Source organism: Camellia sinensis, chromosome 15, assembly GCF_055761805.1.
Source record: "Camellia sinensis isolate YWXY chromosome 15, ASM5576180v1, whole genome shotgun sequence".
Taxonomy (NCBI): domain Eukaryota; kingdom Viridiplantae; phylum Streptophyta; class Magnoliopsida; order Ericales; family Theaceae; genus Camellia; species Camellia sinensis.
In genome coordinates this window covers 79680567-79824745 of record NC_138975.1, presented here as the reverse complement: position 1 = coordinate 79824745, position 144179 = coordinate 79680567, and the positions used below count along the sequence as shown (strand labels likewise).

General features: G+C 41.8%; 1 protein-coding gene, 1 long non-coding RNA gene and 1 pseudogene across 8 annotated transcripts in view; 1 reads left to right on the top strand and 2 right to left on the bottom strand.

Moving 5' to 3' along the window:
- Positions 1-9058, top strand: part of LOC145813723 (uncharacterized) — a 13538-nt gene extending 4480 nt beyond the window's left edge. The window contains exon 3 of the long non-coding RNA XR_014356955.1: positions 8511-9058. This is a non-coding gene — a long non-coding RNA (uncharacterized LOC145813723). The remainder of the gene's footprint in view (positions 1-8510) is intronic.
- Positions 1-40656, bottom strand: part of LOC145813724 (ABC transporter C family member 2-like) — a 42830-nt pseudogene extending 2174 nt beyond the window's left edge. The window contains exons 1-11 of the transcript XR_014356956.1: positions 40508-40656; positions 34231-34431; positions 34010-34108; positions 33734-33886; positions 32915-33318; positions 28569-28749; positions 27961-28286; positions 26062-26822; positions 24614-24740; positions 300-545; positions 1-206 (exon numbers count right to left, since the gene is read on the bottom strand). The exon at positions 1-206 is cut by the window's left edge and continues 230 nt beyond it. The product of XR_014356956.1 is annotated as an ABC transporter C family member 2-like (transcript). The remainder of the gene's footprint in view (positions 207-299; positions 546-24613; positions 24741-26061; positions 26823-27960; positions 28287-28568; positions 28750-32914; positions 33319-33733; positions 33887-34009; positions 34109-34230; positions 34432-40507) is intronic.
- Positions 40657-61522: 20866 nt separating this feature from the next.
- LOC145789057 (ABC transporter C family member 12-like) lies at positions 61523-134643 on the bottom strand. Of its 6 annotated transcripts, none has more exons than XM_082909614.1 (14): positions 134297-134643; positions 132390-132553; positions 83258-83729; positions 80849-81019; positions 80476-80515; positions 80305-80388; positions 80059-80215; positions 73645-73701; positions 71358-71423; positions 69727-69801; positions 67790-67978; positions 65910-66016; positions 65722-65815; positions 61523-61838 (listed from the first exon to the last, which is right to left on the bottom strand). In XM_082909614.1, exons 6-14 carry the CDS (start codon positions 80346-80348, stop codon positions 61644-61646), a joined length of 984 nt encoding a protein of 327 aa, XP_082765740.1. In that variant the 5' UTR covers positions 80349-80388; positions 80476-80515; positions 80849-81019; positions 83258-83729; positions 132390-132553; positions 134297-134643; the 3' UTR covers positions 61523-61643. The 6 variants fall into 6 exon arrangements, with proteins under 6 accessions (XP_082765740.1, XP_082765741.1, XP_082765743.1 ...); XM_082909615.1 differs by having other exon boundaries at positions 61523-61807; positions 65722-65742; positions 67844-67978; XM_082909617.1 differs by having other exon boundaries at positions 61670-61807.
- Positions 134644-144179: the final 9536 nt, after the last annotated feature.

The following is a 144179-nucleotide window of genomic DNA, read 5'->3' as shown; positions in this document are numbered from 1 at the left end:
GCAGCAGCCCAGTGGGAAGAGGCTACCCGTCTCCTCTGCTGCCCGTTAAATATCTCTTCTCCCGAGGACTTATTCTCTCCTTCTCCTCCTCCGAGTACTAAGCTGTGTAAATACTGAGCGTTTGCAGCCCCTGTACTCTGAATCATCTTCGAGAAACCACTTGCTTCATTCAACAATAGTTTCTCCGGGGCATCATATTCCATAACCTGAAAAATAGGTGTTGACAATTTCTTACTACTGACATTCATACAAAACAACTCCAACTCAAAGACTGATGAATGTTCAATGTGAGGGCACACCTGACCAGCATCAAGCACCAGAATTCGATCACTATCTATAATAGTATTAAGTCGATGAGCAATGATGAGCATTGTGCGTGATCTGAATTCTTCTCGAATGGTTCTCTGGATAATTGAGTCGGTTTTAACATCAACAGCTGCCGTGGCTTCATCAAGAACAACAATTTTTGATCTGCGTAACAATGCTCTCCCAAGACTCAATAGTTGCCTCTGTCCAACACTGAAATTTTCCCCAGCCTCTGAAACCTTTACAGTTAAAAAAAAAAAAAAAAAAAAAATTACTTTCTTTTTTTTGTTAATCAATTGTTAATTTCCTTCTTTTGAACAGTAAAACATATTTGATAATGGGTCAAACCTTAGACAATAATAATTTGTACACATAAATAATTCCATTTAATTTGTACACATTGACTTCACTCTAAATGCTGTAAAAATGTCATTCAAACTATTGTAATCATATTAAAGGACAATAAAATAATATAAAACTCTGTCAAACTTTGACTTCACTTCAATCACTAACAGTTTAGTCAACTTTCAGAGGAGATACGAATATCATACATGTTTCATTATCACAGAACCCTGCAGATGTAAGAAACTAATGGAACCAAAGCTTATAGGTGAGGTTTTCTGGACAAACTGGATTCTGGAATATCATACTTGTGTGATATTTTAGAGAAATCATTTATTTATTTATTTAGTTATTTTTTTATAAATCAAAACTGGATTTTGGCCAAAAATACTAATTTCTCGTGTTAGTGGTAGGACTAGCATAGGTTGGCAATTTCATAGCTATGTAATGTGTGCCTTAGTTAGAGTCCAAGCCACTAACACTTTGGAGAGCATAGTGGACAAGTCTTGAAGCCGTGGAAGCAAGGATGCTATGGAAGTTCTTCACCGGCGTGTGAGTTGCTACGGGAGAGATTCATCGGCATGTGAATTGCTATGCACTGCTATTATTGCATAATAATACCCACTAAAAATACAAAGAAACCTAATAAACAATGATTATCCTAATAAATAGAAGTAAATGACTAAACTGCCCTCCATCATTAATACAAAAAATACTACATATCTTAACAACCAGCAACTATCCAGATAGGTTGGTTGACCAAGATAGAATCAAGTCCTTAGGTTGTCAAAAATGACCCACATGTGGGCCGGCCATCTGTAATCATGGGCCAACCCATGGTGAGATCTAGAGCGCTGTTTTTAAAACCGGATTGGGCTGGCTAATTCAACTGGTCAACCCGTTGACCGGTTCAAGTTCCGGTCCGGATAGACCCTAAAACCCATTCTAACTTGAAAACCGACTTATTTTCTTAAAACGAGATAAAGCCACGGTCAAACCCATCATCCGCTCAACCCGGAGCCAGTTTAGTGAAACTGGCCAAGCCCTCATGTGTGATAACTGCAATGCAAGACAATGTAAAACTGTTTATGCTAAAAACAACAACTAACTTGCAAAATGGAAATGCAGGACTGCGATCTAAAGTGAGTGATGCGCTCAATCTAACTTCTAATACCAACGAAAGTTGGTGATGAAAGGGGAAACACCATCGAGGTTCTTTCTTCGCCTCAATGAAGAGGGCTTAACTATTTCTTACGTGTGAGTGAGTGTAGTACTCATATGACATGAAAGACAAAATAAGCTATTCTATTGATGAATGGAAGTATAGTAGCTTATAGGCTTGAATAAATTGAAATGAATAAGTTAAGACATTCTAAGTTAGTGAAACTAGGAAATGTAAAAGATAAAGGCGCTGGGCCAAATTGAAGTATGAAAATAATCTTTTTGTTTGGTTGGTACTAGACCGTTTGCCATGATCACTTCTTGGGTATTTATAGTTGTTGCCGATGGCAGTTTATTCGATCCAGCTTTCTCCGTCAAGGTCCCATGATTGCTTGCCATGTGTCCCATGATTCCATATCTGAAACTGATCACTTGTTGCATTTGTGAATAGTTAATGTTGAATTCTTGCATGACATCCTGCATTCTCCCTTCCATGTCACCATTATCCCATGTTTGTAGGTCAAGTAACTATTTCCTAGGATTTAGGAGTGAGCCAAACCTGGTGGTTTGTTACATCCCATGGGAGCATTTGTATAACGGTTGAACCATCTTGGAAAAGGGGCTGCATTTGTGGATAATTGGTGTTGAATTCTTGCATGACATCCTGCATTCTCTCTTCCTTGACACCATTATCCCCATGTTCATAGGTTATGATTCTCTCTTCCATGTCACCATTATCTCCCTATGTTCCTAGGTCATATGGCTATTTCCTAGGATTTAGGAGTGAGCCAAACCTAGTGGGTTGTTACATCCCATGGGACCATTTGTATAACAGGTGAACCATCCTGGAAAAGGGTACACATGGCCCACTTGTTGAAGCGTAATTGTGAGATACCCCAAATTAATTATAGTAATAATCAACTTTAAATATCCTATGTCAAATTAATTATTTTAATATGTAGAATATTTAAAATAATGAATAAAAGTAAATAGCTAGAAAGCTTTGAGGAAAGAATAAGAAGAAGAACTTTGGAATATTTATGATCAATGAATAAACTTCAGACAAATTGGAAATAGAAATATGTTTTAATAAGATAATCCAAGAATATAAATATTTATTATTAAAGAGTTAGGGGAAGACTTAAGACTTGATTTGAGAATCATAGCATGAGCTTTAGTACTAATTGAGGAGCTTAATGATCCTAGTCTAATGTGCTTGATCAACTCATATAATAAAAATTTTACTAATCAGGATTAGTGTTAATTAAGCGTGAATAGTGAACCTTAATTGGGATTAATTAAGTTAAGTAGGATTAAGTATAAACCTCACAATTAATTAGTCCTAACCTAGATTAGTTAAACTAAATAAACAAGATTAGTGAATTAATGAACCTAGTAACTAATGATTTTCAGAGAATTCCAAGATTAGGGAATGATTGTGATATCATCCCCTTTTTGTATTAATAAAGATTAATAATTACAAAGGGGTCCTAAGGCAACGAATAATTACAATTGATAATAACCCAACTAATAATAATAATATTTTAACTCTCCCCTCAAGTTGGTGCGAAGATATCTTTCATGCTCAGTTTGCCTAGGATGTCATGCAATGGTTTACTCCTAACTCCCTTGGTGAGGATGTCAGCGAGTTGTTCACCAGTATGCACAAATGGAGTACAAATTGTGCCACTAGTGAGTTTCTCCTTAATGAAATGACAATCAATCTCAACATGCTTTGTCCTGTCATGTTGAACCGGATTGTGAGCAATGTTGATGGCGGCCTTATTGTCACAGTATAACTGCATGGAGTCCGTCTGATCATTACCAAGATCACTCAACAATAACTTGATCCATAACAGCTCACACACCCCTTGTGCCATAGCTCTAAACTCAGCTTCTGCACTTGACCTGGCAACTGCATTCTGTTTCTTACTCCTCCAAGTAACTAGGTTGCCTCTAACAAAGGTGTAATACCCTAAAGTCGATCTCCTATCAGTTACTGATCCAACCCAGTTAGCATCTGTATAGGCTTCTACACGAAGATGATCATGCTTTGAAAAATAAAGACCCTTACTAGGAGCAAACTTCAAATACCTCAAAATTCTCATGACAACCTCGAAGTGAATCTGATGACCACACTGACAGCAACAACAATATTAGGACGGGAGTGAGATAGATAGATGAGCTTACCCACTAATCGCTGATAGCTCCCCTATCAACAGCTGCTTCCCCTTCATCATTCCCCAGTTTCTAATTAGGTTCTAGTGGAGTGTCACAAGCCTTACAGCCATGCATCCTCGTTTCCTTCAACAGGTCAAGCACATACTGCCTTTGTGAAATAAATATCCTATCTTTTGAGCAAGCAACTTCAATTCCCAGAAAATACTTCAAGCTCTCCAAGTCTTTGATTTCAAACTCACTCGCTAAATATTTCTTCAACAGAGGTATTTCTTCACTATCATCACCTGTAAGAACTATGTCATCCACATAAACAATGAGCGCTGTAGTCTTACCACGTGAGGAATTTTCACAAATAAAGTGTGATCTGTTTGACTCTGTTTGAAGCCATATTTAAGCATAGCCTGAGTGAATCTCTCAAACCAAGCCCTTGGAGACTGTTTGACACCATAGAATGACTTCTTAAGTTGACATACTTTACCCTCTATCTGATGATCCTCAAAGCTAAAGGGAATGTCCATATATACCTCTTCTTCGAGGTCACATGAAGAAAGGCATTCTTTACATCAAATTGATGAAGTGGCAATCTAGATTAGCTGCTAGAGAGAGAAATACTCTAACTGAATTCATCTTAGCAATGGGTGCAAAAGTCTCCTGATAGTCAACGCCATATGTCTGAGTGAACCCTTTTGCCACAAGTCTAACCTTGTAACGCTCAATAGAACCATCCGTTTTGTGTTTCATGGTATACACCCATTTGTATCCCACAGATCGTTTGTCCTTAGGTAACTCAGTCAATTCCCAAGTGCCATTCTTCCTAAGTGCTTTCATTTCCTCAATCATGGCAAGTTTCCACTCAGAGGTAGCAACAGCATCCTGAAAATGGTTAGGAATGCCAACAGAGGAAATATTTGACACAAAAGCTCTATATGAGGATGACAAGAGAGAGTAGGACACAAAATTTGAGATAGGATGTTGAGTACAAGATCTCACATCCTTTCTCTTGGCAATAGGAACATCAAGATCAATAGGAGTATCAAGATCAGTGAACTCAAGAGATTCAAAGTTACCTGGACTCTCATCAAAAGCAGGAGATGGCAGTGGATGAGCAAAAGTGGTCTCTTATATCCAGTCAACTTTATGTCTGTCTTTATCCCTGACATAAAGTTGCCCTTGCCCTTGCCCTTCCCTATCCTTGGTGACATTGGGTTCTGTAGTCCCAGTAAGAGGTGGTGGGGCAAGAACAATTGGTTCCACCATAGGAATCACAAGAATCACTTCACACCAAGGCTCCCCTTAAAGGGAGGACTGTGACACCGAAGAGGACAAGAAATAGGAGACTCAAAAAAGGTGACATCCATGGATACAAACCATTTATGAGAAGGAGGGTGATAACACTTATACCCCTTTTGAGTAGGAAAGTACCTAAAGAAAACACATTTGAGGGAGCGAGGGTCCAACTTACCACGAGTAGCAGAGTGATTATGGACAAAACAGTAAATATTTTTGGAGGAATAGAAAACAAGGACTCAGAACCTAGGAGGACTTAAAGGGGAGCTTGTTTTTGCAAGACCTGGGTAGGAAGACGATTAATAAGATGGGCAGCAGTGAAAATAGCGTCGCCCCAGTAGGATCGAGGCACACTCATAGAAAAACACATGTACCAAGCCATGTCAAAAAGATGACGATTCTTGCGTTCCGCCACCCCATTTTGTTGAAGGGTATTGGTGCAAGAGGTTTGATGGATAATGCCATGGACAGAAAAATATTGCCCTAACCTAGAATCTATGTATTCCCTCCCATTATCAGAATGGAAGATTTTGACAGTGGCTGCAAACTGAGTACAAATCATCTTATAAAAATTGTGGAACATAGAGAAAACCTCACTGTTGTCTTTCATGAGATACACCCAAGCAGTACGAGAAAAATCATCAATAAATGTAACAAACCATCGATGACATTTCATAGATATAACACGAGATAGACCATTAGAAGCCTGGCCAACGGAAGCGGAAGTAGAATTAGGTGTATCAATGACACTAGACTGGTGAGCCTGTGGATGAGAGCTACGTCCTCTAGACTGGCTTGACTGACCTCCCCTAGAACTAGACTGATCACCTCGACCCCCAGATGGAGTTCCATGAAACTTCCAACACGTCTCACGAGTATGCCATGGCTTTTTACAGTAATCATAGAATATAGATTCCTTAGTGGCAGACAGAGGGATGGGAGTCAGGCTGAGGCCATCTCTAGGGGTAGACAATATTACTGAGCGCTCAGTAGAGACAAGAGACATCATAGTAGACCAGCGACTCCTCATTTTGTACATAGGAAAATGCCTCCTAAAGTGAAGGAAGAATGTCTATACTTAGAACCCGACTGCGAACGCGATCATACTCCACATTGAGACTGGACAGAAACTTGAAGACCTATTCCTATGCAATGAACTTCCTATACCTGACTGAGTTAGCAATGCAAACAGGCTTATAGTCCTGCAGGTGATCAAGGCATTTCCAACCGTTGGTGAGGAAGGTGAAGTACTGAAGAACCGTCTGCTCCCCTTGAACAGAGCTCTCAATAGAGTGACGCCACTCAAATTCCTGTGAGAAATTTCCTTTGCGGGAATAGGTGGTAGCCACAGCATCCCAAACATCCTGGGCAGTCTCCATAGACAAGTAGCTCTTGCCAATTTCTGGTACCATCAAATGAATAAGCCAACTGATAATCAAAGAGTTAGTAATCTCCCATTGGTCATAACCCGGGCCAGTGGTGTTGGGTGCCTATATCCTGCCATCAACATACCGCATATTCCCTCTGTTCTTCAAAAACATAGTCAAACTCTGTGACCACGCTAGATAGTTCTGACCATTAAATAGAGAGGTGGTGATTTTAACACTAGGGTTGGGGTTATTAATTATAGTTGTACGTATAATGAAACTCTCACTCCTAGGTGTCTAAGAAGTAGTGGACACACTAGTGAAATCTGCCTTGGATACTGTACTACCAAACCCTCAACAGCACTGAAGGCGACCAACCAGGGTGATTTGCGAACCCTTGTGCGACCAACCAGGGTGGTTTTCAAGCCCTAGATTGACATCAACCCAGCTGAAACAACCTGGGTCCTTCTCGGCTGCTGAAGTGGGTTATCTCTAGCGGGTGATTGGTTGCTTCGGTGGGTAACAGAACTGTATGGATGGATGTAGATGGGTTTAGATTTTAGGGTTAGGCTCTGATACCATGATGATTTTTAGAGAATACCAAGATTAGAAAATGATTGTGATATCATCCTCTTTTTATATTAATAAATATTAATAATTACAAAGGGGCCCTAAGACATAGAATAATTACAATTGATAATAACCCAACAAATAATAATAATATTTTAACAGTAACCTTGTACGATTTTTGCCACACTGAATAAAGCCTTATGTTCTAATCAAATAAAAGGAGATGAGTTCTGTAGAGGTATAGAACCTATAGAAGTCCAAAGAAAGAGAGAAAGGAGGAGAAAAGAAAGAAAGAAAGAAAGAAAGAAAGAAGGGAAAAAGGAAAAGGTTAAGAAAAATCAACCAAAAACTCAACCAAGAAGTGTTCTAAGGTATGAATCCATCCCTAATTCTTGTAGTAAACGCTCCTAACATCTAACAATTGGAAGAAACTAGGATCAATTTGGTTTAAAAATGGAGAAATATGGAAAAGAATAAGAAAAGTTAAGCTAGGTGAGGAATTAAAAAGAAAGTTAGGTATTCATCCTTGTTTGAGATAGTTTATGGTGTTCTTGATGTATTTCGACATCTACTTTTGGTTGTTTCTTTGGTTTTGATGAGTTTGGTGGCTGAAATCCTCGCTAGGAAGAAAGAAAGAGATAGATTGCATGAAAAGAGAGTTTTCTCAAATACTAGGAAAACTTCAAAGTCTCATCCTTGATTCTTGAAAATGAAGGAAGTTTTAATGTTTTTGATTTACAAAACAATCTTATTTTCAAGTTTTTTGAGGATTTTGCATGATTTAGATTAAGTTTCACAAGCCTAGCTCAAGGAAAAATGTAGGTAGAACACTTAGAACAGGGCTGGATTTTTCATACAGCAGGTTTTTGTTTCAGACTGCTCGAGCAGTATGAAGACTGCTCAAGCGAAGATGTTAGTTTTGCAAGTTGGTTAAGTTTGAAGAAGTCGGTTAACCGCTCGAGCAGTTAGGGCACCGCTTGAGCGAACATGAGAGGGTCCTCAGAATCTTGTTTGCAGGCCTGTAATTCTGGGGAAATCATTTCACTGCTCAAGTGGTGGAAAGTTCGCTTGAGCAGACTGACCAAATTTAGCAAGTCCTGAACTACTTTTCACTCATTTTTCTCTCTTTGGATACTTTTATACATGTTTTAGACCTGGACACAAGGTTAACATAATTAGAAACCCACTTGAATTATGCATAAGTAGAAAAGAGAACTACTAAATCATACGTTTAAGTGAATATAAGAAGCTTACAAGTTATCTAGTATTTCAATGTTTGTTTCCTGTTTCGTATAGGTCAAGCTTGAAGAAGTCTATACCCTTGTCTATGGAGCCATTTGTGAGTAGTAGTATAGTAAGTTGTGCTTCTTAAAAACTATGATTCGAAATGCAAACGTATGGTATGTTTATGAAAGCTAATTATTGTTTTGCTATGAATGAACATCATATATTTTTGTATCATGTATTAAGATGACATCTTGGAACCTGTTTGTTATTGGGAATCGTGCCAATAACCTCTTGCCAACTGAGCTTTTCGCCACCTGCTGTGGCACCTTGTATTTGATTTGAAGTGCCTTGAGAATGTTCGTCGCTATGTATATGCTTGCAAGTTAAGCTTTATTTTCATGTGCAAAGCTATATTATGTTCAAAATGATCACGTTCTTGGTTTCGATAAAATTTGTTAGTGTTCATTCATTTACCACTTTATTGTATTACTATTTACTGGGCAATGGCTCACCCCTCTCCCTTAGGTGAGAAGAGTTTGAGCACCAAGGAAAAGTTTAGTTAGAAGCCGGTTTTACGTTTCTTGTATCGGATTTGTAAAGTTATGTTGAGTATTGTATTCTATTTTATTATTTAGTCATTTAATAGTACAGATAATTATTCAAGAAGAATGTACGCTTTCATTTCATATAGATATTCACTGCTCTGAATGGATGTTCTAAATGGACTCAATATAAGAAATTAAAGGCTTACACACTCTCTTAATTAATTTTGCCCCAATTATGTTAAGAGTCCAACTTGTTTTTTGTTTAGTAGGCCTTTGGTAGTCAAGAACTATTGGCCGGTCATTACATGATCCTATTTGGGGTGGGTTGGGGTTGTGACAGTAATTTACTTCTCTATTTATAGCTGCCTAAAAGTGTTGAGAGAAAATTGGGACAAGATCTCTAGTTGCTTCTTGAAAACCAAGGATCCGTAATTGCCTCTTTGACCAAGTCTAACCCTTTGTTTGTTGCTATGGATAGACCAGGGTGCAACTTCTACGAGTTGACCCAATCATCATTTGAGTGTAAGTTTCTGAATAAACTTGTATATTTCAATGCGTAAAATACAAAGAGTACAATCTGATTTATATAGCAATCCTAGACCTAAGACGAAAATAGGAAACAATAAATCTAATATTCTCATACAACCCCCCCTCCCCCCTTCTCAAGCTTAAGGTGTTTTAGAAGAAAACACGAAGAGTTTGTCAAGAGAAAATCGAAACCGAGCAGTAATGTGAGTCTTGGTAAAGAAATCAAGAAGTTGTAGCGTAGATGGATCGAACGGAAGCAAAGTTGAGCCAAATTACAGATACTGGCCGACAAAGTGACGATCAATCTCAATGTGCTTCATGTGCTCATGGAAAACAATGCTATGAACAATTTGTGTAGCATTGCGGTTGTCACAGTAGCGAGAAGTCAAAGAGGATTGAGGAACAGTTAAATCATACAAGAGACAACGAAGCTAGACAATCTCAGTAGTGGCATGGGCCATAGCACAATACCCAGCCTCGACAGTAGAATGAGCAACAATAGTTTGTTTCTTGCTTTTCCAAGAAATCAAGGATCACCAAAAAAACATATAGAAACTAGAAATGGACTTGCGGTCAATGACATCACCATCCTAATCAAAATTAGCATAGGCTACCAAATCTAAAAAAGAAGTGGATGACAACAACAAACCCTAAGAGATAGTAGCTCAGAGATAGTGGAGGATTCAAACCAATGCTGCCTAATGCATGGAACGAGCAGAGACAAATTAGATGATCACATGAACAACATATGAAAGATCAGGACGAGTGAGAGTTAAATAGACCAAGGAACCAACAAGCTTGCAATATGAGGTAAGATCATCCATTGGGACACCAACAGTATAATGAAGCTTTACATTAAGCTCAATTGGTTAGTATCAGTGAGACCGACACGGTGAATAACTTCATTCACATACTTGGTCTAAGCCAAAATAACTCTTGGGAGAAAAAACTACCTTAATAATACTAAGAAAATCCGCAATGGGCCCAGATTCTTAATTTCGAAGGTGCGGAAGAGAAGGAAGAGTGGAGGTAGACGGGGATAGTTGGGAAGTAGTCAATATATGCTAAAGCTGAGTAAATTGAACACTCAAGGAAGCCAAGTCAGGATCAAGAGCTAGAGCAGATGCAGTATAAGCTTCGGGAGGCCGAAAAGTACTCAGAGAAAGAGCGCAGAATTGGGTCTGAGACTGCTGAGAAGACAAAGCAAGCAGACGTCCCTTCTTGGGACAGTCATACTTCCAATTGCAGCAGATGTGTAGATGGGGTCGACAATAGTAGAGGCTGAGTACAAGCCAAGAAGACAGATGGAGATAGAGCTTGACTGGCCGTCTTGGGAAGAGTTTCCTCTGACAAGAGCTCACGAACTATAGAATCCACAGAAGGGAGAGGAGAACGGTTAAGGATACCACCTTAGATGGCCTCAAACTGAGGAGAAAGAGCTGTTAAGAACTACACCAAACAACGTTCCTCACGAAACTGCAAATAAGCATCAAGTACCTTAATGCTAGATGGTTACATGAGGGCTAGCTGATCCCAGAGACCCATTATCTCAATGTAGAAATCTTGAATAGACCGATACTGCTAACTAGCACTCTGAACGGCTGATTGCAACTCATACCGCTTGAGAAAGTTAGACTGCTGATAAACTCCCAGTAAATAGTTCCACACCTCCTTAGTAGTAGTGTATTTGAAAAACATCATCCCAATACAACCTTCCATAGAGTTCTGAAACTAAGTCAGAACTTGGGTGTTGTCACAATCCCAAGTGTCATAAGTAGTTAGATATCCTTCATTTTTCAAATTCGATGAACGAGAAATAGAACCAAAGACATACCCTAATTTTTTTCGACCGAGAAGAAAATTCTTCATAAGCCCAATAAGCATAGTTGACAGCAATGAGTTTGCAACTGATGGCTTGAATTTTGTTGTCCGACATCGTAAGAGTGGTAGTAAACAAAGAGTGTAAAATCTCTCAACAGGGGCTCAATTGAAATTAGACCTACAAATGTGGCAATTTGTAATAAACTAAAAACTTTACCAATAGAGTCAATATTTGTGGGTCAATCAGGGGTCACAAACACAGAGAGACCACACAAAGAGATAATCCCAAGTCGGCAAGCCAGATGCGCTAGATGCAAGAAGCAGAGGTGAGACACGGAGGTCATGAACACCAGATGGGTGGCGATTTGAGGCAAACTGTTGTGAGGGGTCGTGATTCAGGGGCTGCGAAGCAGACAGGTCACGAGGTAATGAGCTTCAAATATGTGAACAAGGGTTTGAGAACAAAGGGGTTGAATCAACATTCCAGTATTGGGTGGGTGGCGATTCCGATGAGATCAGAGGTTGATCCTAATTTTGATATGTGCAAGTTAGGAGGATCAAAAAAGAGGTTGAACGAACAGAAAACACGGCTAGGGTTTTCGCACACGGCTCTGATACCATGAAAGTTTATGAATAAACTTGTATATTTCAATATGTAAAATACAAATAGTACATCTGATTTATATAGTAATTCTAGACCCAAGACTAAAATGGGAAATAAGAACAAATCTAATATTCACACAATCAATCTAATATATTTACACAATCAAGCTAATATTCTCACATTGAGCCCCACGGGTTCACCCATAACCACCACTCTTTTATTTGTAACTTCATGCCACGTGGCGGCCTCCTATTTATAGCGATCTCGGGTTTACCCTTATTGTACAGTGATCCGGACATGTGTCCGTGGATGTTGGTAGTTGGTTATTATCGTGTTTACATTCCTTTTTCATCATATTTGAGTTATAGGATGTGTTAGGCAGGTTTGTTACAGGTTGGTTGTGTTCGGGAGTCTAGTGTTGCTGCCCAGAATTTTGGACCTTCGCTCGAGCGAGGAGTTGGTCGCTCGAGCGAGAGTGGGGTTCGAGTATGGTGGGTCGAGCCAGAGTGGCTCGCTCGAGCGAGCGGTTGCACCTGGTTCTGGACCTGAGAGTTGCATTTCTTGGCTCGAGCGAGCTTTCTTCGCTCGAGCGGTCTGGATTTTTCTTCGCTCGATCGAGAACTTCTTGGCTCGAGCGAGAGTTTTCTGTGTTTGGTCGCTCGAGCGACCAAGACTTCGCTCGAGCGAGCGTGTTTTATATCAGCGGACAGCAGCGTCTAAAACATCACTTTTTCACTTTCTTTTTGATCCAAAACCCTTAATCTGACACTCTCTCTCTCTAAACTTGCACTCTCTCTAAGATTTGATCTCCCTAGGGTGTGAATCTAGCCTAGGGCCTTTGTTAAAAAGATAGAGGGTGTTGAGAGCTTCGATTTAATCTGAAAAAGTTTGGATTTGGAGCACGTTGATCTTCGAGTCTTCATCTCCTTTTTGGCTAAAACTTCAAGGTAGGGATATCCTACTCCTCTCTATGGGTTTTGTCTTTAAATTTTGGTATTTTGAGATGTTGGGCTTGGTTTGGTAATTTTGTGAAAGTTTGGGGCTTTTGTGTAATTTTATAAAAGTTGGGGTTTTATTCATAATAAACCTAGATGCATGTTTGGCATAGAAAAATGGAATGATTGTTAAATCATTGATGAAAATGGGACCTAAGGGTTGAAATGTTAATTATGGGAATTGACCTAATTACATTGTTTAATTAATTGGGATAATTAATTGAGAAGAATGAAGAAATGAAATGTTGATTGAATATCCATTGTGCATTTACTTTCTGTATAGAAATAACTGCTTTGGGCTATCGGTGGAGGATAGTCGTGATTGTTGTAGACAATGCATGATGATTAGGCAAACTGAAACTAATCAATGAAGTGTGTCATGGAATTTGACAGTTGATAGAATACATTAATTGTATGTATTGGGTGATTGTATATAGAACCAATGTGTTTGTATACGTTATGTGTAGAGGAGGAGATAGGGGATGTACTCCGCGGTTTAGGGGAAGATAGGGGATGTACCTCTAAACCGGTTAGTGTTGAGAGAAGATAGGGGATGAACTCTGTAGATACAGCTCATATGCTTGTCTAGAAGTGAAGATAGAGCTTATATGCTTATCTTTGTGATGTGTGGATATAGCTCATATGCTTATCTGTGGATATTGTTAATATACATATCTATTTATGAATGTGGATATAGCTTATATGCTTATCTGAATGTGGGATATAGTTTTTATACATATCTGTGGAAATGATGAAAGAGCTAGCATGCTTATTTGTTGAAAAAGGGGAAATGAAAAGTAATTGGGACTTGTAAGTCGTTTGACATAAATATATGATTTATGTGATTGTATCAGTGTTGGCCATCTATCAATTGCTAATATTTTAGGCATTGTTCATGGTTGGTTTAGTGTATTTCTACTGGGCTGTGGCTCACCCTATATGGGAATATCATTTTCAGGTGCAGGAAACATGCCACCTCCAAGGACATAGCTGGGAGGCTAGTAGCGGGCATACTTTGTTGCTTAACTTTTGATGTATTACATGTAACTTCAAGCCAAGGGCTTTTTGTGTAAACGAGTTAGTACTCTTTGTTTGTAACCAAGTGTTAACTTGGAAAGCTGTAAGCCTGTAAGGCATTTTGTTTTGATGTTAACATGTAATACTTATGTAATAAAACTCTAATGAATAAAAGAATGTGGTTAGTTTATATGTCAATGCATGTCTTATTTGATGGGTTTAATGTTATTATTTTGAGGGCGTTACACTATTGGTCGTGCCAAATAGGGTACAAACAAAAACATAAGCTTTGAGGTCTCAAACTTAGAACCTCATCCATAGAAGCTTGGATTTTGACCACCAAGCCATCACCTTGCTTTGTTTAGCTATGGCAAATATAATTTATTTATTACATTATGCCCATTTTGTCTAAACACAACTTCAATTAATTTGACTACAAACAATATATATGTATAAACTTATATATTTGATTAACATATATGCTATGTTACACGAACTCTTCAATATAAATTAAATACTTGTGTAGGACACACGACACTTAGACTAGGGTATGGGATATGTGTCGGATAATTTTAATCAGACACTTCTTATATAATTGTATTTAACACTATTATTATGAACATATTATTGTATAATTGCTATAAATGCCTTTTTGACACTATAAATTACTTACAACACTATTTTATCTCACATACTTGATTAAAAATATAAAAATACGACATTTTTTTGCCGAGTCCACGTATCCTTAAATTTGTGGTTTGATGAGTCTGACCTCTAGATACATACCTTATAGCGATCCCGGATTTACCCTTGTTGTATAGTGATCCGGACTTGTGTCCGTGGATGTTGGTAGTTGTTTATTATCTTGTTTGCATCCTTTCTTACTTTGTATTTGAGTTATAGGATGTGTTGAGCGGGTTTGTTACAGGTTGGTTGAGTTTAGAAACCAAAACTAGTTGCCCAGATTTTTGGCCTGTACGCTCGAGCGGAGGTGTTGGCGCTCGAGCGTAGATTACATCCATCCAGTATTTTGTTGTGCAGTGTTGTGAGCTCGAGCATAGGGTTGGGAGCTCGAGCGGAGGCCTGGTTCTGCAAAAGTGCTGGGCGAGTGCATTATGCGCTCGAGTGGGAGGTTGGCCGCTCGAGCGGAAGTCTGTGAGTGGACGCTCGAGCGGGGTGTTTTACGCTCGAGCGGAGACCTGGGTTAAAGTCCCGAAATTGTGACTTTTCAAATCACTTTTTCACTTTCTCTTCTCTCTCTTACTTTTCCAAAAACACCATTGTTGAGTCTTTCTCTCTAGATACTACCTTCTCTCTAGGTTTTGATCTAGTAGGAGTGATTTGCTCACCTTTGGCCTTTACAAAAAAGTTGTTGATCGTCGAGGGCTTCATTTTAATCTGAAAATCTCGGGTTTTGGAGCACGTTGGGTTTTGTCGTCTTCTCCTTTGGGACTCCGAATTTGAGGTAGGGATAACCTACTCCTCTCTATGGGTTTTGTCTTTAAATTTTGGTATTTTGAGATGTTGGGCTTGGTTTGGTAATTTTGTGAAAGTTTGGGGCTTTTGTGTAATTTTACAAAAGTTGGGGTTTTATTCATAATAAACCTAGATGCATGTTTGGCATAGAAAAATGGAATGATTGTTGAATCATTGATGAAAATGGAACCTAAGGGTTGAAATAGTAATTATGGAAAATGACCTAATTACATTGTTTAATTAATTGGGATAATTAATTGGTGAGAAATGAGGAAATGAAATGTTGATTGAATATCCATTTGTGCATTTATTTTCTGTTTTAGAAATAACTGCTTTGGGCTATCGGTGGAGGATAGTCGAGATTGTTGTAGACAATGCATGATGATTAGGTAAACGGAAACTAATCAATGGAATGTGTCATGGAACTTGACGGTTGATAGAATACATTAATTGTGTGTATTGTGTGATTGTATATAGAACCAATGTGTTTATATACGTTATGTGTAGAGGAGGAGATAGGGGATGTACTCCGCGGTTTAGGGGAAGATAGGGGATGTACCTCTAAACCGGATAGGTATTTGGAGGAGATAGGGGATGTACTCCGTAGACAGAGCTCATATGCTTGTCTAGAGAAGTGAAGATAGAGCTCATATGCTTATCTTTGTGAAGTGTGGATATAGCTTGTATGCTTATCTGTGGATATTGTTGATATACATATCTGTTGTGAAGTGTGGATATAGCTTGTATGCTTATCTGTGGATATTGTTGATATACATATCTGTTGAGAATGTGGATATAGCTTTTATGCTTATCTGAATGTGAGATATAGTTTTTATACATATCTGTGGAAATGATGATAGAGCTAGCATGCTTATCTGTTGAAAAAGGGAAAATGAAAAGTAATTGGGACTTGTAAGTCGTTGACATAAATATGTAATTTATGTGATTGTATCTGTGGTGACCAACTATCAATTGCTAATGTTTTAGTCATTGTCCATGGTTGGTTTAGTGTATTTCTACTGGGCTGTGGCTCACCCTATATGGGAATATCATTTTCAGGTACAGGAAGCATGCCACCTCCAAGGACATAGCTGGGAGGCTAGTGGCGGGCATAGTTTTGTCGTTTTACTTTTGATGTATTACATGTAATTTCAAGCCAAGGGCTTAATGTGTAAACGAGTTAGAACTCTTTGTTGTAACCAAGTGTTAACTTGGAAAGCTGTAAGCCCGTAGGGCATTTTGTTATGAGGTTAACATGTAATACTTATGTCTTATCTGATGGGTTAATTGTTATTATTTTGAGGGCGTTACAACTTGGTATCAGAGCGTACCGGGTTCGAATACTTTGGGTACGTGGGAAGTGATTAGGATCACAATGGGTTTGTCTCGCTTGATAGAGGCGTAGATGTAGTACCATATGCTATGTGCTTAATTGATAACATGTTTATGTGACTATGTGGGTATGGGATTTAATTTCTGGGATGTTGATTGGATCCTTGAGTTTCTGGGAGTCTTGTTGGAAAAGCACTTGATCAATGCTATTTCTAACCGGAACTCTAGTAACGTCTCGGGACTATCATTATCCGGAAATGAAGTTCGTAAGTGCTTATGTGTTTATGTGCTTATGTGGAGTGAATTACAGTTGTCCATGCGTTAGGACGTGAGTGTTTAGTTTCGGCACATTTATGAATGTGCTAACGTTCTGTGTTGCCTTTATTAGGATGTCAGGACGAGGAAGAGGTGCTAGGCGTGGTAGACCTGCGAGGCAGGAAGAACCGTTACAGGGTGAGATTCCGGCAGTGCAGGAGGGAGTTGGGCAGGCCAATGTGGCCGAGCCAGTAGGTCAGCAGGCTATGGGTGCCTTGGCCAGAGAGTTAGCAGGAGCTTTGGGTATTCTTAGGGCTGAGAATCAGGCAGCTGAGATAGGGCCTTCCTTCTTGAAGAGGGAGTTCTTTCGGTGTAATCCGGACGAGTTTATCGGGGATCCTAAAGAGCCGCTTAAGGCAGATGAATGGCTCGAACAGACAACGAAGACGTTTGAGATGCTTGGCATCGAGGACGGAGCACTGAAAGTGACCTTGGCATCCTTCCAACTGAAGGGAGATGCGGGTCAATGGTGGAAGTACGAGAAAGCTCGTGTTGGTGGTACTTGGGAGGCGTTTATAAATGCTTTTCAGGAGAGGTTTTTGTCTGCAGTAGCAAGGGAGAAGCTGAGAGATCAGTTTAGCCGGCTTAATCAGCAGGGCTTGTCAGTGGCCGAGTTTGAGGCTACTTTTACCAGTCTGTCTAGGTTTGCACCAGAACTGGTGGCGTCTGAGGAACGCCGTTGTTATGAGTTTGAGCGGAAGTTGAGGCGGGGCCTCAAGTTGAGAATTGGTGGGTCATATATTCGGGAGTATAGACACTTAGTGGACGCTGCAGCTCATATGGAGCTTATGATGCAGGAGGAGGATGAGGGTCAGAGAGGCTCCAAGAGGAGCCAGGATAGTCAGAGTGATGGCAGGAGACAGAAGGGTAATAACCCTCAGCAGTCTCAGGGTGCAGTCTCTAGATCGACCTTTCCAGTGCCTAGTGTAGGCTCGGGGAGAGGCAGTCAGGGAGAATTTACTTGTTACAAGTGTGGCCAGCTGGGTCACAAGGTGTCGGTTTGCCCGCAGAAGGGTGGGAGTCAGAGAGCTGCTTCTTCTTCAGCTAGACCGCAGAGTCAGAGTTTGGGCAGGGGGCAGCTCTTGACTTGTTATCTGTGTGGACAACCTGGGCACATGAAGAGGTTTTGCCCACAGTTGAGTGCCACTTCGGGAGCGTCTGGTTCCAGGCAGACGCAGGGTTTTCAGCCAGCTCAGTCTGTGCAGGCCTCGAGGGCCAATCCGGGAGCTTCGTCATCCCAGTCTGTGCAGCAGTCTTTTGCTCCGAGAGGTGAGCAGGTAGACCAGGGGCCTACTGGGCGCGTGTATGCTGTTACCGCGCAGGATTTAGTACCGGCTCCATCAGTAGTGAGAGGTACTTTTCTGTTTTGCAACTCAGTTGCTAATGTGTTGATAGACACGGGTGCATCTCATTCTTTTGTATCTGCTGCATTTGCATCTGTTTTGGAGTTGGAGTTAGCACAGTTAGCATCTCCTATTTGTGTGGTATCGCCTTTGGGTGGTGAGTTGATTCTGAAACAGGGTGTTAGAGGATGTGATATAGAGGTCGCCGACTATAGGCTTCCTTTTCCGTTTGTTGTCATGCCCATGAAGGGTTTTGATGTTATTTTGGGTATGGACTGGTTATCGTCATACCGGGCTGTTATTGATTGCTACCGCCAGAGGGTTACATTGTGTACCTTGAGCGGGGAGTGGTTCCATTTCTTGGGAGACCGGGTTGGTAGTGTTTTGCCACCGGGGTATGATTCGCGAGGGCGAAGTGAACTTAGTAGTCTACTTGCTAGCTTTGAGAGTAGTGAGTGTGTTGAGACACAGATTGTGTTACCGAGGGTGGTTTGTGAGTATTCGGATGTCTTTCCCGAAGATCTTGTTAGTTTGCCACCTCACCGAGAGATAGAGTTCTCTATCGATTTAGTGCCTGGTACGGCGCCGATTTCTATGGCACCTTACCGTTTTGCTCCAGCAGAGTTGGTTGAGTTGAAAGTTCAACTCCAGGAGTTGCTCGATAAGGGCTTTGTTCGCCCTAGTGTTTCACCGTGGGGAGCACCGGCCCTCTTTGTTAAAAAGAAAGATGGTGCCTTGAGATTGTGTATAGACTACCGGAAGTTGAATCGGGCTACGGTTAAGAATAAGTATCCTATGCCCCGTATAGATGATTTGTTTGACCAGTTGAAGGGTTCCCGTTGTTTCTCTAAGATAGATTTGAGATCGGGTTACCATCAGTTGAGGGTCAGGGAGGAAGATATTCCTAAGACGGCATTCCGTACGCGGTATGGCCATTACGAGTTTCTGGTGATGCCATTCGGGCTTACCAATGCACCGGCAGTCTTTATGGACTTGATGAACCGGATTTTCCGGGAGTTCTTAGACCGATTTGTGGTTGTTTTCGTGGACGATATCCTTATCTATTCGTCTTCTGAGAAGGAGCACGAGGCACACTTGAGAGTGGTGCTTGAGTTACTTAGAGCCCATAGGCTGTATGCCAAGTTTGGGAAGTGTGAGTTCTGGCTGAGGGAAGTCAAATTCTTAGGCCACGTGGTATCCGGGGAAGGGGTGTCTGTTGATACATCCAAGGTTGAGGCAGTGCAAGATTGGGCACAGCCTAAGAGTGTGTTTGAGATCCGCAGTTTTCTGGGATTAGCTGGGTATTACCGTCGGTTTGTGAAAGATTTCTCCAGGTTAGCGTCACCGTTGACTAGACTGACTCGGAAGGGAGTCAAGTTTGTGTGGAGTGAGACTTGTGAAAAGTCGTTCCAAGAGTTGAAAGTTAGATTGACCACCGCTCCGGTGTTGATTATTCCGGAAAGAGGGTTGGGTTATGCGGTTTATTGTGATGCCTCACGAGAGGGTTTGGGTTGTGTGTTGATGCAAGAGGGGAAAGTGGTAGCTTACGGCTCACGTCAGTTGAAAATACACGAGAAAAATTACCCCACACACGACCTAGAGTTAGCAGCAGTGATCTTTGCCTTGAAAATCTGGAGGCACTACCTTTATGGTGAGAGGTTCGAGGTATTCTCGGATCACAAGAGTTTGAAGTATCTGTTTACACAGAGAGACTTGAATCTGAGGCAGAGGAGATGGATGGAGTTCATCGAGGATTATGATTTTGAGTTGCATTATCATCCGGGAAAGGCCAATGTTGTGGCCGATGCCCTTAGTAGGAAAACCATTAGTGATGTTGCTAGTATAGCCATCCGGGAATGGGAGATGTTGGGAGCACTTGGCGAGTTTGATTTGCTACTGGGCGAATCTGTTGAGGCTGCGGCCTTGTTTTCTGTTGTTGCGCAGCCTACACTTGTGACTAGAGTGTTAGAGGCACAGAGAGGTGACCTTGAGGTAGAATCCCTCCGAGAAAAGATCTCCAGTGGGAAAGTTGAGAAGGGTTTGACGGTGTATCCCGACCTGAGTGTGAGATACCGAGACCGTTTGTTTGTACCGGAGTCTTGCCGAGAGGAAGTACTCCGAGAGTTTCACCATTCGCGCCTTGCGGTGCATCCGGGAGGTACTAAGATGTATCAGGATTTGGGTCGCCAGTTTTGGTGGCGGGGTATGAAAAGAGATGTGGCTGTTTTCGTATCGAAATGCCTTACTTGCCAGCAAGTGAAGGCCGAGCATCAGAGGCCAGCGGGTTTGTTGCAACCCTTGCCTATTGCCGAGTGGAAGTGGGAGCATGTCACTATGGACTTCGTTGTAGGTCTTCCGAGGACTCAACGGGGTAGTGATGCTATTTGGGTGGTTGTAGACCGGTTGACTAAGTCGGCGCACTTTATTCCTATGCGCGTGAGAGATTCGGTAGATCATCTTGCCGATTTGTATATTCGGGACGTAGTGAGATTGCACGGGGTCCCAGTGACGATCGTCTCAGATAGAGATCCTCGTTTTACCGCTAGGTTGTGGCAGAGTTTGCAGAGTGCCTTGGGCACTAAGTTGACCTTTAGTACGGCTTATCATCCTCAGACTGACGGGCAGTCCAAGCGTACTATTCAGATCCTCGAGGATATGCTTCGGGGTTGTGTCCTGGACTTCAGTGGGACGTGGGAGAGGCACTTGCCATTGGTAGAGTTTGCCTACAACAATAGTTTTCAGTCTAGCATCGGTATGGCACCGTTTGAGGCCTTGTATGGCCGACCGTGTAGGTCTCCAGTTTGTTGGGCCGAGGTGGGTGATGCACCTTTGTTGAGTCCGGAGTTGGTTAGGGAGACGACGGAGAAAGTTGAGCTTATCCGTAGGAGGCTTGTTACAGCCCAGAGTCGACAAAAGAGTTATGCCGACCATAGGAGGAGACCTTTGGCGTTTGAGGTAGGTGATCATGTCTTTCTGAAGATATCACCTAGACGAGGCCTGATGAGGTTTGGGAAGAGTGGGAAGTTATCCCCTCGGTTTATTGGTCCTTTTGAGATCCTTGAGAGGATTGGTGAGGTTGCTTATCGGTTAGCCTTACCGCCGCAGTTGTCCGGAGTGCATGATGTGTTTCATGTGAGTATGCTTCGGAAGTATGAGCCAGATCCATCACATGTGTTGGATTGGACTGATTTAGAGGTAGGTGAGGATGCCTCGTATGAGGAGAGACCGGTTCGGGTCTTGGATAGGCGGGATCAGGTCCTGCGTGGCAAGACCATTCCTTTGGTGAAAGTCTTGTGGAAACATCACGGAGTGGAGGAAGCCACTTGGGAACGAGAGTTGGAAGTCCGTGAGAAATATCCGGACTTGTTTGTTGATGTGTGATCTTGTATTTAAATTTTACGTTTTGTTGAACTTAAGAGCTTTTATATATGTCTTAAGTTGTGAAACATTGAAAATGTTTGGTTTATTGAAAGTATGTTTTGGAACTTGCCTCATATGGAAGTTGAATATAACATTATATATGTTGATTATATTGTTGAAATTGGAAAGTTAATGCATAATGTTGATGCTTGTTGAAGGTACATATTGTGATATGCCTCTTGTTAAATGGAGGGGGGTGACCGGTAATGGGTCGGATTGTTGAATGTTAAAGTGTAACATTGGTTAAAATGGAGGAAAACTTGTTTTTGAAAACTTGTGTTTAATTTCGAGGACGAAATTCTGTAAGGGGGGGAGGTTATAGCGATCCCGGATTTACCCTTGTTGTATAGTGATCCGGACTTGTGTCCGTGGATGTTGGTAGTTGTTTATTATCTTGTTTGCATCCTTTCTTACTTTGTATTTGAGTTATAGGATGTGTTGAGCGGGTTTGTTACAGGTTGGTTGAGTTTAGAAACCAAAACTAGTTGCCCAGATTTTTGGCCTGTACGCTCGAGCGGAGGTGTTGGCGCTCGAGCGTAGATTACATCCATCCAGTATTTTGTTGTGCAGTGTTGTGAGCTCGAGCATAGGGTTGGGAGCTCGAGCGGAGGCCTGGTTCTGCAAAAGTGCTGGGCGAGTGCATTATGCGCTCGAGTGGGAGGTTGGCCGCTCGAGCGGAAGTCTGTGAGTGGACGCTCGAGCGGGGTGTTTTACGCTCGAGCGGAGACCTGGGTTAAAGTCCCGAAATTGTGACTTTTCAAATCACTTTTTCACTTTCTCTTCTCTCTCTTACTTTTCCAAAAACACCATTGTTGAGTCTTTCTCTCTAGATACTACCTTCTCTCTAGGTTTTGATCTAGTAGGAGTGATTTGCTCACCTTTGGCCTTTACAAAAAAGTTGTTGATCGTCGAGGGCTTCATTTTAATCTGAAAATCTCGGGTTTTGGAGCACGTTGGGTTTTGTCGTCTTCTCCTTTGGGACTCCGAATTTGAGGTAGGGATAACCTACTCCTCTCTATGGGTTTTGTCTTTAAATTTTGGTATTTTGAGATGTTGGGCTTGGTTTGGTAATTTTGTGAAAGTTTGGGGCTTTTGTGTAATTTTACAAAAGTTGGGGTTTTATTCATAATAAACCTAGATGCATGTTTGGCATAGAAAAATGGAATGATTGTTGAATCATTGATGAAAATGGAACCTAAGGGTTGAAATAGTAATTATGGAAAATGACCTAATTACATTGTTTAATTAATTGGGATAATTAATTGGTGAGAAATGAGGAAATGAAATGTTGATTGAATATCCATTTGTGCATTTATTTTCTGTTTTAGAAATAACTGCTTTGGGCTATCGGTGGAGGATAGTCGAGATTGTTGTAGACAATGCATGATGATTAGGTAAACGGAAACTAATCAATGGAATGTGTCATGGAACTTGACGGTTGATAGAATACATTAATTGTGTGTATTGTGTGATTGTATATAGAACCAATGTGTTTATATACGTTATGTGTAGAGGAGGAGATAGGGGATGTACTCCGCGGTTTAGGGGAAGATAGGGGATGTACCTCTAAACCGGATAGGTATTTGGAGGAGATAGGGGATGTACTCCGTAGACAGAGCTCATATGCTTGTCTAGAGAAGTGAAGATAGAGCTCATATGCTTATCTTTGTGAAGTGTGGATATAGCTTGTATGCTTATCTGTGGATATTGTTGATATACATATCTGTTGTGAAGTGTGGATATAGCTTGTATGCTTATCTGTGGATATTGTTGATATACATATCTGTTGAGAATGTGGATATAGCTTTTATGCTTATCTGAATGTGAGATATAGTTTTTATACATATCTGTGGAAATGATGATAGAGCTAGCATGCTTATCTGTTGAAAAAGGGAAAATGAAAAGTAATTGGGACTTGTAAGTCGTTGACATAAATATGTAATTTATGTGATTGTATCTGTGGTGACCAACTATCAATTGCTAATGTTTTAGTCATTGTCCATGGTTGGTTTAGTGTATTTCTACTGGGCTGTGGCTCACCCTATATGGGAATATCATTTTCAGGTACAGGAAGCATGCCACCTCCAAGGACATAGCTGGGAGGCTAGTGGCGGGCATAGTTTTGTCGTTTTACTTTTGATGTATTACATGTAATTTCAAGCCAAGGGCTTAATGTGTAAACGAGTTAGAACTCTTTGTTGTAACCAAGTGTTAACTTGGAAAGCTGTAAGCCCGTAGGGCATTTTGTTATGAGGTTAACATGTAATACTTATGTCTTATCTGATGGGTTAATTGTTATTATTTTGAGGGCGTTACATACCTACACTTGACACCCATACCTGAGTCCATGTAACGTAGCATATATGTACGTTAAAATATAAAATAATTAATGTTTTTAATGCTTATATTTTTAAATTTATTTTTAATATATTTATGAGATAATTATGACATCACGGTTCGATTTCGCTTGACTTGACGTTGAACTAGTGACCCTTGACCTGGTACCTTTTCCGGTTTGTCAAACAATCCATGGCTTAGAGCATTGATCTAGAGTATAGAAAATGCATTGAACAAGAAAAAATCAAGTTGTTCATGCCTACAACCTAGACACTTTAAACATTTGCACTGATCACAAAAAGAGAAAAACAAGATTATCAGTACGAAGATTGAATCTCCTTGCGTGAACACCTTTTATCCAATATCTAGTAGCATTTAGGTAAAAAAAAAAGGTAAAAAAAAAAAAAAAAGATTGAGCAAAGAGAAATTAAGCTTATACCTCAGCATCCAAACCAAAAGCATTCCTTCTGATGACATCCTTTAGATGAGCACGCTCTAAAGCCTCCCAAAGGTCAGCGTCATTGTGTTCACTGAAAGGATCAAGGTGAAATCTTAAAATTGGGGCCCTTTATGTATAAAAAAAACTATTTATTCAAAATTTTACCTTGAAGGTGTATAATGTATATTCAAAGTTACTTTAATGTGAGCCATACCTAGAATGAATGAGATATATAAATATATTTTTTGAGTTAATTTTTAAGAGTATAGTATTAATGTATGTATACATAATCATTAAAAAAAAAGTTGTCGAAAAATGGTAATTTAGTACTCGTAATTTTTTTTAACTAATCCCACACCCTTTCATCAAATGTTTATTAAATCAATGGAGAATTTTTTATTTTATTTTTATTTTTAATCAAATTTGAATTTGATGAAAATTCAAAAAGATAAAGCATTGGAGATTTTTTTTTTTTCATCAAATTTGATGAAAATGGAAATTTGCGGTAAGAGAAGTTTTTTTTTTTTTTTTGAGATTATGAAAAAACTTTGATGAAAGGGTTGGAGTAGTTTAAATCAATTCAAGTTTTTCATTCAAATTTAGAATAAAAGTAATGAAGGGTGGTTGGAGATGCTCTAAGGATCTTTAATTTCGATTGTGAAGTTAAATTAGATAATTTGGGTTGTAATTTTTAAACCCACAAATCTCATAAGAGTTAAAATTTGACAAAATTTGGGGGCCCAAGGCGGCCTTGCCTTGGGCCAGGGCCAACCCTGCACTTCCATACACAAATATATTACATAGCATCCTAGCATCCTTTTCATAGGATTTATGTGACAAATATGAACCGTGTGCAAAACTAATACCAGCCATGTCATGATTGTAGAACGTTTTTATGTCCTTATGTACAAAAGTTAACAAAAGAATACCATAAGCAAGAAAACGTACATGAAAATATATATTTGCCTGAGGTGGCATGATAATGCACAACCTAGCAAACAACCATTTCTTGTGTTTTCTATGTCATTATATTGCCCTCTACTAAGATGCAATAGGTAGACAACAGCTGCAACACCCACATATAGAAAAAGGTGATTGGGAGACTGCCAATAGGCAGAAGATAGTTAATTTATCAGAAGTATCTAGGGAATTTCAATATTCTACAATTATAAGGTAAGAAATTGAAATTCTAGAAAGAGTGTCAAGATCTTAGTTTTTCCTAAACCACAGGAGAGGCATTCTATTCATCCCAAGGCTGATATCAACTTGAACAATTTTTTAAAACCGAGGACAGAATAATACTGGACATATGACTTTTATGTTGAGAAAGTGCCAATTACGCAAAGAGGAAAGAAAATGGGGCCAATTCAAGAGAAATATAATAATTAAAAAAAATGTAAGGTATACTTGGAACTTATATTCTCTACAATCTAGTTTATGGACAATGCATACCTGAGAAAAGAACTGGTGATTGTGGAATAATACTCAAAACTTTACGCAGATCTGTCAACCCAAACTTTGCAACATCACAATCATCAATCAAGATTTTTCCTCTTTCCAGTTCTACAATCCGAAATAAAGCATTGACCATGCTAGATTTCCCGGCACCAGTCCTTCCTACAATGCCTACCTTCTCACTTGGTGAGATAGTGAAGGACAGTCCATGCAAGACAGGAGGAAGTTCAGGCTTGTAACGTAAGACAACATCTTCAAATTTAATCGATCCTAATGAAGGCCATCCAGGTGGTGGACGATGGCTCTCGATGATGGCTGGAGCCTCAGAAGGTAAATCTATATATGTGCCAACACGCTCAACAGCATTTAGACTGTTTTCAGCCCTACTTGCTTGTCTTAAAACATTACTCAGTAGATTAGTGATGTTTAGAGAATAACTAAGAAGCAAACCCATTGTAGATGCGAATGCCACCTGGTTTTCTGCTTTTCCATTCTGCATGACAGCAAAGCTTGCGGTAAACCATATTATGATGCCTCCCAATGTTTCCAATCTTATGGTAAGCCAGCGGTTGGAACTTATGTTGACAAGAGTGAATCTGATATTCTTATCCATAGATTTTCCATTAATGTTGGCCATCCGGTCATATGCTTTGTAGGCACGAATCGTTGACAAACCATTTAGTGCTTCTCCAAATTGTGCATAAACTGGAGATCTGGTAATGGAATCTAAGTGTTTTACTTCCCGGCTTGTGCTCTGCGAAACAGACGTATATATTGTTTGTAGTCAAGGGTTCAATTGACATGAAATGAGCAATGTGAGAAATATTTGATGATTTTCAATTTTGATATGACAAGCATATGTAGAAGCTATGTAAATGTTTGATTTGCAAAAAATACAGTATAAGGAATGGCTGAACAGATTTAAGATACTATCTCCATATTTTCTTATTTTATTTTGCCTTCCCTCACTGCACATTTCCCATGGCGACCAAAGATGTACCTCCTATTTTGATGAGGATCAGCCCCTAAAAATCTAAGTTAAAAGATGGAAATAGGGATAAGTTCTCTGATCAAGGTACTTTGGCAATTTCCCAGATCAGGGGTATTTCTATAATTTTTCAAACCCAGGGGTCATTCGGTAATTGTTTTATTATTTGGGTCTATATTTTTTGGGAGCTTCTATTTGCACACTGTACTTTGTCTCAATCCACACCATTTCTGCCTTTTGGATAATCAACTTCTGAACAAAAATCAATTGTTTGGATATCTAATACCGAATGGTGTTTTTGTTCCGAAGTTGATATTTGAAAAATTAATTTTTTGTTCGAAAGTTGATATCAAAAAGGAAAAATAATGTGAACTGAGAATTTTTGTGGTGTGCAAATAGAAGCTCACATGTGTTCTTAATTGGATTATGTTTGTGCTTTAATTAGTTTTGGAAATCCTTTTTCTAGTAGGAATTTTTAGGAAATCCCAAGTTCAATTTGAGAGGTTTTAAGCTGCTACATATGCTAGCCTAGTATAGACACTTTTACTGGTTTTGGCTAAACAAAATTTCTAACTCTGCCTGTGTCATGCTTAGTTCTTCATCTTTTACACAGCCGTCAAGCCTGGATAAGGAGGTTTTGTGTTAGCCAGCTTCCTCGTAACATGAATCCTAATATGAATAGATGAGTAAGGGCTAGGGCGTTTCCTGTAAGCGATGCTTTGTGCCTGCATTCAGACATTTCAAAAAATGGACAAGGGGCGCTGCATCGGTGAAAAATAAGTTAGGTTCCCTGTACTTTTTTGAATTAGTTCAGGTAAAGAAGTTAGCTTAGGATTGTAGGTTTAGGCTATCAACTTGGAAACCAACAAATCAAAAAATAAAACAGAAGAGAAAGAAAACCAACCTGATAATATAGATAGGCTGCATAAAACAAAATCAGAAGTGGCATTATGGCCCAGAGGGAGATCGTGCTCTCACTATGCCAATCAGCACAAAAGTTGACAGAAGCTGCCAAACTTGGCTGAGAAACATATTCATAGAACTGGCAACATTGCGATCTATATCACCCACATCCCTTGCAAATCTGTTGATTACCCGCCCAATTGGATTGGTATGGAAGAATAACATAGGAGCTCTGAGTACAAACTGTAGCATGGTATCATGTAATTTTCTAGCCGCCTTAAGGCTTGATGTAATCAACCAAAAGGAGTTTGTCAGTGTCACAATCACCTGAATACAACACATGCAGAGTAAGAAACCTCATTTTCTATTTTCAACTAACATAGCCAGTGCATAGGCATTGTTGTGCATAACATATATACATGTTGTGTGTGTGTGATATTCTTTCCTACTTGGTTTTACTATTACCAACCAAGAACATAATATCTGGAAAGATGATTAGAAACACATGAAATTATTGAGTTAAATAAGATAAACAATACAGAAAAGAAATTTGGGATAATCAATTGCAGGAGGATGAAGGTAAGTTGCAAGATGAAGTTGTCAAAATACCTGACTAAATGACAAAAGTGTGTAAATCAGAATGAAGAAACCTGGTCCAAAACTGCTTCCACCGCTTTGTTTTGTCCAAACACTTAACCACGTGCTACTCAAGACTCGAAGAACTTCAGTTAAAATGTAGCACATACACAGTATCATGACAACCCACAAACCTCCTAAGGCATCTTCATACCTAGAAGAGAAGCAATATAAACACATTAATGCAGGGTATTTCCGAACAGGTTTGATTCAAGAGGCAACATTGGAAGAGACCTTGTACAGCACAACTAGTTGCCTCCAATGTATAGATAATATTCACCATATGGCTGTACTTACTCTATTGACATTTATTGCTACTGTAACTGTGGTGAACAAGAAAATCCATCTTCTTTGGCAACATTTGATTTCCGAAGAAGAGAGGTCGACTGAAGAGAAAAAGGTGTATGAAAATATCGTATAAGGGAGGACGTCCCATCAAGAGGAAAAAAGTGGAATTGACATGATAATGAAAATTAAAGGTTATGATGAAGAATTGAAAGGAAGGAATTCTATGAATAGGGACTCAGAACTGAAGGAAGAGGTATGTGAAAATATAGATGCAAGTAGTAGAAATTAACACAAAGCAAGAAAGAAAAGGAAAAGAGATCTAATCTGATCGTCGGAGGACTTACCCGGTGAAAACAACTCGTTGGGGCCTCATTGCTTTTGTGTGTGCAGGTGTAGGGTCAAGAAGAGTTATTGGCCGACAAGGGAAAGCAGGAGCATAATTTTCGTCCCACCATAGTAACATTGCTATAATGGCATTTAGAGGGATAAGGTAAGTTCTTATTGTTGAGTTTATAAAAATATAGGCATATATGTATGTTTGGTTTGGTTTGGTATATGTATGTATGTACGTATGTATGTATGTATCAATCAGGAAGGAAGATAAGAAGAATGTCCTAACCTATATCTATCTCACAGTAAATTAAAGGGTAGTGCCTTTTTTTAATCTCCACCCCATGGATAAATGATAATGAATCTAGTTGAAAAAAGATTCCATAATTTCATTCAATTTTTTCTAATGTGCTTTTTTTTGGAAATGGCTTTGTGTAGTGTGTCAGTTTAACTGATCTGCAAACTGCTTTTCAAAGAATCAATTATGATGTTTCATCTATTGTTATGCAGCTGAGTAGATATGATTATGAAAATTGAGGCGTGGCATGTGCATGCAATCAACGCAAAACAAAAGAATGAAAAGAATTATTTGGCTTACCCATGAATGAGTTAGAAGCCATGTATATATAATAGATCCATGATACAATTTAGGAAACGATATTAATAAGAAAATAATACTAAATTAGTGATTGACACAATCACAGATTATATACATAATACTAAAAATAAGAAGATTCTATGTATTCTAATTTCTATATTCAACACTCCCTCTCAAGCTAGTGTGAAAATATTCAACAATCGCAGCTTGTCAATGGATGACTAGAAGAAGCCAGAAAAAACTCAATGGTTAGTCCAAATAAATGCTACCGAACAAATCTGGCAGTCCACTAAATAAAAAAAGCCAAAAAGTACTTAATACATCAGCACCACACCCTAGAAAAGGACAAAAAAAACATAGGGATTGAACTGCCCTAGAAGAGTTACTGAAGCATCTATGGCGAGGAAACACCCTGGTCGGCATCAAAAGCCGAAGCTAATGTCGGGAGATAGTTAATGGTCTTGCCGGACCATTGTAGAAACTGGTCGTAACTAATGTCGGGACAGTTTAAGGTCATGCTAGACAGTTGTAGGAACTGATTAGAATCAATGTCAGGATAGTTTACGAGGTCATGCCGGACCGTTGTAGGAACTAATCGGAATTAATGTCAGGATAGTTTAAGGGGTCATCATGTCAGACCATTATAGAGACTAACCAGAATCAATGTCGAGATAATTTAAAGGGGTCGTGCCGGACCGATGTAGAGAACTAGATGTTGAACCATCTAGTGTGGCGCACACATAACTTATGACGCCGTGTTGAATGATGATGGCAACAAATGACTGAGTGCACCAAAGGACGGCTGATTAGAAAGTGCGCCAGGGGGCGGCTTTAGTTGTGCGCCAAAAGGGGCAGTTTTAGTTGTGTGCCAAAGGGGGCAGCTTAGGTGGTGCGCCAATGGGGCGACTTGGGTTGTGCGCCAGAGGGGGCAGCTTAGATGGTTCACATAGTATATCACCATGCTCACCATGATATAGGTATAATACCCCCTCCCCCCAACCTATTTGAGATTGAAATAGAGGGAAAGACAAAGTGGAACAGAAACACAAAAAAATAGATTGCGAATAAAAAAAATATGATAGAGATATTTGGGATAAGAATGAACTAGTGGGTAGAGGAAGAGATCACCATGAAATGATATTGAAAGAAAATATGTCAGTGGAATGGGTTGAGATCCGGTAGGCGGCCAAGGCAAGGTTGCCGCCTACCGGTGAAGTAAAATTAGTAGGTACTTAATCTAGCTTTGATACCAAGAAGGATGAAAAGTATTATTTGGATTACCCATGAATGAGGTAGAAGCCATGTATATAGAATATATTTATGATACAATTTAGGAAACGATATAAATAAAAAAACAATACTAAATCAGTGATTGACACAATCACAGATTATATACATAATACTAAAAATAAAAAGATTCTATGTACTCTAATTTCTATATTCAACAAAAACCAAGTTCCAACTTTATACTTCCGTCTATTTTCTTCAGCTGTTTTTCATTATACAGTGTGCTTTACCAATTTTGCCACTGCTGTAAATGCCAATCTCATTAGGAACAGTCTTCAGCTGCTATGACGCACATGCAGAAGACAAATAAAATCACATGGACTTCTTTATGTTGGCCTTGAAGAAGGTTAACCTAGAACATCTAATCTTAAGCAGTGTAAACTTAAAAATATCTTTGTCTTGAGTACAATCTGGGCATCCAAGAAGGTGACAAAGATGGATGTAGGGTCTCTATTTGAGTGATTTAACCAAATATCAGTTAGAAGACTCAAATTTGTTCATTAAAAAACATGTTTCTATATCATTTTGCTTAAGCGAAGAATTCCACTTTACATCAAAAAAAGAAGAATAGAAAAAGAAAAAGAAACATCCCTAACGATGTTGGATAACAAAACAGCGCCCAATTAGTACACATTAATGTGTTTGGGAGGGGAAAAATTGAGTATACACCTAACCTTTGGCATAATCCACAAAGTGATGGCCCCAAGATTTGAACCCATAATCTTAACGTTATTAGGCCAAGTCTTAACCATTAATCAAAGCTTCACAATATTTTTTAAATGACTCATCACTGTATAAACTATAATTAGAAAAATAAAATAGCTTCAGATTGGACATCTATGTCATAATGACATCAATGAAACTTGCAACTTTTAGCTTTGATTACACAAAACAAGGAAAGAAGATGATTTTTATCAGGTTCATAGGAACTGTTATTTTGTCAGAATAGCGCTGAAGAAATCCAGACAAAAATTAGAACTGTCACTTGGATAAGCAACAAAAAGATTCAAAAGAATAGGACACGCTTTAAGTTGATCTCCTATCTGAACCATCATTTTATTTTACTTCTATATTTTTTTAATCATGGTCAATGTTTTGGATTTATAAAATAGGATTTTTTCCCCTAACATCACATGTTTTTATTAGAAAATACGAAAAATATAGCAGTATCAGTGGATATCCTTTTCAATCATTGTCAGTCACATGTCCAGCATACAACATGAGATTTTGATCAAGTATTCTAGGATTCTTATTTTTTGAGCTGAAACATAGAGGTTGAAACAGAATGAGTTATTTAATGTGTTTGAAAATTTATTACAGCAGTGAAACTCATTCTGACTACCTTATTGAACCCAAAACCTACAACCTTTCCTTTCTTTAAAACTACCACAAAATCACTTGCAGGCAGATATACTTTACCTAAAGTCATATAAGTTCATACAATAACATGCAATTGCAAACCTATTCAAGAAAAGATTCATATTAATTTTGGTCATTTAATTTTGTTTTCCCTAGAAGCAATCAAGAAATCAATGAGCATGTTAGAATATATAGTGATATATGTTATTTTTGTGTTGAGTGAGGGTACTATGGTCATATGGTTATATTTTATTTTATATAAATATTTGCCGATGGTTTTAGGTTTATTCAAGAACCTACAAACATACGTTTAATAGACAGTCTTCTCTTTGTTTCTTCTCTCTTTCTCTCTAGCCCTAATCAAAGTTTTTCATACTGTTCCACTTCAACTGAACAGTAAGAAACAACAAAGTATGATAGAAATGTAATACTAAAACTTCATGATACAGCATACTACCTCTTCAAGACTTTCCAACTGACAACACCTGTCTCTCGTTCTTCCTGCTTTATAAGAACAGATTTTCCTTCTTTCCTTTTATTTTTTGAGTTCACACTTTTTGGAAAAGCATTCTGCACACCATTATCAGCAGGCTTCGAGGATTTATAATCAAGATTAATTCCATCTTCCATTTCATCACCATATTCCTTTTCATCCACATGTTCTTCCATTTTCCCTGCATTCTCCATGAGCTTTTTGAACAATGTTCCACTTCTAGAAAGCTCCTCGAATGTTCCCTCCTCTTTGACCATACCTTCAGATATTAATATGACTTTATCTACCTGAGGAAGAAAATGTAGCTGGTTTGTGACAAGCACTCTGGTTTTCCCTTGCAACTCGCCTTTGATACAGTTGTTAAAAACCTGGAGGAAATTGATACTGGAGATTAGACCAAGAACCAAAAAAAAAAAAAAACTAATGATTAACAAAGTTGAGAAGATTCAAGAGCCAATTCAGTGATAATTATGACCCAAGATAATGTTTAGATGTTTAGAAAACATGAGCAATATTCTGAAGAGAAATAAAGGAGAGATGAAACAGAAAGTCATCTCAGTTTTCTGATTATTCTTCCGGAAGGTATATTTCAGTAAATTTAGCTTGTTTACAAGTACGAAGAGTTAGCAACAAAGAGTTTCAGAGACCTTTTTCCATAAAGTATATGGTATAATCTCAGCACAAATGACACTCTAAGTCAAAGTAAACCATTTTAAATATAAAAATTTTCGTACTCTCTAACTAGGTAGGTGACAATATATTGCTTAAACATGCAATGTTTACCTGTCGACCAACATGGGCATCTAGAGCACTTAAAGGGTCATCAAATATGTATACATCTGCATTTGAATATACAGCCCTAGCCATGGAAACCCTTTGCTTTTGTCCCCCACTAATATTCACCCCTCTTTCACCAATCTCTGTAAGATCGCGACCCTGAAAAAGCATTAAATACACAAGAAATTCAGGTCCAGGATCCATTTTAATGTAATGACAGCATTCCATCACATATCATGTTAATGAAAACTAATCACAATCATATATAACATTATACTTAACAGGAAGTAAGTCAAGGTCATGCTGCAATGCAGTTACATCTATTGCCTTCCAGTATCTGGCTGGTTCAAAGTTAGATCCAAATAATATGTTCTCGCGTACCTGCAAGGATAAGATTTGCTCATTAAAAATGTGAATGATCATAAATCCTGAGCATTTTTAATATAACAAATTTTCAGCTACAGGACATAGTTTTGATTGAGGATGAGCATGCTGTAACTCACAGTAGCATTGAAAATCCATGAAATTTGGGGAACATAAGCAACAGATCCTCTGATGACAACACTTGCATCTACAACCGGCGGAAGCTCCCCAATCATTGCCGATATAAAAGACGTCTTTCCTTCTCCAGTACCACCAACAACTGCAACTAGACTACCAACTGGGATGTCCAAATTGATGTTTGCTAATGTGGGGTTTTCTGCCTGAAAAAAATGTATATATATACATAAAAATACAGGAAACATAAATCCTAAAAGTCACAGGATTGCTAATGTTATCAGTATATGAGAAGATTGAACTCGTGTAACTATCCAGTGGAAAGGTAATGGCTTCACAGCTGAAGTAGTTTACCGTTTCCTTTATTTTATTTTCACTTCTTTATTTTTTTGGCAGGCAATTGTAACATTTTCTTGTTGATGCATAAATGGTAAACCTTGACCATTAGACAAGTAGGGCTGAAATATGTCTTATAAAATTCTGTGTTTCACTCTAGTTCACATAACAACATTCACCGTCCATCTTTCCCTATCAGGGGACTAAGGAAAAGGTTATACACAGTGCACAAGGCTCTTGCTTACGGTAGGTGTGGGAGAGAGAGTAGGTACTAGGTAGACAGCCTCCCCCCAACCTTTTTGTAAAGATGCTGATTAAAAAAGGTTCCAAGATAAAAAGTGAAAAATCATTATGAATGTTAAGTAACTTGGAATATATCTCTCATCTTTCTGAAGTCCAAATGCTTTTAAATCCTAATTATTCCTGGGCAATACATGTTAAGTTCGAACTATTTGTATGTAGAGATTCATGACAGCCACTTTTTCTTTTGATTGCTTTCTTAATCTGTTCACGTCACTAGCAAGTTTCTTTAGATAACTGCTACTTCCTATAGATTCCCCATGAACCTCTTATGATTATCTTTGATACAAATATGCTATATTTATAAACACCCAAAAGATACATGATGCTTTGACAGCTCCATTATATATTCTATAATAGAGAGAACACAATGCTTAGACAAACCAAAATAAGTAAGCACGAAGGACTAAAAAGCGCTATGAATGTCAAAATTTACTTTGTTGAGTGTTAGAATAGTTATATGTTCTATGTTATTTTTGTGTTAAGTTGTGGGTACTGTGGTCATATTGTTAGGTGGTATGTTTTATAAATATGTGCTGATGGTTTTAGGTTTATTTTAAGAACTTACAAATATATATTCAATATAACGCAGCCTTCTTTTCTTCTCTCTCTCTAACCCGAATCATAGTTTTACATATTTTTACATTCTAACTTGGTATTAGAGCATCAATTCTGCCCTATCAAGTGTTCATTAGACTCTTGGGATTATTCTGAGGTGACAATATGTGCTGATGTCATCCTTTGTACGATGACATCAGCATGACATCGTAATTTGTACGGACCAGATTGACCTCCCAAGGTCATTTTCTCCCTCTGATGATGATGATGACTTTTGTGGAATTTTTGGGACCATTTGATGCAAGTTTTCAATTTTTGAATGTTTTTCGAGTTTTTGGTGGTATTTTCTTCAATCTGTGGTATAGCCCATTAGCTGAAGTTTCTTCTTGCAATCAACTCTGTGGGAGCCGAAATTGCCCTAGAGAGCTGTTTCAGAGCTGGCTTTGCTGTTTTGTTGGATTTTCGAGTGATTTTGTTCATCTGTTTGGCGCAGCATTGCTGATTTTGTTCCAGTACTGTACCTATTTGTTCATTCTGGTGATTCTGGTAATTTAGCTTGGTGATTACTAGTAGTGGTAATTTCTTTGGCTTGTTTGTTTGTTTTTTTTTTTTTTTTGTGTGTGTGCGCATGCGCTTTATTGGTGGCTGGTGCTGGTGTTGGTCTTTGCTTTGTGCTGCCATCTATTGTTATTTTCTAGTATTGTTGTTTTATCTCATTGTCATAGCCGAGGCAAAACCTGATGCAAAATCTTCATTGGTTAACGATGATGACTTACCCAAGTTTGTTACAACTAAGAAATTAAATGGACTGAATTATCTGGCATGGGCACATGCAGTTCAGATTTTCTTGTGTGGCAAGAAAAGTCACGCTTTCTTACTGAACTTCCACTAGCTGATAATGATAAGGGCTATGATGATTGGTTAAGTGAGTATTCATGTGTTATGGGGTGACTTTGGCATAGTTTGGAACCCCATGTTGCTACTACAGTGGAGTTTTGTGAAACCTCTAATGAAATTTGGGACTCCCTTGCTGATTCTTTTTCCAAATCAAAGTAGCATTTCTCATGTCTATGAGTTGTATGAATAGATCTTTGTTACTCGACAACCTAGTTGTCCTCTACCTAAATATTATAGTGGACTTAAGAACTTGTGGGATCAATTACTACAGCACAGACCCTTTACTATTGGTTTGGCCCAACAGAAGTAATATTGGGAGGAGTTTATGATGGCATCCTTACTTTTGGGTTTAGATTCTGATTTACGGGATTTCAAAGATCAGATTCTTATTAGTGAGACTTTTCCTTCAGCTGCTAATGCCTACTCTCGGTTATTGCTTTCTTCTTTGGGATAATGTCATTCTACATCTGGTTGCTCCTCCTAGTCCTTGTCCTCTTCTGCATTGATCTCTAGCAGTGGTGACCGTGGGCCTACCCCTAGGAGTTTTCATGGCCACTCTAGTCACCACGGCTCTCATGCTGGTTCACGTGGTTCTCATGGTGGTCGTTCTTCTCATGGTTCTCATGGTAGTGGTCGACGTGGTACTAGTTCCATGTCCCGTGGTGATCGGAAGTGTACTTATTGTGGTTCCTTGGGTCATTTTGAACCCTGGTGTTGGAAGAAGTATGGTAAACCTGATTATGTGAATCAGGTTATGGATGCTCCATCCTTGCCATCGACATCCTTTCCTTCTGATATGGTGGTTTCCCCAGTTGATTCTCGTGATACACTCACTATTCAGATTAGTGAGGTTACTGACCACGTCCATTCTCTTCACATTGCTCTCCCGTCATCCTCCATAACTACATTGGCTAGTATAGGTAATATTGCACGTATGGCTCAAACTTCTAAGCCTTGGCTCCTAGACTCCGGTGCTAGTTCCAACATTTCTGATAATTCTTCTCTTTTTAATACTCTTCATCCTTGTTACCGATAATATTATCTTAGCTGATGGATCCTCCCAACCTGTCAGTGGGCAAGGTACTCTTCAATCCATCTCTAGTCTTTATGTTCCCACCTTTCCATTTAATTTGCCTTCTATTAGTCAATTAACTAAAGCTCTTCACTTTCTCTTACTTCATGTGTATTGCATGCCTTCCAGACCAAGCAGATGATTGGTTCGGGACATAAGAAAGATGACTTATATTTTTTGGATACTAATGGCTCTCCTCATCCTACTTCTGTTGTTTTGAGCGCGTCTCCTACAATGGCATTTCCGCTTGGGTCATCCATCATTGGCTAAGCTTAAGTTAGCTATTCCTGATTTGAGTCATGTGTCTCAGCTTGAGTGTAAAGTGTGTCAGCTTGGCAAGCATCGACGTAGTTCTTTAACTAGTCGTAGTGTTAGTCGCGTGTCTATGTCTTTTGATGTAGTCCACACAGATATATGGGGTCCCTCTCAAACTCCTACTATTAATGGTTTTTTTTATTTTGTTATTTTTGTGGATGATTACTCTTGAATGACTTAGTTGTTTTTATTACAACAACAGTCTGACTTGCCCCAAATACTTTCTAAGTTTTATAATGAAATTTTTACTAAGTTTGGGAAATCTTTAAGATATTTCGGCCTGATAATGCCTTAGAATATGTGCAATCTATTGTGAATAATTTTTGTGATGATCGTAGTATTATACATCAGACTAGTTGTGCTCACACCTCCCAAAAAAGTAGTGTTGCTGAGCGGAAACATTGCCATTGTTTGGCCGCACCTTAATGTTTAACATGCATGTACCGAAACAGTTTTGGGGTGATGCTGTGCTCACTGCTTGTTCTCTTATTAACCGCATGCCCTCGGTTGTTTTACAAAACTAGTCTCATTTCTCTCAATTATACCCCAATTGTTCCCTGTTTCCACTTCCTCTTCGTGTGTTTGGTTGTGTGGGCTTTGTCCATGTCCTTGATTTAAGAATGGATAAGTTATCTCCCCATGCTCGCAAATGTGTTTTTTTAGGTTATTCTCGTACTAAAAAATGTTATCGGTGTTATCATACTAAGTGTCGTCAATTTTTTGTTAGGGTTGATGTTAGCTTTTTTGAGTCCACCTCTTTTTTTTCCTCCTTCTGGCCAGCAGTTGTCTGCTCATCTTATCTCATCGTGAGGGGGAGCCGTCTTTTCCCACTCCCACTCCGACTCCGACTCCCACTCTTCTAGTGCCTTTTGTCCCCTCACCGGCTCTAGGTTTAGATTACTGTCATTCTTCACCATCTCCTCTATAGGTTTATCAGCGGTCTCAAGCGCGTCACATTGTTTCTTATGGCCCGGCTACTTCATCTTCTTCGTTAGAGGCTCTTGCATCTTGCTCCAGTGCTAAGGTTGAGTATCGTACCATGGCTTGTACCGCCTCTGAGATGTTGTGGGTTTGTTGTCTTTTGTAGGATTTTAGTATTTCCATTCCCACTCCACTGAACATATGTTGTGATAATCAGGCCACTATTTCATTTTTTAATAACCTTGTGTTTCATGAGCGCATAAACTATATTGAGATTGATTGTCATTTTATTCGGGATTTGTTGTTGTGGAAGCAACTTATGACACCATATATTCGTTCTGATGTTTAGTTGGGCGATACCCTCACCAAACCCCTCGCTCCTTTATTTTAGTGTTTGTCTGCCAAGCTGGGCATGTTCGATCTCTATGCCAGCTTGAGGGTTAGTGTTAGAATAGTTATATGTTCTATGTTATGTTTGTGTTAAGTTGAGGGTACTATGGTCATATTGTTAGGTGTTATGTTTTATAAATGAGGGCTGCTATTAGCACCTGCCTAATTTCTTTGGACCCCTCATTTCTTTGAATCTCCGCCCTAAATCCTAAATTTTAATGAGATTTCTTTGAACAGACTTAATACCAATTTTACCCATATTCATAATATTATCACACCCAAGTGTACACTCACCTAATTTTTCACACCCTCTCTTCTTCTTCTCTCAGTGAACAATGAACGATTGAGAACAACAAATGATTGAGAGACGAATCAAATATCCCTCTCTTCTCTTCTCTCATAAACGATGGTCTCTTTCTCCTTGTCACCATGAACGGCGGTATCTCAGTCGAAAATCTCTTCTACGATCTCTTTCTTCTTCTCTTAGGTAACCTCCAACTCCCCATCACTTTTTTTTCTTGGTTTATTTCAGGGTAATACCCTCGATACAGGGGGTTTTAGAGGGAAAAACCCTTAGAAAAGAAATAGGAGAAAAATTCTGCAAAATAGAACCGTTCGGCATTCTAGTTCCGAACAAAATGTTTATATCCAGCACTGCATTACTGAACTAAATGTTTTTGTTCAGCACTGTATTACTGAACTGAACCTTAACAGTTGACAAACCAATACCGAATCGAAAATGACCCAGAATCGTAAATGCAAGATAGATAAACTTACCTATGCAATGCCAACCTCATCAGAGTTTTTGTCATCGTCTTCCATTGCTCTATAAGTATCAACAAATGGTGAAAAAGATCACAAATGTTGAAACTCAGAGTCTGTAATAGGATTGTTTGCAACATTAACTGATTTGGAATACTGAACACATTTGAAACCATCGAACAAAACGTTAACTGATTAGGTGGTTTCAAATGTTTTTCATTGAAGATGAATACGTGGGTGTAAGATGGTGATGAAGAAGAATACGGTTAGGCTTTAGGTTGGTAACGAATACGTATAGATGGGGATGAAGGTTGTACAATATTGTAGAGTGTCATTCTAATTGTTTTCATTTGGTGGGTGGGTGTTTCATTAAAAATTGTCATTTAATGTAATTTTACATCAGGATACAATTGTAATAAAAAAAAAAGAAGTTGAAAATTGGAGGGTTCAAAAAAATTAGGTAGGTGCTAATAGTAGCACTCTTTTTAAATATGTGCTGATTGTTTTAGGTTTATTTTAAGAACCTACAAATATATTCAATATAACAGTCTTCTTTTCTTCTCCTCTCTTTCTCTCTAACCCTAATCATAGTTTTACATATTTTTACATCATAACTTTGAGCAATGCATAAGAAATCATAAAATTAAAGCACAAACACAGAATTGAAAAGCAGAAAGCAACACACACCATAAACACAAAACACACTTGTAAATTTAATGTTGATAGCAAACCTTAGAATCCCATGAAAAGTATCCATTCTTGATTGAGATGGCAGGAAGTTCTGGCTCAAGAGGTGGATTCGGTAACAGAATTCTTCCTTCAGCGAAGAATAGCTCCTCCAGTCGTTGTTATACATTTGCATTTACAACTTGTAAGCAATATCCATATTTAAATTTTAGAGCAAAACTGGCACTTGAGCACTACTCTGAACATGTAGGGGGGAGGGTGGGGTGAACATTCTATTTAACAGATATAAGGTAAAGAAATGAAAACAATTAGGCTGCAATATATCAGAATATAAAATATAAATATAAATAAATAAAAAGTGAATTGCAAAGCAGTTTTCACTCAGATCCTTCAATCATTTATCCCTCAGGGGCTGTATCATGACTTTTCAAAGGTAGTAATACACTCTTTGAGGTGTCGCGTGGTTAATGCCTCTTTCTATCTATGAGGCTAGCAAGGGGCCACCCTAAGGGTGTGCTAAGAAACCTTAACGATCCCTCAAAACAACACTGAGTCAGCTCTAAATTAGCATTTATGAAACACAACTACTTCATTTTAGTAGTCATAGCAGTGTCTAATTGAGATATTTATGGACACACCATATGGCATGTCAATTTTTTAATTATTTTTTCACTGGACAAGTTAGGGGGACACATCAAGCACATGTGTGTCTTGTGCCTAGATACTCCACATTACACATTTGTGTTTTTTATTTTATTTTTATTTATAATTTTAGAAAGTTGGTTTGGTGGTCAAAGTATTGCATTTCGAAACAAGATGGTGGCAGAAAAAAACATTTCTCCTAATACGTTATATCTTTGATATCTGTAATATGTGTCCTAAAATTCAACTAATATAGGCAGAAAGCATATGTCTTTGAAAAAATCAATTTCAGTGTGTTACTATAATCTTTTTTATGTACATTGGTTTGTAGAAATTTTGGTGCAAACTTTTGGCATATGTAAACACTATATTATTATTTCTCAAGAATAATAGTATGATTTACATATTTTTTATGGATGATCTATTCATTATTGTAATGACTCTAATTTTTTTTTTTAAATAGCCAGTGCATAATTTAATTGAGCAAATTTTCGAATTTGATTGTTGTGTAAATTATGTGCAAAAACAGTTCGGTTTTGTATTTTTTAGTAATAGTTTCCGATCTCAGAAATTTATGAAATTTTTATATATTGTTCCCATATGAGTCTAGCACGTTGTATAAAAAATTCAGAATTAAATGATGAGTATTTATTTTATGAAAATTCACGAACTGATTGGTGTTCAGTTTAATTTATAACAGAATTTGAAATTGAGTTTTGGGTGCTCGGACCAGGATTTGAGATAAATTTGTTAGGACTATTTTGGTATATAATTGGACCATGTTTGATCTATGGGTGAGACCCATGATTTAAATTTAATTTAATTTAAATTTGTTTAATGACTCATCTTTAACTGTTTAGTCATTTTTAATTAGGTGATTGGTGGTAACCGCCTTAGGAGTTGTAATTATTTATTATATAGGATTATAATAAATATTTGATAGTTGATTTTATGGTGTGTACCATATGGCAAAAAATTATATATTTTATAAATAATGAAAATGTGTATATTTCATAGTGATCAAAATATTATATTTTGTGGTGAGAAAAATTATATCATTTTATAATTTATATTATAAAATTTGAAAGTATTATTACAAAAGTAATATGTATATATATATATATATATTTAAAAATACCAAGCTTTGGGAGGACAAACTCACAGGGGTTGCCCCTCTTTTTGTGTTGGCCATCATTCACCTTCCTTTCCTTTTCATCTCATATCATTTCTTGTTGGGTTGGCAGAGAGCTTGGCTCTCTTTCTCTCTATCTCAACGTGTCTCTCTCTCTCTCTCCTTTTCTCTTTTCTCTATTGTTGCTCAATCTTTGAGCTTCAAATGGAAGTCCTTAGAGTGAGATTTTGCAAAACTGTTGTAAATGAAAGTTGGAGAGCTCGTCGTGATATTCGCAATAGTGTTCTCGGATTCATGACCGGATGATGTTTGCATTTTCGGATTAGCTTTTCTTCATATTTGAGATAAGGACTTTCTTCATATTTTTATATTAAAAATGACAGATTATGGTTTTGACATGATGTGATTTCACGTATATGTATGACTATTTTTTACATTAAAGCGTAAGGCGGTGGTCAAATCCTAGTCAAACACAACAACAGTAATATACGTGGAGTAAAACTCATCGTGAGATGAAATCTTATCGTTATAGAAGTCCCGACCAATTAGAGATTATGTAGTGTAAGACTTCTAGATCAATTATGTTACTCGCTAGGCAAGATACCGGATTATTATAAATAAACCAACACCCCTACTATAGCGATCCCGGGTTTACCCTTGTTGTACAGTGATCCGGACATGTATCCGTGGATGTTGGTAGTTGTTTATTATCTTGTTTACATCCTTTCTTACTTTGTATTTGAGTTATAGGATGTGTTGGGCGGGTTGGTTACAGGTTGGTTGAGTTTAGAAACCAAAACTAGTTGCCCAGATTTTTGGCCTGTACGCTCGAGCGGAGGTGTTGGCGCTCGAGCGGATAATACATCCATCCAGTATCTTGTTGTGCAGTGTTGTGAGCTCGAGCGTAGGGTTGGGAGCTCGAGCGGAGGCCTGGTTCTGCAAAAGTGCTGGGCGAGTGCATTCTGCGCTCGAGCGGAAGTCTGTGAGTGGCCGCTCGAGCGGGGTGTTTTACGCTCGAGCGGAAGACTGGGTTTAAGTCCCGAAATTGTGACTTTTCAAATCACTTTTTCACTTTCTCTTCTCTCTCTTACTTTTCCAAAATCACCATTGTTGAGCCTCTCACTCTAGACTCTACCTTCTCTCTAGGTTTTGATCTAGTAGGAGTGATTTACTCACCTTTGGCCTTTACAAAAAAGTTGTTGATCGTCGAGGGCTTCATTTTAATCTGAAAATCTCGGGTTTTGGAGCACGTTGGGTTTTGTCGTCTTCTCCTTTGGGACTCCGAATTTGAGGTAGGGATAACCTACTCCTCTCTATGGGTTTTGTCTTTAAATTTTGGTATTTTGAGATGTTGGGCTTGGTTTGGTAATCTTGTAAAGGTTTGGGGCTTTTGTGTAATTTTACAAAGGTTGGGGTTTTATTCATAATAAACCTAGATGCATGTTTGGCATAGAAAAATGGAATGATTGTTGAATCATTGATGAAAATGGGACCTAAGGGTTGAAATGGTAATTATGGAAAATGGCCTAATTACATTATTTAATTAATTGGGATAATTAATTGGTGAGAAATGAGGAAATGAAATGTTGATTGAATATCCATTTGTGCATTTATTTTCTGTTTTAGAAATAACTGCTTTGGGCTATCGGTGGAGGATAGTCGAGATTGTTGTAGACAATGCATGATGATTAGGTAAACGAAAACTAATCAATGGAATGTGTCATGGAACTTGACGATTGATAGAATACATTAATTGTGTGTATTGTGTGATTGTATATAGAACCAATGTGTTTATATACGTTATGTGTAGAGGAGGAGATAGGGGATGTACTCCGCGGTTTAGGAGAAGATAGGGGATGTACCTCTAAACCGGATAGGTATTGGGAGGAGATAGGGGATGAACTCCGTAGACAGAGCTCATATGCTTGTCTAGAGAAGTGAAGATAGAGCTCATATGCTTATCTTTGTGAAGTGTGGATACAGCTTGTATGCTTATCTGTGGATATTGTTGATATACATATCTGTTGAGAATGTGGATATAGCTTTTATGCTTATCTGAATGTGAGATATAGTTTTTATACATATCTGTGGAAATGATGATAGAGCTAGCATGCTTATCTGTTGAAAAAGGGAAAATGAAAAGTAATTGGGACTTGTAAGTCGTTGACATAAATATGTAATTTATGTGATTGTATCAGTGTTGACCAACTATCAATTGCTAATGTTTTAGTCATTGTCCATGGTTGGTTTAGTGTATTTCTACTGGGCTGTGGCTCACCCTATATGGGAATATCATTTTCAGGTACAGGAAGCATGCCACCTCCAAGGACATAGCTTGGGAGGCTAGAGGCGGACATAGTGTAGTTGTTTTACTTTTGATGTATTACATGTAACTTCAAGCCAAGGGCTTAATGTGTAAACGAGTTAGTACTCTTTTGTTGAAACCAAGTGTTAACTTGGAAAGCTGTAAGCCCGTAGGGCATTTTGTTTTGATGTTAACATGTAATACTTATGTAATGAAACTCAATGAAATAAAGGAATGTGGTTAGTTTATATGTAAATGCTTGTCTTATCTGATGGGTTTAATGTTATTATTTTGAGGGCGTTACAACTTGGTATCAGAGCGTACCGGGTTTGAATACTTTGGGTACGTGGGAAGTGATTAGGATCACAATGGGTTTGTCTCGCTTGATAGAGACGTAGATGTAGTACCATATGCTATGTGTTTATTTGATGACATGCTTATGTGACTATGTGGGTATGGGATTTAATTTCTAGGATATTGATTGGATCCTTGAGTTTCTGGGAGTCTTGTTGGAAAAGCACTTGATCAATGCTGTTTCTAACCGGAACTCTAGTAACGTCTCGGGACTATCATTATCCGGAAATGAAGTTCGTAAGTGCTTATGTGTTTATGTGCTTATGTGGAGTGAATTACAGTTGTCCATGCATTAGGACGTGAGTGTTTAGTTTCGGCACATTTATGAATGTGCTAACGTTCTGTGTTGCCTTTATTAGGATGTCAGGACGAGGAAGAGGTGCTAGGCGTGGTAGACCTGCGAGGCAGGAAGCGCCGTTACCGGGTGAGATTCCGGCAGTACAGGAGGGGGTTGGTCAGGCCAATGTGGCCGAGCCAGTGGGTCAGCAGGCTATGGGTGCCTTGGCCAGAGAGATAGCAGGAGCTTTGGGTATTCTTAGAGCTGGGAATCAGGCAGCTGAGACAGGGCCTTCCTTCTTGAAGAGGGAGTTCTTCCGGTGTAATCCGGACGAGTTTATCGGGGATCCTAAAGAGCCGCTTAAGGCAGATGAATGGCTCGAACAGACAACGAAGACGTTTGAGATGCTTGGCATCGAGGACGGAGCACTGAAAGTGACCTTGGCATCCTTCCAACTGAAGGGAGATGCGGGTCAATGGTGGAAGTACGAGAAAGCTCGTGTTGGTGGTACTTGGGAGGCGTTTGTGAATGCTTTTCAGGAGAGGTTTTTATCTGCAGCAGCTAGGGAAAAGCTGAGGGATCAGTTTAGCCGGCTTAGTCAGCAGGGCTTGTCAGTGGCCGAGTTTGAGGCTACTTTTACCAGTCTGTCTAGGTTTGCACCTGAACTGGTGGCGTCTGAGGAACGCCGTTGCTATGAGTTTGAGCGGAAGTTGAGGCGGGGCCTCAAGTTGAGAATTGGTGGGTCTTATATTCGAGAGTATAGACACCTAGTGGACGCTGCAGCTCATATGGAGCTTATGATGCAGGAGGAGGATGAGAGTCAGAGAGGCTCCAAGAGGAGCCAAGATAGTCAGACGGATGGCAGGAGGCAGAGGGGTTCTAACCCTCAGCAGTCGCAGGGTGGTGTTGCTAGATCGACCTTCCCAGTGCCAAGTGCAGGCTCCGGGAGAGGTGGTCAGGGGGATTTCACCTGTTACAAGTGTGGCCAGCTGGGTCACAAGGTATCTGTTTGCCCGCAGAAGGGTGGGGGTCAGAAAGCTGCTTCTTCTTCAGCTAGACCGCAGAGTCAGAGTTTGGGCAGGGGGCAGCTCTTGACTTGTTATCAGTGTGGACAGCCTGGGCACATGAAGAGGTTTTGCCCACAGTTGAGTGCCACTTCGGGAGCGTCTGGTTCTAGGCAGACGCAGGGTTTTCAGCCAGCTCAGTCTGTGCAGGCCTCGAGGGCCAATCCGGGAGCTTCGTCATCCCAGTCTGTGCAGTAGTCTTTTGCTCCGAGAGGTGAGCAGGTAGACCAGGGGCCTACGGGGCGCGTGTATGCTGTTACCGCGCAGGATTTAGTACCGGCTCCATCAGTAGTGAGAGGTACTTTTCTGTTTTGCAACTCAGTTGCTAATGTGTTGATAGACACGGGTGCATCTCATTCTTTTGTATCTGCTGCATTTGCATCTGTTTTGGAATTGGAGTTAGCACAGTTAGCATCTCCTATTTGTGTGGTATCGCCTTTGGGTGGTGAGTTGATTCTGAAACAGGGTGTTAGAGGATGTGATATAGAGGTCGCCGACTATAGGCTTCCTTTTCCGTTTGTTGTCATGCCCATGAAGGGTTTTGATGTTATTTTGGGTATGGACTGGTTATCGTCATACCGGGCTGTTATTGATTGCTACCGCCAGAGGGTTACTTTGTGTACCTTGAGCGGGGAGTGGTTCCATTTCTTGGGAGACCGGGTTGGTAGTGTTTTGCCACCGGGGTGTGATTCGCGAGGGCGAAGTGAGCTTAGGGGTCTACTTGCTAGCTTTGAGAGTAGTGAGTGTGCTGAGACCCAGGTCGTGTTGCTGAGGGTGGTTTGTGAGTATTCGGATGTCTTTCCCGAAGATCTTGTTAGTTTGCCACCTCACCGAGAGATAGAGTTCTCTATTGATTTAGTGCCCGGCACGGCGCCGATTTCTATGGCACCTTACCGTTTTGCTCCAGCAGAGTTGGTTGAGTTGAAAGTTCAGCTCCAGGAATTGCTCGATAAGGGCTTTGTTCGCCCTAGTGTTTCGCCGTGGGGAGCGCCGGCCCTCTTTGTTAAAAAGAAAGATGGTGCCTTGAGATTGTGTATTGACTATCGGAAGTTGAATCGGGCTACGGTTAAGAATAAGTACCCTATGCCCCGTATAGATGATTTGTTTGACCAGTTGAAGGGTTCCCGTTGTTTCTCTAAGATAGACTTGAGATCGGGTTACCATCAGTTGAGGGTCAGGGAGGAAGATATTCCTAAGACGGCATTCCGTACGCGGTATGGCCATTATGAGTTTCTGGTGATGCCATTCGGGCTTACCAATGCACCGGCAGTCTTTATGGACTTGATGAACCGGATTTTCCGGGAGTTCTTAGACCGATTTGTGGTTGTTTTCGTGGACGATATCCTTATCTATTCGTCTTTTGAGGAGGAGCACGAGGCACACTTGAGAGTGGTGCTTGAGTTACTTAGAGCCCATAGGCTGTATGCCAAGTTTGGGAAGTGTGAATTCTGGCTGAGGGAAGTCAAATTCTTAGGCCACGTGGTATCCGGGGAAGGGGTGTCTGTTGATACATCCAAGGTTGAGGCAGTGCAAGATTGGGCACAGCCTAAGAGTGTGTTTGAGATCCGCAGTTTTCTAGGATTGGCTGGGTATTACCGTCGGTTTGTGAAGGATTTCTCCAGGTTAGCGTCACCGTTGACTAGACTGACTCGGAAGGGAGTCAAGTTTGTGTGGAGTGAGACTTGTGAAAAGTCGTTTCAAAAGCTGAAAGTTAGATTGACCACTGCTCCGGTGTTGATTATTCCAGAGAGAGGGTTGGGTTATGCGGTTTATTGTGATGCTTCACGAGAGGGTTTGGGTTGTGTGTTGATGCAAGAGGGGAAAGTGGTAGCTTATGGCTCACGTCAGTTGAAAATACACGAGAGGAATTACCCCACACACGATCTAGAGTTAGCAGCTGTGATCTTTGCCTTGAAAATCTGGAGGCACTACCTTTATGGTGAGAGGTTCGAGGTATTCTCGGATCACAAGAGTTTGAAGTATCTGTTTACACAGAGAGACTTGAATCTGAGGCAGAGGAGATGGATGGAGTTCATCGAGGATTATGATTTTGAGTTGCATTATCATCCGGGAAAGGCCAATGTTGTGGCCGATGCCCTTAGTAGGAAATCCATTAGTGATGTAGCTTGTATAGCCATCCGGGAATGGGAGATGTTGGGAGCACTTGGCGAGTTTGATTTGCTACTGGGCGAATCTGTTGAGGCTGCGGCCTTGTTTTCTGTCGTGGTGCAGCCTACACTTGTGACTAGAGTGTTAGAGGCACAGAGAGGTGACCTTGAGGTAGAATCCCTCCGAGAGAAGATCTCCAGTGGGAAAGTTGAGAAGGGTTTGACGGTATATCCCGACTTGAGTGTGAGATACCGTGACCGTTTGTTCGTACCGGAGTCCTGTCGAGAGGAAGTACTCCGAGGGTTTCATCATTTGCGCCTTGCGGTGCATCCGGGAGGTACTAAAATGTATCAGGATTTGGGTCGCCAGTTTTGGTGGCGGGGTATGAAAAGAGATGTGGCTGTTTTTGTATCGAAGTGCCTTACTTGCCAGCAAGTGAAGGCCGAGCATCAGAGGCCAGCGGGTTTGTTACAACCCTTGCCTATTGCCGAGTGGAAGTGGGAGCATGTCACTATGGACTTCGTTGTAGGTCTTCCGAGGACTCAGCGGGGTAGTGATGCTATTTGGGTGGTTGTAGACCGGTTGACTAAGTCGGCGCACTTCATTCCTATGCGCGTGAGAGATTCAGTAGATCATCTTGCCGACTTGTATGTTCGGGACATAGTGAGGTTGCACGGGGTCCCAGTGACGATCGTCTCAGATAGAGATCCTCGTTTTACTGCCAGGTTGTGGCAGAGTTGGCAGAGTGCCTTGGGCACTAAGTTGACCTTTAGTACGGCCTATCATCCGCAGACTGACGGGCAGTCCGAGCGTACTATTCAGATCCTCGAGGATATGCTTCGGGGTTGTGTCCTGGATTTCAGTGGGACGTGGGAGAGGCACTTGCCATTGGTAGAGTTTGCCTACAACAACAGTTTTCAGTCTAGCATCGGTATGGCACCGTTTGAGGCCTTGTATGGCCGACCGTGTAGGTCTCCAGTTTGTTGGGCCGAGGTGGGTGATGCACCTTTGTTGGGTCCGGAGTTGGTTAGGGAGACGACGGAGAAAGTTGAGCTTATCCGTAGGAGGCTTGTTACAGCCCAGAGTCGGCAGAAATCTTATGCTGACCGTAGGAAGAGGCCTTTGGCGTTTGAGGTAGGTGACCATGTCTTTCTGAAGATATCACCTAGACGAGGTTTGATGAGGTTTGGGAAGAGTGGGAAGTTATCCCCTCGGTTTATTGGTCCTTTTGAGATCCTTGAGAAGATAGGCGAGGTTGCTTATCGGTTAGCCTTACCGCCGCAGTTGTCCGGAGTGCATGACGTGTTTCATGTGAGTATGCTTCGGAAGTATGAGCCAGATCCATCACATGTGTTGGATTGGACCGATTTAGAGGTAGATGAGGATGCCTCGTATGAGGAGAGACCGGTTCGGGTCTTGGATAGGCGGGATCAGGTCCTGCGTGGTAAGACCATTCCTTTGGTGAAAGTCTTGTGGAAACATCACGGAGTGGAGGAGGCCACTTGGGAACACGAGTTGGAAGTCCGCGAGAAATATCCGGACTTGTTTGTTGATATGTAATCTTGTATTTACATTTTGATATGTTGTTAAACTTGAGAACTTTTATATATGTCTTAAGTTGTGAAACATTGAAAATGTTTGGTTTATTGGAAGTATGTTTTGGAACTTGCCTCATAGGGAAGTTGAATGTGACACTTTATGTGTTGAATGTATTGTTGAAATTGGAAAGATAATGCATAATGTTAATGCATGTTGAAAGTACATATGTTGTTTACATATTGTGAAATGCCTCTTGATAAGAGATGGGATGACCGGTAATGGGTCGAATTGTTGAATGTTAAAAATGTAACATTGTTTAAAAATGGAGGAAAACCTGTTTTTGAAAACTTGTGCTTAATTTCGGGGACGAAATTCTTTAAGGGGGGGAGGTTATAGCGATCCCGGGTTTACCCTTGTTGTACAGTGATCCGGACATGTATCCGTGGATGTTGGTAGTTGTTTATTATCTTGTTTACATCCTTTCTTACTTTGTATTTGAGTTATAGGATGTGTTGGGCGGGTTGGTTACAGGTTGGTTGAGTTTAGAAACCAAAACTAGTTGCCCAGATTTTTGGCCTGTACGCTCGAGCGGAGGTGTTGGCGCTCGAGCGGATAATACATCCATCCAGTATCTTGTTGTGCAGTGTTGTGAGCTCGAGCGTAGGGTTGGGAGCTCGAACGGAGGCCTGGTTCTGCAAAAGTGCTGGGCGAGTGCATTCTGCGCTCGAGCGGAAGGTTGGCCGCTCGAGCGGAAGTCTGTGAGTGGCCGCTCGAGCGGGGTGTTTTACGCTCGAGCGGAAGACTGGGTTTAAGTCCCGAAATTGTGACTTTTCAAATCACTTTTTCACTTTCTCTTCTCTCTCTTACTTTTCCAAAATCACCATTGTTGAGCCTCTCACTCTAGACTCTACCTTCTCTCTAGGTTTTGATCTAGTAGGAGTGATTTACTCACCTTTGGCCTTTACAAAAAAGTTGTTGATCGTCGAGGGCTTCATTTTAATCTGAAAATCTCGGGTTTTGGAGCACGTTGGGTTTTGTCGTCTTCTCCTTTGGGACTCCGAATTTGAGGTAGGGATAACCTACTCCTCTCTATGGGTTTTGTCTTTAAATTTTGGTATTTTGAGATGTTGGGCTTGGTTTGGTAATCTTGTAAAGGTTTGGGGCTTTTGTGTAATTTTACAAAGGTTGGGGTTTTATTCATAATAAACCTAGATGCATGTTTGGCATAGAAAAATGGAATGATTGTTGAATCATTGATGAAAATGGGACCTAAGGGTTGAAATGGTAATTATGGAAAATGGCCTAATTACATTATTTAATTAATTGGGAGAATTAATTGGTGAGAAATGAGGAAATGAAATGTTGATTGAATATCTATTTGTGCATTTATTTTCTGTTTTAGAAATAACTGCTTTGGGCTATCGGTGGAGGATAGTCGAGATTGTTGTAGACAATGCATGATGATTAGGTAAACGGAAACTAATCAATGGAATGTGTCATGGAACTTGACGATTGATAGAATACATTAATTGTGTGTATTGTGTGATTGTATATAGAACCAATGTGTTTATATACGTTATGTGTAGAGGAGGAGATAGGGGATGTACTCCGCGGTTTAGGGGAAGATAGGGGATGTACCTCTAAACCGGATAGGTATTGGGAGGAGATAGGGGATGAACTCCGTAGACAGAGCTCATATGCTTGTCTAGAGAAGTGAAGATAGAGCTCATATGCTTATCTTTGTGAAGTGTGGATACAGCTTGTATGCTTATCTGTGGATATTGTTGATATACATATCTGTTGAGAATGTGGATATAGCTTTTATGCTTATCTGAATGTGAGATATAGTTTTTATACATATCTGTGGAAATGATGATAGAGCTAGCATGCTTATCTGTTGAAAAAGGGAAAATGAAAAGTAATTGGGACTTGTAAGTCGTTGACATAAATATGTAATTTATGTGATTGTATCAGTGTTGACCAACTATCAATTGCTAATGTTTTAGTCATTGTCCATGGTTGGTTTAGTGTATTTCTACTGGGCTGTGGCTCACCCTATATGGGAATATCATTTTCAGGTACAGGAAGCATGCCACCTCCAAGGACATAGCTTGGGAGGCTAGAGGCGGACATAGTGTAGTTGTTTTACTTTTGATGTATTACATGTAACTTCAAGCCAAGGGCTTAATGTGTAAACGAGTTAGTACTCTTTTGTTGAAACCAAGTGTTAACTTGGAAAGCTGTAAGCCCGTAGGGCATTTTGTTTTGATGTTAACATGTAATACTTATGTAATGAAACTCAATGAAATAAAGGAATGTGGTTAGTTTATATGTAAATGCTTGTCTTATCTGATGGGTTTAATGTTATTATTTTGAGGGCGTTACAACTTGGTATCAGAGCGTACCGGGTTTGAATACTTTGGGTACGTGGGAAGTGATTAGGATCACAATGGGTTTGTCTCGCTTGATAGAGACGTAGATGTAGTACCATATGCTATGTGTTTATTTGATGACATGCTTATGTGACTATGTGGGTATGGGATTTAATTTCTAGGATATTGATTGGATCCTTGAGTTTCTGGGAGTCTTGTTGGAAAAGCACTTGATCAATGCTGTTTCTAACCGGAACTCTAGTAACGTCTCGGGACTATCATTATCCGGAAATGAAGTTCGTAAGTGCTTATGTGTTTATGTGCTTATGTGGAGTGAATTACAGTTGTCCATGCATTAGGACGTGAGTGTTTAGTTTCGGCACATTTATGAATGTGCTAACGTTCTGTGTTGCCTTTATTAGGATGTCAGGACGAGGAAGAGGTGCTAGGCGTGGTAGACCTGCGAGGCAGGAAGCGCCGTTACCGGGTGAGATTCCGGCAGTACAGGAGGGGGTTGGTCAGGCCAATGTGGCCGAGCCAGTGGGTCAGCAGGCTATGGGTGCCTTGGCCAGAGAGATAGCAGGAGCTTTGGGTATTCTTAGAGCTGGGAATCAGGCAGCTGAGACAGGGCCTTCCTTCTTGAAGAGGGAGTTCTTCCGGTGTAATCCGGACGAGTTTATCGGGGATCCTAAAGAGCCGCTTAAGGCAGATGAATGGCTCGAACAGACAACGAAGACGTTTGAGATGCTTGGCATCGAGGACGGAGCACTGAAAGTGACCTTGGCATCCTTCCAACTGAAGGGAGATGCGGGTCAATGGTGGAAGTACGAGAAAGCTCGTGTTGGTGGTACTTGGGAGGCGTTTGTGAATGCTTTTCAGGAGAGGTTTTTATCTGCAGCAGCTAGGGAAAAGCTGAGGGATCAGTTTAGCCGGCTTAGTCAGCAGGGCTTGTCAGTGGCCGAGTTTGAGGCTACTTTTACCAGTCTGTCTAGGTTTGCACCTGAACTGGTGGCGTCTGAGGAACGCCGTTGCTATGAGTTTGAGCGGAAGTTGAGGCGGGGCCTCAAGTTGAGAATTGGTGGGTCTTATATTCGAGAGTATAGACACCTAGTGGACGCTGCAGCTCATATGGAGCTTATGATGCAGGAGGAGGATGAGAGTCAGAGAGGCTCCAAGAGGAGCCAAGATAGTCAGACGGATGGCAGGAGGCAGAGGGGTTCTAACCCTCAGCAGTCGCAGGGTGGTGTTGCTAGATCGACCTTCCCAGTGCCAAGTGCAGGCTCCGGGAGAGGTGGTCAGGGGGATTTCACCTGTTACAAGTGTGGCCAGCTGGGTCACAAGGTATCTGTTTGCCCGCAGAAGGGTGGGGGTCAGAAAGCTGCTTCTTCTTCAGCTAGACCGCAGAGTCAGAGTTTGGGCAGGGGGCAGCTCTTGACTTGTTATCAGTGTGGACAGCCTGGGCACATGAAGAGGTTTTGCCCACAGTTGAGTGCCACTTCGGGAGCGTCTGGTTCTAGGCAGACGCAGGGTTTTCAGCCAGCTCAGTCTGTGCAGGCCTCGAGGGCCAATCCGGGAGCTTCGTCATCCCAGTCTGTGCAGTAGTCTTTTGCTCCGAGAGGTGAGCAGGTAGACCAGCGGCCTACGGGGCGCGTGTATGCTGTTACCGCGCAGGATTTAGTACCGGCTCCATCAGTAGTGAGAGGTACTTTTCTGTTTTGCAACTCAGTTGCTAATGTGTTGATAGACACGGGTGCATCTCATTCTTTTGTATCTGCTGCATTTGCATCTGTTTTGGAATTGGAGTTAGCACAGTTAGCATCTCCTATTTGTGTGGTATCGCCTTTGGGTGGTGAGTTGATTCTGAAACAGGGTGTTAGAGGATGTGATATAGAGGTCGCCGACTATAGGCTTCCTTTTCCGTTTGTTGTCATGCCCATGAAGGGTTTTGATGTTATTTTGGGTATGGACTGGTTATCGTCATACCGGGCTGTTATTGATTGCTACCGCCAGAGGGTTACTTTGTGTACCTTGAGCGGGGAGTGGTTCCATTTCTTGGGAGACCGGGTTGGTAGTGTTTTGCCACCGGGGTGTGATTCGCGAGGGCGAAGTGAGCTTAGGGGTCTACTTGCTAGCTTTGAGAGTAGTGAGTGTGCTGAGACCCAGGTCGTGTTGCTGAGGGTGGTTTGTGAGTATTCGGATGTCTTTCCCGAAGATCTTGTTAGTTTGCCACCTCACCGAGAGATAGAGTTCTCTATTGATTTAGTGCCCGGCACGGCGCCGATTTCTATGGCACCTTACCGTTTTGCTCCAGCAGAGTTGGTTGAGTTGAAAGTTCAGCTCCAGGAATTGCTCGATAAGGGCTTTGTTCGCCCTAGTGTTTCGCCGTGGGGAGCGCCGGCCCTCTTTGTTAAAAAGAAAGATGGTGCCTTGAGATTGTGTATTGACTATCGGAAGTTGAATCGGGCTACGGTTAAGAATAAGTACCCTATGCCCCGTATAGATGATTTGTTTGACCAGTTGAAGGGTTCCCGTTGTTTCTCTAAGATAGACTTGAGATCGGGTTACCATCAGTTGAGGGTCAGGGAGGAAGATATTCCTAAGACGGCATTCCGTACGCGGTATGGCCATTATGAGTTTCTGGTGATGCCATTCGGGCTTACCAATGCACCGGCAGTCTTTATGGACTTGATGAACCGGATTTTCCGGGAGTTCTTAGACCGATTTGTGGTTGTTTTCGTGGACGATATCCTTATCTATTCGTCTTTTGAGGAGGAGCACGAGGCACACTTGAGAGTGGTGCTTGAGTTACTTAGAGCCCATAGGCTGTATGCCAAGTTTGGGAAGTGTGAATTCTGGCTGAGGGAAGTCAAATTCTTAGGCCACGTGGTATCCGGGGAAGGGGTGTCTGTTGATACATCCAAGGTTGAGGCAGTGCAAGATTGGGCACAGCCTAAGAGTGTGTTTGAGATCCGCAGTTTTCTAGGATTGGCTGGGTATTACCGTCGGTTTGTGAAGGATTTCTCCAGGTTAGCGTCACCGTTGACTAGACTGACTCGGAAGGGAGTCAAGTTTGTGTGGAGTGAGACTTGTGAAAAGTCGTTTCAAAAGCTGAAAGTTAGATTGACCACTGCTCCGGTGTTGATTATTCCAGAGAGAGGGTTGGGTTATGCGGTTTATTGTGATGCTTCACGAGAGGGTTTGGGTTGTGTGTTGATGCAAGAGGGGAAAGTGGTAGCTTATGGCTCACGTCAGTTGAAAATACACGAGAGGAATTACCCCACACACGATCTAGAGTTAGCAGCTGTGATCTTTGCCTTGAAAATCTGGAGGCACTACCTTTATGGTGAGAGGTTCGAGGTATTCTCGGATCACAAGAGTTTGAAGTATCTGTTTACACAGAGAGACTTGAATCTGAGGCAGAGGAGATGGATGGAGTTCATCGAGGATTATGATTTTGAGTTGCATTATCATCCGGGAAAGGCCAATGTTGTGGCCGATGCCCTTAGTAGGAAATCCATTAGTGATGTAGCTTGTATAGCCATCCGGGAATGGGAGATGTTGGGAGCACTTGGCGAGTTTGATTTGCTACTGGGCGAATCTGTTGAGGCTGCGGCCTTGTTTTCTGTCGTGGTGCAGCCTACACTTGTGACTAGAGTGTTAGAGGCACAGAGAGGTGACCTTGAGGTAGAATCCCTCCGAGAGAAGATCTCCAGTGGGAAAGTTGAGAAGGGTTTGACGGTATATCCCGACTTGAGTGTGAGATACCGTGACCGTTTGTTCGTACCGGAGTCCTGTCGAGAGGAAGTACTCCGAGGGTTTCATCATTTGCGCCTTGCGGTGCATCCGGGAGGTACTAAAATGTATCAGGATTTGGGTCGCCAGTTTTGGTGGCGGGGTATGAAAAGAGATGTGGCTGTTTTTGTATCGAAGTGCCTTACTTGCCAGCAAGTGAAGGCCGAGCATCAGAGGCCAGCGGGTTTGTTACAACCCTTGCCTATTGCCGAGTGGAAGTGGGAGCATGTCACTATGGACTTCGTTGTAGGTCTTCCGAGGACTCAGCGGGGTAGTGATGCTATTTGGGTGGTTGTAGACCGGTTGACTAAGTCGGCGCACTTCATTCCTATGCGCGTGAGAGATTCAGTAGATCATCTTGCCGACTTGTATGTTCGGGACATAGTGAGGTTGCACGGGGTCCCAGTGACGATCGTCTCAGATAGAGATCCTCGTTTTACTGCCAGGTTGTGGCAGAGTTGGCAGAGTGCCTTGGGCACTAAGTTGACCTTTAGTACGGCCTATCATCCGCAGACTGACGGGCAGTCCGAGCGTACTATTCAGATCCTCGAGGATATGCTTCGGGGTTGTGTCCTGGATTTCAGTGGGACGTGGGAGAGGCACTTGCCATTGGTAGAGTTTGCCTACAACAACAGTTTTCAGTCTAGCATCGGTATGGCACCGTTTGAGGCCTTGTATGGCCGACCGTGTAGGTCTCCAGTTTGTTGGGCCGAGGTGGGTGATGCACCTTTGTTGGGTCCGGAGTTGGTTAGGGAGACGACGGAGAAAGTTGAGCTTATCCGTAGGAGGCTTGTTACAGCCCAGAGTCGGCAGAAATCTTATGCTGACCGTAGGAAGAGGCCTTTGGCGTTTGAGGTAGGTGACCATGTCTTTCTGAAGATATCACCTAGACGAGGTTTGATGAGGTTTGGGAAGAGTGGGAAGTTATCCCCTCGGTTTATTGGTCCTTTTGAGATCCTTGAGAAGATAGGCGAGGTTGCTTATCGGTTAGCCTTACCGCCGCAGTTGTCCGGAGTGCATGACGTGTTTCATGTGAGTATGCTTCGGAAGTATGAGCCAGATCCATCACATGTGTTGGATTGGACCGATTTAGAGGTAGATGAGGATGCCTCGTATGAGGAGAGACCGGTTCGGGTCTTGGATAGGCGGGATCAGGTCCTGCGTGGTAAGACCATTCCTTTGGTGAAAGTCTTGTGGAAACATCACGGAGTGGAGGAGGCCACTTGGGAACACGAGTTGGAAGTCCGCGAGAAATATCCGGACTTGTTTGTTGATATGTAATCTTGTATTTACATTTTGATATGTTGTTAAACTTGAGAACTTTTATATATGTCTTAAGTTGTGAAACATTGAAAATGTTTGGTTTATTGGAAGTATGTTTTGGAACTTGCCTCATAGGGAAGTTGAATGTGACACTTTATGTGTTGAATGTATTGTTGAAATTGGAAAGATAATGCATAATGTTAATGCATGTTGAAAGTACATATGTTGTTTACATATTGTGAAATGCCTCTTGATAAGAGATGGGATGACCGGTAATGGGTCGAATTGTTGAATGTTAAAAATGTAACATTGTTTAAAAATGGAGGAAAACCTGTTTTTGAAAACTTGTGCTTAATTTCGGGGACGAAATTCTTTAAGGGGGGGAGGTTATAGCGATCCCGGGTTTACCCTTGTTGTACAGTGATCCGGACATGTATCCGTGGATGTTGGTAGTTGTTTATTATCTTGTTTACATCCTTTCTTACTTTGTATTTGAGTTATAGGATGTGTTGGGCGGGTTGGTTACAGGTTGGTTGAGTTTAGAAACCAAAACTAGTTGCCCAGATTTTTGGCCTGTACGCTCGAGCGGAGGTGTTGGCGCTCGAGCGGATAATACATCCATCCAGTATCTTGTTGTGCAGTGTTGTGAGCTCGAGCGTAGGGTTGGGAGCTCGAACGGAGGCCTGGTTCTGCAAAAGTGCTGGGCGAGTGCATTCTGCGCTCGAGCGGAAGGTTGGCCGCTCGAGCGGAAGTCTGTGAGTGGCCGCTCGAGCGGGGTGTTTTACGCTCGAGCGGAAGACTGGGTTTAAGTCCCGAAATTGTGACTTTTCAAATCACTTTTTCACTTTCTCTTCTCTCTCTTACTTTTCCAAAATCACCATTGTTGAGCCTCTCACTCTAGACTCTACCTTCTCTCTAGGTTTTGATCTAGTAGGAGTGATTTACTCACCTTTGGCCTTTACAAAAAAGTTGTTGATCGTCGAGGGCTTCATTTTAATCTGAAAATCTCGGGTTTTGGAGCACGTTGGGTTTTGTCGTCTTCTCCTTTGGGACTCCGAATTTGAGGTAGGGATAACCTACTCCTCTCTATGGGTTTTGTCTTTAAATTTTGGTATTTTGAGATGTTGGGCTTGGTTTGGTAATCTTGTAAAGGTTTGGGGCTTTTGTGTAATTTTACAAAGGTTGGGGTTTTATTCATAATAAACCTAGATGCATGTTTGGCATAGAAAAATGGAATGATTGTTGAATCATTGATGAAAATGGGACCTAAGGGTTGAAATGGTAATTATGGAAAATGGCCTAATTACATTATTTAATTAATTGGGAGAATTAATTGGTGAGAAATGAGGAAATGAAATGTTGATTGAATATCTATTTGTGCATTTATTTTCTGTTTTAGAAATAACTGCTTTGGGCTATCGGTGGAGGATAGTCGAGATTGTTGTAGACAATGCATGATGATTAGGTAAACGGAAACTAATCAATGGAATGTGTCATGGAACTTGACGATTGATAGAATACATTAATTGTGTGTATTGTGTGATTGTATATAGAACCAATGTGTTTATATACGTTATGTGTATAGGAGGAGATAGGGGATGTACTCCGCGGTTTAGGGGAAGATAGGGGATGTACCTCTAAACCGGATAGGTATTGGGAGGAGATAGGGGATGAACTCCGTAGACAGAGCTCATATGCTTGTCTAGAGAAGTGAAGATAGAGCTCATATGCTTATCTTTGTGAAGTGTGGATACAGCTTGTATGCTTATCTGTGGATATTGTTGATATACATATCTGTTGAGAATGTGGATATAGCTTTTATGCTTATCTGAATGTGAGATATAGTTTTTATACATATCTGTGGAAATGATGATAGAGCTAGCATGCTTATCTGTTGAAAAAGGGAAAATGAAAAGTAATTGGGACTTGTAAGTCGTTGACATAAATATGTAATTTATGTGATTGTATCAGTGTTGACCAACTATCAATTGCTAATGTTTTAGTCATTGTCCATGGTTGGTTTAGTGTATTTCTACTGGGCTGTGGCTCACCCTATATGGGAATATCATTTTCAGGTACAGGAAGCATGCCACCTCCAAGGACATAGCTTGGGAGGCTAGAGGCGGACATAGTGTAGTTGTTTTACTTTTGATGTATTACATGTAACTTCAAGCCAAGGGCTTAATGTGTAAACGAGTTAGTACTCTTTTGTTGAAACCAAGTGTTAACTTGGAAAGCTGTAAGCCCGTAGGGCATTTTGTTTTGATGTTAACATGTAATACTTATGTAATGAAACTCAATGAAATAAAGGAATGTGGTTAGTTTATATGTAAATGCTTGTCTTATCTGATGGGTTTAATGTTATTATTTTGAGGGCGTTACACCTACGGGATGAGGTACCCTATTTTCTTAGCGGCTAGCGGTGTTTTTCTTGCACGCGATGGTTTTGGTTATCTTCTTCGTTGGGTTTTTTCATAATTAAGTATGGTATTTTTTTCTGTCCTAAGAGAACCTAAATGCTTATGAGATCTATGATAGTATGGGTCATGATTGATGAAATAGTACTTTGTATGCCGAGCTTCTATTTACACACCATAGTTTACCTCAATACACACCATTTCTAGTTCACACCTCCACACCATCTTCATTTTTTAATATTTTCTCAATTCACACCCTTTATGCCCAAAATACCCTAACCCTACCTACCCCCAACCCAGCCACCACCAGATCCGGCGACCCACCCACGCGCTCATCCACCCTCCACAACCGATCCCGACTACCACTGTTCCTCCCTCAGACTCCTTCAACCCTTCCTTGCATCAATTCCGCCCCACTCCGACACCTCTACAACCACACCTCGCCATTACCGCAGCCTTAGTGACCGCCACCCCCAACCCTCGCGATTGACTAAGATCGATGAATGATCAATCGAATAGAGAGAGAGAGAGAGAGAGAGAGAGAGAGAGAGAGAGAGAGAGAGAGAGAGCGAGCAAGTGAAGAAGAGAAAAAGAGGTCGCAATGGGAAGGGTTCGCCAAAGGAGGCGTTGGAGAGTTGTTGCAGAAGAAAGATGGTACCAAAGGTAAAGGGCAGCGAGGGAGGCAGTGGAAGTGGGGTAGATGGCAACCGGCGGTGGTGGGGTTGAGGTGGGTGGGAATGGTGCTATTGGAGGTGAGGGGTAGCAACCGGTGCTGGTGGGGTTAGAGGAGGTGGCAGTCGGCGGTCGCGGGGTTGGGAGGAGGTGGTAGCCGGCGGTGGTGAGTTGAAACGGAGGAAGGGGTGTGTAGGTAATTTAATTAAAGGATACAATGGTAATTAAAAAAAATTGGGATAATGGTGAGGAGCTTCTATTTGCACACACCCATTACACTCTATGCACATCCTTCGCAATAAATAACTTGTTTGGAAGTAGTATTGCAAAAATAAACAACTTGTTCGGAAGTACCATTCCGAAAATTATCATTTTTTTCGACAGTAGAATTTTGATTTTGATTTTTATTTTTTCGACATTCAACTTCCAAATGTGTTTATTTGAATTGAGTGTGATGTCCATAATAGTAATTTTACTTAGGAATAAAATTGTAATAAAAATAATCATCATTAAGTGTGTGCACAGAGTAGAATGTGTGTGTGCAAATAGAAGCTCCCATAATGGTGTGAATTGAGAGAATAGGAGGTGTGCAAATAGAAGCTCCCATTTTATATGTTAATTGATATTTCAAATTTTAAATTGTAGATTGAGCTGTTTTCATGTTAAAATTAGTGGTAATTTTTATTTTTATTTTTCTTTTATTATTAATATTATTATAATTTTTGTAAATAAATATTTAAAAAAAAAAATCATTATCACCGCCATGTCCGTAATTTTTTGAAAATTGTCAGTTCCCATGTACTTGCTTCTTAGATTACCATATCAAGGTGTAATTCAACCCTAACCATTTTTGCCTTCCTATCTTGCTTTCAAATCGAAATCCCTTAAGTGCCTAATTATCTTAAGATTCTAGAAAACTTTTCATGAAATATTTGCAAGGCCGTGAGAGTCAACGCTGTCAACTTTCAAATCCGACATTCGGATCCCAAGCTCAAGACAATTGACCTAACACATTTTGAAAATGCTCCTAAAGTTCTATACCATTTTGATGCGGTTCTCAATTGTTCAGTTTCCAAGCCGATCATGGCTCCTCAATTGAATAAAATGGATAGTTCAGGAGGTGGCAGAAAATGATATTGGATAACATATTGCACAGTTTACATATTGAATAAATTGATTAATTTGCTTATTCTACTTTCAAGTATCCAAAATATCAAAGTCTCGATTGTACGCTGAATAAAATTATAACCAAGCTGAAGAAGGCAAAACCTGTGTTATTAAATTTGGAAGCATGTTTAACGGAAAACGTAGCATTGCAAACAGAGAAAGTGATGTAAAAGCCCTCGAAGGAGTCAAATTTCCTCCAAGAAAAGTGAGCATCCCAAACGATGTCACTGTCACAAGCACTGGAATGTTGTTTAGTATGAAACTGTTACACTACATAAGAAAAAAATCAAGTTAAGAATGGCGTTTAACAAGATTAACAGTGTCATGAATCACTTATGGTCGACAAATAGCCTTTAGAGAAGCTGATCCATTCAAAGATTATAAAAATAATAGGTAGGACAAAATTTTGAATCATTAATGCAATTAGTCTACTTCTGTAAAGCACAAGCAAATTGTAGTTGAACATTGAGTCATAAAATAGATGAATCAGGTTACGATACTATACATATTTATAGTCTTGCCCAAAGATAAATCAAATGCAGTACTATATAACAGCATAGAACTGGATATGCAAGTAATTCTATGTGCAAATATAGATGCATATGCAATCTTGGGGGTGGCCCAAAGTGCAATGGCTTTAAAAAAAAAGAAGTAATAATAGGTGAACATTTTTAATCGATACCATATATATATTTCAGTGTCATGCTAATTTTATATAGTCTTCTACACATGCACAGAAATTGTATATGATCTTGGGGAAAGAGCAAGATGGATTGATGAAATTACAAAGAAATCCATGTGAGTATCATCCATCCAGTAGCATAAGCACGTTGATAGACATCTAGAGTTTCCAGGGTTGAATCAATATCAGGATAGCCTTTATAAATATAGGTGGCTTGATGCCTTGACCCCAAGTCTTGCCATTGGCAGGGGCAGTCTTATTCCGAGGTAAACCAGAGAGGAATGACTGTCTTATTTATTTATTCCTATATATTGCTATTGAGGAAAAAGCCCTTTGCTTCACCCTACTCTTTCTTTTTCTTTTCCTGCCTTGACACTGCCTTCAACACCCAGAGACATTGACTAGGGGCTCTGGCTTGATAGAATTGGGCTCAAGCTCTCATCCTGGACCCTTACACTTCTAAAGAGAAGACTCAAGAAAAATCTCAAAAGTTCTGTCCGAAATCGCTTAGTGGCTTATCTTAGTCTTAGTACCGAGCTTACAACTAACCCTCTGGTTTGACTACCGAGCTTACAACTAGCTAACTGTCCCAAAGTCCATTCCATTATATAGATCTCACAAACGACGATCCAAAAGGAAGGTGAAAGTAGAAAGCATGTTGAAGGGAAAGGGAGAACGGGTCAATCTTGATATTATAACCCTTTCCTACAAAGAAGGCCACAAAGAGTACATTCTCGCTTGAGACCGAGACAACAAAATTTGATTATGCCTCACTTATTGTATATGCCGGGTCCATTTAGTCTCACTCTGCTTTCTCTTCCCCCGCTAACAGGCCCGAACCATCAAAGCCCTCTTGGTTATTTTCACATTGAAATTTATTGTTCACATTTGTGAGATCCATTTGTAGTCTCAAGGGCTCGATCCTACTGCCTCATCATTATGATTACATTTTTTGACATTATTCTTGGAATCCTGTGGAAATTGTAATGGACTTTTGTCACAGATTAACCGAACTCAAACTTTAGGGGTTTGGCACAATTTTGCAAGGACGTCATTCATTAATTTTCTTGTTATTATGTTTGCCTCAATAATATAAGATCTTAATTATTTTGTTGATTCCTCCACCAATTGAACGTCATTTACAATAAAACTTGAATTTGATGATATTGTCTTACCCATCTTCCAAATCCTAACCCTGATGCACCTACCCGTCCCACCCCCTCTAGCCTCCTCTTCCACTACTACCTAACCTCCTCCGCCACTACCTCTCTCTTGAGGGATAGATCTAGGACTTGAACTTTGGGAGGGCAAAAACACACATAACTTTTCGTTGGAAAAAAGTATTATAAAATTTTAAATTTTGATTTATACTAGCACAAAAAAGTGGATAATGTATGTTTTTATGAGTAACATGATAATTCATTTCAATAAGCGAAATTAAAATTTATGAACTCATTTTCAAGAATGTCATATAAAAAACAAAAAAAAATGACATATAAACAGAAAAGAATACCAACAAATAAGAACAACTAGAAGAATATAATTAACTCTAAACAATATTGAAATATAACAAATAACACATATAACAAATAGAATAGATCAATATTTGATAAAACTCGATTTAGAAACTATTTTTTAAATTTTGTAATGTACATAATTTGGGGGGGTGAATCTTTATAATTTTGAGGGTGAGAACTATTGAAATTTTGGGGGGGCGAATCCCCCCCCCCCCCCCCCCGGCGTCCGGCGGCTCCTCTAGACCCATCCTTGTCCCTCCTCCCATTCTGCTCCCCAACCTCCTAGCCACCCCCGACCTCTTCCCCTGCTAAATCAGAATTGCATGATAAGTGCTTCTAAATTGGCCTCCTGTGTTTGGGCATTGGTATGTGACCATCAGAATATAAGCACTGAGAACTCTAATTGGTTGTTTGCACTTCAATCTCTGGATGTTTGGATGCCCCATGAAATTGAATGAGTTCATTGATTGCAACTGGTCGAACACAAGCCAACCCCATCCTAACCATTAAGAAAACAAAAATTCCGTTCTCTATCTTCATTCCTATAGTCATCCTTTCCTTTCTGTTGCAATTTCTTCAAGATCATATACAACGACCCCAAGGTGCCAGGGTTTGGAGTCTAAAGCTCTTTGAAGAGATTTGTAATTAGTTTGGGTTTTTGTGCTTTAAATTTTATTTTTTTTAAGATAGATCTTGATGAATATAGAAAAGTCTCAAACTTTGTGTTTCATGAGTACAAAACCCCAAATTATGCTTAGTTTAATCTATGCTCCATGTGCTGAGCCGAAGTTTCCTGCACCAGGTGAGCAAAAACATGTCCCATAAGATCAATAGAGAAAGGGTTTTGTTTCTATTAACTTAACTTGAGTTGATACAGAGCTCTACATGTGCTAAGTTGAGATGAAAAATGGTGCTTTCCATACTGATAAGGATATATGTGCAGCACTAGTTTAGAAAATTCTTTTAATTGCTTTCTTAGGGCCATCACATTCCCTTTTGCAGCCTTGGCCGATTTGCTTTTCTGTCGCATTTGAATTCTAGCCTCTTGATGATTTTTATAATGAAAGGGGAGGAAGACAATGTCATGGTGAGGAGGGAATAAAGATCTTTTGCATTTTCTGTTAACATTTTGTTAACTGTGCATTTTTGTCCCAAACCATGTGAGTGTGAGTGGCATATTTTTAAAAGACGGGGTGAAGCCAAACCATAAGGTGGTAAAATGGAATTTGCCCATAAATATATTTGTAAGTATAGTTTGTTACACATCTTCAGCCATTAAACTTGGGATTTGCCTCCACTAATACTAAAACACTTTTCCCCTTTACCAGCATGTAATAGATAAGCCTTAAGTTTTAAGTCTAAATACCCCTCGCTTCAACACTCCATGGGAAAAAAAGAGAACAATTAATACCAGCCATGTTGACTAGGACCATAAAGGCATTGGATGACAATAAATTGAAGAATCTTTGAATTTTGGTATTATTCGGAGTTATGATTTAAAAAGATTTTGTATCTTTATTAGTAGTTTCCAATTCCATAGTTTCCTATTTATGAGTTTCCTAATTAGATGGTGCTTATGCCTACATATATGGCCTTTTATGTAGTAGTTTGGATACCTAGACTTTGATGATTAATGATTGGATGTTGAGTTTGATTTCTGAGAGACATTTTCGGAGTGAAATCCCTATTTATTCTTCTTGACTAAAAACCCTATTTTTTGGTTATGCCATTCTTCGTCTTTTGGTTCTACACCGCATGTCCTATAAGATGTTAAGTAACTAAAGCGAGTTCAGAACTCACTAATGCAAACGGGCAGGCACATCTACTAAAAATGTAATATTTCAGTCAATTGTAGAGAGTACAACAGTAAAGAAACTTATCACAAATTATGGTGCCATTTGCAAAATTTGTAGCGCCAAGAAGATGGTTTCCAAGATTATGATTCATGTCATACCGCTGACAGTAGCTGTGCTTTCTGGAACCATGAGAGTTCATCAAACCGGATGCTGTGAACTTTAGATTGGAAACTCTCCTCCCACGCATAACATCTGAATTAGTTTAGCATAAAATCAAAATAATCATTGTTAACAGCCTAAAGTAGTACATAAGCTTAAGTAAAACCTAGCAAAGATTAAACTATACTTCACAGTGTCCATGGCAGCCAAGATTTCATTCATCAGCCCAACTCTCTTATCAGTACGTTGCAATCCTTCCTTTGACAGTTTTCTCATTTTGCTTATGATAAATGTCTGTTCCCACAAGATAAATTAAATGTATAAGAGTTCTGAGCAAAAGAGTGGAAGATACAGTGACTACAGTAAAATAGTTATAAATCTTAAATTCATGGGCACTGAACAAAATAAAGAACAATGTTTCCTTAATATCTCCAAGATCTTGTGACATCTATCTCAATGCTCAAACATTAACTGCAATATTTCCTATGGTCCCTAAACTTAATCAGGTTTCAAAAGCATAGAACTAAAAGCACTCTGAGGTCTAAAAGTGACCCATTCTGCTCATCAATATAACTTTTGAATAAAAGAATCACATTTAGAGTAAGTTAAAATTGGCCATTGTGGACCAGTCAATGGACATCTGCTGCCAAAAAGAAAATTGGTTAGGAATAAGATTAAGCTTACTCTTTTAAGTCCTACAAAATGCTATTACATGTATGGGACTCTTCTGTAGTAGATGTTGATGAAAAGTGTGTCTGACTGTTCTGTCTCTACACAACACTTGTTTCTTCAATCTCAACACAGTGTACAACCATACTACAATAATTAAAGTCATCCATATTAAAACAAGTACTTTTAGCTCCAACCAAAGACGTATGCTGTACTCAGTGGGGGATGCAGAAATTGTGCAAGGGGGTGGGGGGGCTAAAGCAAAATTATTTAAATTTTAGAGGAATTGAAATAAGATTATATAGATTTTGGAAATCAGAATATTAATTTATTTTACAGAAACTCAAAAATGACATGAAAGTATGAGATTTGTCAAAGGTTTGGGGTGACTAAAATACTAATGTATTCTACAATTACTAAAAATTGCATAAAAAAAAAGATTTTTTTTTAAAATTTAGGATAGCAAAAGTAAAAAGTTTTAGATTTTGAAGGGTTGGAGTAAAACTATATATATTTTGAAGGGGCCAAAATACAAACTTCTTTTATAAATATTCAAAATTGCATGGCCAAAATGCAATTTTCCAAAAGTTTGGTTGGGTGGGGGTGGGGGGGGGAGGGGAGGGGAGGGCGGTGGTGGCCCCTATGGAGTATTACTACTATATCTGCCTTCAAAGACACCAGGGGTTCTTCCATAAAATAAACTGACAGTTGAATTTTGTAATAAGGCATTAAGGTTGAATATAGAGAGATAATAGAGATAATATTATCAGCTCAAATGAATAAATAAAGCAGATTTAGACGTAGAAAACAATTAAACTGAAGCATACAGAAGTATGATAATTTAGTAGATTGGATAATTGGACTTTAATTGAACTGTTTACTTCAAAACCGTGGACACACGCACACTACTCCTACCTCCTTTATTTCTTTTCTTTTTTCTATTATTTCTTTTAGAACCCCCCCAATATTTCATTTTGAGCCATGCCTAACTTTCATCTCTTTCTAAAATTTGTAGCTCCTTGATTTAAGAACACTCACACAAGCATGACTTTTGTTCCTTAAAATATTTTGAAATGTTAAATCATCAAAAATAGTATAATATCAGAAAAACATTCAAATAGATGAACAAGAGGAGTGCTTATGAAATTCTGGGTGCCTTCCTAGCTGCTGAGGCCATTTAACAACCATTCCCTAAACAGAATAGAATGGGAATAGAAAATGCTAAACACGGTCAACCAAAAAAGATGGTTAAGATTTTATTCAAAGTACATGGAATCCAAAAATTTTCAAAACACACACACACACACACACACAAAAAAAAAAAGAAGAAGAAGTCAGAAACAACATTAATAAGTAATGACAAGACTTGAAAGAAAAAGATCATCACATGCAACACACCATTAAGACAAAACCCATATGCAGCTTCAAAGCAGCAGGAAAAACTATGGTTACCTGTATGGGGAACATTAGAGCTAACATTAGGGAACCAGGAAGTGATGCAACACCCAATTGCTGATAAAGAAGAACCATAGCAATAATGATACGAAATGGAGCTGACCATAAACCATGAAGTTGTTGGCATATTTGCTGAACAAAGGACATACGAGTTTATAATTCAATCCAAGCAACTGCCAAAGACTACCAAAATATGCAGACATGATTGGTACCAAAATCAAGTATAGACCAAAGTCAGTCATATCATAAAATGCATACCTTGCAAATCAAAATTTCTAACTATAACGAGTCTGTATTATTGCAGATTGTCTTTAATTTTTTATATAAGTTGTACTATTGTAGATTTATAACCCTTGGTGGGGGACAGAAAATTGGACTTCATTTTAAAACTATAAGGTCAAAATTATTATTAATATTATTATTATTTTGTATTCAAAAGACAAGGGGACTAGAGCCCCTGATATTTTGTTTGAGAGACCAACTAGGTTCCGATTCCCAACTTAAAATAAAAAACAACGGACTGGAAAGAAAAAAATTACCAGCTGAATTTCAAAAAAATGAAAATCCAAGAATTTTTTTACTTGACACGTATACTTTCAGACATGGCATACTTGTTGCAGACACATTTCCCAAATAATGCAATTACATGTGAATCATCACTAGTTTTCTTCATACATACAGAGAAGTCCCATGAAAAGTTCTGACAATTGAGAATTGTCAACTTATTCTCTTTGGAAACAGTCATGGTGAAATTGATGATATCATAATATTATTCAGAATAGAAAGAGGACAAACCATTGTCTGACTTCCCAAAACTTCATCAAAATTTCATACTTGTAGTGTCCTCAAATAGAGTATAATATAAAAGCATAATGAATTTAGCATTGGGCATAATAAGGTTTATTTACATGTGAGGTTGTGTGCATGTGCATAATTATTAAAAATAGCATGCCTAAAGTGCATTAGCATCGGTTGTCATCAAATTTGTTATCTTTCAAATTGGCAAGACATCATAGAACTCCAAAAGAATCTACATTGAACATTACCAATATCACCAACCATAACAACTGATCAACATTTCATTGACATCTAAAAATGGGAAATGAAAATTCTTTGTGAGCTATATTTGACAGCATTTGGACAAGTGTCTGGGTCAGGCATCACAAAAGTTTGAAAAAGGGAAATATGATCAAGAAGTTTTCATGAGAAAACTAATAATATGACCATGGTTAATATCTATTCTGGCATTTGAAGGGCCCACAGTTTACGTAGAGTTTTATTTTCTTCCTCTTGTAAAAGAGATGCATTACTTATTTCAAGAGCGCCATTCTCACCAAAATAAATAAAATACCTATCACACAATTAGAATAATATACCAGCTGTTTTCTATCTTATACTTCTTCTCTTGGTCATTGACTTTTCTAAACTATATCATTCAGCCTCCTCCTTGAGCCAAAGTTTTTTACCAAAAATCAGAAAGTTTTAAACCTCAGGCATAAGACATGCTCAAGAATCCTGGTCTGTTCATATCAAAACCTAGAGAAAAATTGATAAATAGACATGCCAGATGATGTAAATTGAATAGAGAACAAACTTCTGCCACAAGCAGATTCATTCAAACTCTCCACCCAAGCCCTCGGTATGCTAGAAGAAACCCCTAATCCGATTATATAAATCTAGTTTTTATCCCCAAAATCTGATATGGTATGTAGTGTACTGATGGTTTTCTTGTATTTGTGGCCGCCCCGGGTCAAACAAGTAATGCTAATGCAGTAAAAGAAACATGTTAGGTGATACAAAAAACAACCAAAATTGAAAGAGAAATACAGAAATAAACCACATGCAGATCTGAACACTGTTATTGGAGAAAGAGAATTTACCAAAGTTGATCTTAGCCTGAAACCAACACGTAAAACATTTTGATAATACTGAGCTTCACAAAGCATTCCAACTGACTGAACCATGGAAAATCATCTAGTCAATGCAATGATCACAAACTACAAGTACAACTTCCATGATCAGTTGTACTCTAGGCATAAATCATCTTAGAAAAGAATGCTTATAGAAAGCAACTTCTTAAATCTTGTAGTAACAAAGATTAACAACGGCATTTTAATGTTCAGCATAGAGAACATTCAAAATAACATATTCAAGAATATGCAGTCCTAGAACTTTTTGCTCTCATCAGAAAACTGTGGAATGTGACTTCAATATTCAACAACATAAATAGAAGGACAGAATTAATAAATTGTGGAAGAGAATAAAAACTACAACCAATTTAGTTTCTATTTGATGGGGGTCTGGAAGGGGTTAGATTGCACAGTCAAAATAAAAGAAAGATAAAACCTCCAAAAACTTCTCCCAAGAAATTTTAAGTCCTCGGAAAGAGCCTGAGTTTCACTTAGTTCCCAAAAAAACGTCAAATATCATTAACGTCTGAATATAGATCTCTTTCTTCCCTTTCCTTTTTATTTTTCAACAAATGTCTCAGATTGTCTTCCCATTCATGTCTCATTGCCATTTTCGTATATCTTTTAGGGTGCATCTCCCATTTCAAGACTTAGACAGCTTCTGGCAACTTCAAATGAGTAATTGCTTTAAATATTTGAAACACCTAATTGTATGCCTTATGATGTTGAGTCTAAAAGATAATTGCAAGATACTATTCTTCCTCAAAATTTCAAGTTCAATCCAAGCCCATCCTATGGTCATGATATAAAAAGTTTAGACACTGTTTACTGGCCATCGAATTAGTACACAAGGCAAATCATTCACTCATTCACATTTGGATGAATGCCGTTCTTGTCACCAGAAAGGTCACTGGAAGGCTCAGTGTCCTAAACTTTTACATTGACAGAATTTTGGGCAGCAACAGAGATAGGTATCTTGGACATCTGTAGAGGATAGGTATCTTTGACAGAATTTTCAGCTACTGCCCCATCTGTAGAGGATCAATCCCAATTCATCTAATGATTTATCTCTCTCTTCACCTCTAGGTTTGTCTTCCGCATCTCACTCCACTTGGGTATTTGATTCAGGTGCTACACACCATATGGAAAATGATCCTTCTTTGCTTATTTCTATTTTCTCTCCTCATTCTTCTACTAATGTGATGGCTGTCAATGGCATCTCCACATCTTTGGCCGGTGTTGGTCCTGTTTCGAATGATTTCCTCTCTCTTTTTTATGTATATTGTATTTCCTAGTGGATTTTGAATTTACTTTCAATTAATAAATTTTGTGATGTTAGTTGAAATTAAATTAAAGAAGAAAAATGACCCAGATAATTAATACTAAACCCGTACATGTGATATCTCTAGAATGCCAAATGACATGTAATATTTATTAGTGATTATTTAATGAAATTAATAGCATGCAAAGGAGGAAAAAGAAAAAGAAATACTAAAGGAAGAGCAATTTACTCCCTTGAGAAAAATAAATATGAGATAAATCTGATACATATTTTTTTTAACATAAATACTTCATAAAAATAAGAAGGATAGAAATCATACCACCCCAACAAAGATTGAGAAGGCATAAATGTAGCCAACCCATGCTGGATCACCTCGTTCCATTGACTGTAATCAGTAGTATCATAAACTTTGTAGGCCAAATACAAACTATAAAGCTCAAATGGCATCCTTTGCATACATAAAAATGAGAAGTAAAGGGCGAACACAAGAGTGGGAAAAAAATAAACAAGATTTATAGTATTATAAAGAAATTATGAGCTTACCCAGTAAGTATATATTATAATTTCTTATTTCAGTGAATATTGACTTCATGAGCTCAACCTACTTTTTTCAATATATAAGTGTTCCTAACTGTGAATGATTTAATTGGCTACAAAACTATTTTTAGGTACATTTTTGCACAATCTTTTATAAGGGATTAATAAATAATAATAAAAAAAAAAAAGTAAAAAGAGGAGATGGACAAACATCCAAAAAGCATGTGTATCAATAAGATGATATGGAATTTTGAAAAATTGCTCAGAATTACAAGATCCATATTATATCTCAAAAAGCAAAGTGGAAGTGCTTCATATTGCATTATTGGTTGTGTTAGGATTAAAATGAATACTTTTAGGAAAGTATTAAGCACTATAAAATTTGATAAAAAAGCAAATTTTTAGGAACTAATTTTTTTGGTACAAATATAAATTATAGATTATAGTTACCCATGCCAATTCAACAAATTTGTTAATTCAGCAAATTAAATAGATTATTACAAAACATTTTTAGTTATTCGGATTTGAAAGTTTTTAATCAATTTTAATAGAATTTTGAATTTATAAAATATAAATAAATATGTCCTTATGGAGTTCGAATTTCCTGAAGTTGAAGATCTCAACTCCATAGATGAAGTTGGTGCATTGTGGGACCAATCTGTACTCATCACAATAATTTGAACCGTTCATCTCATATGATAAGTAAAGAAGAACATGCATGCAAAAAATTTGGTTGATCAAACGTAAGTAATCGCATATATATTATAACAAATGAACAGTCCATTCTAAAAAACATGTATGTCATATGGATAAAAACAATATAATGGTATGACAATCGATGTTGGATCAAATTGATTTTTTGCATGGATAATTTTCTCTGTTAGTTGTATGAGATGAACGGTTTAGATTACCGAAGTAGGTCCAAGTTTGTCCTATAATGGGTCAACTTCACAGTGAAGTTGCGATCTTCAACTTTAGCAAATCTAGACTCATCTTGATATTATTGATCAATTGATTTATAAGGCAATAGATCCAAATTTTCTTAAATTACAGACTTTCAACATGTATACAATAAAAGTAAATAAAAATTTAATTTTCTTAAATAGTAGTTATTCCAAAACTTTTATATTGAAAATTTATATAATAAAACTCATCACTTTTTGAAATGTCTATGAAATACAATTGGTTAGAATGTAGGATTAATCTTGCTTTCAATTCTGTTAATGTAGTTTGTTCACTTTCAACTTTCAACCCTTTTATAAGGCAATATTTTCAAGTTTTCTTAAATTTTATGGCCTTTCAACATGAATTATGTGTCGGGTTCTTTGATATATGCTAATTTTTCACTTTTCTTAAATAATTGTTATTCCAAAACTTTTATGTAGAAAATGAATTATACATTTCAAATTTAGAATTTAACAATTAATGTATCTTCTTAGTTCAAATACTAATATTTTACTATCAATTATTAAAACTATTTTTAATATTTTCTTTCAAATTAATAGGCCTCTCCTCCATAAAAAATAAATAATAATAAAAAAAAAACCCATATGTGATAATAAAATTTCATTTAAATATTTTAATGAGTCGAATTAAACTCAATACTAACATCCACTTTCCTAAATTGTAAAACCTAAATTTCTAGTAATTACTTGATAATTGGTTGTGCCCTAAATTCTAATTTTTGAACTCTCGTCTTTTTCTTCTACTTGTGATTTCTCTTTTCCAACAACTAGGTGATAGTAGTAGATGTGACAATAGCAGTGATGGCTGACGATGTCAAGCAATGGTACAGCCTTTTTCATCAGCGGCAGATTAAACCGGATTTCAAGAGTCTGGTGGTTTATCTGGGTTTTAGTAGTGGTTGGTTTGGTTTCAGCTGTGGGGGCTAGGATTGGTCAAAGGCATGAAAGGGTGTTTAATTTGCCTGGGATCAAATTGTGTCGTAAGTGCCTTAGGCACGAGTAATTTGCTAGTGTACAAATAAGTCAAAGGCCCTTTTATGGGCCTTGGATCACAAAGGAACAAAGATGGGATGCATCACTATGCATTTGAATGGTAAGACTAACCTGTAAGAGATGATTCAACAAAACTGGCCCAACAAACTGAGAAAGATCATCCCCAATCTACAAGATTGTTGAAGAATGATGAGTAAGACAACAAACATAATATAAGTGATTATCATACGAATCATAAGATTTTCAAAATATGAAGAAAAACAAAGAGCAAATTAATAAAAATTTCACCAAGGTTGACTATTTGTCCTAGGACAACTACATTGAAGAAATGTAATGCAAGCTCTAGCCATACTTTACAACAAAATTAAATAACCATAATGAATGCACATGATACGAGCTCTGTTAGTTTTTTTGGGTTGGCAAATTTGCGTGGACAAATCTTTGTATTGATTATTCACATGTTTTGTTATAGGTTCTACTTGTCTTGTTTAATCTGCTTTGATTTGATTTATATGATGTTTACATTGGACATACTCACTTGTGTTGTTGTGTTGAGTTTCTAACTTATTATGCAGGATTCATTTCGAAGAACAAACATGGTACACTGTCATGTATTGTTTCCCTTTCATTTGTATTTGAGAACACTTAGTCTACGTAAATATGTATTGGTATTTGGTTGAGTCAAGTTTTATCATAGAAAATGGAGATAACAATTTCAGGGGACAAAACTTTTTGTTAATGACTCAATTTCTGTTTGAAATGAGCATTGGTTGTTCAATTGTACTTTTGCAGATGCATGAGTGAGTTGTAAATGTGCCTGGAAGACTTAACAAAGCGAGATGGGGCACAAACAGTAGAGTGTCTCTCCTACTAGAAGAGCAACACCTTAGCCTAGGATAAAGAGCAATCGCTCAAAAGGTGGATCAATTGCTCAAGTTGTGGACTTCAACTCAATAAAACGTGAGCCCACATACATTGCTCAAATTACATTAGATAGTCGCTTGAGCGATGACACTATTCAGGTACCGTAGAAATGTTTACTGGTACTGTTGTTGTAGTGCCAAGCGATAGAGCTATTTATCATATTTATGACACCTTTTGAAGCTAAGATATTGATATTCTCTATAAAAATGTCTCCACGCGTGCCTATGAAGACAAAGCCGTACGGTGAAAAAACAAAGGTGGATTTCACAGGAACATGAGGTAAAGATGGATTTATGACACAACTTTAATTTGTCTTTCACTAGGAGTAGAGAAAATGTAATGAATGTTTCCCTACACGTGGATGGAAGGATGGGGTAAAGCCATCATGGAACATGGCACATGGAGTCATGAATCATGGAGTAAAATCTATGGAGTCATGAATAAAGCTTTTATTGTAGAATCTATGAAGTCCAAATGGCCTCGTCTTGGAGATTTGTGAGATGGACATTCTATATATATAGAGAGAGAGAGACAGAGAGAAAAGAAATGGAGGTTCTCTAGAAACTCGGTGAGAGAAACACATGATAAGGATACTCCACATTTACCTCTCCAAGCACTCAAAGGTTTTTCCAACCTCTCTATATTCTTCGAAGCGTTCATCTTTTAGAGAGGAGCTATGCCGAAATTCTTCCAATTCACCTCATCACCATTTGTAACAAAATTGAGGTGTCTTAGTTATTCTCCAAAGGCAACAAGAGTTGAAAGAGAAAATCATCGGAGTGCACCATTGATTGCCATTGGTTAGAGATGTTGCAACAAGGATCGAATTTTGCAAAATCCATGGAAGATGAGTTCACATTCAAGAAAAAGGGTTTCAAAGGCATGTGGGTTGTGGCTATAAGATTCGTTGTGTTTGGGAGGAAATGAGTTTTCGTGGACTACAAGAGTTCAAATGTGGTAAGTGCGTGCATCTGAGGTACTAGTTATAAGTCACTTAACTTCGGTCTTGTATTAATCTTTTGAATAGTGTATTATCTTAACCGGAAAGGTGTCTTTGGTTTTTCTATTAATCTTTTGTGCATTCATGTGGATGCTTTGATTTACTGTTTACTATCTTTCCTAACAATTATCATAGAAATTTCAATTGAATGGTATAATTACCATTGAAGCCTATTCACCTCCCTCCCCTTTAGGCTATTTACCTCATCCATTATGCAGTTTCAATTACCCCTCCAAGGGTCCTTGATCTTAATTTGTCGTTTTACTCCTGTTGGGTTGATATTCTGTTTGATTTTTGGCTGTTTCTGGTCCAGTCAGCTTGTGTTCTTCGGTTCTACCTATTGAAGGCTCCTCTATAAGGGTTAAAACCCTTCTAGCAGGGGATATTTGTCCTCTCTTTATTGATTGCTACTGTTGAGTTGATGTGTTGGTCTTATTTGGGTCTAAACTTGGTTGTTGAGCTAGTTCTGTGTTTATATTGGTGATTGTGGGTGTGGGTATTGGCTGTTTGCAAGTCTGGTTGATCATTATGGTTGAGATTGAGGCTAAGGCTATAACTATGGGTAAAGATGATGACATGCCTAAATCTATCACTACAAAGAAATTGAATGGTGCTAATTATTTGGCTTGGGCCCATGCTGTCAAGATTTTCTTATGAGGTAAGAAGAAGTCCCGCTATATTAGTGAACTCCCTCCTCCTACTGATGATAAGGATTATGATGATTGGTGTTGTGAGGATTCTTGTGTGATGGGTTGGATTTAGCATAGTCTGGAACCACAGGTTGCTACTACCGTGGAATTTTGTGATACCTCTAAGGCCATTTGGGACTCCCTTGCTGAGTCTTTTTCAAATCAAAGTAATGTCTCTCGGGTCTACGAGTTATATGAACAGATTTTTGCTATGCGTCAATCTGGCCGGTCTCTCCCTGATTATTTTAGTAGTCTCAAGACTTTGTGGGATCAGTTACTGCAGCATCGACCTTTCACTACTGATGTGACCACCCAGAAACAACATTGGGAGGAGTTTATGATGGCTTCTTTACTTTCTGGCTTAGATCTTGAGTTGCGAGGGTTCAAAGATCAGATTCTTGCCAGTGACACTCTACCTTCAGCTGCCAATGCCTATTCTAGGCTGTTACGCTCTTCATTGGGACAAGCACAATCCACTGCTGGGTCCTCTTCTTTATCATCTTCTGCATTGGTTTCTAGTAGTGGTGATCATGGGCCTACTCGCGGGGGTTTTCATAGTTCTTCTGGTTCCCGGAACTCTTCTTCTGGTTCACGGGGCTCTCGTGAAGGTGGTTCTCGTAGTGGTGGCTCACGTGGTGGTTTCCGTGGTGGAAGTAGTAGTGGACCTGGTTCTCGTATACGTGGCGATCGCAAGTGTACTCATTGTGGTTCCCAAGGTCATACTGAACCTTGGTGTTGGCAAAAGTATGGCAGACCTAATCATGTCCATCAGGTTATGGATGTCCCCTCCTCACAGTCTTCCTTGTTGTCTATTGGCTCGGATGCTTCTCCTGTTACTTCGCATGAGACACTCACTACTCAAATTAGTGAGCTTACTGCCCTTGTCCAGTCTCTCCGGCCTAGTCTACCTTCTTCCTCTACTGCTACCATGGCTAGTTCAGGTAATATTGCATGTGTGGCTAAGTCCTCTCAGCCTTGGCTCCTAGACTCTAGTGCTAGTTCTCATGTCTCTGGTAATTCCTCTCTTTTTGATGTTGATCATACCACTATACTTGCTGATGGATCTTCTCGGCCTGTCTGTGGTCAAGGTCCTCTTCATCCCACTCCATCCATGTCCTTACCTTCTGGTCTTTATGTTCCTAAATTTCCATTTAATTTGCTTTCTGTTAGCCAATTGACTCAAACTCTCCATTGTTTGATAACCTTTTCTCCTACTTCATGTGTTTTGCAGGACCTCCAGACCAAGAGGATGATTGGTTCGGGGCATGAGAAGGATGGCTTATACTTTTTGGACGCTGAGACGTCTCCTCCTCCATCTGCTATGTTGAGTGCTAGTGTATCTCCTCTTCAGTGGCATTTTCGCTTGGGTCATCCCTCCTTAACCAAGCTCAAGTTAGTTGTTCCGGGTTTGAGTCATGTTTCTCAGATTGAGTATGAAGCCTGTCAATTTGGGAAGCATCATCGTAGTTCTTTTCCTCGTCGTAGTGTTAGTCGTGTGTCTGAGTCTTTTGCTCTTGTCCATACAGATATTTGGGGTCCTTCTAGAACTCCCACTGTTAATGGGTTCTTTTATTTTGTTATTTTTGTGGATGATTACTCTCGGATGACTTGGTTGTTTTTAATGAAACAAAGATCTAATTTGCCTTCCATCATCTCTAAGTTTTATAATGAAATCTTTACTGAATTTGGCAAACGTATTAAGATATTTCGATCTGATAATGCCTTAGAATATGTGCAATCTATTGTAACTACCTTTTGTGATGCTCATGGTATTATTCATCAACCTAGTTGTCCTCATACATTCCCACAAAATGGTGTTGCAGAACGGAAACACCGCCATTTGCTAGATGTTGCTCGCACCCTGATGTTTAATATGCATGTCCCCAAACAGTTTTAGGGCGATGCTGTTCTCACTGCTTGTTTGCTTATCAATCGCATGCCCTCTAGTGAAAATGTAAAATGGAGAAATTAGGGTTGAAAGTTAGCTTATCAATCGCATGCCCTCTAGTGAAAATGTAAAATGGAGAAATTAGGGTTGAAAGTTAGGAGGAAGAAGAAGAAGAGAGAACTTTTGTATATATTGAAACCAATTAATTCACTCAACTTTACATCACTCAAATATATATAAAAAACCTAAAGTAGCAATATGACCATCGTACCCTCAACTTAAGTAAATATTAACAAGAGAACAAAAATAACTAAAAGAACTATTCTAACAGGTATCAGAGAAAGCCAGAAAGCCCACTCATTTTTTGTCGAACAACCAGAGTGAGATCTTATATATTTTGTAATGGAGTAGACTAGAGAGCCTTCTCAATTAGAAATTTTTTTGAACATTAATGATGAAGAGGTCTCTATGCTAGCCCAAGAGACGGTATTCAAAGAAGCCGGATGTTTCATATGGTGAGAAAGAGGATTCAATTTGTGAGCCTATGTTCCAAGTATAAAGAGTGTCTTAAACTAAAACGGTGTAATGACTAGGGAAAATATGAACTTTTAATTAATGTAATTGAGCCCCAATTAAGTTTAATTAATTGTAATTAAGCCCTTGAGTTTTTCTATTCACTTCAATTTAGACCTTCGTCTGTTAATATTATGTGCATCTGATTGTCTCAGTTTGTGTGCACTGATTCCCAAGCTGACCCGAGACTCGAGGGATAGACCCTTTGGGCCCAGTGTATGATGTTAATATGACCATAGGGTCAATCCTGTTAAATTATAATTTAATTACTTGTTGAGAAGCAGTGCGACGATTGCCTCAATTTGTGTGCATCCAGACCCGAATTGACACAAGACCGACAGATGGACTCATCGGGGCTGGCATTATATGTTTTAATATTAATTCAGTGTTATCAATTAATCTAGGAGGTATTATGGTAAATTAGGAATCCCAATGCACGTATCGCCTTGTTTGCGCGCATGTGGGCTCGATCCAATTTGAGATTCAAAATATGAACTCTGCGGACCCCATATTTATTATTTCTATGTTATTAGTTTGTATTTTATTGTTATTAGTAGACCTTGAGAATTTCACGAATTTCTAGTCCAGAAAACGTACATTTTCTGGGTTCGAAACTATACAAATTTGAGCTAGAGGGAGAAAGTCCAAAACCCTTAAACAACGCAGAATACATAATTTTTGGGGTCCTAGAGGAGCCTCAACAGCAGCCCACTCTCTCTCCTCGCATGTGTTCTTACTTTACCTCTTTTATGGACTTCTATTATTTCTTACAAAAGTTGGTACCTTTCTTACACATGCACAAGAGAGGAAATGTTTGCAAGAGTTGTGCTAACTAGGATTATATGTATATAAGATTGGTTATATGTATATAATTATATTGAATTCAAAATGAAAGGCGTAGATGCATTTCTTCTATCAAGATCAAGTTAGGACCTTTGGAGTAAGTTTTATTTAAAATTAATCAAGAAGCTAATTGGTCATCATTCGAAAGGGGTTGTGTAGGGATTGGAAGAGAAGGAAAACATTTCATTTTCCTTCCTCCTCCTCTCTCTCTCTCTCTCTCTCTCTCTCTCTCTCTCTCTCTCTCTCTCTGTGCGACAAAGGCAGTTGAGGCGGTGTTTGAGAAATTAGGGTCAATGATTTGTAGGATTGAGTTTTTGGTAATGTTACATAAGGAGAGAATTGTAATTAAAAAAACAAAAAGGAAATGAGGGGTGGAAGGAATTAAATTTGTGGTGTAAATAGAAGCACCCATAAGATACGTATCAAATTGTAAGACACTAACCCTCCAAGACACACATGGATAGCATCTACTAATTTTCTAATTGAAGTCCATTCTCTGTCAAAAAAAAATCTTACTGGTAAGATTTCTTTATTATAGAACAAGAACTAGGCCATTTTCAACACTTCGGTATTCTTGGAAAAAACACTATATAATATTTACTACTTACTGGAAAATATGCTGGCATCCCTCTCTGGACAAACATGCTCTCCTCCAAGAAGTGCTTCATACTTGGTGTCGATAAGAGGGTCATTCCGTATTGGGACGTACCCCGGATAAGGATCCAATTGAGGAATGTAAACAAAAAGAAACACTCCAAACAGAACCTGCACTAGAACAAAAATTACATACCAATATCAGAGAGATTTTCTTTAGAGTGACTTAAAAATAAAACCAGAAACTTTAAAATCCAGACCATTTTGGTTTGAAAAATGTTATGCTTCCATACAATGCAGTCATCCTGATTTGGCATCAGCCTTCTGGATTTAAATTTTAGTGTCTAACAAGTATTGGCCAGTTTGTGTCAGCAAGAGATAATGAATCCCATGAGCCTAGAAGGATCAACATAGATACAAAAGCAACAAACCTGAATGAAAAGTGTGATGAGGTACATATGCAGCACAGATCTGCACAAATAAATACAATTATGAGTATGCATAAGCCACTGAAAGTTACAAAAGAGGAATTCCACACCAAAGCCACATGCATCCTAACCAAATAGTTCTTTAATTTTATATGCCAAAGCACAAGGATTGATTTTGTTTCTGATCTGACATTTTGATCAACTTGGGGAAGGAAAGAGCTTGAAAACTTAAGGGAAATGGAAATAAGTTTTGGAAATGCACAAAATAGAACAAGTGAGCAATCTAGGAGTAGTTTTTCAATCAGTAAATGAATTTCAAGCACAATACATAGGTACCAACAACAAAGGATTACAAATTTATTAAAAGTATACTGACCCTGTGTAGAAATCTGTAACTGAAAGAATGAGATTGAGCATCACAGCATCCCCCATATGCAGCTCCAAACCGAACATACCACCGGAACTCTCTGATGTAGATTCCAGTTTCTATTCCAAGCATAACCAACATGGAGCACCAAGCAAGAGCCACAATGATCAATGAAACCATCTGTAAGAGATAAGACATTATTTTACAAATAAAGTTGCATTAAACCATCACATCGCCTAAACAATTTATAATCTACATGCCATTAAAAATAAAATAAATAAATAAATAAATAAATAAAAAAACTGGGATAGACATTCCAACTAACATTGCAATTCATTAATGAGAAAATAAATAAAATAAATGATATTAATAACAACAATAAAAAAGGCGACCTAGTGCATGAGACTCTTGCTACAACAAGGTGGGAAGGGTAAGACGTCCACAGCCTTACTCCCATTTCTAAACTATTTCGACGACTCAAACTCACGACACCTTTTAATGCCAAAAGCAAAGTGCAAACCAAATTTTGATGTCATTACATTAGAAAACCTACAAACCAAAACTTAATTTTAAAAGCATGCTAAGCATTAAAGGAAGTCCTATCAAGCAAACTTCATCTCTAAATAAAAGAACACCCTATTTTGGTACTCATATACTTCAAAACATGATTGTAGTTGGAACCTGTTATTGTCCAGAGGTACCCATTACATACCCAAGTTGAACACTCAAGAAGCAAAAAAAAAAAAAAAAAAGAAACATGTTTCGTCTCGTGTATCCAATGTGATGTGGTACAGGTATGGCATTTTTTTTAAGTACACGTGCTTCATATAGGGGGTACTAATGACAAGCTTTACTGTTGGGCCAAGCAGTCCTTAAAAACAACAACAACAACAACAATAATAATAATAATAATAATAAAGTGTGTCTTATTTCAAAGTTGTGACTTTTACTTTTACTCTTTTTGTCTCTTTGGTAAGTGTGAGAATGAAGTGATCATCTGATCTAAGAATAATTTCTACAGTCAGTTTGTCATTTTGAAATTGAGCACAGAAAATTTGAAAACAGAAGGGAAAAAAGAAAAAGAAAAATGTTCAGCTTATTCATGGTTGCCAAGACATTATAGATCAGCTTTAGTCTCTCTTTACCAAAATAGCAAAAATTAGAAACTAAGGCACCACAATGACCAAAGGCAAATGTCAATCAGTAACAGCCAAGATCCCATATAAGGGAAAAAGAGAAGCATAAAAAAAAGGATCATCGATATAAAAAGTTATCGCAAAATAAATTTAGATATCTAACAACCAATGTCTTTAAATTGTCCAAAACCAATATCAAAGAGCATAATTCCTTTTCCTCTCATTCTAATCATAATAACTCTCCTTCAGCAATAGCATCACACTCCTAAATCCTTATAAGCCTCAACTTCAGTTTATATGTGAAATGAAGCATTCCATCCAATCCTTTAATCCCTAAAAACATCTTTTTGCACAAAAGAAGAGTATGGAATTTTTATAAAAGATAGATGCATGAGATGTACAGTACATAACTGGGAAGAACATGCAATCTATATGCAATGCCATTGGGGGGCAATACCTAATCACGTTTAGAAGATCGTGATAGAAGAAAAGCCAGTAATGGAGTGCCCTTTAATTGAGGTAAATGCAAGACCAAAATGCTATTTAGTGACTCTCTCGTCTCTAAAGATTTAAACCAAGCTATCATATCATATCTTCACAATACTATGTTCTTGTTTCTTGAATGCTTAAGATTAATGCAGATAAACTCAGCCACCACAAATTTTGATACTTCAGAATCAAGATTCCCTGACCCTTCCTCCCACAAACCCCCATTTGGAGCTAGGCATTGCATCAGCCATGTAAAATCATCTTGAGAATGCAAACTATGTCTCAAATGTAAATGTAAATGTCCATGAGGATGGCTAACTGAATCTTACTTGGCGTTGTAATGTTTTGAATTGTAAGCGCGGAAAAAAGATTGAAGGAAGTAACATTGTAAATCATGAACAAGATTTACATGGAGAAAAAGATTTTTTTCCTAGAAGAACTGTATTCACTAGGACTTACTTCACTTTAAAGCCCAAGTTCAGCTTTATTTGCTTTTAGAACCAAATACACATGAATGCTCTTCCATGGCAGATATTTTCATACTAAAAAATTACTCTCAACGTCTTAGGCAAATGTCTAACTTCGGCTGTCAATTAGCTGCACATTTATGGATGCCTCATAAGCTTGCATGTTGAAACACATAGGAGCCAAGATTACACATTTAACTAGTTAGATGCATTTAAAAGACAAGAAAAGTAACTATAAAATCCAGATCGCATATTATTCAAAGTAAAGGAATGTTAGAATCGAAAGAAAATTGTAAATAGAAACTGCATGATAGTAAACAACGAACCTCGAAGGGAGCAAGACCTGTCTGTCCTTCCAAATTAAACAATGAAATGCCCATAACCAGTCTAAACAAAGGCTCAGCAGCACAATAACCAGCCAAGAGACCCAACACATAATTGTAGTATTTTGATCTGAGTTGGTACCTCTGGACTTTGAGATCATTTCTAATTAGCCGAATTCGGTAGAAGCACAGGCCCAGAAGAACCAAATGAGATATACAAACCACAACAGAGTCAATGCCACATGGTGTATAAGCACCAAAAGCATGTCACTGTTGCCCAAATCCCACCTTTAACTGGCTGACAATACCAAACCAAAGGCTCAAAACCCATTTTTAATTATGTTCACCGCCAAAATTATTATTATTTTTCTTTGTAATACAGACACAAATAATTTTAAGTAGTAGAGTATTTAGGTATTTGATTGGGTGTTCTGTTCATCCAATCCTTCCAGAAATAACTCCCTGCACCTCTGCTCTGCAGTAATAGCAAACCATAAAGTCTTGAAATTAATTAATAAAAAAAGAAGAAGTCATATATATGCATATTAAAAATCAAACTTGTAACTCCACTGGCATAAATTGAACTCTACTTGGAACTAAAACAAACAAACAGGCATTGGTATCCACTTGACCCTCCCTTCTTTTGGTTTCCAAAAAAAGTTAGAAAACAGAAGAGAATACAAGAGAGTAAAACTCTATTGAAATATTTTCTGTTGTTTTTGGTTTCAGAAAATGGATATACAACAAACATGGAGATACAAACACACTCACTCAAAACAGCAACTGTCCAAAATGGAAATGTTGATCATTTGGGTACTGATATGGGTCTTAAAGCACTCAAAAATTCAAAACCCATGTTTTCTCTACAACCAAACAGAAACATGAAGAACAGTGAGCAAGAGAAAATACCTCTGAAACATTGCAACTTTAAGACTAGTAGATTGTTGTTAGCACCATAAATCTGCAATTTTTATTATTATTTATTATTTATATAATTGCAGGACATGTGGCATCCTCCTACTCATTTGGAGGTTATGAGAAGTTATGAAGGCATGGAGAGTTATGTGGCATTATGGGAATGAAGATGGAAGAGTTGGTAGTTTTAGGTGGTTATTGGGTAGTTATTGCTGGAAGTTTTTTCCTACAAATATTTGTCTTTAAATAGCCATTCATGGCTACATTGTAAAGGACCCAGAATTCAAATCAAAGACAATTGATTTCTATTTTTCTTGTCATTTTCCTTATCTTAGGAGTAGTTTAATATAGATTTCATTTATTTTCAGCATTTTCTTTTCGAAACATTTTATGCACTTCCTTTTCGAAGCATAGGAGTATAGGTAAGTAATTATTACTTTGATTGTTCACTCAATCGTCTTTCTCCGTCCCTCTTTCTTCTTTTACTTTATGTTTTCTCTACACTTGACAATTTTGAAGTCGTCTTCATTGAGGCAAAAGAACCGTCAACGCAATCGCTTGACAATTGGCTTGAATTTAATCTGCAAGGATTTTTCAATCCTTACTGGCACGCTCACATTTATAACAATTTCCTTCGAAGGAAAAATAAGCCAACAATTTTTAGCACGCCCAGTGGGACGTCAAGTGTAATAAATGAAAAATGAATTGGATTTGTCCATTTCAAATAGCCTAGATGAAATTTATTGGCGTAAACCGGGAGTCCCGTGCTAGTTCCGTAAGTTTTCACAACTTACATCGGTCCCTCCCAGGGTGTTCGACATGTTCCCCGGGCCTTCTCGTGACTGTTACACGATTTTGGGCCCCGACGGCTTATTTTCGAGCTTAAGTGTGAAAAAAATGCATTTTTTTATTTAGTTCTCAAACCGAGAGTCCCGTGCTAGTTCCGTAAGTCTTCGCAACTTACCTTGGACCCTCTCGAGGTGTTCGGGGCATTTCCCAGTCTTTCTCGTGACTGTTGCACGGTTTTGGCCCCCCCGGTTGTCCTATTTCCAAGCTTAAGTGTGGAAAAAGTGTCTCTTTCCAACTTAGTTTTCAAACCGGGAGTCCCGTGCTAGTTCCGTAAGTTTTCACAACTCGCGTTGGTCACTTCCGACGTGTTTGATGTGTTCCCGGCCCTTCTTGCGACTGTTACATGATTTTGGCCCCCCGATGGCCTACTTCCAAGCTTAAGTGTTAGAAAAGTGTATTTTCTGACCTAATTTTCAAATCGGGAGTCCCGTACTTGTTCGTTAAGTTTTCACAACTCAGATTGGTCCCTGCTGAGATGTTCGAGGTGTTCCCCAGGCCTTCTCGTCACTATTACACGATTTTGGCCCGCCGAGGACTATTCTCAAGCTTAAGTGTGAAAATAGTACCTTTTCCGACCTAGTTTTCAAACCAGAAGTCCCGCGCTAGTTCCTTAAGTTTCCACAACTTACATTGGTTTCTCCCGAGGTGTTGGAGGGGTTCCATGGGCTTTCTCGGGACTGTTACAGGATTTTTGGGGGCCCTCGATGGCCTATTTTCAAACTTAAGTGTTTAGGAAATGCATTTTTTGACTTAGTTTTTAAATCGGGAGTGCCATGCAAGTTCCGTAAGTTTTCACAACTCTCGTTGGTCCGTCCCTAGGTGTTTGAGGTGTTCCCTAGACCTTCTCTTGACTGTCACACGATTTTGGCCCCCCGATGGACTACTTTCAAGCTTAGGTGCGAGAAAAGGGCCGTTTCGGACTAAGTTTTCAAACCGGGAGTCCCGTGCTAGTTCCCTAAGTTTTCACAACTTACATTGGTCCCTCCCGGGGTGTTTGACGTGTTCCCCGGGCCTTCTCGTGACTGTTACACGATTTTGGCCCCCGACGGCTTATTTTCAAGCTTAAGTGTGAAAAAAGTGCATTTTTTGATTTAGTTCTCAAACCGAGAGTCCCGTGCTAGTTCCGTAAGTCTCCGCAACTTACCTTGGACCCTTCCAAGGTGTTTGGGGCATTTCCCGGCCCTTCTCGTGACTGTTACACGGTTTTGGCCCCCCCGGTGGTCCTATTTCCAAGCTTTAGTGTGGAAAAAGTGTCTCTCTCCAACTTAGTTTTCAAACCGGGGGTCCCGTGCTAGTTCCGTAAGTTTTCACAACTCGTGTTGGTCACTCCCGAGGTGTTTGAGGTGCTCCTGGCCCTTCTTGCGACTGTTACATGATTTTGGCCCCCCGATGGCCTACTTACAAGCTTAAATGTTAGAAAAGTGTATTTTCCGACCTAGTTTTCAAATCGGGAGTCCCGTGCCTGTTCGTTAAGTTTTCACAACTCAAATTGGTCCCTCCTGAGAAGTTCGAGGTGTTCCCCGGGCCTTCTCGTGACTGTTACAGGATTTCGGCCTGCCGAGGACTATTCTAAAGCTTAAGTGTGAAAATAGTACATTTTCCGACCTAGTTTTCAAACCCGAAGTCCCGCGCTAGTTCCGTAAGTTTCCACAACTTGCAATGGTTTCTCCCGAAGTGTTGGCCGTGTTCCATGGGCCTTCTCGGGACTGTTATTGGATTTTGGGGGGCCCCCGATGGCCTATTTTCAAACTTAAGTGTTTAGGAAATGCATTTTTTTACTTAGTTTTCAAACCGGGAGTCCCATGCGAGTTCCGTAAGTTTCCATAACTCGCGTTGGTCCCTCCCTAGGTGTTTAAAGCGGTGTTCCCTGGACCTTCTCTTGACTGTCACACGATTTTGGCCCCCCGATGGACTATTTTCAAGCTTAGGTGCGAGAAAAGTGTCGTTTCGGACTTAGTTTTCAAACCGGGAGTTCCGTGCTAATTCCGTAAGTTTTAACAACTTACATTGGTCCCTCCCGGGGTGTTTGACGTGTTCCTCGGGCCTTCTCGTGACTGTTACACGATTTTGGCCCCCGACGGCTTATTTTCGAGCTTAAGTGTGAAAAAAGTGCATTTTTTTATTTAGTTCTCAAACCGAGAGTCCCGTGCTAGTTCCGTAAGTCTTCACAACTTACCTTGGACCCTCCCGAGGTGTTTGGGGCATTTCCCGGTCCTTCTCGTGACTGTTACACGGTTTTGGCACCCCCGGCTGTCCTATTTCCAACCTTAAGTGTGGAAAAAGTGCCTCTTTCCAACTTAGTTTTCAAACCGGGAGTCCCGTGCTAGTTCCGTAAGTTTTCACCACTCGCGTTGGTCACTCCCGAGGTGTTTGAAGTGTTCCCGGCCCTTCTTTAGACTGTTACATGAATTTGGCCCCCCGATTGCCTACCTCCAAGCTTAAGCGTTAGAAAAGTGTATTTTCCGACCTAGTTTTCAAATCGGGAGTACTGTGCCTGTTCGTTAAGTTTTCACAACTAGGTCGTAAAATGAACTTTTATAACACTTAAACTTGGAAGTATGCCATCGGGGGGCCAAAATCATGTAACAGTCGCAAGAAAGGCCGGGAACACATCAAACACCTCGGGAGTGACCAACGTGAGTCGTGAAAACTTACGGAACTAGCACGGGACTCCCGGTTTGAAAACTAACTTGGAAAGAGACACTTTTTCCACACTTAAGCTTGGAAATAGGACCACCGGGGGTGCCAAAACCGTGTAACAATCACGAGAAGGACCAGGAAATGCCCCAAACACCTCGGGAGGGTCCAAGGTAAGTTGCGGAGACTTACGGAACTAGCACGAGAAGGCCCGCGGAACACGTCAAACACCCCGGGAGAGACCAATGTAAGTTGTTAAAACTTATGGAACTAGCACGGGACTCCTGGTTTGAAAACTAAGTCCGAAGCGGCACTTTTCTCGCACCTAAGCTTGAAAATAGTCCATCGGGGGGCCAAAATCGTGTGACAGTCAACAGAAGGTCCGAGGAACACCGCAAACACCTAGGGAGGGACCAACGCAACTTGTGGAAACTTATGGAACTCGCATGGGAATCCCGGTTTGAAAACTGAGTCAAAAAATGCACTTCCTAAACACTTAAGTTTGAAAATAGGCCATCGGGGGCCCCCAAAAATCCCGTAACAGTCCCAAGAAGGCCCGTGGAACACCTCCAACACCTCGGGAGAAACCAATGTAAGTTGGGGAAACTTATGGAACTAGCACGGGACTTAGGGTTTGAAAACTAGGTCGGAAAAGGTACTATTTTCACACTTAAGTTAGAGAATAGTCCTCGGCGGGCCGAAATCGTCTAATAGTCACGAGAAGGCCGGGGGAACACCTCGAACATCTCAGGAGGGACCAATTTGAGTTGTGAAAACTTAACGAACAGGCACGAGACTCCCAATTTGAAAACTAGGTCGGAAAATACACTTTTCAAACACTTAAGCTTGGAAGTAGGCCATTGGGGGGCCAAAATCATGTAACAGTCGCAAGAAGGGCCAGGAACACCTTAAACACCTCGGGAGTGACCAACGCGAGTTGTGAAAACTTACAGAACTAGCACGGGGCTCCCGGTTTGAAAACTAAGTTAGAAAGAGACACTTTTTCCACACTTAAGATTGGAAATAGGAACACCGAGGTGGCCAAAACCGTGTAACAGTGACGAGAAGGACCGGGAAATGCCCCAAACACCTCGGGAGGGTCCAAGGCAAGTTGCGGAAACTTACGGAACTAGCACGGGACTCTCGGTTTGAGAACTAAATCAAAAAATGCACTTTTTTCACACTAAAGCACGAAAATAAGCCGTCGGGGGCCAAAATCGTGTAACAGTCACGAGTAGGCCCGGGGAATACGTCGAACACCCAGGGAGGGACCAATGTAAGTTGTAAAAACTTACGGAACTAGCACGGGACTCCCGATTTGAAAACTTAGTCCGAAACGACACTTTTCTCACACCTAAGCTTGAAAATAGTCCATCGGGGGGCCAAAATCGTGTGACAGTTAAGAGAAGGTCCGGGGAACACCGCTTTAAACACCTAAGGAGGGACCAACGCAAGTTGTGGAAAGTTACGGAACTCGCATGGGACCCCCAATTTGAAAACTAAGTAAAAAAATGCACTTCCTAAACACTTAAGTTTTAAAATAGGCCATCGAGGGCCCCTCAAAATCCTGTAACATCCCGAGAAGGCCCGTGGAACACCTCCAACACCTCAGGAAGTTGTGAAAACTTAGGAACTAGCGCGAGACTTCCGGTTTGAAAACTAGGTCAAAAAAGGTACAATTTTAAAACTTAAGCTTGAGAATATGCCTCGGCGGGCCAAAATCGTGTAATAGTCACGAGAAGGCCCGGGGAACACCTCGAACATCTCAGCAGGGACCAATCTGAGTTGTGAAAACTTAACGAAGAGCAACGGGACTCCCGATTTGAAAACTAGGTCGGAAAATACACTTTTCTAACACTTAAGCCTAGAAGTAGGCCATCAGGGGGCCAAAATCATGTAATAGTCGCAAGAAGGGTCGGGAACACCTCAAACACCTCGGGAGTGACCAACGCGAGTTGTGAAAACTTACGAAACTAGCACGGGACTCCCGATTTGAAAACTAAGTTAGAAAGAGACACTTTTTCCACACTTAAGATTGGAAATAGGAACATCGAGATGGCCAAAACCGTGTAACAGTGACGAGAAGGACCGGGAAATGCCCCAAACACCTCGGGAGGGTCCAAGGCAAGTTGCGGAGACTTACGGAACTAGCACGGGACTCTCAGTTTGAGAACTAAATCAAAAAATGCACTTTTTTCACACTTAAGCATAAAAATAAGCCGTCGGGGGCCAAAATCGTGTAACAGTCACGAGTAGGCCCGGGAAACACGTCGAACACCCAGGGAGGGACCAATGTAAGTTGTGAAAACTTACGGAAAGCTTGAAAATAGTCCATCGGGGGGCCAAAATCGTGTGACAATCAACAGAAGGTCCGGGGAACACCGCTTTAAACACCTAAGGAGGGACCAACGCGAGTTGTGGAAAGTTACGGAACTCGCATAGGACCCCCGATTTGAAAACTAAGTCAAAAAATGCACTTCCTAAACACTTAAGTTTTAAAATAGGCCATCGGGGGGCCCCCAAAATCCTGTAACATCCCGAAAAGGCCCGTGGAACACCTCCAACACCTCAGGAGAAACCAATGTAAGTTGTGAAAACATAGGAACTAGCGCGAGACTTCCGGATTGAAAACTAGGTCAGAAAGGTACAATTTTAAAACTTAAGCTTGAGAATAGGCCTCGGCGGGCCGAAATCGTGTAATAGTCACGAGAAGGCCCGGGGAACACCTCGAACATCTCAGCAAGGACCAATCTGAGTTGTGAAAACTTAACGAAGAGCAACGGGACTCCCGATTTGAAAACTAGGTCGAAAATATACTTTTCTAACACTTAAGCCTGGAAGTAGGCCATCAGGGGGCCAAAATCATGTAATAGTCGCAAGAAGGGCCACACCTCAAACACCTCGGGAGTGACCAACGCAAGTTGTGAAAACTTACGGAACTAGCACGGGACTCCCGGTTTGAAAACTAAGTTGGAAAGAGACACTTTTCCACACTTAAGCTTGGAAAAAGGACCACCAAGGGGGGGCCAAAACCGTGTAACAGTCACAAGAAGGACCGGAAAATGCCCCAAACACCTCGGAAGGGTCCAAGGTAAGTTCCAGAGACTTACAGAACTAGCACGGGATTTTCGGTTTGAGAACTAAATCAAAAAATGTACTTTTTTCACGCTTAAGCTCGAAAATAAGCCGACGGGGGCCAAAATCGTGAAACAGTCACGAGAAGGCCCGCGGAACACGTCAAACACCCCGGGAGGGACTAATGTAAGTTGTGAAAACTTACGGAACTAGCACAGGACTCCCGGTTTGAAAACTAAGTCCGAAACGACACTTTTCTCGCACCTAAGTTTCAAAATAGTCCATTGGGGGGCTAAAATCGTGTGACAGTCAAGAGAAGGTCCGGAGAACACCGCTTTAAACACCTAGGGAGCGACCAACGTGAGGTGAGGAAACTTACGGAACTCGCATGGGACTCCCGATTTGAAAACTAAGTCAAAAAATGCAGTTCCTAAACACTTAAGTTTGAAAATAGGCCATCGGGGACCCCCCAAAATCCTATAACAGTCCCGAGAAGGCCCGTGGAACACCTCCAACACCTCGGGAAAAACCAATGTAAGTTGTGGAAACTTACGGAACTAGCACGGGACTGCCGGTATGAAAACGAGATGGGAAAAGGTACTATTTTCACACTTCAGCTTGAGAATAGGCCTCGGCGGGCCGAAATTGTGTGTAACAGTCACGAGAAGGCCCGGGGAACACCTCGAACATCTCAGGAGGGACCATTTTGAGTTGTGAAAACTTAACGAACTGGCACGGGACTCCCGATTTGAAAACTAAGTTGGAAAGAGACACTTTTTTCACACATACGCTTGGAAATAGGACCACCGGGGGGGGGAAAACTGTGTAACAGTCACAAGAAGGACCGGGAAATGCCCCAAACACCTCTGGAGGGTCCAAGGGAAGTTGCGGAGACATACGGAACTAGCACGGGACTTTCGGTTTGAGAACTAAATCAAAAAATGCACTTTTTTCACACTTAAGCACGAAAATAAGCCGTCCGAGGCCAAAACCGTGTAACATTCACGAGGAGGCCCGGGGAACACGTCGAACACCCCAGGAGGGACCAATGTAAGTTGTGAAAACTTACAGAACTAGCACGGGACTCCCGGTTAGAAAACTAAGTCCAAAACGGCACTTTTCTCGCACCTAAGCTTGAAAATAGTCCATCAGGGGGCCAAAATCGTGTGACAGTCAAGAGAAATTCCGGGGAACACCGCTTTAAACACTTAGGGAGGGACCAAATCGAGTTGTGAAAACTTACGGAACTCGCAAAGGACCCCCGGTTTGAAAACTAAGTCGAAAAATGCACTTCCTAAACACTTAAGTTCGAAAATAAGCCATCGGGGCACCCCCAAAATCCTGTAACAGTCCCGAGAAGGCCCGTGAAACACCTCCAACACCTCAGGAGAAACCAATGTAGGTTGTGAAAACTTACGGAACTAGCGCGGGACTTCTGGTTTGAAAACGATGTGGGAAAAGGTACTATTTTCAAACTTAAGCTTGTGAATAGGCCTCGGAAGGCCGAAATCGTGTAACAGTCACGAGAAGACCCGGGGAACACCACGAACATCTCAGGAGGGACCAATTTGAGTTGTCAAAACTTAATGAACAGGCACGAGACTCCCGATTTGAAAACTAGGTCAGAAAATTCACTTTTCTAAAACTTAAACTTGGAAGTAGGCCATCGGGGGGCCACCGGGAACACCTTAAACACCTTGGGAGTGACCAACGCGAGTTGTGAAAACTTACGGAACTAGCATGGGACTCCCGGTTTGAAAACTAAGTTAGAAAGAGACACTTTTTCCACACTTAAGCTTGGAAATAGGAACACCGGGGTGCCAAAACCGTGTAACAGTGACGAGAAGGATCGGGAAATGCCCCAAACACCTCGGGAGGGTCCAAGGTAAGTTGCGGAGAGTTACAGAACTAGCACGGGACTCCCAGTTTGAAAACTTAGTCCGAAACGGCACTTTTCTCACACCTAAGCTTGAAAATCGTGTGACAGTCAAGAGAAGGTCCGGGAAACACCGCTTTAACCACCTAGGGGGGGACCAACGCAAGTTTTGGAAAGTTACGGAACTCGCATGGGACCCTCGGTTTGAAAACTAAGTCAAAAAATGTACTTCCTAAACACTTAAGTTTGAAAATAGGCCATCGGGGGCCCCCCAAAATCCTGTAACATCCCGAGAAGGCTCATCGAACACGTCCAACACCTCGGGAGAAACCAATGTAAGTTGTGAAAACTGATGAAACTAGCGCGAGACTTCCGGTTTGAAAACTAGGTCAGAAAAGGTACAATTTGAAAACTTAAGCTTGAGAATAGGCCTCGGCGGGCCGAAATCGTGTAATAGTCACGAGAAGGCCCGGGGAACATCTCGAACATCTCAGCAGGGACCAATCTGAGTGTTGAAAAATTAACGAAGAGGCACGGGACTCCCGATTTGAAAACTAGGTCGGAAAATACACTTTTCAAACACTTAAACCTGGAAGTAGGCCATCGGGGGCCAAAATCATGTAACAGACGCAAGAAGGGCCGGGAACACCTCAAACACCTCGGGAGTGACCAACGCGAGTTGTGAAAACTTACGGAACTAGCACGGGACTCCCGGTTTGAAAACTATGTTGGAAAGACACACTTTTTCCACACTTAAGCTAGGAAAAAGGACCACCGGATGGGGCCCAAAACCGTGAAACAGTCACGAGAAGGACCGGGAAATGCCCCAAACACCTCGGGAGGGTCCAAGGTAAGTTCCGGAGACTTACGGAACTAGCACGGGACTCTCGGTTTGAGAACTAAATCAAAAAATGTATTTTTTTCACACTTAAGCTCGAAAATAAGCCGTCGGGGGCCAAAATCGTGTAACAGTCACGAGAAGGCCCGGGGAACACCTTGAACATCTCAGGAGGGACCATTTTGAGTTGTGAAAACTTACCGAACAGGCACGGGACTCCCGATTTGAAAACTAAGTTGGAAAGAGACACTTTTTTCACACATACGCTTGGAAATAGGACCACCGTGGGGGGGCAAAACTATGTAACAGTCACAAGAAGGACCGGGAAATGCCCCAAACACCTCGGGAGGGTCCAAGGGAAGTTGCGGAGACTTACGGAACTAGCACGGGACTCTCGGTTTGAGAACTAAATCAAAAAATGCACTTTTTCCACACTTAAGCTAGAAAATAAGCCATCCGGGGCCAAAATCGTGTAACATTAACGAGAAGTGCCGGGGAACACGTCGAACACCCCGGTAGGGACCAATGTAAGTTGTGAAAACTTACGGAACTAGCACGGGACTCCCGGTTGGAAAACTGAGTCCAAAACGGCACTTTTCTCGCATCTAAGCTTGAAAATAGTCCATCAGGGGGCCAAAATCGTGTGACAGTCAAGAGAAGATCCGGGGAACACCACTTTAAACACCTAGGGAGGGACCAACGCGAGTTGTGGAAACTTACGGAACTCGTATTCCTGGTTTGAAAACTAAGTAAGAAAATACGCCATCGGGGGCCCCCAAAAATCTGTAACAGTCTCGAGAAGGCCCGTGGAACACTTCTAACACCTCGGGAGAAACCAATTTAAGTTGTAGAAACTTACGGAACTAGTGCGGGACTTCCGGTTTGAAAACGAGGTGGGAAAAGGTACTATTTTCACACTTAAGCTTGAGAATACTTCTCGGCGAGCCGAAGTCATGTAACAATCAAGAGAAGGCCCGAGGAACACCTCGAACATCTCAGGAGGGACCAATTTGAGTTGTGAAAACTTAACGAAGAGGCACAGGACTCCCGATTTGAAAACTAGGTCGGAAAATACACTTGTCTAACACTTAAGCCTGGAAGTAGGCCATCAGGGGGCCAAAATCATGTAACAGTCGCAAGAAGGGCCGGGAACACCTCAAACAACTCAGGAGTGACCAACGTGAGTTGTGAAAGCTTACGGAACTAGCACGGGAGTCCCGGTTTGAAAACTAAGTTGGAAAGAGACACTTTTTCCACACTTAAGCTTGGAAATAGGACCACCGGGGGGGGGCCAAAACCGTGTAACAATCACGACAAGGACCGGGAAATGCCCCAAACACCTCGGGAGGGTCCAAGGTAAGTTGCAGAGAGTTACGGAACTAGCACGGGACTCTCGGTTTGAGAACTAAATCAAAAAATACACTTTTTTCACACTTAAGCTCGAAAATAAGTCATCGGGGGCCAAAATCGTGTAATAGTCACAACAAGGCCCGGGGAACACGTCGAACACCCAGGGAAAGAGCAATGTAAGTTATGAAAACTTACGGAACTAGCACGCGACTCCCGGTTTGAAAACTTAGTCCGAAACGGCACTTTTCTCACTCCTAAGCTTGAAAATAGTCCATCGATGGGCCAAAATCGTGTGATAGTCAAGAGAAGGTCCGGGGAACACCGCTTTAAACACCTAAGGAGGGACCAACGCGAGTTGTGAAAAGTTACGGAACTCGCATGGGACTCCCGGTTTGAAAACTAAGTAAAAAAATGCACTTCCTAAACACTTAAGTTTGAAAATAGGCCATCTGGGGAGCCCTAAAATCCTCTAACAGTCCCGAGAAGGCCCGTGGAACACCTCCAACACCTCGGGAGAAACCAATGTAAGTTGTGGAAAATTAAGGAACAAGCGCGGGACTTCCGGTTTGAAAACGAGATGGGAAAAGGTACTATTTTCACACTTAAGCTTGAGAATAGTTCTCGGCGGGCCGAAATCGTGTAACAGTCATGAGAAGGTCCGGGGAACACCTCGAACATCTCAGGAGGGACCAATTTGAGTTGTGAAAACTTAACGAACAGGCACGGGACTCCCGATTTGAAAATTAGGTCGGAAAATACACTTTTCTAACACTTAAGCTTGGAAGTAGGCAATGGGCAAAATTATGTAACAGTCGCAAGAAGGGCCGGGAACACGTCAAACACCTCGGGAGTGACCAACGCGAGTTGTGAAAATTACGGAACTAGCACGGGACACCCGGTTTGAAAACTAAGTTGGAAATGGACACTTTCTCCACACTCAAGCTTGGAAAAAGGACCACCGGGGGGGGCCAAAACCGTGTAACAGTCACGAGAAGGACCAGGAAATGCCCCAAACACCTCAGGAGGGTCCAAGGTATGTTGCGGAGACTTACGGAACTAGCACGGGACTCTCGGTTTGACAACTAAATCAAAAAATGCACTTTTTTCACACTTCAGCTCGAAAATAAGTCGTCGGGGGCCAAAATCGTGTAACAGTCACGAGAAAGCCCGGGGAACACGTCAAGCACCCCGGGAGGGACCAATGTAAGTTGTGAAAACTTACGGAACTAGCACGGGGCTCCCGGTTTGAAAACTAAGTCCAAAACGACACTTTTCTCCAACCTAAGACTGAAAATAGTCCATCGGGAGGCCAAAATTGTGTGACAGTCAAGAGAAGGTCCGAGAACATTGCTTTAAACACCTAGGGAGGGACCAACGCGAGTTGTGGAAAGTTACGGAACTCGTATTGGACCCCCAGTTTGAAAACTAAGTCAAAAAATGCACTTCCTAAACACTTAAGTTTGAAAATAGGCCATCAATGGCCCACCAAAATCCTGTAACAATCCCGAGAAGGCCCGTGGTACACCTCCAACAACTCAGGAGAAACCAATGTAAGTTATGGAAACTTACGGAACTAGTACGGGAGTTCCGGTTTGAAAACGAGGTGGGAAAAGGTACTATTTTCACACTTAAGCTTGAGAATAGGCCTCGGCGGGCCGAAATCGTGTAACAGTCACGAGTAGGCCCGGGGAACACCTCGAACATCCCAGGAGGGACCAATTTGAGTCGTGAAAACTTAACGAAGAGGCACGGGACTCCCGATTTGAAAACCAGGTCGGGAAATACACTTTTCTAACACTTAAGCTTTAAAGTAGGCCATCAGGGGGCCAAAATCATGTAACAGTCACAATAAGTGCCGGGAACACCTCAAACACCTCGGGAGTGACCAACGCGAGTTGTGAAAACTTACGAAACTAGCTCGGGACTCCCGAAATGAAAACTAAGTTGGAAAAAGACACTTTTTCCACACTTAAGCTTGGAAATAGGACCACCGGGGTGGGTGCCAAAACCTTGTAACAATCACGAGAATGACCGGGAAATGCCCCAAACACCTTAGGAGGGTCCAAGGTAAGTTGCGGAGCCTTACGGAACTAGCACGGGACTCTCGGCTTGAGAACTAAATCAAAAAATGCACTTTTTTCACACTTAAGCTCGAAAATAAGCCGTCGGGGGCCAAAATTGTGTAACAGTCACGAGAAGGCCCGGGGAACACGTCAAACACACCGGGAGAGACCAATGTAAGTTGTGAAAAACTTACGGAACTAGGACCGGACTCCCGGTTTGAAAACTAAGTCCGAAACGACACTTTTCTCGCACCTAAGCTTAAAAATAGTCCATCGGGGGGGGGGCCAAAAATCGTGCGACAGTCAAGAGAAGGACTGGGGAACACTGCTTTAAACACCTAGGGAGGGAGTTATAGAAACTTACGGAACTCGCATGGGACTCCCGGTTTGAAAACTAAGTAAAAAAATGCACTTCCTAAACACTTAAGTTTGAAAATAGGCCATCGGGGGAGCATTAAAATCCTCTAACAGTCCCGAGAAGGCCCGTGAAACATCTCCAACACCTCGGGAGAAACCAATGTAAGTTGTGGAAAATTAAGGAACTAGCGCGGGAATTCCGGTTTGAAAAGGAGGTTGGAAAAGGTACTATTTTCACACTTAAGCTTGAGAATAGTTCTTGGCGGGCCGAAATCGTGTAACAGTGACGAGAAGGCTCGGGGAACACCTCGAACATCTCAGGAGGGACCAATTTGAGTTGTGAAAACTTAACGAACAGGCACGCGACTGCCGATTTGAAAATTAGGTCAGAAAATACACTTTTCTAACCCATAAGCTTGGAAGTAGGCCATCGGGGGCCAAAATCATGTAACAGCCGCAAAAAGGGCCGGGAACACCACAAAAATCCTCGGGAGTGACCAGCGCGAGTTGTGAAAACTTACGGAAGTAGCACGGGACACCCGGTTTGAAAACTAAGTTGGAAAAAGACACTTTCCACACTTAAGCTTGGAAATAGGACAACCGGGGGTGCCAAAATCGTGTAACAGTCACAAGAAGTACCAAGAAATGGCCCAAACACCTTGGGAGGGTCCAAGGCAAGTTTCGGAGACTTACGGAACTAGCACGGGACTCTCGGTTTGAGAACTAAATCAAAAAATGCACTTTTTTCACACTAAAGCTCGAAAATAAGCCGTCGGGGGCCAAAATCGTGTAACATCAACGAGAATGTCCGAGGAACACGTCAAACATCCCGGGAGGGACCAATGTAAGTTGTGAAAACTTACGAAACTAGCACGGGACTCCCGGATTGAAAACTAAGTCCGAAACGACACTTTTCTCGCACTTAAGCGTGAAAATAGTCCATCGGGGGGGCAAAATCATGTGACAGTCAAGAAACGGTCCGGGGAATACCGCAAACACCTAGGGAGGGGCCAAAGCGAGTTGTGCAAACTTATGGAACTCGCATGGGACACCCGGTTTGAAAACTAAGTCAAAAAATGCACTTCCTAAACACCTAAAGTTTGAAAATAGGCCATCGGAGGGCCCCCAAAATCCTGTAACAGTCAGGAGAAGGCCCGTGGAACATCTCCAACACCTCGGGAGAAACCAATGTAAGTTGTGGAAACTTACGGAATTAGCGCAGGACTTCGGGTTTGAAAACTAGGTCGGAAAAGGAATTATTTTCACACTTAAGTTTTAGAATAGTCCTCGGCGGGCCAAAATCGTGTAACAGTCACGAGAAGGCCAGGGGAACACCTCGAACATATCAGGAGGGACCAATTTGAGTTATGAAAACTTAACGAATAGGCACGGGATTATTCAAGCTTAAGTGTGAAAAAAGTGCATTTTTTGATTTAGTTGTCAAACCGAGAGTCCTGTGCTAGTTCCGTAAGTCTCCGAAAATTACCTTGGACCCTCCCGAGGTGTTTGGGGCATTTCCCGGTCCTTCTAGTGACTGTTGCACGGTTTTGGCACCCCCGGTGGTCCGATTTCCAAGCCTAAGTGTGGAAAAAGTGTGTCTTTCCAACTTAGTTTTCAAACCAGGAGTCTCGTGCTAGTTCCGTAAGTTTTCACAACTCGCGTTGGTCACTCCCGAGGTTTTTGAGGTGTTCCCGGCCCTTTTTGCGACTGTTACACGATTTTGGCCCTCCGACGGCCTACTTCCAAGCTTAAGTGTTAGAAAAATATATTTTCCGACCTAGTTTTCAAATCGGGAGTCTCGTGCCTGTTCGTTAAGTTTTCACAACTCAAATTTGAAAATAGGTCGGAAAATGCACTTTTCTAACACTTAAGCTGGGAAGTAGGCCATCAGGGGGCCAAAATCATGTAACAGTCGCAAGAAGGGCCGGGAACATATCAAACACCTCGGGAGTGACCAACGCGAGTTGTGAAAACTTACGAAACTAGCTCGGGACTCCCGAAATGAAACCTAAGTTGGAAAGAGACACTTTTTCCACACTTAAGCTTGGAAATAGGACCACCAGGGGGGGTGCCAAAACCTTGTAACAATCACGAGAATGACCGGGAAATGCCCCAAACACCTTAGGAGGGCCCAAGGTAAGTTACGGAGCCTTACGGAACTAGTACGGGACTCTCGGTTTGAGAACTAAATCAAAAAATGCACTTTTTTCACACTTAAGCTCGAAAATAAGCCGTCGGGGGCCAAAATCGTGTAACAGTCACGAGAAGGCCCGAGGAACACGTCAAACACACCGGGAGAGACCAATGTAAGTTGTGAAAACTTACGGAACTAGTACGGGACTCCCGGTTTGAAAACTAAGTCCGGAACGACACTTTTCTCGCACCTAAGCTTAAAAATAGTCCATCAGGGGGGGACCCAAAATCGTGTGACAGTCAGGAGAAGGACTGGGGAACACTGCTTTAAACACCTACGGAGGGAGTTATAGAAACTTACGGAACTCGCATGGGACTCCCGGTTTGAAAACTAAGTAAAAAAATGCACTTCCTAAACACTTAAGTTTGAAAATAGGCCATCGGGGGAGCCCTAAAATCCTCTAACAGTCCCGAGAAGGCCCGTGGAACACCTCCAACACCTCGGGAGAAACCAATGTAAGTTGTGGAAAATTAAGAAACTAGCGCGGGAATTCCGGTTTGAAAACGAGGTTGCAAAAGGTACTATTTTCACACTTAAGCTTGAGAATAGTTCTTGGCGGGCCGAAATCGTGTAACAGTGACGAGAAGGCCCGGGGAACACCTCGAACATCTCAGGAGGGACCAATTTGAGTTGTGAAAACTTAACGAACAGGCACGCGACTGCCGATTTGAAAATTAGGTCGGAAAATACACTTTTCTAACCCATAAGCTTGGAAGTAGGCCATCGGGGGCCAAAATCATGTAACAGCCGCAAAAAGGGCCGGGAACACCACAAAAATCCTCGGGAGTGACCAGCGCGAGTTGTGAAAACTTACGGAAGTAGCACGGGACACCCGGTTTGAAAACTAAGTTGGAAAAAGACACTTTCCACACTTAAGCTTGGAAATAGGACAACCGGGGGTGCCAAAATCGTGTAACAGTCACAAGAAGTACCAAGAAATGGCCCAAACAACTTGGGAGGGTCCAAGGTAAATTTCGGAGACTTACGGAACTAGCACGGGACTCTCGGTTTGAGAACTAAATCAAAAAATGCACTTTTTTCACACTAAAGCTCGAAAATAAGCCGTCGGGGGCCAAAATCGTGTAACATCAACGAGGGACCAATGTAAGTTGTGAAAACTTACGGAACTAGCACGGGACTCCCGGATTGAAAACTAAGTCCGAAACGACCCTTTTCTCACACTTAAGCGTGAAAATAGTCCATCGAGGGGCCAAAATCATTTGACAGTCAAGAAACGGTCCGGGGAACACTGCAAACACCTAGGGAGGGGCCAATGCGAGTTGTGCAAACTTATGGAACTCGCATGGGACACCCGGTTTGAAAACTAAGTCAAAAAATGCACTTCCTAAACACCTAAAGTTTGAAAATAGGCCATCGGAAGGCCCCCAAAATCCTATAACAGTCAGGAGAAGGCCCGTGGAACATCTCCAACACCTCGGGAGAAACCAATATAAGTTGTGGAAACTTACGGAATTAGCGCAGGACTTCGGGTTTGAAAACTAGGTCGGAAAAGGAATTATTTTCACACTTAAGTTTTAGAATAGTCCTCGGCGGGCCAAAATCGTGTAACAGTCACGAGAAGGCCAGGGGAACACCTCGAACATATCAGGAGGGACCAATTTGAGTTATGAAAACTTAACGAATAGGCACGGGATTATTCAAGCTTAAGTGTGAAAAAAGTGCATTTTTTGATTTAGTTGTCAAACCGAGAGTCCTGTGCTAGTTCCGTAAGTCTCCGAAAATTACCTTGGACCCTCCCGAGGTGTTTGGGGCATTTCCCGGTCCTTCTCGTGACTGTTGCACGGTTTTGGCACCCCCGGTGGTCCGATTTCCAAGCTTAAGTGTGGAAAAAGTGTCTCTTTCCAACTTAGTTTTCAAACCAGGAGTCCCGTGCTAGTTCCGTAAGTTTTCACAACTCGCGTTGGTCACTCCCGAGGTTTTTGAGGTGTTCCCGGCCCTTTTTGCGACTGTTACATGATTTTGGCCCTCCGATGGCCTACTCCCAAGCTTAAGTGTTAGAAAAATGTATTTTCCGACCTAGTTTTCAAATCGGGAGTCTCGTGCCTGTTCGTTAAGTTTTCACAACTCAAATTTGAAAACTAGGTCGGAAAATGCACTTTTCTAACACTTAAGCTGGGAAGTAGGCCATCAGGGGGCCAAAATCTTGTAACAGTCGCAAGAAGGGCCGGGAACATATCAAACACCACGGGAGTGACCAACGCGAGTTGTGAAAACTTACGAAACTAGCTCGGGACTCCCGAAATGAAAACTAAGTTGGAAACAGACACTTTTTCCACACTTAAGCTTGGAAATAGGACCACCGGGGGGGTGCCAAAACCTTGTAACAATCACGAGAATGACCGGGAAATGCCCCAAACACCTTAGGAGGGCCCAAGGTAAGTTGCGAAGCCTTACGGAACTAGCACGGGACTCTCGGTTTGAGAACTAAATCAAAAAAGCACTTTTTTCACACTTAAGCCCGAAAATAAGCCGTCGGGGGCCAAAATCGTTTAACAGTCACGAGAAGGCCCGGGGAACACGTCAAGCACACCGGGAGGGACCAATGTAAGTTGTGAAAACTTACGGAACTAGTACTGGACTCCCGGTTTGAAAACTAAGTCCGAAACGACACTTTTCTCGCACCTAAGCTTAAAAATAGTCCATCGGGGGGAGGGGGCCCAAAATCGTGTGACAGTCAGGAGAAGGACTGGGGAACACTGCTTTAAACACCTAGGGAGGGAGTTATAGAAACTTACGGAACTCGCATGAGACTCCCGGTTTGAAAACTAAGTCAAAAAATGCACTTCCTAAACACTTAAGTTTGAAAATAGGCCATCGGGGGAGCCCTAAAATCCTCTAACAGTCCCGAGAAGGCCCGTGGAACACCTCCAACACCTCGGGAGAAACCAATGTAAGTTGTGGAAAATTAAGGAACTAGCGCGGGAATTCCGGTTTGAAAACGAGGTTGGAAAAGGTACTATTTTCACAGTTAAGCTTGAGAATAGTTCTTGGCGGGCCGAAATCGTGTAACAGTGACGAGAAGGCTCGGGGAACACCTCGAACATCTCAGGAGGGACCAATTTGAGTTGTGAAAACTTAACGAACAGGCACGCGACTGCCGATTTGAAAATTAGGTCGGAAAATACACTTTTCTAACCCATAAGCTTGGAAGTAGGCCATCGGGGGGCCAAAATCATGTAACAGTCGCAAAAAGGGCCGCGAACACCACAAAAATCCTCGGGAGTGACCAGCGCGAGTTGTGAAAACTTACGAAAGTAGCACGGGACACCCGGTTTGAAAACTAAGTTGGAAAAAGACACTTTCCACACTTAAGCTTGGAAATAAGACAACCGGGGGTGCCAAAATCGTGTAACAGTCACGAGAAGTACTAGGAAATGCCCCAAACACCTTGGGAGGGTCCAAGGTAAGTTTCGGAGACTTATGGAACTAGCACGGGACTCTCGGTTTGAGAACTAAATCAAAAAATGCACTTTTTCACACTAAAGCTCGAAAATAAGCCGTCGGGGGCCAAAATCGTGTAACATCAACGAGAATGTCCGAGGAACACGTCAAACATCCCGGGAGGGACCAATGTAAGTTGTGAAAACTTACGGAACTAGCACGGGACTCCCGGATTGAAAACTAAGTCCGAAACGACACTTTTCTCGCACTTAAGCGTGAAAATAGTCCATCGGGGGGGCAAAATCATTTGATAGTCAAGAAACGGTCCGGGGAACACCGCAAACACCTAGGGAGGGGCCAACGCGAGTTGTGCAAACTTATGGAACTCGCATGGGACACCCGGTTTGAAAACTAAGTCAAAAAATGCACTTCCTAAACACCTAAAGTTTGAAAATAGGCCATCGGAGGGCCCCCAAAATCCTGTAACAGTCAGGAGAAGGCCCCTGGAACATCTTCAACACCTCGGGAGAAACCAATGTAAGTTGTGGAAACTTACAGAATTAGCGCAGGACTTCGGATTTGAAAACTAGGTCGGAAAAAGGAATTATTTTCACACTTAAGTTTTAGAATAGTCCTCGGTGGGCCAAAATCGTGTAACAGTCACGAGAAGGCCAGGGAGCAGCTCGAACATATCAGAAGGGACCAATTTGAGTTATGAAAACTTAACGAATAGGCACGGGATTATTCAAGCTTAAGTGTGAAAAAAGTGCATTTTTTGATTTAGTTGTCAAACCGAGAGTCCTGTGCTAGTTCCGTAAGTCTCCGAAAATTACCTTGGACCCTCCCGAGGTGTTTGGGGAATTTCCCGGTCCTTCTCGTGACTGTTGCACGGTTTTAGCACCCCCGGTGGTCCGATTTCCAAGCTTAAGTGTGGAAAAAGTGTGTCTTTCTAACTTAGTTTTCAAACCAGGAGTCCCGTGATAGTTCCGTAAGTTTTCACAACTCGCGTTGGTCACTCCCGAGGTTTTTGAGGTGTTTCCGGCCCTTTTTGCGACTGTTACATGATTTTGGCCCTCCGATGGCTTACTTCCAAGCTTAAGTGTTAGAAAAATGTATTTTCCGACCTAGTTTTCAAATCGGGAGTCTCGTGCCTGTTCGTTAAGTTTTCACAACTCAAATTTGAAAACTAGGTCGGAAAATGCACTTTTCTAACACTTAAGCTGGGAAGTGGCATCAGGGGGCCAAAATCATGTAACAGTCGCAAGAAGGGCCGGGAACATATCAAACACCTCGGGAGTGACCAACGCGAGTTGTGAAAACTTACAAAACTAGCTCGGGACTCCCGAAATGAAAACTAAGTTGGAAAGAGACACTTTTTCCACACTTATGCTTGGAAATTGGACCACCGGGGGGGGTGCCAAAACCTTGTAACAATCACGAGAATGACCGGGAAATGCCCCAAACACCTTAGGAAGGTCCAAGGTAAGTTGCGGAGCCTTACGGAACTAGCACGGGACTCTCGGTTTGAGAACTAAATCAAAAAATGCACTTTTTTCACACTTAAGCTCGAAAATAAGCCGTCGGGGGCCAAAATCGTGTAACAGTCACGAGAAGGCCCGGGGAACACGTCAAACACACCGGGAGAGACCAATGTAAGTTGTGAAAACTTACGGAACTAGTACCGGACTCCCGGTTTTGAAAACTAAGTCCGAAACGACACTTTTCTCGCACCTAAGCTTAAAAATAGTCCATCGGGAGGGGCCAAAATCGTGTGACAGTCAGGAGAAGGACTGGGGAACACTGCTTTAAACACCTAGGGAGGGAGTTATAGAAGCTTACGGAACTCGCATGGGACTCCCGATTTGAAAACTAAGTAAAAAAATGCACTTCCTAAACACTTAAGTTTGAAAATAGGCCATCGGGGGAGCCCTAAAATCCTCTAACAGTCCCGAGAAGGCCCGTGGAACACCTCCAACACCTCGGGAGAAACCAATGTAAGTTGTGGAAAATTAAGGAACTAGCGCGGGAATTCCGGTTTGAAAACGAGGTTGGAAAAGGTACTATTTTCACACTTAAGCTTGAGAATAGTTCTTGGCGGGCCGAAATCGTGTAACAGTGACGAGAAGGCCTAGGGAACACCTCGAACATCTCAGGAGGGACCAATTTGAGTTGTGAAAACTTAACGAACAGGCATGCGACTTCCGATTTGAAAATTAGGTCGGAAAATACACTTTTCTAACCCATAAGCTTGGAAGTAGGCCATCGGGGGGCCAAAATCATGTAACAGCCACAAAAAGGGCCGGGAACACCACAAAAATCCTCGGGAGTGACCAGCGCGAGTTGTGAAAACTTACGGAAGTAGCACGGGACACCCGGTTTGAAAACTAAGTTGGAAAAAGACACTTGCCACACTTAAGCTTGGAAATAGGACAACCGGGGGTGCCAAAATCGTGTAACAGTCACAAGAAGTACCAAGAAATGGCCCAAACACCTTGGGAGGGTCCAAGGCAAGTTTCGGAGACTTACGGAACTAGCACGGGACTCTCGGTTTGAGAACTAAATCAAAAAATGCACTTTTTTCACACTAAAGCTTGAAAATAAGCCGTCGGGGGCCAAAATCGTGTAACATCAACGAGAATGTCCGAGGAACACGTCAAACATCCCGGGAGGGACCAATGTAAGTTGTGAAAACTTACGGAACTAGCACGGGACTCTCCGATTGAAAACTAAGTCCGAAACGACACTTTTCTCGCACTTAAGCGTGAAAATAGTCCATCGGGGGGGCAAAATCATTTGACAGTCAAGAAACGGTCCGGGGAACACCGCAAACACCTAGGGAGGGGCCAACGCGAGTTGTGCAAACTTATGGAACTCGCATGGGACACCCGGTTTGAAAACTAAGTCAAAAAATGCACTTCCTAAACACCTAAAGTTTGAAAATAGGCCATCGGAGGGCCCCCAAAATCCTGTAACAGTCAGGAGAAGGCCCCTGGAACATCTCCAACACCTCGGGAGAAACCAATGTAAGTTGTGGAAACTTACGGAATTAGCGCAGGACTTCGGGTTTGAAAACTAGGTCGGAAAAGGAATTATTTTCAGGAGGGAAACACCTCGAACATATCAGGAGGGACCAATTTGAGTTATGAAAACTTAACAAATAGGCACGGGATTATTCAAGCTTAAGTGTGAAAAAAGTGCATTTTTTGATTTAGTTGTCAAACCGAGAGTCCTGTGCTAGTTCCGTAAGTCTCCGAAAATTACCTTGGACCCTCCCTAGGTGTTTGGGGCCTTTCCCGGCCTTCTCGTGACTGTTGCACGGTTTTGGCACCCCCGGTGGTCCGATTTCCAAGCTTAAGTGTGGAAAAAGTGTGTCTTTCCAACTTAGTTTTCAAACCAGGAGTCCCGTGCTAGTTCCGTAAGTTTTCACAACTCGCGTTGTTCACTCCCGAGGTTTTTGAGGTGTTCCCGGCCCTTTTTGCGACTGTTACATGATTTTGGCCCTCCGATGGCCTACTTCCAAGCTTAAGTGTTAGAAAAATGTATTTTCCGACCTAGTTTTCAAATCGGGAGTCTCGTGCCTGTTCGTTAAGTTTTCACAACTCAAATTTGAAAACTAGGTCGGAAAATACATTTTTCTAACACTTAAGCTGGGAAGTAGGCCATCAGGGGGCCAAAATCATGTAACAGTCGCAAGAAGGGCCAGGAACATATCAAACACCACGGGAGTGACCAACGCGAGTTGTGAAAACTTACGAAACTAGCTCGGGACTCCCGAAATGAAAACTAAGTTGGAAAGAGACACTTTTTCCACACTTAAGCTTGGAAATAGGACCACCGGGGGGGTGCCAAAACCTTGTAACAATCACGAGAATGACCGGGAAATGCCCCAAACACCTTAGGAGGGCCCAAGGTAAGTTGCGAAGCCTTACGGAACTAGCACGGGACTCTCGGTTTGAGAACTAAATAAAAAAAAGCACTTTTTTCACACTTAAGCTCGAAAATAAGCCGTCGGGGGCCAAAATCGTGTAACAGTCACGAGAAGGCCCGGGGAACACGTCAAGCACACCGGGAGAGACCAATGTAAGTTGTGAAAACTTACGGAACTAGTACTGGACTCCCGGTTTGAAAACTAAGTCCGAAACGACACTTTTCTCGCACCTAAGCTTAAAAATAGTCCATCGGGGGGGGGGCCCAAAATCGTGTGACAGTCAGGAGAAGGACTGGGGAACACTGCTTTAAACACCTAGGGAGGGAGTTATAGAAACTTACGGAACTCGCATGGGACTCCCGGTTTGAAAACTAAGTCAAAAAATGCACTTCCTAAACACTTAAGTTTGAAAATAGGCCATCGGGGGAGCCCTAAAATCCTCTAACAGTCCCGAGAAGGCCCGTGGAAAACCTCCAACACCTCGGGAGAAACCAATGTAAGTTGTGGAAAATTAAGGAACTAGCGCGGGAATTCCGGTTTGAAAACGAGGTTGGAAAAGGTACTATTTTCACACTTAAGCTTGAGAATAGTTCTTGGCGGGCCGAAATCGTGTAACAGTGACGAGAAGGCCTAGGGAACACCTCGAACATCTCAGGAGGGACCAATTTGAGTTGTGAAAACTTAACGAACAGGCACGCGACTGCCGATTTGAAAATTAGGTCGGAAATAAACTTTTCTAACCCATAAGCTTGGAAGTAGGCCATCGGGAGGCCAAAATCATGTAACAGTCGCAAAAAGGGCCGGGAACACCACAAAAATCCTCGAGAGTGACCAGCGTGAGTTGTGAAAACTTGCGAAAGTAGCACGGGACACCCGGTTTGAAAACTAAGTTGGAAAAAGACACTTTCACACTTAAGCTTGGAAATAAGACAACCGGGGGTGCCAAAATCGTGTAACAGTCACGAGAAGTACCAGGAAATGGCCCAAACACCTTGGGAGGGTCCAAGGTAAGTTTCGGAGACTTACGGAACTAGCACGGGACTCTCGGTTTGAGAACTAAATCAAAAAATGCACTTTTTTCACACTAAAGCTCGAAAATAAGCCATCGGGGGCCAAAATTGTGTAACATCAACGAGAATGTCCGAGGAACACGTCAAACATCCCGGGAGGGACCAATGTAAGTTGTGAAAACTTACGGAACTAGCACGGGACTCCCGGATTGAAAACTAAGTTCGAAACGACACTTTTCTTGCACTTAAGCGTGAAAATAGTCCATCGGGGGGCCAAAATCATGTGGCAGTCAAGAAACGGTCCGGGGAACACCGCAAACACCTAGGGCCCAACGCGAGTTGTGCAAACTTGTGGAACTCGCATGGGACACCCGGTTTGAAAACTAAGTCAAAAAATGCACTTCCTAAACACCTAAAGTTTGAAAATAGGCCATCGGAGGGCCCCCAAAATCCTGTAACAGTCAGGAGAAGGCCCGTGGAACATCTCCAACACCTCGGGAGAAACCAATGTAAGTTGTGGAAACTTACAGAATTAGCGCAGCACTTCGGATTTGAAAACTAGGTCTGAAAAGGAATTATTTTCACACATAAGTTTCAGAATAGTCGTCGGTGGGCCAAAATCGTGTAACAGTCACGAGAAGGCCGGAGCAGCTCGAACATATCAGAAGGGACCAATTTGAGTTATGAAAACTTAACGAATAGGCACGGGATTATTCAAGCTGTAGTGTGAAAAAAGTGCATTTTTTGATTTAGTTGTCAAACCGAGAGTCCTGTGCTAGTTCCGTAAGTCTCCGAAAATTACCTTGGACCCTCCCGAGGTGTTTGGGGCATTTCCCGGTCCTTCTCGTGACTGTTGCACGGTTTTAGCACCCCCGGTGGTCCGATTTCCAAGCTTAAGTTTGGAAAAAGTGTGTCTTTCCAACTTAGTTTTCAAACCAGGAGTCCCGTGCTAGTTCCGTAAGTTTTCACAACTCGCGTTGGTCACTCCCGAGGTTTTTGAGGTGTTTCCGGCCCTTTTTGCGACTGTTACATGATTTTGGCCCTCCGATGGCTTACTTCCAAGCTTAAGTGTTAAAAAAATGTATTTTCCGACCTAGTTTTCAAATCGGGAGTCTCGTGCCTGTTCGTTAAGTTTTCACAACTCAAATTTGAAAACTAGGTCGGAAAATGCACTTTTCTAACACTTAAGCTGGAAAGTAGGCGATGGGGGCCAAAATCATGTAACAGTCGCAAGAAGGGCCGGGAACATATCAAACACCTCGGGAGTGACCAATGCGAGTTGTGAAAACTTACGAAACTAGCTCGGGACTCCCGAAATGAAAACTAATTTGGAAATAGACACTTTTTCCACACTTATGCTTGGAAATTGGACCACCGGGGGGGGTGCCAAAACCTTGTAACAATCACGAGAATGACCGGGAAATGCCCCAAACACCTTAGGAGGGTCCAAGGTAAGTTACGGAGCCTTACGGAACTAGCACGGGACTCTCGGTTTGAGAACTAAATCAAAAAATGCACTTTTTTCACACTTAAGCTCGAAAATAAGCCGTCGGCGGTCAAAATCGTGTAACAGTCACGAGAAGGCCCGGGGAACACGTCAAACACACCGGGAGAGACCAATGTAAGTTGTGAAAACTTATGGAACTAGTACTGGACTCTCGGTTTGAAAACTAAGTCCGAAACGACACTTTTCTCGCACCTAAGCTTAAAAATAGTCCATCGGGGGGGGCCAAAATCGTGTGACAGTCAGGAGAAGGACTGGGGAACACTGCTTTAAACACCTAGGGAGGGAGTTATAGAAGCTTACGGAACTCGCATGGGACTCCCGGTTTGAAAACTAAGTAAAAAAATGCACTTCCTAAACACTTAAGTTTGAAAATAGGCCATCGGGGGAGCCATAAAATCCTCTAACAGTCCCGAGAAGGCCCGTGGAACACCTCCAACACCTCGGGAGAAACCAATGTAAGTTGTGGAAAATTAAGGAACTAGCGCGGGAATTCCGGTTTGAAAACGAGGTTGCAAAAGGTACTATTTTCACACTTAAGCTTGAGAATAGTTCTTGGCGGGCCGAAATCGTGCAACAGTGACGAGAAGGCCTAGGGAACACCTCGAACATCTCAGGAGGGACCAATTTGAGTTGTTAAAACTTAACGAACAGGCATGCGACTTCCGATTTGAAAATTAGGTCGGAAAATAGACTTTTCTAACCCATAAGCTTGGAAGTAGGCCATCGGGGGGCAAAATCATGTAACAGCCGCAAAAAGGGCCGGGAACACCACAAAAATCCTCGGGAGTGACCAGCGCGAGTTGTGAAAACTTACGGAAGTAGCACGGGACACCCGGTTTGAAAACTAAGTTGGAAAAAGACACTTTCCACACTTAAGCTTGGAAATAGGACAACCGGGGGTGCCAAAATCGTGTAACAGTCACAAAAAGTACCAAGAAATGGCCCAAACACCTTGGGAGGGTCCAAGGCAAGTTTCGGAGACTTACGGAACTAGCACGGGACTCTCGGTTTGAAAATAAGCCGTCGGGGGCCAAAATCGTGTAACATCAACGAGAATGTCCGAGGAACACGTCAAACATCCCGGGAGGGACCAATGTAAGTTGTGAAAACTTACGGAACTAGCACGGGACTCCCGGATTGAAAACTAAGTCCGAAACGACACTTTTCTCGCACTTAAGCGTGAAAATAGTCCATCGGGGGGGCAAAATCATTTGACAGTCAAGAAACGGTCCGGGGAACACCGCAAACACCTAGGGAGGGGCCAACGCGAGTTGTGCAAACTTATGGAACTCGCATGGGACACCCGGTTTGAAAACTAAGTCAAAAAATGCACTTCCTAAACACCTAAAGTTTGAAAATAGGCCATCGGAGGGCCCCCAAAATCCTGTAACAGTCAGGAGAAGGACCCTGGAACATCTCCAACACCTCGGGAGAAACCAATGTAAGTTGTGGAAACTTACGGAATTAGCGCAGGACTTCGGGTTTGAAAACTAGGTCGGAAAAGGAATTATTTTCACACTTAAGTTTTAGAATAGTCCTCGGCGGGCCAAAATCGTGTAACAGTCACGAGAAGGCCAGGGGAACACCTCGAACATATCAGGAGGGACCAATTTGAGTTATGAAAACTTAACGAATAGGCACGGGATTATTCAAGCTTAAGTGTGAAAAAAGTGCATTTTTTGATTTAGTTGTCAAACCGAGAGTCCTGTGCTAGTTCCGTAAGTCTCCGAAAATTACCTTGGACCCTCCCGAGGTGTTTGGGGCAATTCCCGGTCCTTCTCGTGACTGTTGCACGGTTTTGGCACCCCCGGTGGTCCGATTTCCAAGCTTAAGTGTGGAAAAATTGTGTCTTTCCAACTTAGTTTTCAAACCAGGAGTCCCGTGCTAGTTCCGTAAGTTTTCACAACTCGCGTTGGTCACTCCCGAGGTTTTTGAGGTGTTCCCGGCCCTTTTTGCGACTGTTACATGATTTTGGCCCTCCGATGGCCTACTTCCAAGCTTAAGTGTTAGAAAAATGTATTTTCCGACCTAGTTTTCAAATCGGGAGTCTCGTGCCTGTTCGTTAAGTGTTCACAACTCAAATTTGAAAACTAGGTCGGAAAATGCACTTTTCTAACAGTTAAGCTGGGAAGTAGGCCATCAGGGGGACAAAATCATGTAACAGTCGCAAGAAGGGCCAGGAACATATCAAACACCACGGGAGTGACCAACGCGAGTTGTGAAAACTTACGAAACTAGCTCGGGACTCCCGAAATGAAAACTAAGTTGGAAAGAGACACTTTTTCCACACTTAAGCTTGGAAATAGGACCACCGGGGGGGGTGCCAAAACCTTTTAACAATCACGAGAATGACCGGGAAATGCCCCAAACACCTTAGGAGGGCCCAAGGTAAGTTGCGGAGCCTTACGGAACTAGTACGGGACTCTCGGTTTGAGAACTAAATCAAAAAATGCACTTTTTTCACACTTAAGCTCGAAAATAAGCCGTCGGGGGCCAAAATCGTGTAACAGTCACGAGAAGGCCCGGGAACACGTCAAACACACCGGGAGGGACCAATGTAAGTTGTGAAAACTTACGGAACTAGTACCGGACTCCCGGTTTGAAAACTAAGTCCGAAACGACACTTTTCTCGCACCTAAGCTTAAAAATAGTCCATCGGGGGGGGCCCAAAATCGTGTGACAGTCAGGAGAAGGACTGGGGAACACTGCTTTAAACACCTAGGGAAGGAGTTATAGAAACTTACGGAACTCGCATGGGACTGTCGGTTTGAAAACTAAGTCAAAAAATGCACTTCCTAAACACTTAAGTTTGAAAATAGGCCATCGGGGGAGCCCTAAAATCTTCTAACAGTCCCGAGAAGGCCCGTGGAACACCTCCAACACCTCGGGAGAAACCAATGTAAGTTGTGGAAAATTAAGGAACTAGCGCGGGAATATCGGTTTGAAAACGAGGTTGGAAAAAGTACTATTTTCACACTTAAGCTTGAGAATAGTTCTTGGCGGGCCGAAATCGTGTAACAGTGACGAGAAGGCCCGGGGAACACCTCGAACATCTCAGGAGGGACCAATTTGAGTTGTGAAAACTTAACGAACAGGCACGCGACTGCCGATTTGAAAATTAGGTCGGAAAATACACTTTTCTAACCCATAAGCTTGGAAATAGGCCATCGGGGGGCCAAAATCATGTAACAGCCGCAAAAAGGGCCGGGAACACCACAAAAATCCTCGGGAGTGACCAGCGCGAGTTGTGAAAACTTACAGAAGTAGCACGGGACACCCGGTTTGAAAACTAAGTTGGAAAAAGACACTTTCCACACTTAAGCTTGGAAATAGGACAACCGGGGGTGCCAAAATCGTGTAACAGTCACGAGAAGTACCAGGAAATGGCCCAAACACCTTGGGAGGGTCCAAGGCAAGTTTCGGAGACTTACGGAACTAGCACGGGACTCTCGGTTTGAGAACTAAATCAAAAAATGCACTTTTTTCACACTAAAGCTCGAAAATAAGCCGTCGGGGGCCAAAATCGTGTAACATCAACGAGAATGTCCGAGGAACACGTCAAACATCCCGGGAGGGACCAATGTAAGTTGTGAAAACTTACGGAACTAGCACGGGACTCCCGGATTGAAAACTAAGTCCGAAACGACACTTTTCTCGCACTTAAGCGTGAAAATAGTCCATCGGGGGGCCAAAATCACGTGACAGTCAAGAAACGGTCCGGGGAACACCGCAAACACCTAGGGAGGGGCCAACGCGAGTTATGGAAACTTATGGAACTCGCATGGGACACCCGGTTTGAAAACTAAGTCAAAAAATGCACTTCCTAAACACCTAAAGTTTGAAAATAGGCCATCGGAGGGCCCCCAAAATCCTGTAACAGTCAGGAGAAGGCCCGTGGAACATCTCCAACACCTCGGGAGAAACCAATGTAAGTTGTGAAAACTTACGGAATTAGCGCAGGACTTCGGGTTTGAAAACTAGGTCGGAAAAGGAATTATTTTCACACTTAAGTTTTAGAATAGTCCTCGGCGGGCCAAAATCGTGTAACAGTCACGAGAAGGCCAGGGGAACACCTCGAACATATCAGGAGGGACCAATTTGAGTTATGAAAACTTAACGAATAGGCACGGGATTATTCAAGCTGTAGTGTGAAAAAAGTGCATTTTTTGATTTAGTTGTCAAACCGAGAGTCCTGTGCTAGTTCCGTAAGTCTCCGAAAATTACCTTGGACCCTCCCGAGGTGTTTGGGGCATTTCCCGGTCCTTCTCGTGACTGTTGCACGGTTTTGGCACCCCCGGTGGTCCGATTTCCAAGCTTAAGTGTGGAAAAAGTGTGTCTTTCCAACTTAGTTTTCAAACCAGGAGTCCCGTGCTAGTTCCGTAAGTTTTCACAACTCGCGTTAGTCACTCCCGAGGTTTTTGAGGTGTTCCCGGCCCTTTTTGCGACTGTTACATGATTTTGGCCCTCCGATGGCCTACTTCCAAGCTTAAGTTAGAAAAATGTATTTTCCGACCTAGTTTTCAAATCGAGAGTCTCGTGCCTGTTCGTTAAGTTTTCACAACTCAAATTTGAAAACTAGGTCGGAAAATGCACTTTTCTAACACTTAAGCTGGGAAGTAGGCCATCAGGGGGCCAAAATCATGTAACAGTCGCAAGAAGGGCCAGGAACATATCAAACACCACGGGAGTGACCAACGCGAGTTGTGAAAACTTACGAAACTAGCTCGGGACTCCCGAAATGAAAACTAAGTTGGAAAGAGACACTTTTTCCACACTTAAGCTTGGAAATAGGACCACCGGGGGGGTGCCAAAACCTTTTAACAATCACGAGAATGACCGGGAAATGCCCCAAACACCTTAGGAGGGCCCAAGGTAAGTTGCGGAGCCTTACGGAACTAGTACGGGACTCTCGGTTTGAGAACTAAATCAAAAAATGCACTTTTTTCACACTTAAGCTCGAAAATAAGCCGTCGGCGGCCAAATCGTGTAACAGTCACGAGAAGGCCCGGGGAACACGTCAAACACACCGGGAGGGACCAATGTAAGTTGTGAAAACTTACGGAACTAGTACCGGACTCCCGGTTTGAAAACTAAGTCCGAAACGACACTTTTCTCGCACCTAAGCTTAAAAATAGTCCATCGGGGGAGGCCCAAAATCGTGTGACAGTCAGGAGAAGGACTGGGGAACACTGCTTTAAACACCTAGGGAGGGAGTTATAGAAACTTACGGAACTCGCATGGGACTCCCGGTTTGAAAACTAAGTCAAAAAATGCACTTCCTAAACACTTAAGTTTGAAAATAGGCCATCGGGGGAGCCCTAAAATCTTCTAACAGTCCCGAGAAGGCCCGTGGAACACCTCCAACACCTCGGGAGAAACCAATGTAAGTTGTGAAAAATTAAGGAACTAGCGCGGGAATATCGGTTTGAAAACGAGGTTGGAAAAGGTACTATTTTCACACTTAAGCTTGAGAATAGTTCTTGGCGGGCCGAAATCGTGTAACAGTGACGAGAAGGCCCGGGGAACACCTCGAACATCTCAGGAGGGACCAATTTGAGTTGTGAAAACTTAACGAACAGGCACGCGACTGCCGATTTGAAAATTAGGTCGGAAAATACACTTTTCTAACCCATAAGCTTGGAAATAGGCCATCGGGGGGCCAAAATCATGTAACAGCTGCAAAAAGGGCCGGGAACACCACAAAAATCCTCGGGAGTGACCAGCGCGAGTTGTGAAAACTTACAGAAGTAGCACGGGACACCTGGTTTGAAAACTAAGTTGGAAAAAGACACTTTCCACACTTAAGCTTGGAAATAGGACAACCGGGGGTGCCAAAATCGTGTAACAGTCACGAGAAGTACCAGGAAATGGCCCAAACACCTTGGGAGGGTCCGAGGCAAGTTTCGGAGACTTACGGAACTAGCACGGGACTCTCGGTTTGAGAACTAATTCAAAAAATGCACTTTTTTCACACTAAAGCTCGAAAATAAGCCGTCGGGGGCCAAAATCGTGTAACATCAACGAGAATGTCCGAGGAACACGTCAAACATCCCGGGAGGGACCAATGTAAGTTGTGAAAACTTACGGAACTAGCACGGGACTCCCGGATTGAAAACTAAGTCCGAAACGACACTTTTCTCGCACTTAAGCGTGAAAATAGTCCATCGGGGGGCCAAAATCACGTGACAGTCAAGAAACGGTCCGGGGAACACCGCAAACACCTAGGGAGGGGCCAACGCGAGTTGTGCAAACTTATGGAACTCGCATGGGACACCCGGTTTGAAAACTAAGTCAAAAAATGCACTTCCTAAACACCTAAAGTTTGAAAATAGGCCATCGGAGGGCCCCCAAAATCCTGTAACAGTCAGGAGAAGGCCCCTGGAACATCTCCAACACCTCGGGAGAAACCAATGTAAGTTGTGGAAACTTACGGAATTAGCGCAGGACTTCGGGTTTGAAAACTAGGTCGGAAAAGGAATTATTTTCACACTTAAGTTTTAGAATAGTCCTCGGCGGGCCAAAATCGTGTAACAGTCACGAGAAGGCCAGGGGAACACCTCGAACATATCAGGAGGGACCAATTTGAGTTATGAAAACTTAACGAATAGGCACGGGATTATTCAAGCTTTAGTGTGAAAAAAGTGCATTTTTTGATTTAGTTGTCAAACCGAGAGTCCTGTGCTAGTTCCGTAAGTCTCCGAAAATTACCTTGGACCCTCCCGAGGTGTTTGGGGCATTTCCCGGTCCTTCTCGTGACTGTTGCACGGTTTTGGCACCCCCGGTGGTCCGATTTCCAAGCTTAAGTGTGGAAAAAGTGTGTCTTTCCAACTTAGTTTTCAAACCAGGAGTCCCGTGCTAGTTCCGTAAGTTTTCACAACTCGCGTTGGTCACTCCCGAGGTTTTTGAGGTGTTCCCGGCCCTTTTTGCGACTGTTACATGATTTTGGCCCTCCGATGGCCTACTTCCAAGCTTAAGTGTTAGAAAAATATATTTTCCGACCTAGTTTTCAAATCGAGAGTCTCGTGCCTGTTCGTTAAGTTTTCACAACTCAAATTTGAAAACTAGGTCGGAAAATGCACTTTTAAGCTGGGAAGTAGGCCATCAGGAGGCCAAAATCATGTAACAGTCTCAAGAAGGGCCAGGAACATATCAAACACATCGGGAGTGAGCAATGCGAGTTGTGAAAACTTACGAAACTAGCTCGGGACTCCCGAAATGAAACCTAAGTTGGAAAGAGACACTTTTTCCACACTTAAGCTTGGAAATAGGACCACCGGGGGGGGTGCCAAAACCTTGTAACAATCACGAGAATGACCGGGAAATGCCCCAAACACCTTAGGAGGGCCCAAGGTAAGTTGCGGAGCCTTACGGAACTAGCACGGGACTCTCGGTTTGAGAACTAAATCAAAAAATGCACTTTTTTCACACTTAAGCTCGAAAATAAGCCGTCGGGGGCCAAAATCGTGTAACAGTCACGAGAAGACCTGTGAAACACGTCAAACACCCGGGAGGGACCAATGTAAGTTGTGAAAACTTACGGAACTAGCACGAGACTCCCGGTTTGAAAACTATGTCCGAAGCGGCACTTTTCTCGCACCTAAGCTTGAAAATAGTCCATCGGGGGGCCAAAATCGTGTGATAGTCAAGAGAAGGTCCGGGGAACACCGCTTTAAACACCTAAGGAGGGACCAACGCGAGTTGTGGAAAGTTACGGAACTCGCATGGGACTCCCGGTTTGAAAACTAAGTCAAAAATGCACTTCCTAAGCACTTAAGTTTGAAAATAGGCCATCGGGGCGCTCCCAAAATCCTGTAACATTTCCGAGAAGGCCCGTGGAACACCTCCAACACCTCGGGAGAAACCAATGTAAGTTGTGGAAACTAACGGAACTAGTGCGGGACTTCCGGTTTGAAAACGAGGTGGGAAAAGGTACTATTTTCACACTTAAGCTTGAGAATAGTTCTCGGCGGGCCGAAATCATGTAACAGTCACGAGAAGGCCCGGGAACACCTCGAACCTCTCACAGGAGGGACCAATTTGAGTTGTGAAAACTTAACGAACAGGCACGGGACTCCCGATTTGAAGATTAGGTCGGAAAATACACTTTTCTAACACTTAAGCTTGGAAGTAGGCCATTAGGGGGTCAAAATTATTTAACAGTCGCAAGAAGGGCCGGGAACACCTCAAACACCTCGGGAGTGACCAACGCGAGTTGTGAAAACTTACGGAACTAGCACGGGACTACTGGTTTGAAAACTAAGTTGGAAAGAGACACTTTTTCCACACTTAAGCTTGGAAATAAGACCACCGGGGGGACCAAACCCTTGTAACAGTCACGAGAAGGACCGGGAAATGCCCAAAACACCTTAGGAGGGTCCAAGGTAAGTTGCGGAGACTTACGGAACTAGCACGGGACTCTCGGTTTGAGAACTAAATCAAAAAATGCACTTTTTTCACACTTGCTCGAAAATAAGCCATCGGGGGCCAAAATCGTGTAACAGTCACGAGAAGGCCCGGGAAACACGTCAAGCACACCGGGAGGGACCAATGTAAGTTGTCAAAACTTACGGAACTAGCACCGGACTCCCGGTTTGAAAACTAAGTCCGAAACGGCACTTTTCTCGCACCTAAGCTTAAAAATAGTCCATCGGGGAGGGGCCCAAAATCGTGTGATAGTCAAGAGAAGGTCTGGGGAACACCTAGGGGGGGAGTTGTGGAAACTTACGGAACTCGCATGGGACTCCCGGTTTGAAAACTAAGTAAAAAAATGCACTTCCTAAACACTTAAGTTTGAAAATAGGTCGTCGGGGGCGTCCTAAAATCCTGTAACAGTCCCGAGAAGGCCCGTGGAACACCTCCAACACCTCGGGAGAAACCAATGTAAGTTGTGGAAAATTAAGAAACTAGCGCGGGACTTCCGGTTTGAAAACGAGGTTGAAAAAGGTACTATTTTCACACTTAAGCTTGAGAATAGTTCTTGGCAGGCCGAAATCGTGTAACAGTTACGAGAAGGCCCGGGGAACACCTCAAACATCTCAGGAGGGACCAATTTGAGTTGTGAAAACTTAACGAACAGGCACGCGACTCCCGATTTGAAAATTAGGTCAGAAAATACACTTTTCTAACGCTTAAGCTTGGATGTAGGCCATCAGGGGGCCAAAATCATGTAACAGTCGCAAGAAGAGCCGGGAACACCTCAAACACCTCGGGAGTGACCAACGCGAGTTGTGAAAACTTACGAAAGTAGCACGGGACACCCGGTTTGAAAACTAAGTTGGAAAGAGACACTTTCCACACTTAAGCTTGGAAATAGGACAACTGGCGGTGCCAAAACTGTGTAACAGTCACGAGAAGTACCAGGAAATGCCCCAAACACCTTGGGAGGGTCCAAGGTAAGTTTCGGAGACTTACGGAACTAGCACGGGACTCTCGGTTTGAGAACTAAATCAAAAAATGCACTTTTTTCACACTTAAGCTCGAAAATAAGCCGTCGGGGGCCAAAATCGTGTAACATCAACGAGAATGCCCGGGGAACGCGTCAAACATCCCGGGAGGGACCAATGTATGTTGTGAAAACTTACGGAACTAGCACGGGACTCTCGGATTGAAAACTAAGTCCGAAACAGCACTTTTCTCGCACTTAAGCGTGAAAATAGTCCATCGGGGGGCCAAAATCATGTGACAGTCAAGAGACGGTCCGGGGAACACCGCAAACACCTAGGGAGGGGCCAACGCGAGTTGTGGAAACTTACGGAACTCGCATGGGACACCCGGTTTGAAAACTAGGTCAAAAATGCACTTCCTAAACACTTAAGTTTGAAAATAGGCCATCGGGGGCACTCCAAAATCCTGTAACAGTCACGAGAAGGCCCGTGGAACACCTCGGGAGAAACCAATGTAAGTTGTGAAAACTTACGGAATTAGCGCAGGACTCCGGGTTTGAAAACTAGGTCGAAAAAGGTACTATTTTCATACACTTAAGTTTTAGAATAGTCCTTGGCGGGCCGAAATCGTGTTACAGTCACGAGAAATCCCGGGGAACACATCGAACATATCAGGAGGGACCAAATTGAGTTATGAAAACTTAACGAATAGGCACGGCACTATTTGAGCTTAAGTGTGAAAAAAATGCATTTTTTGATTTAGTTCTCAAACCGAGAGTCCTGTGCGAGTTCCGTAAGTCTCCGAAAATTACCTTGGACCCTCCCGAGGTGTTTAGGGCATTTCTCGATTCTTCTCGTGACTGTTGCACGGTTTTGGCACCCCTAGTGGTCCTATTTCCAAGCTTAAGTGTGGAAAAAGTGTCTCTTTCCAACTTAGTTTTCAAACCAGGACTCCCGTGCTAGTTCCGTAAGTTTTCACAACTCGCATTGGTCACTCCCGAGGTGTTTGAGGTGTTCCCGACCCTTCTTGCGACTGTTACATGATTTCGGACCCCCGATGGCCTACTTCCAAGCTTAAGTGTTAGAAAACTGTATTTTCTGACCTAGTTTTTGTGCCTGTTCGTTAAGTTTTCACAACTCAAATTTGAAAACTAGGTCGGAAAATGCACTTTTCTAACACTTAAGCTTGGAAGTAGGCCATCGCGGGGCCAAAATCTTGTAACAATCAAGAGAAGGGCCGGGAACATATCAAACACCTCGGGAGTGACCAACGCGGGTCGCAAAAACTTACGGAACTAGCACGGGACTCTCGGTTTGAAAACTAACTTGGAAAGAGACACTTTTTCCACACTTAAGCTTGGAAATAGGACCACCGGGGGTGCCAAAACCGTGTAACAGTCACGAGAAGGACCAAGACATGCCCCAAACAACTCGGGAGGGTCCAAGGTAAGTTGCGGAGACTTACGGAACTTGTACGGGACTCTCGGTTTGAGAACTAAATCAAGAAATGCACTTTTTACAAACTCAAGCCCGAAAATAAGCCGTCGGGAGCCAATATCGTGTAACAGTCACGAGAAGGCCCGCGGAACACGTCAAACACCCCAGGAGGGACCAATGTAAGTTGTAAAAACTTACGGAACTAGCACAGGACTCCCGGTTTGAAAACTAAGTCCGAAGCGGCACTTTTCTCGCACCTAAGATTGAAAATAGTCCATCGGGGGGCCAAAATCATATGACAGTCAAGAGAAGGTCCGGGGAACACCGTAAACACCTAGGGACGGACCAACGCGACTTGTGAAAACTTACAGAACTCGCATGGGAATCCCGGTTTGAAAACTAAGTCAAAAAATACACTTCCTAAACACTTAAGTTTGAAAATAGGCCATCGTACCTCGGGAGAAACCAATGTAAGTTGGGAGAACTTGCGCGGGACTTAGGGTTTGAAAACTAGGTCGGAAAAGGTACTATTTTCACACTTAAGTTTGAGAATAGTCCTCGGCGGGCCGAAATCGTGTAACAGTCACGAGAAGGCCTGGGGAACAACTCGAACATCTCAGAAGGGACCAATTTGAGTTGTGAAAACTTAACGAACAGGCACGAGACTCCCGATTTAAAAACTAGGTCGGAAAATACACTTTAATAACACTTAAGCTTGGAAGTAGACCATCGGGGTGCCAAAATCATGTAACACTTAAGCTTGGAAGTAGACCATCGGAAAATACACTTTTCTAATACACTTTTCTAACACTTAAGTGTGAAAAAAATGCATTTTTTGATTTAGTTCTCAAACCGAGAGTCCTGTGCTAGTTTCGTAAGTCTCCGAAAATTACCTTGGACCCTCCCGAGGTGTTTAGGGCATTTCCCGGTCCTTCACGTGACTGTTGCACGGTTTTGGCACCCCCGGTGGTCCTATTTCCAAGCTTAAGTGTGGAAAAAGTGTCTCTTTCCAACTTAGTTTTCAAACCAGGATTCCCGTGCTAGTTCTGTAAGTTTTCACAACTCGCGTTGGTCACTCCCGAGGTGTTTGAGGTGTTCCCGGCCCTTCTTGCGACTGTCACATGATTTTGGCCTCCCGATGGCCTACTTCCAAGCTTAAGTGTTAGAAAAGTGCATTTTCCGACCTAGTTTTCAAATTTGAGTTGTGAAAATTTAACGAACAGGCACGAGACTCCCGATTTGAAAACTAGGTCGGAAAATATACTTTTCTAACACTTAAGCTTGGAAGTAGGCCATCGGGGTGCCAAAATCATGTAACAGTCGCAAGAAGGGCCGGGAACATATCAAACACCTCGGGAGTGACCAACGCGAGTCGTGAAAACTTACGGAACTAGCACGGGACGCCCGGTTTGAAAACTAACTTGAAAAGAGACACTTTTTCCACACATAAGCTTGGAAATAGGACCACTGAGGGTGCCAAAACCGTGTAACAGTCACGAGAAGGACCGGGAAATGCCCCAAACACCTCGGGAGGGTCCAAGGTAAGTCGCGGAGACTTACAGAACTAGCACGGGACTCTCGATTTGAGAATTAAATCAAAAAATGCACTTTTTTCACATTTAAGCTCGAAAATAAGTCGTCGGGGGCCAAAATCGTGTAACAGTCACGAGAAGGCCCGCGGAAAACGTCAAACACCCCGGGAGGGACCAATGTAAGTTGTGAAAACTTACGGAACTAGTACGAGACTCCCGGTTTGAAAACTAAGTCCGAAGCGGCACTTTTCTTGCACCTAAGCTTGAAAATAGTCTATCGGGGGGCCTAAATCGTGTGACAGTCAATGGAAGGTCCGGGGAACACCGCAAACACCTAGGGAGGGATCAACGCGACTTGTGGAAACTTACGGAACTCGCATGAGAATCCTGGTTTGAAAACTATGTCAAAAAATGCACTTCCTAAACACTTAAGTTTGAAAATAGGCCATCGGGGGCCCCCCAAAATCTTGTAACAGTCCCGAGAAGGCCCGTGGAACACCTCCAACACCTCGGGAGAAACCATTGTAAGTTGGGGAAACTTATGGAACTAGCGCGGGACTCAGGGTTTGAAAACTAGGTCGGAAAAGGTACTATTTTCACACTTAAGTTTGAGAATAGTCCTCGGCGGGCCGAAATCGTGTAACAGTCACGAGAAGGCCTGGGGAACACCTCGAACATCTCAGGAGGGACCAATTTGAGTTGTGAAAACTTAACGAACAGGCACGAGACTCCCGATTTGAAAACTAGGTTAGAAAATACACTTTCCTAGCACATAAGCTTGGGAAGTAGGGCCGGGAACAGCTTAAACACCTCGGGAGTGACCAACGCGAGTTGTGAAAACTTACGGAACTAGCACAGGACTCCCGGTTTGAAAACTAAGTTAGAAAGAGACACTTTTTTCACACTTAAACTTGGAAATAGGAACACCGGGGTGGCCAAAACCGTGTAACAGTGACGAGAAGGACCGAAAAATGCCCCAAACACCTCGGAGGGTCCAAGGTAAGTTGCGGAGACTTACGGAACTAGCACGGGACTCTCGGTTTGAGAACTAAATCAAAAAAAGCAATTTTTTCAAACTTAAGCTCGAAAATAAGCCGTTGGGGGCCAAAATCGTGTAATAGTCACGAGAAAACGTTGAACATCCAGAGAGGGACCAATGTAAGTTGTGAAAACTTACGGAGCTAGCACGGGACTCCCGGTTTGAAAACTTAGTTGGAAAGAGACACTTTTTCCACACTTAAGCTCGGAAATAGGACAACCGGGGGTGCCAAATCCGTGTAACAGTCACGAGAAGTACCGGAAAATGCATCAAACACCATGGGAGGATCCAAGGTAAGTTGCGGAAACTTACGGAACTAGCACGGGACTCTCGGTTTGAGAACTAAATCAAAAAATGCACTTTTTTCACACTTAAGCTCGAAAATAATCCGTCGGGGGCCAAAATCGTGTAACAGTCACGAGAAGGCCCGGGGAACACGTCAAGCATCCCGGGAGGGACCAATGTAAGTTGTGAAAACTTATAGAACTAGCACGGGCTCCCAGTTTGAAAACTAAGTCTGAAACGGTACTTTTTTCAAACCTAAGCATGAAAATAGTCCATCGGGGGGCCAAAATCGTCTGACAGTCAAGAGAAGGTCCGGGAAACACTGCTTTAAACACCTAGGGAGGGACCAACGCGAGTTGTGAAAACTTACGGAACTCGCATGGGACTCCCCGGTTTGAAAACTAAGTAAGAAAATGCACTTCCTAAACACTTAAGTTTGAAAATATGCCATCAGGGGCCCCCAAAATCCTGTAACAGTTCCGAGAAAGCCCGTGGGAACACCTCCAACACCTCGAGAGAAACCGATTTAAGTTGTTAAAACTTACGGAACTAGCGCGGGACTTCCGGTTTGAAAACGAGGTGGGAAAAAGTACTATTTTCACACTTAAGCTTGAGATCGTGTAACAATCACGAGAAGGCCCAGGGAACACCTCGAACATCTCAGGAGGGACCAATTTCAGATGTGAAAATTTAATGAAGAGGCACGGGACTCCCGATTTGAAAACTAGGTCGGAAAAGGAGACTTACGGAACTAGCACGGGACTCTCGGTTTGAAAACTAAATCAAAAAATGCACTTTTTTCACACTTAAGCTCGAAAATAAGCCGTCGGGGGCCAAAATCATGTAATCGTCACGAGAAGGCCCGGAACACGTCGAACACCAAGGGAGGGACCAATGTAAGTTGTGAAAACTTACGAAACTAGCACGGGACTCCCGGTTTGAAAACTAAGTTAGAAAGAGATACTTTTTCCACACTTAAGCTTGGAAATAGGAACACCGGAGTGGCCAAAACCGTGTAACAGTCACGAGAAGGACCGGAAAATGCCCCAAACACCTCGGGAGGGTCCAAGGTAAGTTGCGGAGACTTACGGAACTAGCACGGGACTCTCGGTTTGAGAACTAAATCAAAGGTAAGTTGCCAAAATCGTGTAATAGTCACGAGAAGGTCCGGGGAACACTGCTTTAAACACCTAGGGAGGGAGTTGTGGAAACTTACGGAACTCGCATGGGACTCCCGGTTTGAAAACTAAGTAAAAAAATACACTTCCAAAACATTTAAGTTTGAAAATAGGCCATCGGGGGCACCCTAAAATCCTGTAACAGTCCCGAGAAGACCTGTGGAACACCTCCAACACCTCGGGAGAAACCAATGTAAGTTGTGGAAAATTAAGGAACTACCGCGGGACTTCCGGTTTGAAAACGAGGTTGGAAAAGGTACTATTTTCACACTTAAGCTTGAGAATAGTTCTTAGCGGGCCGAAATCGAACATCTCAGGAGGGACCAATTTGAGTTGTGAAAACTTAACGAACAGGCACGCGACTCCCGATTTGAAAATGAGGTCGGAAAATACACTTTTCTAACGCTTAAGCTTGGAAGTAGGCCATCGGGGGGCCAAAATCATGTAACAGTCGCAAGAAGGACCGGGAACACCTCAAACACCTCGGGAGTGACCAACACGAGTTGTGAAAACTTACGGAACTAGAACGGGACTCCTGGTTTGAAAACTAAGTTGGAAAGAGACACTTTCCACACTTAAGCTTGGAAATAGGACAACCGGGGGTGCCAAAACCGTGTAACAGTCACGAGAAGTACCGGGAAATGCCCCAAACACCTTGGGAGGGTCCAAGGTAAGTTGTGAAAACTTACGGAATTAGCATGGGACTCCCGGATTGAAAAGTATGTCCGAAACGGCACTTTTCTCGCACTTAAGCATGAAAATAGTCCATCGGGGGGCCAAAATCATGTGACAGTCAAGAGACGGTCTCGGGAACACCGCAAACACCTAGGGAGGGGCCAACGCGAGTTGTGAAAACTTACGGAACTCGCATGGGACACCCGATTTGAAAACTAAGTCAAAAAATGCACCTCAAAAATAGGCCATCGGGGGCCCCCCAAAATCCTGTAACAGTCAGGAGAAGGCCCGTGGAACACCTCCAATAGCTCGGGAGAAACCAATGTAAGTTGTGGAAACTTACGGAATTAGCGCGGGACTTCGGGTTTGAAAACTAGGTCGAAAAAGGTACTATTTTCACACTTAGGTTTTAGAATAATCCTCAACGGGCCGAAATCGTGTAACATATCAGGAGGGACTAATTTGAGTTATGAAAACTTAACGAATAGGCACGGGACTAATCGAGCTTAAGTGTGAAAAAAGTGCATTTTTTGATTTAGTTCTCAAACCGAGAGTCCTGTACTAGTTCCGTAAGTCTCCGAAAATTACCTTGGACCCTCCCGAGGTGTTTGGGGCATTTCTCGGTCCTTCTCATGACTGTTGCACGGTTTTGGCACCCCAGTGGTCCTATTTCCAAGCTTAAGTGTGGAAAAAGTGTCTCTTTCCAACTTAATTTTCAAACCAGGAGTCCCGCGCTAGTTCCGTAAGTTTTCACAACTCGCGTTGGTCACTCCCGAGATATTTGAGGTGTTCCCGGCCCTTCTTGCGACTGTCACATGATTTTGGCCTCCCGATGGCCTACTTCCAAGCTTAAGTGTTAGAAAAGTGCATTTTCCGACCTAGTTTTCAAATTTGAGTTGTGAAAACTTAACGAACAGGCACGAGACTCCCGATTTGAAAACTAGGTCGGAAAATACACTTTTCTAACACTTAAGCTTGGAAGTAGGCCATCGGGGTGCCAAAATCATGTAACAGTCGCAAGAAGGGCCGGGAACAGCTTAAACACCTCGGGAGTGACCAACGCGAGTTGTGAAAACTTACGGAACTAGCACGGGACTCCCGGTTTGAAAACTAAGTTAGAAAGAGACACTTTTTTCACACTTACGCTTGGAAATAGTACCACCGGGGGGGGCCAAAACCGTGTAACAGTCACGAGAAGGACCGGGAAATGCCCCAAAAACCTCGGGAGGGTCCAAGATAAGTTGCGGAGACTTACAGAACTAGCACGAGACTCTCGGTTTGAGAACTAAATCAAAAAATGCACTTTTTTCACACTTAAGCTCGAAAATAAGCCGTCGGGGGCCAAAATCGTGTAACAGTCACGAGAAGGCCTGGGGAACACGTCAAGCACCCCGGGAGAGACCAATGTAAGTTGTGAAAACTTATAAAACTAGCACGGGGCTCCTAGTTTGAAAACCAAGTTCGAAGCGGTACTTTTCTCAAACCTAAGCATGAAAATAGTCCAACGGGGGGCCAAAATCGTGTGACAGTCAAGAAAAGGTCCGGGGAACACTGCTTTAAACACCTAGGGCCGGACCAACGCGAGTTGTGGAAACTTACGGAACTCGCATGGGACTCCCGGTTTGAAAACTAAGTAAGAAAATGCACTTCCTAAACACTTAAGTTTGAAAATATGCCATCGGGGGCCCCCAAAACACCTCCAACACCTAGAGAGAAACCAATTTAAGTTGTAGAAACTTATGGAACTAGCGCGGGACATCCGGTTTGAAAACGAGGTGGGAAAAGGTACTATTTTCACAGTTAAGCTTGAGAATAGTTCTCGGCTGGCCGAAATCGTGTAACAATCACGAAAACACCTCGAACATCTCAGGAGGGACCAATTTCGGTGGTGAAAACTTAACGAAGAGGCACGGGACTCCCGATTTGAAACCTAGGTCAGAAAATACACTTTTCTAACACTTAAGCTTGGAAGCAGGCCATCAGGGGGCCAAAATCATGTAACAGTCGCAAGAAGGGCCGGGAACACCTCACATACCTCGGGAGTGACCAACGTGAGTTGTGAAAACTTACGGAACTAGCACGGGACTCCCGGTTTGAAAACTAAGTTGGAAAGAGACACTTTTTCCACACTTAAGCTTGGAAATAGGACCACCGGGGGGAGCCAAAACCGTGTAACAATCATGAGAAGGATCGGAAAATGCCCCAAACACCTCGGGAGAGTCCAAGGTAAGTTGCGAAGAGCGAACTAGCACGAGACTCTCGATTTGAAAACTAAATGAAAAAATGCACTTTTTTCACACTTAAGCTCGAAAATAAGTCGTCGGGGGCCAAAATCGTGTAACAGTCACGAGAAGGCCCGGGGAACACGTCGAACACCCCGGGCGGGACCAATGTAAGTTGTGAAAACTTACGGAACTCGCACGGGACTCCCGGTTGGAAAACCAAGTCCAAAACGGCACCTTTCTCGCACCTTAGCTTGAAAATAGTCCATCGGAGGGCCAAAATCGTGTGACAGTCAAGAGAAGGTCCGGGGAACACCGCTTTAAACACCTAAGGAGGAACCAACGCGAGTTGTTGAAAGTTATGGAACTCGCATGGGACCCCCGATTTGAAAACTAAGTCAAAAAATGCACTTTCTAAGCACTTAAGTTTGAAAATAGGCCATCGGGGCCCTCCCAAAATCCTCTAACAGTCTCGAGAAGGCCCGTGGAACACCTCCAACACCTTGGGAGAAACCAATGTAAGTTGTGGAAACTTACGGAACTAGCGCGGGGCTTCTGGTTCGAAAACGAGGTGGGAAAAGGTACTATTTTCACACTTAAGCTTGAGAACATCTCAGGAGGGACCAATTTGAGTTGTGAAAACTTAACGAACAGGCACGAGACTCCCGATTTGAAAACTAGGTCGGAAAATATACTTTTCTAACACTTAAGCTTGGAAGTAGGCCATCGGGGTGCCAAAATCATGTAACAGTCGCAAGAAGGGCCGGGAACACCTTAAACACCTCGGGAGTGACCAACGAGAGTTATGAAAACTTACGGAACTAGCACGGGACTCCCGGTTTGAAAACTAAGTTGGAAAGAGACACTTTCCACACTTAAGCTTGGAAATAGGACAACCAGGGGTGCCAAAACCGTGTAACAGTCACGATAAGTACCGGGAAATGCCCCAAACACCTTGGGAGGGTCCAAGGTAAGTTTCGGAGACTTACGAAACTAGCACGGGACTCTCGGTTTGAGAACTAAATCAAAAAATGCACTTTTTTCACACTTAAGCTCGAAAATAAGCCATCGGGGGCCAAAATCGTGTAACAGTCACGAGAAGGCCCGCGGAACACGTCAAACACCCCGGGAGGGACCAATATAAGTTGTGAAAACTTACGGAACAAGCCCGGGACTCTCGGTTTGAAAACTAAGTCCGAAGCGGCACTTTTCTCGCACCTAAGCTTGAAAATAGTCCATCGGGAGGACTAAATCGTGTGACAGTCAAGAGAAGGTCCGGGGAACACCGCAAACACCTAGGGAGGGATCAACGCGACTTGTGGAAACTTACGGAACTCGCATGGGAATCCTAGTTTGAAAACTAAGTCAAAAAATGTACTTCCTAAACACTTAAGTTTGAAAATAGGCCATCGGGGCCCCCCAAAATCCTGTAACAGTCCCGAGAAGGCCCGTGGAACACCTCCAACACCTCGGGAGAAACCGATGTAAGTTGGGGAAACTTATGGAACTAGCGCGGGACTCAGGGTTTGAAAACTAGGTCGGAAAAGGTACTATTTTCACACTTAAGTTTGAGAATAGTCCTCGGCGGGCCGAAATCGTGTAACAGTCACGAGAAGGCCTGGGGAACACCTCGAACATCTCAGGAGGGACCAATTTGAGTTGTGAAAACTTAACGAAAAGGCACGAGACTCCCGATTTGAAAACTAGGTCGAAAAATACACTTGTTTAGCACTTAAGCTTGGAAGTAGGCCATCGGGATGCCAAAATCATGTAACAGTCGCAAGAAGGGCCGGGAACACCTTAAACACCTCGGGAGTGACCAACGCGAGTTATGAAAACTTACGGAACTAGCACGGGACTCCCGGTTTGAAAACTAAGTTAGAAAGAGACACTTTTTCCACACTTAAGCTTCGAAATAGGAACACCGGCATGGCCAAAACCGTGTAACAGTCACGAGAATGACCGGAAAATGTCCCAAACACCTCGGGAGGGTCCAAGGTAAGTTGCGGAGACTTACGGAACTAGCACGGGACTCTCGGTTTGAGAACTAAATCAAAAAATGCACTTTTTTCACACTTAAGCTCGAAAATAAGCCGTCGGAGGCCAAAATCGTGTAACAGTCACGAGAAGGCCCGGAACACGTCGAACACCCCAGGAGGGACCAATGTAAGTTGTGAAAACTTACAGAACTAGCACGGGGCTCCCGGTTTGAAAACTAAGTCCGAAACGGTACTTTTCTCAAACCTAAGCACGAAAATAGTCTATCGAGGAGCCAAAATCGGGTGACAGTCAAGAGAATGTCTGGGGAACACTGCTTTAAACACCTAGGGAGGGACCAACGCGAGTTGTAGAAACTTACGGAACTCGCATGGGACTCCCGGTTTGAAAACTAAGTAAGAAAATGCACTTCCTAAACACTTAAGTTTGAAAATAGGCCATCGAGAAATCCTAAAATCCTGTAACAGTCCCGAGAAGGCCCGTGGAACACCTCCAACACCTCGAGAGAAACCAATGTAAGTTGTGGAAACTTACCGAACTAGCGCGGGACTTTCGGTTTGAAAACGAGGTGGGAAAAGGTACTATTTTCACACTTAAGCTTGAGAATAGGCCTCGGCGGGCCGAAATCGTGTAACAATCACGAGAAGGCCCGGGAAACACCTCGAACATCTCAGGAGGGACCAATTTGAGTTGTGAAAACTTAACGAAGAGCGATTTGAAAACTAGGTCGGAAAATACACTTTTCTAACACTTAAGCTTGGAAGTAGGCCATCAGGGGGCGAAAATCATGTAACAGTCGCAAGAAAGGTCGGGAACACCTCAAACTCCTCGGGAGTGACCAACGCGAGTAGTGAAAACTTACGGAACTAGCACGGAACTCCTGGTTTGAAAACTAAGTTGGAAAGAGACACTTTTTTCACACTTACGCTTGGAAATAGTACCACCGGGGGGGGCCAAAACCGTGTAACAGTCACGAGAAGGATCGGGAAATGCCCCAAACACCTCGGGAGGGTCCAAGGTAAGTTGCGGAGACTTACAGAACTAGCACGAGACTCTCGGTTTGAGAACTAAATCAAAAAATGCACTTTTTTCACACTTAAGCTCGAAAATAAGCCGTCGGGGGCCAAAATCGTGTAACAGTCACGAGAAGCCCCGGGGAACACGTCGAACACCCCGGGAGGGACCAATGTAAGTTGTGAAAACTTACAGAACTAGCACGGGGCTCCCGGTTTGAAAACTAAGTCTGAAACGATACTTTTCTCAAACCTAAGCACGAAAATAGTCTATCGGGGGGCCAAAATCGGGTGACAGTCAAGAGAATGTCTGGGGAACACTGCTTTAAACACCTAGGAAGGGACCAACGCGAGTTGTAGAAACTTACGGAACTCGCATGGGACTCCCGGTTTGAAAACTAAGTAAGAAAATGCACTTCCTAAACACTTAAGTTTGAAAATAGGCCATCGAGAAATCCTAAAATCCTGTAACAGTCCCGAGAAGGCCCGTGGAACACCTCCAACACCTCGAGAGAAACCAATGTAAGTTGTGGAAACTTACCGAACTAGCGCGGGACTTCCGGTTTGAAAACGAGGTGGGAAAAGGTACTATTTTCACACTTAAGCTTGAGAATAGGCCTCGGCGGGCCGAAATCGTGTAACAATCACGAGAAGGCCCGGGAAACACCTCGAACATCTCAGGAGGGACCAATTTGAGTTGTGAAAACTTAACGAAGAGGCACGGGACTCCCGATTTGAAAACTAGGTCAGAAAATACACTTTTCTAACACTTAAGCTTGGAAGTAGGCCATCAGGGTGGGAAAATTATGTAACAGTCACAAGAAGGGCCGGAAACACCTCAAACACCTCGGGAGTGACCAACGCGAGTTGTGAAACTTACGGAACTAGCACGGGACTCCCGGTTTGAAAACTAAGTTGGAAAGAGACACTTTTTCCACACTTAAGCTTGGAGATAGGACCACCGGGAGGGCCAAAACCGTGTAACAGTCACGAGAATGACAGGGAAATGCCCCAAACACCCCGGGAGGGACTAATGTAAGTTGTGAAAACTTACGGAACTCGCACGGGACTCCGAGTTGGAAAACCAAGTCCAAAACGGCACTTTTCTCGCACCTTAGCTTGAAAATAGTCCATCGAGGGGCCAAAATCGTGTGACAGTCAAGAGAAGGTCCGGGGAACACCGCTTTAAACACCTAGGGAGGGACCAACGCGAGTTGTGAAAAGTTACGGAACTCGCATGGGACCCCCGGTTTGAAAACTAAGTCAAAAAATGCACTTCCTAAACACTTAAGTTTGAAAATAGGCCATCGGGGTCCCCCCAAAATCCTGTAACAGTACCGAGAAGGCCCGTGGAACACCTCGAACACCTCGGGAGAAACCAATGTAAGTTGTGGAAACTTACGGAACTAGCGCGGGACTTCCGGTTTGAAAACGAGGTGGGAAAATGTACTATTTTCAAACTTAAGCTTGGAGGGACTAATTTGAGTTGTGAAAACTTAACGAAGAGGCACGGGACTCCCGATTTGAAAACTACGTCGGAAAATACACCTTTCTAATACTTAAACTTAGAAGTAGGCCATCAGGGGGCCAAAATCATGTAATAGTCGCAAGAAGGGCCGGGAACACCTCAAACACATCGGGAGTGACCAACGCGAGTTGTGAAAATTACGGAACAAGAACGGGACTCCCAGTTTGAAAACTTAGTTAGAAAGAGACACTTTTTCGACACTTAAGCTTGGAAATAGGACCACCGGGGGCGGGCTAAAACCGTGTAACAGTCACGAGAAGGACCGGAAAATGCCCCAAACACCTCGGAAGGGTCCAAGGATAATCAATATTGCTTACCAACAACAAAATATGTTTACTGGATTTTATAATTCAGAATGGGAAAAGTGGATAATCAAATTAAAGTCACACACAGCTCCATAAAAGACAACTTTGAGGGCAGAACTTAATTTATATGACACAAAATACAACAATTATTTCGTTGTGGTGATAAAAATACCTATACAAGAATAGTAAATATAAGTTGGAAGCTAGAAGCGCACAAGGAAATAGGAATCGCACCAGAATCGTTTGATTTGAGACACATATTGGTACCATAAGATTTGGTTTGATAAGCCAAGCAATATCTTCAACTTTATCCACATGTAAAAGGAATATTTCGGAGACATTAATTATGAATGAATTTATTACCCAATAAGCATAAAATTTTGAATGGACAACTAAACATCAATAATATCAAAAATTTGACCTTTCATGAAAAGAACTAATTTCCAAAGAGTTTGAAAAAGGAAAGAAGATCAAATTATAGTAAGAACTACACAGCAGATTCAAATCCAGCAACCAAAAACAGAGTAGTTGAGAACTACCTGATGATCTCCACATGTTCAACTTCACCACAGTAAGCAAAGAACTCATAAACAACCTTCTTCGTCACTCTAGGAGATAGGTTTGTTACTTCTGCAGTATAACCACCAGGGTACATTGTTTGAAGGTCCAAACAAGAAAAACTTGCCTAACTGAGTGAATCTATCTGAAGCAAAAAAAAATAAAAATAGAAAATAGAAAGTCAACAACTTATGCATAGAAAGGTATTATAATCATTTAAAATCATCTTTCACAATTCAAAAGATATTATTTCCTGACCAAAAAAGGTCATTATTTGGAAGAAACAGAAGAGATAAAAATATATCAGAAATAGATAACAATCATCATCTTTGTGCAAGCCTTACACATCTCATGATCCTAAGGTTTCATATCCCCAAGTGGTCCCACTTTAACATTATCCCATTTCAAAGACATTCTGCAATGATCAATTCAAAATAACTGGACATAACTTACAACCATTAGATATATCATGTATCTCCCACCATTCAGCATAATAATTTTTTTCTCAATTATTTTATGTTTCCTTAGCAAAGGTAGAAAATTGGCTCACCAACTACATGACACCAATCTCCCATGTAGTGAACTGGGGTACAACGGCCATGCCCATTCTTGGTGCAATTTATTGATGCTTCTTATAGTTTTTTTATTTTAGAAATTTGTGTCAAAGTATGTTTGTTACAGCATCTGGTTATAGTTTATGTGACAAAAAAAGCTATAAAAAAAATTGTTTATTGGGAAGTTGGGACATGGGTATTTTTAGCTTAATTTTTTTAATAATAACTTTCAACTCGATTCACCCAAAAAAAAACTTTCAACTCGAAAAAAGCTTCACAAAACATGCCCAACACTAAATACTGTTATATTTAGCTCCAATGTGGCACTCAATGCTGTTGCAAATTGCTGCCTAATGCAAAATTTTCATTATAAAAAGTTAACTTATACTTTAAGGGACCAATGGAAGTCAAACAATGCAGCTTCTACTAAAGTGCACCAAATGGAGTAACCCACGATTCATCTTTTCTAAAATGACTATTTTCTCCTTTGGACGAAAACAGAGCCTTTTTTAGATTTTCCCTAGGGATCCTTATATAACTTATAATAATGCCTTAATCAAGTTTGACAAATTGGGTTCCTCCATTAAACTTGTCACAATACAATTATTTTCCAGTAAAAAAATTCCAAATAAAAGCAAACTGAATTTCACAAGTACAAACACTATGATTCCCAAAAGTTATCAAACATGGTTTATGAATGCGAATAAATATGAAAATATAATTCATGGTCTGCTGTGTTTGGATCTTGAATTCACGCAGAAATTTGTACAGGAAACAAGAAAAGCAATGGAAAAAGTTAAATATATATATATATATATATATATTTCCCTCCACAAATTCATCATCCAAACAAAGTTCAGCCAAATATATTTGATTATTAGAAATAGAAAAGGGTATCTAAAATTGATGTTATATTCCAGAAACATATCGATATATTTATACATGAACAAGATTGTAACAATAAAAGAGAAAGTGACAAAAAGTTGTGTACAGTCCTAAATATCTGAAAATTCAATATCTGCAGTTTCGAAGAAACGATTTTGGAAGAAAAAGATTGAAATAGAAATATAAATAGAAACAGTTCTTGATAATGGATTCAGTTTGCAACAAACTGTGTCAATAAGTTTCAATCACCATAGATTTCTAACCCCTGAAAAGCTAATTGAAAACAAGAAAGTGAAAAGGCGCCAATTACAGAAAACAATAACAACCCAACATGCCTGCTTCAGATAACAACTTTGAATCACTTCAACACCGCAAAGGAGAGACAGAGAGAGAGACACAGACAGACGGAGAGCGGAATTAATTTGGCAGAGGATGAGTGTAGGACTTACGAATCGTGTTCGGCACGCGCGTATACGGCGAGTAACGAAACACCAGTCTATGGAGAGCGGCTTGAGGAGGAGGAGGAGGAGGGGTTCTCACGGTACTGCTCCATCATCATCAAAGTCATTTTCTCTGGTGATTTTTTTCCGGTGGTGGCGGTGGATCCCGAACCCACTTCCGCAAATTTCCTTAGCAGTTCATCTGATGAAGCCTTCGCTGTTGCTGGTGCACTCCCACTGTCGATTCTAGAGAGAGAGACTCTAACCAAAACTTTTCAGAGAGCGATAGTGGGTTCGGGATGCGAGCTTAATCGCAATGACGAGAGAGGAAGATAAAAAGATGTAAGAGATTGCAATTTTGTGAGAGATATGTACCGTTGCGTGGGGGCGGTGGTGAGAATATAGCCGTTGTTGGCTTGTTACCAAACACGCCCCTAAAAATTCTAATAAAAATTCTAATAATCAAACTCTTTTAAAATTGTAATTCTATTTTATACATGTGTAACTAAATACACAATTCAAAATTTAATTTAAAATTCTTTTCAAAACTCATAACTAAACTCTTTTTAAAATTTTATTTAAAAAAAATTTTTAAAAATGTTTTTTTATTTTATGTTTTAAAATCTTGATTTTATTTTTTAAAATATTTTAATTTTTTTTTAATTTCAAAAAAATTTGGACGGTCTTATATATCTAAACCATAACAAATTATTTGACCAATACTTAAAAAAATAACAAAAATTATTTTTCAATAAAATAAAAAAATAAAAAAAATATTTTGATTAAAAAATTTTTGAATTGAGTTTTGAGTTTTGAGTTATGTGTTTGGTTATGAGTTTTAAAAATAGTTTTTAAATTGAGTTTGGAGTTATGTGTTTGTTTATGATTTGAGTGTGCAGTTGTGTTTTGAATTTAAAAAACTGAAGTGATTGGTAGCTCGAAATAGAGGCCCCCGAATTCCCCAAATTCAAAAACGACGTCGTTTCGTCGCTTTGATTTTTTTTTTTTTTTTGTTCAATTAGAAAAAAAAAAGAAAGAAAGAAAGAAAGAAAGAAGAAGAAGAAAGAGGCAAAGGTAGAGGCAACGGCGGCCGAGCAGAGGCAGAGGCGGATGAGCTGCGACAATCGGCTGGGTGATTTGCGACGAGCTACGACGATCGGCCGAGCTGTGACGATCGGCAAAATGGAGGGGCCTCTCTCTCTCTCCATTCCTTCTTCCCCTCCTCTTTCTCTTCTCCTCTCTTCTCTCTCTCTCTGTTTCCCTCTCTCCTCTCCTCTCTCTTTCTCCCTCTCTCTCTCTTGCCTTTCTCTTCAGATGTAAACAAGAGAACAAAAAAAAAAAGGGGGATTCGGTGAATGATTTTTCGGGGCAAAAATCATTTTTCTTTAAAAAATTTACAAAAATAAAATAAAATATTTAAAATGAAAAATAAATTTTTCTTAAACGTTTTTAAATATTTAAAAGAAATAAATTCGAAAAATTTCAAAATACAACTCAAAATTCAAAAACTTAAAACTCAAAAAACAACTTAACACTCTTTTCCAAACTCAAATGTAACGCCCTCAAAATAATAACATTAAACTAACCACATTCCTTTATTTCATTGAGTTTCATTACATAAGTATTACATGTTAACCTCATAACAAAATGCCCTACGGGCTTACAGCTTTCCAAGTTAACACTTGGTTACAACAAAGAGTTCTAACTCGTTTACACATTAAGCCCTTGGCTTGAAATTACATGTAATACATCAAAAGTAAAACAACAAAACTATGCCCGCCACTAGCCTCCCAGCTATGTCCTTGGAGGTGGCATGCTTCCTGCACCTGAAAATGATATTCCCATATAGGGTGAGCCACAGCCCAGTAGAAATACACTAAACCAACCATGGACAATGACTAAAACATTAGCAATTGATAGTTGGTCACCACAGATACAATCACATGAATTACATATTTATGTCAACGACTTACAAGTCCCAATTACTTTTCATTTTCCCTTTTTCAACAGATAAGCATGCTAGCTCTATCATCATTTCCACAGATATGTATAAAAACTATATCTCACATTCAGATAAGCATAAAAGCTATATCCACATTCTCAACAGATATGTATATCAACAATATCCACAGATAAGCATACAAGCTGTATCCACACTTCACAACAGATATGTATATCAACAATATCCACAGATAAGCATACAAGCTGTATCCACACTTCACAAAGATAAGCATATGAGCTCTATCTTCACTTCTCTAGACAAGCATATGAGCTCTGTCTACGGAGTACATCCCCTATCTCCTCCAAATACCTATCCGGTTTAGAGGTACATCCCCTATCTTCCCCTAAACCGCGGAGTACATCCCCTATCTCCTCCTCTACACATAACGTATATAAACACATTGGTTCTATATACAATCACACAATACACACAATTAATGTATTCTATCAACCGTCAAGTTCCATGACACATTCCATTGATTAGTTTCCGTTTACCTAATCATCATGCATTGTCTACAACAATCTCGACTATCCTCCACCGATAGCCCAAAGCAGTTATTTCTAAAACAGAAAATAAATGCACAAATGGATATTCAATCAATATTTCATTTCCTCATTACTCATCAATTAATTATCCCAATTAATTAAACAATGTAATTAGGCCATTTTCCATAATTACCATTTCAACCCTTAGGTCCCATTTTCATCAATGATTCTACAATCATTCCATTTTTCTATGCCAAACATGCATCTAGGTTTATTATAAATAAAACCCCAACCTTTGTAAAATTACACAAAAGCCCCAAACCTTCACAAAATTACCAAACCAAGCCCAACATCTCAAAATACCAAAATTTAAAGACAAAACCCATAGAGAGGAGTAGGTTATCCCTACCTCAAATTCGGAGTCCCAAAGGAGAAGACGACAAAACCCAACGTGCTCCAAAACCCAAGATTTTCAGATTAAAAAGAAGCCCTCGACGATCAACAACTTTTTTGTAAAGGCCAAAGGTGAGCAAATCACTCCTACTAGACCAAAACCTAGAGAGAAGGTAGTATCTAGAGAGAAAGACTCAACAATGGTGTTTTTGGAAAAGTAAGAGAGAGAAGAGAAAGTGAAAAAGTGATTTGAAAAGTCACAATTTCGGGACTTTAACCCAGGTCTCCGCTCGAGCGTAAAACACCCCGCTCGAGCGTCCACTCACAGACTTCCGCTCGAGCGGCCAACCTCCCGCTCGAGCGCAGAATGCACTCGCCCAGCACTTTCGCAGAACCAGGCCTCCGCTCGAGCTCCCAACCCTACGCTCGAGCTCACAACACTGCACAACAAGATACTGGATGGATATAATCTACGCTCGAGCTCCAACACCTCCGCTCGAGCGTACAGGCCAAAAATCTGGGCAACTAGTTTTGGTTTCTAAACTCAACCAACCTGAAACAAACCTGCCCAACACATCCCATAACTCAAATACTAAGTAAAAAAAGATGCAAACAAGATGACAGACAACTACCAACATCCACGGACACCTGTCCGGATCACGGTATAATAAGGGTAAACCCGGGATCGCTATAACCTCCCCCCCTTAAAGAATTTCGTCCCCGAAATTAAACACAAGTTTTCAAAAACAAGTTTTCCTCCATGTGAAACAATGTTACATTTTAACATTCAACAATTCGACCCATTACCGGTCATCCCATCCCTTAAACAAGAGACATATCACAATATGTAAACAACATATGTACTTTCAACATGCATCAACATTATGCACTATCTTTCCAATTTCAACAATATATTCAACACATATAATGTTACATTCAACTTCCATATGAGGCAAGTTCCAAAACATACTTTCAATAAACCAAACATCTTCAATGTTTCACAACTTAAGACATATATAAAAGCTCTTAAGTTCAACAAAACGTAAAATTTAAATACAAGATCATACATCAACAAACAAGTCCGGATATTTCTCTCGGATTTCCAACTCACGTTCCCAAGTGGCTTCCTCCACTCCGTGATGTTTCCACAAGACTTTCACTAAAGGAATGGTCTTACCACGCAGGACCTGATCCCGCCTATCCAAGACCCGAACCGGTCTCTCCTCATACGAGGCATCCTCATCTACCTCTAAATCAGTCCAATCCAATACATGTGATGGATCTGGCTCATACTTCCGAAGCATACTCACATGAAACACGTCATGCACTCCGGACAACTGCGGCGGTAAGGCTAAACGATAAGCAACCTCACCTATCTTCTCAAGGATCTCAAAGGGACCAATAAACCGAGGGGATAACTTCCCACTCTTCCCAAACCTCATCAGACCTCGCCTAGGTGATATCTTCAGAAAGACATGATCACCTACCTCAAACGCCAAAGGCCTCCTCCTACGGTCGGCATAACTCTTTTGTCGACTTTGGGCTGTAACAAGCCTCCTACGGATAAGCTCAACTTTTTCCGTCGTCTCCCTAACCAACTCCGGACCCAACAAAGGTGCATCACCCACCTCGGCCCAACAAACTGGAGACCTACACGGTCGGCCATACAAGGCCTCAAACGGTGCCATACCGATGCTAGACTGAAAACTGTTGTTGTAGGCAAACTCTACCAATGGCAAGTGCCTCTCCCACGTCCCACTGAAGTCCAGGACACAACCCCGAAGCATATCCTCGAGGATCTGAATAGTACGCTCGGACTGCCCGTCAGTCTGAGGATGATAAGCCGTACTAAAGGTCAACTTAGTGCCCAAGGCACTCTGCAAGCTCTGCCACAACCTAGCAGTAAAACGAGGATCTCTATCTGAGACGATCGTCACTGGGACCCCATGCAATCTCACTACATCCCGAATATACAAATCGGCAAGATGATCTACCGAATCTCTCACGCGCATAGGAATAAAGTGCGCCGACTTAGTCAACCGGTCTACAACCACCCAAATAGCATCACTACCCCGTTGAGTCCTCGGAAGACCTACAACGAAGTCCATAGTGACATGCTCCCACTTCCACTCGGCAATAGGCAAGGGTTGCAACAAACCCGCTGGCCTCTGATGCTCGGCCTTCACTTGCTGACAAGTAAGGCACTTCGATACGAAAACAGCCACATCTCTTTTCATACCCCGCCACCAAAACTGGCGACCCAAATCCTGATACATCTTAGTACCTCCCGGATGCACCGCAAGGCGCGAATGGTGAAACTCTCGGAGTACTTCCTCTCGGCAAGCCTCCGGTACAAACAAACGGTCTCGGTATCTCACACTCAGGTCGGGATACACCGTCAGACCCTTCTCAACTTTCCCACTGGAGATCTTTTCTCGGAGGGATTCTACCTCAAGGTCACCTCTCTGTGCCTCTAACACTCTAATCACAAGTGTAGGCTGCGCAACAACAGAAAACAAGGCCGCAGCCTCAACAGATTCGTCCAGTAGCAAATCAAACTCGCCAAGTGCTCCCAACATCACCCATTCCCGGATGGCTATACAAGCTACATCACTAATGGTTTTCCTACTAAGGGCATCGGCCACAACATTGGCCTTTCCCGGATGATAATGCAACTCAAAATCATAATCCTCGATGAACTCCATCCATCTCCTCTGCCTCAGATTCAAGTCTCTCTGTGTAAACAGATACTTCAAACTCTTGTGATCCGAGAATACCTCGAACCTCTCACCATAAAGGTAGTGCCTCCAGATTTTCAAGGCAAAGATCACAGCTGCTAACTCTAGGTCGTGTGTGGGGTAATTCTTCTCGTGTATTTTCAACTGACGTGAGCCATAAGCTACCACTTTCCCCTCTTGCATCAACACACAACCCAAACCCTCTCGTGAGGCATCACAATATACAGCATATCCCAACCCTCTCTCCGGAATAATCAATACAGGAGCGGTGGTCAATCTAACTTTCAACTCTTGGAACGACTTTTCACAGGTCTCACTCCACACAAACTTGACTCCCTTCCGAGTCAGTCTAGTCAACGGTGACGCTAACCTGGAGAAATCTTTCACAAACCGACGGTAATACCCAGCCAATCCCAGAAAACTGCGGATCTCAAACACACTCTTAGGCTGTGCCCAATCTTGCACTGCCTCAACCTTGGATGTATCGACAGACACCCCTTCCCCGGATACCACGTGGCCTAAGAATTTGACTTCCCCCAGCCAGAACTCACACTTCCCAAACTTGGCATACAGCCTATGGGCTCTAAGTAACTCAAGCACCACTCTCAAGTGTGCCTCGTGCTCCTTCTCAGAAGACGAATAGATAAGGATATCGTCCACGAAAACAACCACAAATCGGTCTAAGAACTCCCAGAAAATCCGGTTCATCAAGTCCATAAAGACTGCCGGTGCATTGGTAAGCCCAAATGGCATCACCAGAAACTCATAATGGCCATACCGCGTACGGAATGCCGTCTTAGGAATATCTTCCTCCCTGACCCTCAGCTGATGGTAACCCGATCTCAAGTCTATCTTAGAGAAACAACGGGAACCCTTCAACTGGTCAAACAAATCATCTATACGGGGCATAGGATACTTATTCTTAACCGTAGCCCGATTCAACTTCCGGTAGTCTATACACAATCTCAAGGCACCATCTTTCTTTTTAACAAAGAGGGCTGGTGCTCCCCACGGTGAAACACTAGGGCGAACAAAGCCCTTATCGAGCAATTCCTGGAGCTGAACTTTCAACTCAACCAACTCTGCTGGAGCAAAACGGTAAGGTGCCATAGAAATCGGCGTCGTACCCGGCACTAAATCAATAGAGAATTCTATCTCTCGGTGAGGTGGCAAACTAACAAGTTCTTCGGGAAAAACATCCGAATACTCACAAACCACCCTCGGCAACACAATCCGAGTCTCAACACACTCGCTACTCTCAAAGCTAGCAAGTAAACCACTAAGCTCACTTCGCCCTCGCGGATCATACCCCGGTGGCAAAACACTACCAACCCGGTCTCCCAAGAAATGGAACCACTCCCCGCTCAAGGTACATAACGTGACCCTCTGGCGGTAGCAATCAATAACAGCCCGGTATGACGATAGCCAGTCCATACCCAAAATAACATCAAAACCCTTCATGGGCATGACAACAAACGGAAAAGGAAGCCTATAATCGGCGACCTCTATATCACATCCTCTAACACCCTGTTTTAGAATCAACTCACCGCCCAAAGGCGATACCACACAAATAGGAGATGCTAACTGTGCTAACTCCAATTCCAAAACAGATGCAAATGCAGCAGATACAAAAGAATGAGATGCACCCGTGTCTATCAACACATTAGCAACTGAGTTGCAAAACAGAAAAGTACCTCTCACTACTGATGGAGCCGGTACTAAATCCTGCGCGGTAACAGCATACACGCGCCCCGTAGGCCCCTGGTCTACCTGCTCACCTCTCGGAGCAAAAGACTGCTGCACAGACTGGGATGACGAAGCTCCCGGATTGGCCCTCGAGGCCTGCACAGACTGAGCTGGCTGAAAACCCTGCGTCTGCCTAGAACCAGACGCTCCCGAAGTGGCACTCAACTGTGGGCAAAACCTCTTCATGTGCCCAGGTTGTCCACACTGATAACAAGTCAAGAGCTGCCCCCTGCCCAAACTCTGACTCTGCGGTCTAGCTGAAGAAGAAGCAGCTTTCTGACCCCCACCCTTCTGCGGGCAAACAGATACCTTGTGACCCAGCTGGCCACACCTGTAACAAGTGAATTCCCCCTGACTGCCTCTCCCCGAGCCTACACTCGGCACTGGAAAGGTCGATCTAGAGACTGCACCCTGAGACTGCTGAGGGTTATAACCCTTCTGTCTCCTGCCATCACCCTGACTATCCTGGCTCCTCTTGGAGCCTCTCTGACCCTCATCCTCCTCCTGCATCATAAGCTCCATATGAGCTGCAGCATCCACTAGGTGTCTATACTCTCGAATATAAGACCCACCAATTCTCAACTTGAGGCCCCGCCTCAACTTCCGCTCAAACTCATAGCAACGGCGTTCCTCAGACGCCACCAGTTCAGGTGCAAACCTGGACAGACTGGTAAAAGTAGCCTCAAACTCGGCCACTGACAAGCCCTGCTGATTAAGCCGGCTAAACTGATCTCTCAGCTTCTCCCTAGCTACTGCTGATAAAAACCTCTCCTGAAAAGCATTCATAAACGCCTCCCAAGTACCACCAACACGAGCTTTCTCGTATTTCCACCATTGACCCGCATCTCCCTTCAGTTGGAAGGATGCCAAGGTCACTTTCAGTGCTTCGTCCTCGATGCCAAGCATCTCAAACGTCTTCGTTGTCTGTTCGAGCCATTCATCTGCCTTAAGCGGCTCTTTAGGATCCCCGATAAACTCGTCCGGATTACACCGGAAGAACTCCCTCTTCAAGAAGGAAGGCCCTGCCTCAGCTGCCTGATTCCCAGCTCTAAGAATACCCAAAGCTCCTGCTATCTCTCTAGCCAGGGCACCCATAGCCTGCTGACCCACTGGCTCGGCCACATTGGCCTGCCCAACTCCCTCCTGCACTGCCGGAATCTCACCCTGTAACGGTACTTCCTGCCTCGCAGGTCTACCACGCCTAGCACCTCTTCCTCGTCCTAACATCCTAATAAAGGTAATACAGAACGTTAGCACATTCATAGGTGTGCCAAAACTAAACACTCACGTCCTAATGCATGGACAAGTGTAATTCACTCCACATAAGCACATAAACACATAAGCACTTACGAATTTCATTTCCGGATAATAATAGTCCCGAGACGTTACTAGAGTTCCGGTTAGAAACAGCATTGATCAAGTGCCTTTCCAACAAGACTCCCAGAAACTCAAGGATCCAATCAACATCCCAGAAATTAAATCCCATACCCACATAGTCACATAATCATGTTATCAATTAAGCACATAGCATATGATACTACATCTAAGTCTCTATCAAGCGAGACAAACCCATTGTGATCCTAATCACTTCCCACGTACCCAAAGTATTCGAACCCGGTACGCTCTGATACCAAGTTGTAACGCCCTCAAAATAATAACATTAAACTAACCACATTCCTTTATTTCATTGAGTTTCATTACATAAGTATTACATGTTAACCTCATAACAAAATGCCCTACGGGCTTACAGCTTTCCAAGTTAACACTTGGTTACAACAAAGAGTTCTAACTCGTTTACACATTAAGCCCTTGGCTTGAAATTACATGTAATACATCAAAAGTAAAACAACAAAACTATGCCCGCCACTAGCCTCCCAGCTATGTCCTTGGAGGTGGCATGCTTCCTGCACCTGAAAATGATATTCCCATATAGGGTGAGCCACAGCCCAGTAGAAATACACTAAACCAACCATGGACAATGACTAAAACATTAGCAATTGATAGTTGGTCACCACAGATACAATCACATGAATTACATATTTATGTCAACGACTTACAAGTCCCAATTACTTTTCATTTTCCCTTTTTCAACAGATAAGCATGCTAGCTCTATCATCATTTCCACAGATATGTATAAAAACTATATCTCACATTCAGATAAGCATAAAAGCTATATCCACATTCTCAACAGATATGTATATCAACAATATCCACAGATAAGCATACAAGCTGTATCCACACTTCACAACAGATATGTATATCAACAATATCCACAGATAAGCATACAAGCTGTATCCACACTTCACAAAGATAAGCATATGAGCTCTATCTTCACTTCTCTAGACAAGCATATGAGCTCTGTCTACGGAGTACATCCCCTATCTCCTCCAAATACCTATCCGGTTTAGAGGTACATCCCCTATCTTCCCCTAAACCGCGGAGTACATCCCCTATCTCCTCCTCTACACATAACGTATATAAACACATTGGTTCTATATACAATCACACAATACACACAATTAATGTAT

Excerpts from the sequence above, each read along its gene's own strand:
- LOC145789057 (XM_082909614.1), bottom strand. The coding sequence starts at position 80,348 with ATGACTGCATTGTATGGAAGCATAACATTTTTCAAACCAAAATG. Across the intron at positions 73,702-80,058 it reads GGATGCCAGCATATTTTCCA|ATTGGGGATGATCTTTCTCA; the intron begins GTAAGTAGTAAA and ends ACAATCTTGTAG. Across the intron at positions 71,424-73,644 it reads TGTTGAATCATCTCTTACAG|TCAATGGAACGAGGTGATCC; the intron begins GTTAGTCTTACC and ends TACTGATTACAG.